Source organism: Chrysemys picta, chromosome 25 (genome assembly GCF_011386835.1).
Source record: "Chrysemys picta bellii isolate R12L10 chromosome 25, ASM1138683v2, whole genome shotgun sequence".
NCBI lineage: Eukaryota > Metazoa > Chordata > Testudines > Emydidae > Chrysemys > Chrysemys picta.
This window is the reverse complement of record NC_088815.1, coordinates 10,601,670-10,724,928: the sequence shown is the minus strand read 5'-3', so window position 1 is coordinate 10,724,928 and position 123,259 is coordinate 10,601,670. Positions and strand designations below refer to the sequence as shown.

The following is a 123,259-nucleotide window of genomic DNA, read 5'->3' as shown; positions in this document are numbered from 1 at the left end:
ACTTGGAGTGGTGGAAAGCAGCGCTGAGTAATGGTTCGTGCACTGGGGAGTCGAGAAACCAGTTCAATTCCCAGCCCTGCCACTGATTTGCCGGGTTACCACAGTCACGTCACTTTAAGCCCACGCGTCCAGTATGGAGCGGCTCTTGTCAATGAGGGGAGAGGCACTTTTTTTAGCTGTCTTGGAAAAAACGGGCCTGAATATCCATGTGTGGAGTTTTGCCTGTCTATAAACCAGAGATGATGCTACTCACCTACATCATAAAGGTGCAGCCGCTTAATTAGCGCTTGCAAAGAGAGTGGAGATCCCGGTGGCGCCTTCCAGCAGCAAATGGTTGGCCCTTGAATGATAGGTACCTGGGGCAGGTGAGCTCAGAGGAGGGATAGATGGTGATGGCTTGGCTGGCACTGGCTGACGAGACCCTCGGGTGGGTAAGCGCCTGCTCCTGCGTTACTCGTGCACACCCAGGAGTTCAAAGGGTGCAAGGAATGGAATGGTGTGTACGCCTGTCCTTAGCTGGACATGATCCTCTGGGCCTGATCCTTGCACATCCACCCCTGTGGAGCTGGGCTTCAGGAAAGGGAACCAATCCCCTTCACAGCTGGGATGCCACAGACGACCGCTTGGGGCAGGCGTGACATTCACCCTTGGAGGGGCAGGCTGAGACGGGACTTGGCGTATGGGGCACGAGAGCCTGCTTCTGAGCTCTGTTACGCCAGAACAAATCAGGAGTTCAGGCCGTCTCCGGGTGTGAGATCAGAACAGGGCATGTGGGAGGAGCTGAGCTGTGCAAACCGCTCCCCCTGGAGCCCTCTGCCGCCAGCAGCAAAGCGTAGCTGTTCGGGTTTCGCTTCAGGCGCTCGTCCGACCTGCCCAACTCTGTAAAACTGAGCGCAAAACAAAAAGTGGCACAGAGGCGTCTGCCTGAGATTTCCAGATGTTTCTGCTGCCCAGCCAGCTGCAAAAAAAACCCAAACCCCTGTAAAAACAGGATCTCGCATGGTGATTTATTATCTTCCAGATTTCCAGTTAGCCTTTTTTAATAATAGAGAGAGGGACTGAGCACTAGTCATGGCCTCTTGTGATTCTTTATTGCCCATCTCTGGGAAGAGCCACTTGCTCAGGTCGGTTCCCCTTTTTGAAGGATGGAGTCTGAATCGACCTGGGATGCTCCTCGCTCTACCCAGCAGCGGTTGTCTGTATTAACAGATCCTAGCCCTCCTGAGAGCCAGGTGCTGCACGTAACCAAGGGAGGGGACCCTGCCCCGTGGAAAGTGCTGAGCGGCGGTTCAGAGAGGTCTGGGGCACAGCTGGGAATCGAATCCTGGCGTCCTAGGCCTGCTGCTGTCCGTCCTCACCTACAGGTTGGGGATGATGGTTTTTAGGGTCTCGTGCTGCTTGAGCTGAACGTGGGCTGGCGTGTTGAGAAACCAGGGGGGTTTTCAGGTCTGAGTCAGAGACATGGGTGGAGCAGCCCAGGTCTGGCTGGGGGCGGGGGGAGAGCAAAGGGGCTGTGGGGAGCTGGGATAACAGTGGCTTGCTGGGGGGAGGTGGCCCAGGTTATCAGTAATTGGGGGTGGGGCGTGCCTGTCACTGTTGGCTGTTCATATTTTACTCGTGCACACCCAGGAGTTCAAAGGGTGCAAGGAATGGAATGGTGTGTACGCCTGTCCTTAGCTGGACATGATCCTCTGGGCCTGATCCTTGCACGTCCACCCCTGTGGAGCTGGGCTTCAGGAAAGGGAACCAATCCCCTTCACAGCTGGGATGCCACAGACGACAGCTTGGGGCAGGCGTGACATTCACCCTTGGAGGGGCAGGCTGAGACGGGGCTGCCGTTTGCTCCAACTCGGCTGGACAAGCTGCTCCCGTCATCAACTGTGTTGGTCAAGGTGGGGCTCCCCGCCCCAAAACCTCAGCAGCAGGCGGGCAGGGTGGACATGGTGCCAATGCTGAGAGGAGCAGGGAGCTGGGGCTTGTCCATATGCTGGCGAGTCCGGCCAGACCCCTCGGGCCCGCATTGCCCATTTACAGCATGGCCGGCGTTTTTGTGGCCTTTGACCTGGAACGAGCTCAAAGCACGGTGACATCGGCAGGTTGGTATCAGCCCTGTTTTCAGGTGGGGAAACTGAGGCATAGAGCGGGGACGCAACTTACCCGAGTTCACCCAATTGGTGGCAAAGTGGCCACTTGGTGCCGGCGGCTGCTCCTGACCGCAGTAGCTGTGGGCGCCCCGCGCCTCTCGTGAGGAGGGGCCAGAATGGGAATTCCTGCCTCCTGCTGGAACAAAACTCGCTCTACCTTGACAAAGTGCTGTGGCCAGTTGGATCTAAACTCTGTCTCCGAGACTCTTGATTCTGAAGCAGAGGCGAGATGCTGGCCGGGAACGAATGATGCCATGGCTGTAGCAGCTCTGAAGTTGTATGCCAGTTGTTTTACGCGGTTTTCCATACGCTTCGGCTCTGTGCATTACCAATGGACAACCCCCTCCGGCAGAGGGAGTGGCAGCTGGGCAGGGCCCAGTCAGCCATTCAGGGTTTGGGGGTAAACCCTTCGCTGGTTGTGAGCGTCAGTGAAACCTAAGCGGGCATGTAACCATTGTCGTCATGCCTGAGAGTCAACACGCCATTGAGATGAATGGGGCCGTTTGCGTCTCTTCAGTGCTTGTTCCAGGCCTGCCACGGACTCGGGCTTCTGCAGCGGGGGGCAGATTCTGTAGCCTAGAGGAGGCCCGGCTTCCAGAACAACTCCCCGCCCACCTTGGGCTGAAATGGCAGTTCCCAGCCCCGGCCTCTGGCTCCAGCAGCAGAGCTGGGCTCCATCCTTGCTCGGCGGTAGCCCCTAGTTGAAGCAGAGAGTCTTGGAAGGGGAACGGCACCGGATTCTGTGCCGAAGGCCCTGTCTACACTGGGGTTTGTTTTCATTGATGTGGTCACGGAGTGCACGCGTCTAGTCTAGACAAGCCCTGACCAGCCACTACCTACCCAGGAGAGCACTCCCCTGTGGATTGTGTTTGCTTACAGGGCCCTGACGCTGCTTTGGTTCTTTACATCCAGTTTCCCTCTCCCCAGGGCCAGCTCGGTCCCTACTGTGACTTCCTTCTCCCTGGCCGTGCCCCCACTCGCTAGGAGTGTTGGGCCAGGTACGGAAGCGTACTGGTGCATGCGGGGGGGAGGGAGGGGTGTCTCTCTGGCCTTGTTCCCCTCTCAATGAGGCCAGGTTTGCACTACAGCCTGCCAGCGTAGCTATGTCCATCAGATGTGTGATCAGAGCTGTGCGGACTAGTCTGGCTGCAGCGATCCTGGCAGAACGGCGCTGGCACCGGTAGCGTTTGGCTCAGTTGGAGCAGGGCTGGAATGAGCTACCCTGGCAATGTTGTTGAGATAAGCACCGTCTGGATGATGGTGGGATGGTACGCCAATATACCCACCCCGGCAAAGCAGGCCGAGCCTAGCAGGGGTTAGAGGGGTGGGATCTGTCTGGGTGGCTCCGGGGATTTTATTGCAAGTCTTGGGGTATTGGGGGGCTCTTCTTCAATCCCCAGCTCCTGGAGTCAGGTGACGATGGGGGGATTTCAGTTTAGGGTTTGTTTGTTTGTAATGAAAGTTTCTAGCCTGGTGGCTCTGGAGAAAAACTTTGAATGCAGGAACTCAACCTGCAAATAAACAGAACCCCGTGTGGCTTAGCTCAAAACTCCCATGCTTTTTCAAGCTAATCTTGTGGGGGGTCTTCAGCAGGCTGGACTCATGTTTTGGTGGGTTTTTTTCAGTGATGACAGCAAGACCATGCCTCCAGCTCTTCCACCCTCCTCCCCCCCCCGCACTCCAGGCCTCGGCTCCTGCCTACTGTTGGTCTCCCCATCCCAGTCCCGCTGTTAGCAGAGCCAGGACTTCTTAGCTGGCCCCCTCCGTGACTGGGAAGATCTCAGCAGCGGAAGAGGATGCAGTGGTTGAAATGCCAGCAGCTGCCCTACTCCAGCGCAGATACAGCCTCAACCTGCCTCTTTGCAGCCTCCTGCCTGGAATGAGCCTTCTGCAGCTGCGGGCACAAGGGGCTTCTCTCTCTCTCTGCGCAATGAGGCTGCTCCCTTCCCCCAGGAAAGGATCTCGCTCTTTGGATGAATCTCTGGAAAAACCAGCTGGGCCACACTCTGGCTCTTAAAGGGCCAGGGCCGCTCTGGCTGGGCTCCTGTGCGCTGCTGTGCGAGTGCAGGGGAACCAGGGCACAATCCTGGGGGTGGGAGGGAAATCACAGCTGCACTGGAGCCACTGCCAAAGGTTGGGAGGGGGGTGGCCCTGTCCCCGCCAGGGGGGCCATGAGCTGGGTTCTCCCCTATTCCAGGCCGGAGGGGGTGGCACGTTGCACCTTCCACCTATTTCTCTCCCCACGGCCCAGCGGTGGGATTCTGGCCCACGGGCTTTCCAGCAGGGAGGGAAGGAGCCCGCTGAGTTTTGTGCCTGGCCCGGTCAAAATGTTCCTGGCGGTTTTGTGCAAAGTTGCATAAAAAACCCTCACAAAATTGCTGGGGTGGGGGGCAGCCTGGCACAAGACCCAGCCTGGACAAGTGGGAGCTCTGCTCCTCCCCCCCCAGTGTCCCCAGGGGTGAGGTTGAAGCTGAGGATTGGGGGTGGGGGGGAAGAGAAGAGAAAAGAAGACCCTAGTCCTGTCCTTGCATCTTTCCCCCCGCACCCCCTCCCCCAAGCCATGCTCTGAGTTCTCAGGCTTTGGAAAGCCAGCCTATTGAGTATAGAGGGAGGAGAGGCAGGAGCCTGTGTGTGACCTTGGGCACGTCCCTGTTCTGTGCCTCAGTTTACCCAGCTGTAGCACTGAGGTGGTGGGGTGGAGCTGCCTCTGTTGAGCACCAGATGGTGGTGGTGATGTTGCCCGGAGCCCAGCCAACGCTGCCGGGTGCTCCAAGAGCATTCTGGGAAAGACGACGCACCAAGAGCCCAGAGTGTGGCAGTCCCGACCCCCCCAACTGCGAGCTCCTCCTTAGCACAAACTCGCCTCCCAACATGGCCCCATTTAACTTGTTTCCACTCAGGGCGCTGGAGGTGACAACGGGAGCCGGGGCAACCCTTGCAGGATGCCTGGCGAGCTAGAGCGAATGGGGCAGTAAATACCCAAGCCGGGAGTGTGACCGTCACGGGGCCGGATGCTGCTCTGAGTCCCAGCGCTGTAAATCCGTCGCTTCCCCCTCGCTGAGATCAGAATCTGGCTGGCCGGGACCAAGGGCTGTTGCCAGGGGTCGCAGCGCACCAGGGGAGCTGGGAGCGTGACCGCATGGTGGAGGTTGGAGCGCCTGATGGCCTATGAGCTTTTCTCTCCCCCGTTCCCAGACTCAGCAGGGCTGGGGTCAATTACCCTTGCTCCTGCCGTGACACAAGCAGGGCAGAACAGCGGGATCTGCGATGGCCAAGTCTCCGGGGAGTCAGAGGGAGGATTTGGTTTGTCTTTGGTGCTGCAGCTAGAGCTCCGCCCGTGCAAACCTTCACGACGCACCTTGTTCACCACCTCGCACGCTGGAGGAACCCAGGGTTGGGGTGAATGGATCCTTCTGCGTCCAAGGCCCGGTCAGTCCTTTCTCATGATGTGTTCGTAGTGCGGTAGCACCTCCAGTCTCCCCCTTGGGCAGACAGTGAGAGACAGCCCCGGCCCCGCAGGGCCGCCAGGCTAAATAGCAAAGACAGGAACAGAGAGGGAAGGGATGTGCCCAAGATCACAGAACAGTGGCAGAGCTGGGTCCTCTGCGCCAATGGTGGGGTTTGTCAGGTGGGCACTTGAGAAGGTGGCTGAGACCCACCCAACTCGTGTCAGGCCGGGCCCTGAACAGCCAGCGGATGGAAGTGGCTTCAGGCCAGCGGCCTGGCCCTTCAAGGCGCTCTGTCCCATCACCAGTCCCTTGTCAGCGGAAGCAGTTAAAAGCCCTGAGCCAGGCTTCTGGGGTAGGTCCAGCAAAGGTGGCGGGGAGGGAAATAGGGCTTGACGTCAATGGGGACAGGCTGGAGCACTGAACCTGAAGTCGGCTCTGGGATTCCCCTCGGCTTTTGATCTCCTCCCAGGGCTGCCCAGAGGGGGAAAGTGGGGGGCAAGTGGGGCAATTTGCCCCAGGCCCCGCAGGGGCCCCCACGAGAATATAGTATTCTGTAGTATTGCAACTTTTTTTTATGGAAGGGGCCCCCAAAATGGCTTTGCCCCAGGCCCCCTGAATTATCTGGGCAGCCCTGTCTCTTCCCTCTGTCATCACATTGGAGACAGGCTGGGGCTTAGAAGCACATGGGGCTAAGCATGGATCCCGCCCAGAATCCTGGCTCCAGATATAGGGGAAAGTCCAGATCCCAGCTCTGTATCTGAAGTTCTCTCTCTATCAAGGGTTAACCCTGGATCCCCCCGGCGCCCCCACCATGGAGGGAGTTTGGGTCTGGACCCTGAACTTTGCGGCTCAGGCCGTCTAACTGCATGTGGGTTTGTAAAGCACGTCAGGATCCTTAGGCCTGAAGGGAGCCATAGAAAAATGGGAGCAGTGTCTAAGGGTTAGAGCGGGGTGGTGCTGGGAAATCAGGACTTTGGGCAGGTGCCTTCCTCTAGATCTGTGCCTCAGTTTCCCTGGGTGTGAAGTGGGATTGATCCTGGCCATATGGGGCGTGCAAGGCTTAGTGCTTGCAGAGAACTAGGAGCCTGTTGAATGGAAGGGGCAGGGGCAGCTCGTATCAGATTTAGGGCCTGATGCTTCGTTGTTATGCTGGAGTGAATCCAGATTACCTGAATCAAGCTCATTAGAGTTACAGTGTGGGGAATCAGGAGTTACTCGATGGAGTTACACTGGAGTGGATCCGGAGTACCTGCATCAGGCTCGTTGGAGTTACACCGGGGGGAATCGGGAGTGACTCGATGTAGTTACACTAGAGTGAATCCAGAGTACCTGCATCGGGCTCGTTGGAGTTACACCGGGGGGAATCGGGAGTGACTCGATGTAGTTACACTAGAGTGAATCCGGAGTACCTGCATCGGGCTCGTTGGAGTTACACCGGGGGGAATCGGGAGTGACTCGATGAAGTTACACTGGAGTGAATCCGGAGTACCTGCATCGGGCTCGTTGGAGTTACACTGCGGGAAGCAGGAGTGTTGGATCAGGCTCCCTGGGGTTTTGCACCACCGGCAGCCAGGGCAGACTCGGGCCCTGGTGTCCTGCATTCGCTCTGGTTTGCCAGGCCAAGGGAAAGAGCTCAGCGCTGGGAGCCCTGCATGGAAATTCCCTTCCCCCCGAGCGAGCGAACACTGTCGGAAACTCTGGGCTCCAAGGCGCCCGGCCAGCTCTCCCTCTTTCCAAAACAAGCCGCTTTCAGCAGCGTCTGGCAGGGATCCTGCCTCCAGCCCCATGCAGCAACCAGGGCTCCGGGCCAGTGGAGAGTCCCCCCTCCCTTTTACGTGTCGCTGTCCCGCCTCCCTGCTGCTCCCTGCCCCCACTCAGCTGCCCCCCCAACACCCTGCTCCGGGGAGGGGGTCCCCAGCCTCGTGCAATTCAAGGGGGGATCTGGAGTCCCCACACTGGGGCACCCCCTGTTGAGTCTCAGGCCCGGCCCTGCTTGCAGCTGCTCCATTGCTTCCAAAATCTTTTGGCAGGGCGCCCCTGCAGGCTGAAGGTGGCGGTGCAATTCCAGCTGGGCAGGGGAGTCAGGGCCCACCCTGCAAAGGGGCAGGGTGAACGAGGTAGCGCCTCCAGTGGTGGGCAAGGGAAGCGGGGTGTCCCCTGGTGGTAGAGTGAGGCAGTGCACCCCACTAGGTAAGTAGGCAAGAATCTGGTTTACTGGGCTGTTCAGGAGGATGCCAAGGAAGGGGGGAGCCTGCTCAGCCCCCCACATATCTAGGGACAGAGTCCCTAGCACTGTTTCCCCAGCCTTACCCTCCCTGGGGGCTCTGCTCAGCCCCCCCCTGCCCTGGGAGGGAGTGTCCAGGGCTGCCCCCCACACTCCTGGGAGCCAGAGGCAGGAGAAAGTCTGGCCTTTCCGCCAGCATCGCATACACACACACACACTGCTGCTTCCCCTTCACGTCCAGGATCTGCCAGTGGAGGATATTAGTCAGCTCTCAAGCATCCCCCTCCAACCTGGCCGGCAGCCCACAGGGTGGAGTCTGCGGGAAGAGGAGCTTGTGGGCTGGAGTCCTGGGGGTGGGAGGAGAGATGGGGGGGCACAAGGTAGGACGGGCTGAGGAGGGGGAGAGGAGAAAGTTGAATAGCTTGTCTGCGGACTTGCTGGGGGGGTGGATCCTGGCTGGGGAGGAGATGACACTGTACTGGTGGTGTCTCCTGTCTTCCAGCTGGGATTGTTCTGTTTCCTCTCTCTCCTCCCGCCTCGCCCGCTCTCATCTCTGGGAGAGAACATGCTCCGACCTGCTCCCTCGCCGGCTTCCAGCCCTGCCTGCCTGCGATTCCCCCAGGCCAGGCCCAGCCGCCCTGCCAGCACGGCTCCCCCCGCCCGCTCCGGCGGGCCCAGTTTGCAGCCTCCAGGAGCAGAGGGACTACTGGGATCACTGGGAAGTGCAGCTGGAAGGGCAGGGCCCACATGGGCCCTCGCATGGGCTTTGATCAGTGCCACGGGCTTGAGGCGGACTGGGATTGCTCCATGGGCATGTTAGACTGAGTGGCACCATCCCTGCCCCTTCCCCCCCACCGCCCTCCATCCTCCCCCTCCCACAAACAGCCCCTCCCCCGCCCCACCCATCACACCCTTTTGCTCGGCACTCCCTGTACCCTACTCAGAAGTGGCCAGTTAGCCTCAGCCTCTGGGAGGCAGGCGGGTGTCGTTAGCCCCATTGGGGGAAACTGAGGCATGGAGTTAAAGAACTTGCTCAGGGTACCTGTTGTGGTTGCCGGGAGACAGCAGGCCTAAGCCCACCCAAAGCTAAAGGCTTAACCAAGGGGGAGGGGCCACTGAACCCAGGCCACGAGTAAATCCTGGAGACAACAAATGAAAAACCAGGGGTGGGGTCCATGGGGAGGAATTGACCGGAGTGGGGAGAGAACCCAGAGTGTCCAGAGCCCCCAAAGAACACAGCCCTGCGCCCCAGGACTGGGCTCTGGCTAGCCTGCTGCCCGCTGGCCTTGTGCTCTACCAGCCCCAGCCAAAGCCCACTGGCGCCGGCAGAAAGACTCCCCGGGACTCCAGTGGGTTGTGGATCAGCTACCCCCCACCCCCCAAAAAAGTATTTTGTTCCGGGGAGGGAGAGGCCGCAGCTCGGCCTGTGTTTATATTGGACCCTGCGCTGGCATGGGCCATTTTCGAAGCGGGGGGACGTGAGTGTGGACACAGCTGCTGTGCCCAGCTGCAGGGGGCTAGGGGCTGCTCTCCCCTGCTGTCAATGGCCCCATACCCGTCACTCCAGAGGGGCACCTGCGCCCCCTGGTGGCCAGTGCCCTCCCTGAGGCCTGGCGTCCAACGGGCGGCTTTTCCCAGAGCACCTGGCTGGGGTCACTCCGCTCTGGGAGGCCAGCTGACCCGGAGTGGGCTTGACCCTTGCTGTCCTCCAGCCCCCGCAGAGTCAGTCCATCCAAACCCTCTCCCGTGCTTCAGTCCCTCCCTCCGGCCCTGCCAGCCCGTCTCCAGACGCCTTGTAGCCTGGGCCTGCGGAGCCACCAGGGAGCTAGGGACCGTGGCGCTAGAAAGGGCCTGATCCTGCCTTCTTCGCTTCAAGGGGAATGTAAGCTGACCAAAGAGAGCAGGTTCAGGGCCCGGGGTTCTCCCCCCTTGCTCTGCAGCATGAGTCTACCCTGGCTCGCACGCTGCGCCCGTCACCGTGGCATCTGAGCCCTGGAGCTGCAAAGAGATTTAGGCTCCTGTGGGAGCTAGGCGCCTAAATACCTTTGGAGGAGCTGGGGCCGGAGTGAACGCTGGGCACTGAGTCACGTGATTGGCCTGGGCCACTCCCGGGTCCGTCTCCGTTCCTTGGGGGGGGGCCTTGTTCGCTGATGTAGTCTCAGGGGGGCAGGGCTCCTTGCAGCTCGAAGGGGAGGGGGTGAGGAGATGGTTGCTAGTTCCTGGAGGAGTGAGTCCCACGCTCCTTCACCAGCCCCACATCCGTCTCCTGTGCTGACCTGCATCGCCTTGCAGCGGAGGTGCTGGGGATGGTGGTCACCAGGTATCCTGCACCTGTACCATCAAGTGCCTTGAGACCTTGACTTTGACCCGGCCATGCTCCCAAGGCCACTGCAGTCAATCCCCCAGGCCCAGATCTTCAGAGGTTAGACGGCGAGAGTCTGCTAGTCTAACCTCCTGCCAAGACGCAGGATTTGCCCCACGCCCCCTCTGCTGTCCTGCCTCCTTCCCCCCAAGGGTTCTGCGCCCCTGGAAAAGTCCTGCCAATCGGAGGAAAGATCTTTCTCACCAGCCCTTGTACTTTGGACGTGGCAGTAGGAGGCACCATGCTGTGTGTTGTAGCGGCTGGACGGGCCCCTGGCTCGGGCCAATGCTCTGCATCAGCCAGTTTCCACCTCTAGCGTATAGTCGCCAAGGCTGATTTTTTTGCGCTCTGGGGAGGGGAGGGGTTGATCTTGGCTCAGCCCTGGGGGCATTTTGTGTTTCTAGGAGCGGCCCTTTGCTCCGCCACTTGGCAGGCCAGTGCCGCTGAGTGAGTTAGTTAGTCATGGGCCAGGACCCCATTGTGCTAGGCGCTGGGCAAACCCAGAACAAAGACACGGTCACTGCCCCGAGGAGCTTACAATCTAAGTGAGACCCGGAGGCTGATATGAATGGGAGTGGGGCTGTCAGTGACGGGGCGGTGGGCAGCTCGGCCTAGTGGTCAGAGCGGGAGCCAGGCCTACCACTGGTGGTTGCCAGGCGATGGCAGGTCTAAGCCCACCCACAGCTCAAGGCCATTGAACCCAGGCCACTAGTAAATTCTGAGGGCAACAAATGAAAAACCAGGGAGAGAGGCGTGACGGTCAAAGCAGCCAAGCCCAATGGTCAGCGCAGGAGCCGGGAACCAGAGCCCAGAGCTGGAGCCAGAGGTCAGGAAGCGGAGCCAAGGGTCAGCACTGGGGTATCTGGAGTGAGGCCCGGCTGGGAACAAGCAGGCACAAGCCCTACCACAGCGGCAGACAAATGCTTGGAGCAGCTGCGGGGCTTAAGCGCCGGCTTGCTGGGCCTTCCAGCTACTCAAGCGGTGTAGCTAGTCGGGCAGCTGACTACAGGCCAGCGGTGCTCGGTCGCTTGCCCAGAGACTGGCTCTGCAACAGGCCCTGCTTCCTGGCAGTGACCCCTTTGCAGCTCTATTCGAGACCCTCGCTTTTCTTTAATCATTTGGATCTTTTCGCAGAACTCAGGCGCTCCAGGTTCGATTCCCAGCTCTGACACCGACTCTGTGTGAGGACGGACAAGCTGCGGCAGCTCTCTGGCCTCCATTCCCCACCTGTAAAATGGGGATAGTCCTGTCCCCTCAACCGCACCCTTTGTTGCCGATTTATACTGCAGGCTCTTTGGGGCAGGGGTTGGCTCTCGTGCTGTGTCTGTGCAGTGCCTGGAGCCGGGGCCCTGATCTCGGCTGAGGCCTCTAGCTCCTACTGTCGTACATGTAACACGGTGCCCCTTGCACAGAGTGTTCCCAGCTGGTTTCCTTTCCAGCCCCGTGCTCCCTCTATAATTATCTGGGTCGATTTCTAGTTTCCCTTTGTGGCTGTCACTACAGTAATTACAGCCAGCCTGATCCCGGAGAGTTGTTCTTTCTTGGGAATACCAACGGGCTGGGCTGTGCTTTTAATGTCCTTTCCGGAGCTGAAATCCGGGACTCACTCTTCTGGCTTATGGGCTGCTAATTTCCTTTCCGAATCCCTCGCTCCTGCGCCCAGCTGGGAGGTGGATTCCTGGCTGGCGTCAATCAGCCTAGATCCCTGACAGTCAATGAAGCAACGCTGATTGATGCCAGCTGAGAATCTGGCCTGTTATTTTCCCTTGCGGAGGGGAGGTGTGGGGGGTTGGTTTTTTGTCGCTCCCACGCTGCAGCTCTCGGTGCCTTGGCGGGGGGCAACACGCCGGGGAGTTTCTATTGAAGGTGGATCAGTGGGATTAAATCCAAGCTAACCACTCATGCCCCAAGGCCTGGTGAGAGGGTCTATGGATGGGCCAGAGGAGGAGAAAGGGGAGGGTGGCTCAGCGGGCCACGCCAGGCAATCTGGATCCTCACAGGAAGAGCAAAGGTGAGCAGGTGCCCGAGCCAGCCGCGGTGTGCCTGCAAAGGGCTGAGGTGGGCAGGAGAGGGCAGCACCAGAGCAGATTTAACCCAGCCTAGGATGGAGTGGAGGAGGAGGAGCGACCAACATGTTGATCATCTCTGCAGCCCTTTCCGCTTCCTGTGGCTGGCTGGGAGCCCTTGGGCTCTCTGCGTCTGCATCTGATCGCATGGGGGGCAGGGCTGCCCCTGCAGCTCAGACTCCGCCTGGCACCGGTCGCTCCCCCCAAAGGGCTCTGCTTCCTTTTGGCAGCTGGGGGATCCCAATTGGCACTGAGCTGCCCATTGGCCGGCGGAGCTCCTGAACAGGCACTGGCTGAGGGCATTGGCTGGCTGCCCTCTGAGGCGCTTTGCCAGCTCCGACCTAATCAATTCTACTTGGTGTCCTTGTGCCTGGCTGGTTAGGACCCTGTGTGCCGTGAACTTCCTTCCAGCAGTGCCCTCTCTTAGAACCCCATTGGCAGGAGCTTCCTCCCCCATGTGCTGGGAGCTTCCTCCCAGCAGTGCCCTGTCCCAGCGCCCGTGTGCTGTGAGCTTCCTCCTGGCAGTGCCCTGCCTGGCCCCGGTTCTGCCTCTAATGCTCGTTTCCTCCAAGCGTGATCTGCTTGTCAGTGCCAGAGCAAATTCAAACCCTCCCACCACTAACCTTGGCCGTGCCAGTCAGTGCTGCCAGCGGTGGGCACTTGCTGCCAGCCGTGCCTTGTCCGTGGCAGCGGCTGCTGGCTTCCAGAGCAGGCGCTGGTGCGTGCGTTCGAGAGATGCCCTTCGGGACACGGCAGGATTTCATCTCTTCTTGTCCTTTTTTTTTTTTTTGGTCTGGCCATAAGGTATAAAATAAATAAATAACTAGCCCCCTGAATCCATTTGGAATCGCTGCCTCACGCTGCCTTCTCCTCTGGGGACAGAGTGTTACACAGATGCTTCCTTGCTCAACAGGAAGTTCTCCTTAGCGGCACGGGCTCCCACGTCCCCCCGATTAAAGCAAGATGCTCTAAAAGACGCCGTCAGCCACGCAGGCCTCCCTGAGCTCAGGCTGGCAGCAGCGAGACTGGGAAATCAAGGAGGCTTGTTAGAAAAAGCAGGTAGGAAATAAGGAGGAACCCCATTATAATTATACAGCATTATTACAGCAGAGCCAAGAAGGGCCGGCTGAGCTCCAGCCCCTATTGTGCCAGGTGCTGCCCAGACACAAAGTGAAGGACTCCTGCCCCCCAAATCTAACTAGAGAAGGCAGCCAAAGGGCAGGAGAAAGGAAGGATGCTTAACCCCATTTTACAGATGGAGAGTTGAGGCACAGAGACACAAAGGGCCAGATTTTCACGCGATCTCTTGGCAGGCAGGGCTCTTTAGAAAATGTGGCCTTTTCCGACTTGCCCGTGGCCATGTGGGAAGGCTGTGATAAAGCCAGTTTAGATCTAGCCCTCTTGAGCCGAGCCCGGTGCTCTAACTGCCACATCTCCTCTCCCCAGACGGGTCCTGTGCAGAGAAGCAGTTGGAAACGGAGTGCACGTGACAGACAACAGGGAGGGCCACAGGACCATTCGGCCTCTCCGGTGCTGGAAGCGTAGGAAACGGTTCTTTGGTCATCAGCGGGTGTGTGGCTGGGGTTGTGTTTCTACAGAAGAGAGCTGGAGGCGGAAACAAGAAGTGACCCACTTCAAAGCCTCGTACGGAAAGCTGCCCCTGGGGTTCACCCTCACCTGCTAGCGTCTATTTCCCCAGCCTAGATTTGCCCCATGAATGATCTGACATTTATTAAACCGGGATCTGCAGCCCAAACTTCTACTGACAGCTATGGATGTAAACAGGATGCTACTAGGGAAAGTGCCAGTAGGTGGCGCTTGAGAACATACAGCACGATGCCTGGGCTTGGTAGGGCCAATAAAACTTGTAGTGGCCTGCAAATGGCTTCCTGCTTTGAGCACATCTCACGCCTGCCTCTGGGGTGAGCCATAGCACGGCTACGCAACAGCGGAGGAGAAACACGGGATCCCGTTGAAATGGCCAGGGTGGGATGTAGGGGGAATTCGTCGACCTCACAGGGCCGTGCTGTCTTTAATGACCGTAAGAGGCCAGGCGCTGAGAGACGCCTGGGATCTCAGCGACCTCAGCATCGCTCTGTGTTGGAGCACTGACTCCGAGGAAAGAGCATCTCCCAACTGAGGTACCCAGCGCAGTCCCTCCTACCATGCTGGGGCACATAGGGCTCAGTACTGATTCAAAGGGGAGAATCGGCCCCCCTAGTGGTCACCCCCAGGTTCTTGTCGCACAGCCATCCCTAACTCACTGGGATAGTAGCGTCAGTGACTCAGAGGAGAGGCCACTCCCGATTCACCAATTCCTGCATCTGAATCAAAGGCCTCCCAGCCAGACTTAGTGATGACTAGCTCACAGCTGCAGGCCTGGCTTGGGGATGTTTTTATTTAACCTGGTACACATGCCGCTTGCGATGCAGTGAGCCCCAACCTTGCTGCCCGGGCTCTCTTCCTCCCTGGGTTTACTGAGTCAAGCGTCAGCCCTCCAGCGGTGTCATACGGTGTCTTCGGGCCACCCTCCCTTGAGCCAGGATGACATCAGGCAGCCAGGTGGAAGCAGAAAGCCGTTCCACCATGATGGATACCGCTGTCAGCGCTCTGTCCGGTTCAACTCCGGAGCCTGTCTTGGCAGCTGAAGTCTGTGTGCTCTTTCCCAGAAGGATGCAATCGGGGGGGATCGGAGGTCTCAGCTGGGATTAGACAGACACATTATGGGCACTTTTTTTCATCGTTGCTTTAATCCTATGGATAGCCCTATAGCAAGATGAGTGACTTCCCAGAGGTAGCGCTCTGGACTGGGATTCAGAACACCTGGGGGGTGGGGTCTGTCTCTGGCTCTGCCACTGATCAGCTGTGTGACCTTGGGCAAGTCACTTCACCGCTCTGTGCCTCCGTTTCCCCACCCATTGTCTCTCTCATCTATGTAGATGGGAAGCTGTTTGCAGGCTGGGTCTTGCTATGTGTGTGTACAGCATCTAGCGCAAAAGGGCCTTGATCTCAGTGAGGGCCTCTAGGGGCTGCCACAATAATGTATCACATAGGGATTTCCCTATAACTAAGCCACTTCTCCAGCTCTGTCTCTGCTCAACACTAACAGAGTAACAGGCCAAACACTACAGTTTGCCATTCGGGCATTGTAGGGTTTACAAAAGGCTATTATTGCAGATACTGTAATTCTTTGGTGGATGGGGGGAAGAATTGAGTACGAAAAGAGGGGTAAAATTTAGGTCTAGCGTTTTTGATTCCGAGATTCCATGTCCCCTCTCTCTCTCTCTCGCTCTCGCACACACACAAACACACATCATGAATCTGGTGGCATGAATAAAATCTAACCCAGCCTCAAACCATCCCGGTCCACGTTTTGTAAACCCAACAAAGTAACTCACCAGGTTTTGCAAAAACCCTAAACCCAGGTTCCCTGGTCCATTTCTGAATATTTCTTTGCATCTCAGGATACACATCAAAAGGCATCAGAAAGGGAGTGTGGTCTAGTGGCCAGTGCAGGGCCTTGGAGCCAGGACTCCTGGGTTTTCCTCTTGGTTCTGGGAGAAAAGGGTTGCCTAGTGGTTGGTGCAAAGACCTGTGTGTCAGGGCTGCTAACATCTTTTCCGCTGATTCGCTGTGACCTTGGGTAAGTAATTTCATCTCCCTGTGCCTTGAGATTTATGGCCCAACTCCAGAAATTATCAGCACCATCTACAAAAATAGAAATATCTCCATTATTACATTTTAAAATATAATAAGGGCAGCTGAGTCGCACAATGGGAGGCGCTGGCTCAGCTATACGCACCCTCCTCTCGAAAGCACCACATATTAGCAAAAATGCAGCTGTATGTTTGAATGCACCGGAAACTTACATTATAGACAACTGTTGGGTTAAAGGAACCGTCACAGGAAAAGGGAAACTGTCAGGCTAAAAGTTGTGTTTTTAAAGGGGGAGAAAGAGGGGACGCCTTGCCTTTGTTACGTGATGGGTGTAGACACCTATGGTGGATGGGGAGAGAGCAGATCTTTCCCTTGAGTAGGGGGAGCTGCATGCTGTATGTGCATGGATTGTCAAGGCATTAGAGCTGGGCTAGCAGTGGTGGATTAAGTAATCCCCTTAGCACGCTGGGAGAGCGGTGTTGTGAGGAGCCATGCTTGGCTAGCATAAAGAAGTACCTACGGCCATTACCCTAGCTGAGGTTAGAGCCCCGGCTGTGGGGAGCCTTTCTGAACTTCTGTTTGAAATTCTCTGACCTGTGGGAAGATTTATTTTGAGTTTCGGGCTCCTAAGGTAGTTGTCCGTGAGAATAACTCTCCTGGCCTGGCCCAGCTACCCAGAGCACCTTAAACGGCCTTGCTGCATGACTGTAATAAACAAAATAAAATCAAACTGCCGCTTTTGGTTTCCCTTTTGCATTTCATTCAGCATGATAATCCATTCGTCGGTTTCCCCTTTGTGTCTGGTCAATTTTACTTTCTTGTTCCCCTGTTCTCACACAAGGCTGCCATCTCTGGGCTGCTAGGGGAGCGTTTATTTAAATAAAAATAAATGGAAAATGTTCTGTTGCTCTTACGGTTTGTAATTTTTTTTTAACTTCCATTTAGGCCCGAATTCGATCCGATGGCGTCCCTGTGAAAGCTTCTCTGCTTTCAAACGTTGCCAGTGTTTCTAGTAAGGTTGTGGGCCTGAAGCAACCCTGCTTGGGGGAAATATTAGGCCAATAAAGACTGTGTGGCACAGTGAGAGGGAGACACACTCACACCACTCAGTGGACCGGGTCAGGACGAAAAAGCGTGTCTTTATTCTGATGTGAGGCTTATAGTGCGGTAGTGCCGGGAAACCAGCTGAGCGAGGTGCGGTCCAAACATGGTAAATGACCAGCTCCAAACGTACAAAAAGGACTCGTGCATAAAGAATCTGAGTAGTCCCACAGATGCCATTGGAACTACCCAAGCGCTCAAAGTTGAGCAAGTGTATTAGTGTTTGAAGGATTGGAGCCATAGTTAATAATTTTTAAAACCATAGTTCAACTGAGGTTTTCAAGGGGGCCTGAAGGGCTTCATTCTTTCAGAAACTGGCCCCTTACTCCCTTAGGGTTTTTTTTCTAAGGCCTGGTCTATGCTAGGAAATTAGGTCAGTCTAACTACGTTGCAAAGGGGTGTGAAAAATCCAGGCTCCCAAGCAACGCTGTCTTCTTCTGAGCGGCTGCACAATGGGCCTCAAGTGGCGTGTGACCAGGATTCCCTGAATTTGGTCCCCTGGTTGGATCATTAGCTTCCCCAGCCCGGGCTGGGTGCTGATGGGGAGCGTGACATGGACAGTGATCCACGCCCCCCAGTGATGCAGTTAAACCGACCTAACCCCCCAGCCCGGTGCAGACAGCACTAGATCAGTGAGAGAATTCTCCTGTCGACCTAGCTACCACCTCTCGGGCAGGAGAACCTGCCTGTTGGCGTAGGTAGCGTCTTCACTGAAGTGACACAGTTGCAACAGTTTAAATGTGGATAAGGCCTAAATCTCAGCTTTTAATGGGTCAGCCACACTATGGTCCCTCCGTTAGAGATCGTAGCTAAAAAAGCTGTTTAATTGTCTATCTAGCTGTTCCTTCCTGGGTCCTGTCTACGCTGCGCCTGAGACTTTCAACAGGGGCTAGTGATTTTGGAGGTCTGGTCTGAAACCCCTTAAAGGGGCCCGATGTTCAGGAACAGCCGAGCTGCCATCCGATCTCTTTAAGGCACCTTTTGGGTTCGGCAGAATTTGTGAGGCGTTACCTTCGAAAATGTTGATCTATGTACGTTACTATAGGGGAGGCAGAATGCAACGGTTTCGTTCCGTTGTGACTTGACTTGCGGTGCCTGGAAATGCAATTTGGACTTCACACGCAGATCGGGGACCGTGTGCAAAGTTATAAAAAAAAGGGCTAAGCCCAGAGACTTGGAGGATTGTGGCTATTAGCGTAATAGGAGTACAGGGCCATGGCCACTCAGAAGATACAGAACCGGCATAGCTACCATTGTTGAAATGTCTTATTCCTCGCTCTGTAAACCTGGATTGACCTGCAGCCATTGTAAAATGTTGAACCAACTAGCTAACATACAAAAGAAGAAAAATTTAGTGGCTCTTGTCCATCACAGCAGGGGAAATGTCTGGATGGAAAAGCCGGTTCAGGTAGTGGGGGAGTCATGGGGGGGTGGGCGCGGATGTGTATGGCTGGGGAGAGAGAACAGTTTGGCCTAGTTTAGGATAGGGTGACTAGATGTCCCGATTTTATAGGGACAGTCCTGATATTTGGGGCTTTTTTTAATATGGGCTCCTATTATCCCCCACCCCCGTCCCGATTTTTCACACTTGCTGTCTGGTCACCCTAGTTTAGGAAAACTGTAACAGGAAACAGGGCGGGGGTAGAAGAGTAGTGGGAAGAAACGTACAAAGAAGAGCAGTAGTGTACATTGTGCTCTGCCACTCGTTGCACTAGTGATCGAAACAGTGGTTGGGGACGGGGACTACCAGCCAGAAGACCTGCGTTCTATTCCCAACTGTGCCACAAAACCTGCCGCCCTTCCCCGTGCCTCCGTTTCCCCGGGTATAAAACAGGCATATCGAGAGGCACCTACCTCACAGGAATGGGTGTGAGGCTTTACATCGGCAAATGCTGTGAGCCCTTGCAGTGGGGCAAAGGGGTATAATGAAACCAGTCTGCACGACCCCCATCCCCACAGGATGGGTGAGGGATCGTGGCCTCCTGGTTGAAAATCCATGCCACCCTGAGCTCATCACCCTATGTCCCTGCCCCAGAGGTCCTGCAGCAAGACAAACTGACAACTCCAGGATCCTTTTACAGAAAGTTCTTTGCTTCAGCCTCTCCCGCACCTGCAAATGTTTGGGTGGTGGCAGAGAGGGAGCGTGGCAGGCCGTGCCCACGGTGCAGGGGGAGCTGCGCCTTCTGAACTGGCGTCGGGCACGGGGATCCTTTGAGGGAACCCAGCTGGCCAAGCAGCTACTGAAAGGGGACCGGGGAAGGGTGCTCCGAGGGGAGCAAACTAGAGAGAAGCAGCAGGGTGCAACTGCCCAGACGCCCGGCTCCTGCCTCGGGGTGTTTGTCTGCCAGGAAAAAGGGGACCAGACGTGCGTGCGCTGAAAGCCAAGAGCAGGGGGATGTGGCTGGAGCCTCTGGATTAGGGAGGATGAATGAAAGAAAGCAACGCCCGCCGCCTTGCTGGAGGAGATTCGGTATTGTGCAGTGTGTTGACATACAAACCCTGCTCCTTGGAGGATACCCACCCACTGGTCCCAGATACTCCAAAACCCCTTCCCTGCTGGTTGCACCAGATTGCCCTTCTGTTAGCTCCCGGCCTGCTCACTGTTCAGACCTGGCCCCGGCCCAGCGGAATACTAATTGGGAGCCTGGCCTTTCCTCGTCGGGCCTGGGTGTGTGGGAGGGCGGGGGAACTGGGGAGGGGGGGCGAGATGGCCTAGCTGGAAGCAGATCCACTAATTCAACAGTAAACTCAGGCTCTCCTTCCACCTCCTCTGCCTAGAAAGTGATTCCTTCTAGTGCATGATGTTGTGTCCAGCAGGAACTGAAGATTCATAAGGGTTGGGGGAGGGAGGGGGGAGAATTGTCAGCGGAGAGGCATCACTTTCCTCCATCCACCCACCCCTTCCCTAAATTTAAACAGGAAAAGCTTTTAAAACACACCTGCCTGTACGCTTGCAATACCGTTCTTCCCTTTGCCACGGCGCATGCGGGGAGCGGGAAGGGGTTAGAGCAGGGGACTGGATTCAGGATGCCTGGGTTCTACTCCTGCCTTGAGGGGCAACTGATTTCACCTCCCTGAGCTTGCGTCTCTAACTGTAAAATGAGCTTGCGTAATTCCCTGAAGTGGTCTGGAGGTTTGTTAGCAATGAGCTTTGAGATCCTTGCATTGCTCGTATCTACCATCTCACAGACCAAGGCCGCCTTTAGAAAACAAAAGGATTGTAATCAAGATGAAAACACCAGACAGCGTTGCTCCTTACACGGAGGACTGGCGAGGCTGGCTCCCTTAGTCTTAAGCTTCGGGCATGAAATATGTCCGTGGATCAAAGCTCGGCTGTCCCAGTTCAACCTTCTGTGGAAGTCAAATTTAATGTCATGCCGTTTCCCCTGTGCGTGTGTGTGCATTTCGAGTCTATTGGCTCTGCAGGGCCTGTTCATAAGAAGCTAGGCTTACTCTGATGCCCTTGACCAAAATTTCACACTCTCCACACCTCCCCCTGCCGTTATGTTGGTTGCTGTGTGCCGGTTGGTTGCCACCTGCAAGCATAGAGGTGCCCATTGGGTGAGGCAGGGAGGGATCCTTTGGGGTATAAAATGTTGTTCATCAGTTTCCAGATGAGGAGAGATTAAAAAGACTGGGACTGTTCAGCCTGGAAAAGAGATGATGAAGGGGGCATCCTCTGATAGAGGTCTCTAAAATCACGAGTGACCTGGAGAAAGTGAAAGTAGGTGTTATTTACCCCGTCACATAACACAAGAGCCAGGGATCACCCAAAGACATGAATAGGTAGCAGGTTTAAAACAAACAAAAGGAAGTATTTCTTCACACAATGCACAGTCAACCTGTGGAACTCCTTGCGAGGGGATGTTGTGATGGCCAAAAGGAGAACTGGATTCAAAAAAGGGCTGGATACGTTCATGGAGGGTAGGTCCGTCGATAGCTATTAGCCAAGATAGTCAGGGGCACAACCACATGCACTACCAATGGGACTTTTAATGGCCCGGTCGGTGGTGCTGACCAGAGCTGCTGCGACCCAGTGCCTTCCATTCTGCGACCCAGTACTGAGGCACGACCCGCCGTTTGAAAACCTCTGGACTAGACGACAGGGGATAGATCACTCAATAATTCCACTGCTCTGTTCATTCCCTCTGAAGCGTCTGGCACCAGCCACTATCAGAGGACAGGATATCGGGCTAGACAGACCATTGGTCTGACCCAGTGTGGCCATTCTTATGTTTTTCACATTCATTTAAAAGTTGAAGGAAAGAAAATAACTTAATGAAATTGATGTCTAAGGCCCTGATCCCACAACTGGATCCTTTTGGGTGGACTCCTTTAGGCCAGCAGATGGACCAATGTTGCAAGATCTGTACCTAAAAGTGCAACCACCTTGTCAAGGATCTGTGGGATCCCTGTCTTATTTTAATCCTCTCCCTAAAATTTGTTAATATCAATTCCTCCCTCCTACTCTGTACATGCTCACAACACACCAGGAAGTGTTACCAGCTCTAACAATCTTATTGCAAGAGTCTTAAGCGATGGTCTAAAACCTGGAGTCCCATGGAGTGAATTTCAGCTGTCTAGGATAGGTGCTGGAACGAGGGTTTCCGAGAGTGCTGCCGGATCCCCTGGCTTGAAGTAGTAATAACAACCCAAATAGATGGTTTCAACCTTCAGCACCCAGCCCCACTATAGAAATTGTTCCCACACCACTGGTTTCTAGTTCTTGTGGTTATGGAGAAAAGCCTGAAAGCATGACCTACTGGCTCAGAAACCAGAAGGCCAAAGAAAAAGAATACAATTGATTTCTCTCTCTCTCTTGAATTTGAAGCCAGTCTCGTGATTTTTGGAGGGCCTGACTGAGAGCTTGGGGTTGGTAATATTGTATAACCTCACACACAACTAAGCAGCCTGACCCACAATACACTTGCTTTAACCTTTCTACTCAACACACCTCCTGCTGGCTCATCGCTCACTCAGAGACAAAACCCACGGGCACACAACTCATTTGTGTTATGACATACACACGCTGCACATCACGTCTTGTCCCCAAAATGCACCCACCACCCATGCAGCTCCGAAAATCCCCTCCACGTGGATTCTCATGGTCATTCTCTCATCTTTGTCTGTCATTCATACAGCCCAAACGCTTGCACCCAGTGTCAATGATTAGCATATGCACAATGCACCTACACAACCCAAATCAGTCACTTGACACGTTAGCTTCCACACAACACAGGCCAGATTCCTTCCGCACACAACTCCCTTCTACAGCACGCTGCTGTTCAGCCAACCAATTACTGTTGCACATGCAGTCGTGCTTTTACACACACACACACACACACACACACACACACACACACACACACACACATACACACACGGGTGACCAGATGTCCCGATTTTATAGGGACAGTCCCGATATTTTTTTTATATAGGCTCCTATTACCCCACCACCCAGTCCCGATTTTTCACACTTGGTCACCCTAACACACACACACCCATCTCTTTCTCTCCCTATCTGGGCGCTCCCTTCTGCCCCTTGAAGGGTTAACCGTCCTCTCTGCTACATCGCGTTCCACAGATTGACACATCCTACTGGCGGCAGGTCCCGGCCGCCCAATCGGCGGCAGCCAGGCCGTGCCCCACGTGGGGGCGGGCCGCTCCCGCCGCGCTCCCATTGGCCAGCCGGCTCGGCGATTGCCCGCACGAGCCAGGCCCCACGTGGAGCTGGCGCTAGTTCATTGATCGCGCTCCCCCCGCAAAGCTGCTGCTGCTGCCGCCGCGGCGGAGCGGGCGGGGGCCAAGGCCGGCCGGGAGCGAGCGCGCGGGCAGCCCCCCGACTCCGGCCGCCCCCTCCGCGCTGGGTGCAGCCGCCCGGTGAGTCCCCCGGGGGCGGGAGCTGGAGCTGGGCGGCGGGGGCCGCTCCCTGCCCGCCGGGCTTAGGTGCTGCGGAGGGGCAGGGCCCATTGTTTGGATGGAGGTGGGGGGGAGCTGGTGAGGGGGGGCACTTGCTGGGGGGGGGGGCGAAGGATGGGGGCAGTTGGGGCACGTTCTCAGGAGACAGAGTTGGGGGCACTTGGGGGCGGGAGCAGCTGGGGGGGCCACTCTTTGGAGGTGCAAGGGAGGGGGTGCTTGCTGGCTCGCCAGTGAGCTTTCTGGGGTGCAAGGCGGGGGCAGGATGTTTGGTGACGAGCTTTTTCTGGGGTGGCCGTAAGTGGGGGCTATCGTCTAGGGTAGCCGTGGAGGGGGCACTCGAGGGGGGATGCCTGGGGCATCACTGGCTGGGGTTGCTGGGTTTTTGCTTTAGGAGCAGGGGAACCTGCAAGGATGGGGGGTGTGTTCCTTGCCTGCCCGTGGCCGTGCATGGACATGTGCGCGTGGCGGTGGTGTGTGGATCTGGGCTAGGGAGAGGCGTTGCTGGGGGGTGCCCTGCGGTCCGTGTCAAGGGCCTTACCCACATGAAGAGGGTTGAGTTCCTCCCCTGCACAGGGCTGGCAGAGGTGCTTGCAGGCGAGGTGCATAGATGGGACATAGGGGATGCATGGGGAACCACGGGAGCTGTTCCCGGTGGGCCTAGCTACTTCAGTGATGGGGGGCCAGCCAGGTGATTGGGGTGCAGGATGGCAGGTGGGTTCTTAATGACTGAGCTGGGCGAGGACCGTCTGAGTTGGCGGAGTTGGAATTTAGATATGGGTGAGCTGAAGCCTGAGAGTTTGTGGCTGAATGAGTGTGGGCGTGTTGAAGAGTGGGCCAATGGGGCCTAGATTCAAACTATGGGTGAGATATTTGTTGGGGGCTGAGGAAGGCATCTCTGGTTGAGGGCACTGTTGTACTGGGATGCATGAAGAAGGGGTGTGTAAGGCAGAGACCTTCCTGTTGAAATTTAAGAAGCATTTCTTGGTTGGATCTCACCTTCTCCTCCCACGGGATGGGGGAAGATGAGACGCAATGGCTCTGTGGCCGGCTATAGTAGGACTGGTGGTAGCGGGGGTTTGGCAGGGAAGGAATGAAGAGGATTCTCCTCCTTTGAGTTTCCTTGGCTGGAACATGACTGTCCCTGTCTCTCTTTCAGAGTCCGTAGCCGTGCTGGAGCTGGCCGGCTTCCTTGGGCCTGGGCCCTGAGAGAGGATCCCGTGACCGGAGTGGTGGAGTGAGATAAAGCTGGGATTGCAGGCCTGCTTCGCTCCAAAGATGTTCCCGCAAAACCGCCCCCCGGTGAGTGCCCCGGTTAGACTCCGTTCCCACGGCCCTGTGTGGAGCAGCATTGGGCTGTCCCTTGACCCGCATCCCTGCAGGCCGCTCGGTCTGGATTGCCCCACCTAGGAGAGGGAGGAAGCGGTTGTTGCAAGTTTCTGTGCTTCTGCCTTTGCGTGAGAGTCCCTCGCTGGTACAGCTTAAAGTGTGAATTGAAACCGGTGCGAAAGGTGGTGTGGACGCTCTTATTCCGGATTCTCTTAGGAAGAGGATCTAAGATAAATTGAATGACCAGGGTTTACACAGGAGGGTTGCGCTGATTTAGCTAAATCAGCTTAAAACTGGCGCAACTTCTGCGTACGCGTGAGCGCTTAGCCGGAGCTTGGTTTTATACCCCTCCGACGGTACGTCCTGCGTTCGTCTTAGTGCTGGTGTTCTCCAGCTTGGCTATTAAACCCTGGCTGTCAAGCTGGGACCAAAGGTGGCAAAGGCTCGCCCTTCGAGGAGCTGATTTCCTGTGTGTCCCTTCTCCCTCAGCTGTCCCCTTCCCGTGAGTGCCTGCTGTCTGTCTCTCCCTTGTGACAGAGCCAGGTGTGGGGCTGGTGGCCCCAGGAATTGGGACTGGGGCTTCTGCGGTCGTTGTCCCCCCTCCCAAGAGCCTGGTTCTTGCAGGCTGCGTGAATAGCACGGCCATGTTGCGGTGACTGCCCTCTTCCTTCCATGCCCTCCGCCGTAGGCTCATCTCCAGGCACCCGCCGTGGCTTCGGCAGCTGCCAGCACGGTTTCCACGACCCCTCAGTCCCTGAAACTGACCTACCCGGAGACCTTGGACCGGATCAAGGAGGAATTCCAGTTCCTGCAAAACCAATACCACAGGTAACGCGCTGCCAAGCCCCACCGCGCCAGCGAGAAGCGGTGCCACTTTAACTGGGCTGGCAACAAAACGCTCCTCTATCTCCACGCTGGGCATTGGGTCTAGGTGGGCGGGAAGTGGCACGCCACGCCGGCACGGGCACTGAGCCATACGTGCAGCAAGAGTGTAAGAAGCCACCTCGGTTCCTTGAAACGCTGCTCAGCTCCTGCGCTTTCGGCTCTATCCCAACGTGGGCCTGGGCTTTCCCCCCGGCGTGTCTGGTAATCTGGGTCCAGGTTCCTGCCTGTTCTCTTGCCAGTCTAAGCAAACCCTAAATGCACCCCCTTCCCCCGCCCCTGCTCTGTAGCTTGCTACATTTGGAAAGCAGATGAGGGAACATTCAAACTTCCTGCAACCTGTTTTCTTGGAGCACGGAAGCCCATGACACACACACCTTCCTGTGCGCCTGCCTGAATCCCCCCCCCCCCCACCCTTTTCCAGTTCCCTACCTCTTGGCAGATGGGACTGAATGGATTCTGCCCAGTGGCTCTTTTTCTGGGCTAGGGGTTGGCAGACCAAAGTTTTGCATGAGTCTTAAACGCAAGCTTTATGCTTCTGTGCCGCCGACTAATCCTTGTTCTCTCGGTGGGGGGCGGTGGATGGGGGTCTCTCTCTCGCTCTTTATTTTTACAGCTTGAAGTTAGAATGTGAAAAACTGGCAACAGAAAAAACCGAAATCCAGCGACATTATGTCATGGTGAGTGGGGTGCGGGGTGGCGCTCCCCTTTCCCAGCGTTCGGAGCGAACGAAAGACCGACCGGGTTGGGTTTCCTTGGCTCCCGGTTTATATTTGGGCTGCTGTGCCTGCCCCTAGAGATCTGGCTGGGTGAGCTCACTCATGAGATGAGTGCAGCTGAGCTCTGCCTTGGTGGCTTTCAGCGGCATGTTATTGCTGCCGGAGAGGGTGGGAGGGAGCGCTGGTCTGATGATTTACTGGGCCCCAAGCTGTGTGGGGAGGGGTGGGAATTGACAGGCAGGTACAGCCCCATTTCTGCTCTTATTCCTGGAGTTGGGAGGGGAAGGGGTTGGAATCTGCTCATTAGTTTCCCTTTCCCATCTCTCTCCTCTCTGCTGGAAGAGAAATTGCCTAGAACGTGGGGCCTGTGTTTGAAGACAGCGTCCTGGTTGCTGTATTGTTTCTCTGTTCCATTGGGTGGGGTGCGGGGGAGAGCTCGCCCTGCTCCTGGCAGAGAGATTTGGGGCAGTATCTTCTGATCCCAGCAGGTCCCGATAATGCAGGAATTCGGGGTCAGGCTGACCTCGCACGCCTGTGCTGGAGAGGACTTTGCAGTGGGTGGTTTGCCCGTTAGCCTTGCATCTCCCTTAGTGACGGCGTGTTCTTTCCCTTGCAGTACTATGAAATGTCCTACGGCCTGAACATCGAAATGCACAAACAGGTGAGTCTCTGGCATGCCTGGTCTTCCTGCCAGCTGTCTGTGGTAGCCCCTGGTGGGCTCACCCTTCCTGCTTCGTAGCCCATCCCCGTCCCAGATAAACCCAACTCTGTCGCTTTTCTCCTTACGCAAAACACAGCTTGGGGCGTGGGTTCCACCCTGCCTTTCCCATGTTACATGGGATGGGGGGAGGCAGACCCCACTATGGAAAAAGACAGAGTTAGAGTGGAGGATTCCATTTCCAGCTCTGCTACTGACTTGCCTAGTGCCCTTGGGGTGGTCCCTCAGTGTCGCCTTCCCCCTGCGATCCGGGGATAGTTCTGGCCGACAGAGGTGGTCTTCGTGCGTCCCTGCGGCAGGGGCTTCCTGTGAGCCTTTGCCCGGTGCTGGGGAAGCCCAGTGAGCATGCGGGGAAGATGGGCTTCAGGCCTGCGCGCTCAAGCACTTGTGGGAGGCGGGCTTTGACATTTGCTGCCGTCCCGCTTGCCCAGTCCGGGGACCTGGTGCCGTGGGACCCCTGAGCTAAGCCAGGCAGCCCTTGGGCACTCAGCCAATGAATGGAAGATGGGTGAGAACTGGGCTCTGCGAGCCGGGGTGGAAGCTGCCAGATAATTCGTTACCAGCCTCTTGTTGAGCTCCGTTGAGTGACTACGCCGGGGCTGCCTGGGGACCTGGCAAGTGGCCTGAGGCCCTGTGATGCCCAGGAAGGGCCAAGTGTTGGATCTTCTCCCATTGCTGCCAGATCTGCCCTGCCACCCGCAGTGGCCACACGGCTTCTGTATCAGGGAGCCCGCGCGGGAGCAGAGGTGGGTGTGGGGAGGGGACTCCAGCCGTCAGGCTTTTCTCCCCCTCCCCCCGCTGCACTGCACACTGGGTTACCAGCTGCTCTGAGACAGAAGGTTTCTTCTCATCTATTTTTAAAGAGGCTACACAGGAGTCTAGCAGCGTGTGCCTTCACCAGGCACATCCCTTCCGCCTCGTCCCCCCAGCCCGGTGGACTCACGCGCCCCTCCCCACCCCCCCGGAGTAGGAGACTGAGAGCCGAAGGGAAACGGACACAGCTCTGCTCTCTGCGCGCCCCCCCCCCCCCATTTCATCTGGCTGCTCGCTCGCAGCGCCGCGCAGACAGCAGTATTTACTGCCGATTCCAGGTGCCGCTGGCCGCCTGCCAGCGTGCTGTCTGCACTTTTAACGAGGGCCCGTAAGTCTGCGCTCTGACAGCCAATGGCCCTCGTGTGAGAAATGGGAGCTGCCCGCGCCGAAGGCCGCAGGTTATCGGTGCTGCGGGGAGATGGGACCTCTCCTTTGCACGGCTGGCTCGTCGCTGCAAGTGGAGCTTTAGTCTGGGTCTTGTCCCTGTTCCCACCCCGCCCCCCCAGCAGGCAACCTAATGCCCCGGGCCCCCTGCCTGCTTCCCCCCCCGCCCCGCTGCCTCTGCCAACCTGCACAAGCCCTATTTTATTTTGCGTTATCGCACGCCGCGAGCTGCTGGCATAAAGAGCGCGTCATTAACTTAATGCTCAATAAGGAGTCTCGTTAATAAAAAGGACAAGCGGCTGAATGGTCCGCAAGGAAGAGTCCACCCAACGCACGTCTCGCTGAGCCGGGTCGCCCACCCTGCTCTCAGTAAGCTCCGAGAAGGATCCCAAAACCCCGTTGTCTCGAGCGCCCAGCGGGCCGCTGTGATGGCTACAGGCGTCCGTTCGGAACGAGCCGAAGGCGATCCGCTTCTTCTGGCGTCGCCATCGCGTGCTGGGATTCGCCGCCGCTGCTGCCCTCTGGCTGACTTCGAACCGGCGACTCGGTCAAAAGGCCCTGTATCCCGCCAGCTCTCAACTGACCCGTCCCATCCCTTTTAACCCTGGCCACTCTTCAGTACCGGGCGCGACGCTCTAGTTAAGCCCTGTCACGTCTCCCCAGGCTGCCTGGTGTCTCCCTCGTGTCGTGTGACTCCGGAGCGCGCCGCTTTCTTGTGTCAGAGCTTTGAAGAGGCCGGGGGGTGAGCGGGCCAAGCTCTGTTGGAATGGCTTTCTTCTCTCTGGCCGGCTCCCGGACTGGGAAGGAAGCCCTGGTCCCTAAGCATTCAACAGGGGAGTCATTGCACTGCGGCTGGAGAAGCTAGATTTTTCTTTTAATGGCTGCTGCGTGTAGCACTATAAACCCTGCCGTGGTCCAGGCGGGAGAAGCTGCAAGCAGATCCCGGCGAGATGATATTTTTGGCATGTTATTTGTACCAGGAAAAACCCTCAAATCTGCCTGGATTTGGACTTTTCTACCCAAAATAGCGAGCGAAGGAGATTGGATGGGGGGGTGGGGAGAGAGAGAAAAAGCCCTGAAAACAGCATGATCATTTTTCATGCTGAGAGCGTTAAAGTGCCAGTAAATTGCACATTAACGAGCGCGAGCGAATTGGAGGCAGCGTTCCCCGAGGAGCTGGCTGCCCATCAGTGCATTAGGAAGGAGAATCCATCACTGCTGGCCCCAGGAGATGGCTAAATCCTTCCCAGAAACTACCTGCTGCCAAAAAATTTTTTCTGGGGGCTAGTGTGTATCAGGGGAGGGGAGTGGCTGTTTCCTTTTTAGTGCTGGGGGGGGGGAATGCAGAGAGCACATGGCTCTTGGCTTTGTTGTTCGTGGGTGAGAGAGAGAGATCTAGGACGGGATCATTAGATTTACAGGCTCCAGCTGAGATCAGGGCTGCACTGGGCTAGATGCCGGACAGACGCAAAAAGGCCCTCCGCAGAAGAGCTTGCAGTCTAAATGGAGGTCCAGAGAGGGGAGGTGACTTTCCCAGGTCGCTGGCCTGACTCCCAATCCGGTGCCCTATCTGCTAGGCTGCGCGGCCTCTGTCTGTTCTCCGGTAGCCCCCTTCGGCACATGGCTCGAATGAGGGTCACCCCATTAGATAGCGATAAAGGGAGAGGTACCGAGCATCTCTTCGGGCCCATATGACTCCCACGGGTGCGTCCCGTGTGCGATGGCTGCAGATGTGGGGACCCTTTTTTGGCCACCTGTGGGTGGGTCTGATGTTCCCTTCTCTGTCTGCTCAAATCCTGCCTGGCGTGCTCTGAGTAGGCTGTAGTGGGTCATTTTTCTCGGGCATATGCCCCCACCAGAGCCCTGCAAGTCTCTTGATTTGGGAGGCAAATCCAGAGGCTGCTTGCCTCCCGCCCTGCCTGGGGTGCCTTCTTAGAAGCAGCTGCCTTCACTCCAGCGTTGGGACGAGCAGAGCTGCTTGGGGCCCAAAGCTGGTGAGAGTTGGGGTGTCAGGTTCCCTTCCCTTCCCCCGCAGCTGGGTCGTGCTAGAGAGAGGCCTCGGGGCAGTGTGAATGAACCAGCCCCAGGAAGGGGTTCCTCAGTTGGAATTCCCTCCCCCCAGCTGATTCGTGGGGTGGGGGCTGTGAGGGTCACCCCAGCCTGGCTTCCCCCCTGTGTTTGAGGGGATCCCTGTCTCTTTAATTCACTGCTTTCTTCAGCTGCTGGAAGCTGGAACGTTGGCGGGGGAGTCTTTGTCTGGCCTTGCCCAGCTTGGTAGCTCGGGGCATTGATTGAAGTGCAGTGCTGTCCTCTCTCCACCTCTTTTCCTCTCCCTCCCTTGCTCTCTTCCTGCGTTCAGGCCTTCTGATTGCTTGTGGCACTCAAGTGTTGCAGAAAAACAGCAGCTGTAACGAGAGCACCTCTCCAGGGCTTCCTGGCAAACCACCGAGAGCATCAATTAGCACTCGGCAGGGCTGGAGAACTATTTCTGGTGGGGAGAGGAGACGTTTGGGGGTGGGCATCTTGACAGGACATTGAGGGGGAGGTTGGTGGGGAGGGGGCAGGATGCTATCACCGAAATTTGGTGTTGCATGGCTCGTTAGCTGTCCGTCATGGGGAGATGGTTGCACTAAGGGGCTGGGGGAAGCTTTCTCTGAGGTGGGACATAGCAGGCCTGTCCGCACCTGGTCTGGATGCTCGGATCTGGCTTCTGAGATGCAGTGGGCTTCCCGCCCCGTGCACTGAGAGCTGCCGAGGCCGGAGGAGCGCTGAACATGGAGCGGGCTGAGTCTGCAGGGACTGGCTTGGATCAGCCTTGGGGTGCAGGGGGCTCTGTTCCTCACCTCTCCAGGGGTGACTGTTGCTTGGTTTCCCAGGGAAGCTGAGTGGCGTCCCTTGCAGTAAGGATCCCTCCCCCCCCGTCCCCTCCAGGTGCTCTCTGGATCACACGGTGCCCTTTCAGGGTGGGGTTCCTCTGCCTTCCCCCATTCATTGTAGCTGGGCGGCAGGACTCCTGCTGGGTCTAGAGGGCCTGGGTTGGAAGGAGCCCGCAGGACACAGAGTGGCTATCAAGGGAGGGGGCAGAGCTGGGTATTAAGCAGATAAGTGTTTCTCTTACCCTGGGGGGCCGTGGACGCAGCAATGAATGAAGAGCTTGCTTGGGCGTCACATTCTCCGTCCAGACGGGCTTTGACGTGTCAGTGGCTTCTGGGGAGTGGCAGTATCTGCTACCAGGGGATGGTGGGTGGGGAGAATGCACAGGAACAGGGGAGCATTCATCCTCTTTCCTCCAGGGGTGGGAACTAGTGTGTATTTGGCTTGCAGCAGCATCCGGGAGCCCCGGTTCTGGAGCAGCTCCCCTCTGCGCCAGGCATTGCACACACAACGGGCCCTGCCCCAGAGAGCTGACGGCCTGCCTCCCCCAAGACTCCCCCTTTCCCAGGGAGCTCTCCGAGGAGGAAACGAGCCCCGGCAGCCTGCACGCTTGTCCGGCTTCTGCCCCAGACAGAGGGCCCCGGCAGCCTCTCCGCTCGCTCCACTGAGCGGGAGAATCCACACGTGGCACTGGCTTCTGCTGCACCGAGTGGTGGCTGCATAAGCTGCTCCCCTCACCCCCCCGTAATGCTAAATGGGGAGCGTGGGGCGTCACGCATGCACATTGACAGCAGAAGAGGCCGTGGAGGGACTTGGGGGGGGCGCTAGAACTCCGGGGTTCTATTCGCAGCTCTGTCACAGGGATCGTGTGAGCCAGTTACAGTCCTGCTCTGCACTCTCTGTTTTGCCCTCAGTAAACAGGGGTGATACCTACCTACCTACCTCTCTGGGGAGGGGAGAGACAGAGCTGCGGATGGTGTGTATGTGAGAGCTCATTGGCGCTGGGAGAACCCATCTGTGTATAATTCGGTTTGAAATGCAGCCAAATTTGGGATGGGACATGGTAACTGCTTAGCACCACCCGTTCTGCATTGGCAGTGAGGGGATCTACACGTGACACGCTCGAAGCTTTGGATGGTGCACAACAGGGCTTAAGTGTGGTGGCTGCAGTGGGATTCTAGAGGCGGAAGGTAACCCCTGCTTTAGAATAGGTCAGGACACGGGTTTGTGCTCCTCCTCCTGGGCTCTCTAGTGGGCACAGCGTCTCCTAGCTCTGGCTCACTCTTGGCTTGGAGGCTAGGCCAACGGGCAGCCCTTGGCAGGAAAGTGGGGGGTGTTTCTTGAAGGTCTCTGCACGCTGTGGTGAGCCCTGCCCAGGGGCCTGAGCCTGTGCGGGAATGGAAGTGCAACAGGAGCAGCTCAAAGGTGCCACTGACGTTTGCGTGTTTTCTCCTTCCAGACGGAGATCGCCAAGCGGCTCAACGTCATCTGTGCCCAGCTCATCCCATTCCTGTCCCAGGAGGTGAGGTGGACCTGTTGCCTCTGCGGGCAGGGGGTGCGTGCGCTCGTACAGGCTGCCTGGGCGGGCCTGGCTCCAGCCACGGCTTGGAACATCCCAGGCTGTATTCTCAACCGCTGGGCAAGCCAGGCACCTCCGCCTGCGGGTGGGGGAGGGTCAGGTCATGCCATTTCCTTTCCCTGCCTTTTTAAAGGTGACCAGAGGATTTTTTTTTTTTGTCTCCTCCCAGCATCAGCAGCAAGTGGTCCAGGCAGTGGAGCGAGCCAAGCAGGTGACTATGGCAGAGTTGAACGCGGCAATCGGGGTATGTGGACCGTCCCACGCTGCTGGCCACAGTGTGTACCGCCCCTCCCGGGGTTTAACTCGGTCTCCTGCCCCCCCAGGGCCGTGGGGAGGGGCTCTTGGCCTGTCCGAGGCGGGGTCCATGTCCCCCAGTAGCGGGCTCTTTCGGCACCGGGGGGTGCCTCTCCCACAGCTCGGAGCATCCGAGAGGGGATTGTCCTACTTTAGCCAGAGCGGCTGCTGTCTGGGACCTCGGCTGATGCCTGACTTCTATCCCATAATGAGCTCAGTGGGAGGATGGGGGAGGGGAGCACTCCATTAGCTCTGGCATCTAACAGCAAGGTGGGAAGCCGCTTCCCTAACTTAGAATCCTAAGATGCTTTATTGAGGTTCCTGGCCCTTTAAAATTTGCCCTGCCCCCCTGGGGAGCGGAGTCTCCGAGTTCCAGGGAACCCTGGGCAGGGTGTGGGGGGGGCGGTTGTTTTTTAAAGGGCTGGTGCTGTAGGTACCCCATAGGTCCTCCACACCTGTGTTCTGCCAGCGAGATGCACCATGCACGCAGGATGGGGGTGGTCGGCACCATTCACTGGAGGGCAGGGTCCTTTCTCTTCGTCTTCCTGAGATGCCAGCGAAATGCGTGCCTCCAAAGATTCCCTGGAAATGCCCTCTGAGTATCAACCGCCCCCTCTCCAGTACGGACGGGCTAGTGCGTTAACCCAACCCCGTTCAGTCCCCACCGGGCGCAGACCCTAGAATTGTCTTAAGGTTGGACTGCCCCCTTCTTGGCCGTGGGGGAACCGTGTGAGGTGTCGAAGGCCGGAGAAGAGCTATTGGTCAGCAGGGCCGGCTCCAGGGTTTTTGCCGCCCCAAGCGGCGCGCAAAAAAAAAAAATAAAAAGCCGCAATCGCGATCTGCGGCGGCAACTCGGCGGGAGGTCCTTTGCTCCGAGCGGGAGTGAGGGACCGTCTGCCGAATTGCCGCCGAATAGCTGGACGTGCCGCCCCTCTCCGGAGTGGCCACCCCAAGCACCCGCTTGGCAAGCTGGTGCCTGGAGCCGGCCCTGTTGGTCAGGGACGTGGGGTGACGAGCGTGGAGACGAGCCCCCTTGAAAATTGGCGAATGTGTGTCCGGGGGAGCTGGGATGGCTGTGTCTGTGTCAGGCCAGTGTCAGCCAGTTGGATGGATGGGGACATGCAGCCAGCCCTCTCGGGACTTTGGGGCGGATTTTGTACTGAGTGGTGGGAGGATAAGGGAAGCATAATCCCGCCCTGGGGCCGAGAGCGGAGGGGAAGCATGTGAGACGCTGGCAGAAATAAAACCGGAGGAAGGAAGCGGGGCCCAATAAAGGAGCGGTGACAACTTGCTCCATAGCCGTACTTAATGAGCAGATTATGAGAGCCTTTAAACGTAGGGACGTGAAAACGATAATGGAACAGGGTAATTGGATTTGGCACGGCGTGCCAAGGATTGGGGACATGAGACGCCGAGCAGAGCGTCTGGAACAAAACGTGGCGTTCGCGGAGGCCAGTGTGCGGCACAGAAGCCTAGGAAGCGTTATGGATCCTTGTGGCGGGGAGGGCTGGCAGCTTGGCTCTTACAAGCTGCGATGGGAAGGCTGAACGCAGCTGAGAGTTGGAGGCTTAGAGACCTGGATGTGACAGAAGCAGGACAAATGATGCAGGAGAAGAGGGGGTGGGGAGGAGAGGCTCTCCCAAATGAGGATCTAAGAGTATTAGCGCTTGCATACCTTGGTGGGGCAGAGGAGCGCTGCTAGGAGGAATACATTAAAAATGATGGAGCTGGATCATGGCAGGGCTGGATAATTGATGTGTGTATTTATTTTACGACTGCTCAATAGATTTGGGTGCCGAGGATTCGGTGGGCTGGTATGTCTGTGTGGGGTTACTTAGCCACAGACATCACCGCTTCTTAGTAAGGCTTGGCAGAATTCAATTCAATATTTGTATATATCATTTTGATGAATAATATCAATTCTTTTAAAGCATTTTTTCCTTTTTTTTCCATATGTTTACATTTTCACCATTGTGGGAAATCATGGCTGGAATAGCCAATATTTATAACCATTAAAACACAAACTACCAACATCCCCTCACGTGTCAAAATATACAAATGGAAAAACTCTTAAATCAAACACCGAGTTCACAAGGAGCATTCTTTTTACTTGGCCTGTTTGTAAGTGTTTCCAGCAATACTAATCGAAAATGTGTGTGTATATTGTGACAATAACGTTTACCAACAAAAATCTGACCCTTCCATGCCTATTTTTAGTTGAGGACACAATCAAGCTATATTGTGACTCCGGATTCATACTCCATATTGATTTTTAATAAGAAAAATCAAATACCCCCACAACGTCCTTATAAAAAAGGAACGCCAAGCAAGGCGCTTCTCTGACGAGCTTTCTGTTGCAGTGTAAACAGAGAGTTTTCCCTGCTGTAGTTTGCCACCTGGGTGTTTCAGCCCTAAGAATGCAAATGACGCAGGACTCGAAACAAGAGGGAAACCGACTTCTCTGGCCCCACAGAGAGAAATGTAGACAGTCAAGTGTGCAGAATGCAAAGTGGATCGTAATTGACTTTATAAAGGGCTGTTAGGGACTCAGCTGGAGAAAGGGATGGGCTGGGGGTTTATTTTTTTGGTTTTCAAGCGAAATTGACAAGTGGCCCTATTGGGAAGAGAGTGTTTTTTTGCCACCGTCTTCCCAACAGTAGCCATCCAAAACTCTTGTGACCAAGGAAGGGGGAAAGTGGTGGTTGGCTGAAGCAGAGGATTGTTGCGTATGGTGAATTGCGCTGCTAGCCCAGCCTGGCTCCTGGCTTGTGATATCTTAGGTGGCCGGGGGAAGCCAAGACAGCTGCGGCGGAGGCAAGCAGGTTATTTTGACCCCTGTCTGGGATGTTACCTGGGAGCCCTCTTCAGGGAAGGCCCAGACTCATGTCCTTCCGCCGCTGTAGTTCTGACCTCTCCCTTTATTTCTTAAAGCGGATGTAGCGCCGGTGCCAGGGGCTGGACTGAGAGCTCTGGAGACTGACGTCCTCTGTCCGTAGTGCAGGTACCACATGGGCGGCAGTGGCCAGGCAAACTTCCTCTGGGCCCCGGACAGCCTGCCGTCTGACCGCGGTCGGGCAGCGACCTCTGGTTCCTTCCCAGATGGAGTGAGCTTCTTGGAGATCCTGGCTTGCACGGGGTCTCAGCCTTGAGTCAGCGAGGCTGGCCTGGCCCTTGAGGGCAGGGTGGGGAAAAGCAGACACCTCCTCTCAGGCGCTAGCGTCTCATCCGCCCGGCCTTCCGCGCTCTCTCTCCACAGCATCAGCTCCAGGCGCAGCACCTGTCCCACCACGCCCCTCCCATCCCGCTGACCTCTCACCCCTCCGGCATGCAGCCCGGCATCGGTGGAGCGTCTGGTCTGCTGGCTCTGTCCGGGGCCCTGGGAGCTCAGGGCCAGCTCCTCCCGAAGGACGACAGGGGACTTCACGACAGCGAGCACAGAGGTAGGGCTGGGGGGATAGGGGGTTGGGAGAGCAGGGAAACTTGACCCTGACTGCCCAGGTGTCGAGATGGTGAACTCCAGAGAGAGTAGGGAGTCTGAGGTACGGCTGGCAAGGGGGAGCAGAGCCCTGGGGTTAAGCCCCATCCCGGCCAGCCTTGGCCGGAGCGTTCTCAGACTCTCTGGGCACCCTGCTCTCTTGCATTGGGGTTAGCGATTGGACGGGGCGAAGTGCTGCGGGTGGGAACGGTAGAGAGTCAGCCTCCGTCATAACTGAGCACGACTGGGCATGGGGCGGGGCATCGGTGGATCTGGCCCTCTGGGTAGAGGCTGGGTGGTGGGGAGGGGGTCTGAGTTTCCCTTAGGCCCTTGCCAGCAGGGGGTCTCTTACAGCGAGGGCCTTTTCCAGCCAATTTCAGGCTGCAGCCTGGCTCCTCCACCTGGAGCCACGTACTGGGGCAACTCCCCAGCCGCTAGCAGGGAGTGCAACGAACACTTGGGTTTGGGGCGGAGGGCTCTGCCCCGGGGTGGACACTGCGGTGCAGGGCGCAGGATATGCCCCCAGCAAGGAGCTGACCCCCCTCCCACGCCATGCGCCCCAGTAACCTGCCGGGCCGGTCTCGGGGACCGGCTTAGCAGCCTGTCCTGTCCACAAGCTGCAGAGGTGGGTGGCAGCAGACGCTGCCTCCCTGTGAGAGGAATGGGGGGGGGCAGGACAGCGTGTGCATGCTGGGGAGGGGGGCGCCTCAGAGATGAAAGCAGCACCCTCTTCTCTCTTCCTTTCTTGCCCTGCTGCTGATCTGTGTTGCCATGGAGACAGAGCGAGACCTGGGTCCCGTAAGTACTCCTCCTCCTCCTCCGCTTATTGTTTCCTTCCAGCTGCGAAAGGCTTTGGCCAGGGAGATTGGGTTGGGGGGGGGGGGAGGGGGCTTTAAAAGCTTCCTTTTAGCCGTGGGGGGGGAGGTTTCCTCCTGTTGGGGCGGGGGAGGCGGTTGCGGGTCTGGCGGAAGAGGGGTTACAACCTCAAGCAGCATCCTTGCTGCGTGCAGCTGGTAAGGAGCTGGCAGGCAGCCAGGTGGCCAAGGTCATGGTGGATTGAATCTCTTTCCTCCCCCCCCCCCCCCCCCCCGTGTTGCCCGGGGAGGGAGGCCGTGCATGGCTCCCCCGTATGGGGGGAAGAGGGGGGGCTTTGCATGAACCCACCCTCTAGCTCGCCATGGGGGCTGGAAGCGGCGCACCCCTTGGAATGCAGTTTTGGGGGGTGGGGTCCGCACCCTTTGTCTAGGGCTAGAGCTGGGAAAAATCTTCCTGTTCGGGCTGACGCTGCTGCAGCTTGTGACCCCTGGCAGCCCTCCCTCTGTGCCCGCCCGGCCCTGCCAATCCAGACTTTCCCCATCGTGGGCTGCTGGGTTCATCTCCCTCTTCCTTCGCCTGCCACACCTGCTCCCCCCGCCCCTTCTGCAGCTCTCAATGCCCTGTGCAGAGAGTAGGGCCCCAGCTGAGCCCCACGGGTGCAGTTTCCATTGACTCCAGTTGGTCTGGTACCGGCCTTCTGATGCCAGGGCTGGGTTGGATCCACAGCAGCCCATGGCGCGTGGGCAGCCGGTGAAGCTTATGCCTGGTTTAGTGAGGGGGAAACTGAGGCAGGGGGCTGTCACACAAGGAGTGGAAGCCAGGTATCCTAGCTCCTGCTAACATCGGAGTCGGGGAGCGGTTTCCCTTCTCTGCCAGCGCATCCCTAGTTGTCCCCCCTGGCTGACACAGAGCAGACAGGGACTTGCCAGTGGGAACCTTTCCAGCCTAGAGCTCTGCATCTGCCCCCGGTAGCTGCCTTGTAGACGCAGGATGGAGCTGGAGTGGCAGGAGCAGCTGGCTTGCCAGGTGCCCGAGTCCGGGACGGCCAAAGCCTGGGGCACCGTGACCTGGGGTTGAGGGCAGAGCTGTGGGTTCTAGCTGGTGAACTGGAACCATTCCTGCAATGCAGCCTGTTACCCACCAATCGGGGGTGCCCGGAGACCTGCCAGTAGGGGAAAGAGGACGACATTTGGTCCAGCAGGCTTGGGAGGACCCATATCCGGGGGCGGGGGATATCTCCCAGATTGCAAAGCTTGCTGTGTGCGTCTCCACAGCCAGCCTGCTCTGCTGCCCTGCGCAAACCTCTGGGGCCCCAGCCTCCTGGCTAGTGGGAACCGGGGGTGGGGGGGCCATGGCCGCAAGCTGCCAGCGGAGCCCTGGGGGCCATGGAGCTCAGCTCACTCCTGTGTCTTTCTGACCCAGTCTCTTGCCCCTTCCCCCACCCCGACCCCGCTTTCTGCTGTGAACTGGAGCTGGGACCGAAGCTTGGTCTGGAGGAGCCGTGTCCCGGTGGGGGAGGGCCTGTCGACTGCCCGGCAGCTGGGTCTAGAGACTCCCGCCGCCCTGGGCCGGCGCACGCCCCGGAGTCAGGAGCTCGCCTCCTGGCCGGATCCCCCTTCCGGCTTTACGCTCTGCCCCCCTTGCTGAGTGGGGGAGGCGAACGGCGCTTCAGTTCATCCCGTGCTGCTTGAGAGATGCAGCCAGGGGAGGGGTAAGTGGCTTAGGTGTCCCATGGGCAGAGCGGAATCCAGCTGTCCTAAGGCAGCGGCCTCGTGGGAATGTCTCCTGTGCACCATGGGATGGAGGGTAGGGGGCTCTGCCGTTATCCCTGTCCATCCTGCTGGGAGAGCGGGGGGGAGTTAAGCCTGGGCCGGCTGTCTCCGCTTCATAACACAGCTGCTTCTCCTCTCGTTCCCCAGAGCTCCCTGGCGCTGCCCAACGGGGAGCGGGTGCGAGCCATCTCGGAGTACCTGAGCAACAGCAAGAAGAGGAAGGCTGAGGAGAAGGACTTTGTCACGGACTACGTGAGTGGTTCTTTGCAGCTGCTGGTGTGGGGGCGTGTTCCCGGGACGGGGGGCACAGGAGGTAGTGGGGGGCCTCTCCCCTCTACTGCTCCTTTTTCTAGGCTGGGTTTGCGTGTGCCGAGCCGTGAGCAGGCCTCCATGGGATGCCGCCTAAGCGGTGCCATGACCCGTTGGTTCCCGTCTCCAGCCGGGCAGCGCCCTGTGCGTGGGGCCACGCCGGCTGCTGGGTGTGAACGCGCCTCTCTCTGCGTTTCAGGGCAGCGATGCGGACAAGAGTGAGGACAACCTGGTGGTGGATGAGGTCAGTGCTCGGGAACATGCCTTGGCTTGGTTCGGCGTTTAGATGGGCTGCGGCTCGGTCTAGAGCCCACCAGACTTTCCTTGTGGCAGGGCCTGGCCCTGTTACTGAAGACAAAACTGGCCCTCAGAGGTTAAGGTCGCACTACTGTGTAGCCGAGGTGGGAAGTGGAACCCAGGAGTCCTGCTCGAATCGCTAGACCCGGAGAGCTGGGATGAGCACCCAGGAGTCTGGACTAGTGCTCTAACCTGTGAGGCCCCCTCCTTCCCGGAGCTGGGAACAGAACCCAGAGGTTCAGAGGCCCAGCCCTGCTCTAACCGCTAGCTCACCCTGCCTCTGGCTGTTATATGGAGTTCCCTGCTGGCTTTGTGGGAGGTGCCTGGCTCCTGTACCCGTCAGCAGCCGGAGCCCCCCAGCTGAGGCCGGTCGATCTCGCTCTGTCCCACAGGACCCCTCCTCCCCGCACAGCGTCCACTCGTACTCCTCCCGCGAGAACGGGGTGGACAAGGTCCCGTTGCAGCGGAAGGAGGCTGTACCGCTCAGTCCCACCTCCTTGGCCTCATCCAGCAGCACCTCCCCATCACGGAGCAAGGACCAGCCCACGGTGCGTGGTTGTGTGTGGAGGGGGCTGGGTTTGGTGGGGTTCACTGGTTTCCTGCTATCCAGGGAGCAGTAGGGCATGGGGAGGAAGCACGCTCCCCTCGTCACGAAAAGGGAGGGCCAGGCTGAGCCGGAGTCTGATCTCACATTGGTGCCGCCCAGCGGGTTTCGTCCTGGCCTCCGCTTCCCATGGGGAGGGAGCGAGATCAGAATCTGGGCCGGCGAGGGCAGCACGCGTCAGTGTATCCGGGCTAGCTCTGAGCGGGCTAGCGAGAGCAGCGTGGCCGCAGCGGCACAGTCCTGCCCGGGCCCGTAGGCACGGACCCCGCTGCCCTCGGTGCCGCTGCAGCTCCTCCGCTCCGTTTAGCGAGCTAGCGCAACCCCAGTGTGCCCACGCGGGCTGCCCCCCTTGCAATGCAGACGTGTCCTGGGCACAGCTGGTCCGGCTTTGCTCAGACGCCAGGCCTATGAAACGGGCTGCCCCTTCTCTCCGGGGGGGGCGGGAGAGGGCAGGGCATTACGGTCAGAAAGTGACCATGTAAAAGCAGCCCCATGTGGCCGCCTCACCGATTGCCAGCAGGAGCAAACGCCGGGCTTGGCTCGGAGGAGTTGCCCGCATCCTCGGTGCAACATGCTGGGTCGCTCTGCGTCGGGCTAGCGGAGCGGTTGGTGCCCCTGCTGGCGTGAGCGGAGCTGTTCCGCCTCTCGCCAGCCCCGTGTGCAGCCTGCCAGGAGAGCTCTGCTGGAGAGGAGTCCACCCCACCAGCCACGCGGGGCATTGCAAGGGCAGATGCAGGCTGCCCGCTCCAGGGGGAGACAGGAGGACAGTGTTTCCTGGGCGTCTCATGCAGCCACCGTCCTAGCGACGGCCTCTGGCAGCGATCTCTGCCCTGGGTGAGGTGGGTTTGCTGGCCTGTCGCAGGGTCCTTCTCCCCACGGCCCCAGGCTCCTGTGCGTGGGGGGCATGGATGTAGCTGGCCTCTGCCAAGTGCCGCTTACCAGCTTCCAAGCGCCCTACAGAGCCCTCCGTCTCCCCCTTCTCGTGCCCAAGGGAGCATCCCGATTTCACAGCGGTGTTTGGGGCCCGGGCTCCGGGGAGGAAGCCAGGCTGGGCTCTCTGCTCCCAACCAGGCAGTAAATCAGAGGCTTGGATGGCTGCCGGTTTGGAGCTGTGGGCAGGAGGGGTTTGGAGCCCGTGGTGCCCAGAAAAGCCCTGGCTGAAGGCGGCACCCATGGGGGCGGGGGATTTCCAGGCTGCTGCGGCTGAGTTTTGAGTCCGACTCTCCTTTGCAGGTGGAGAAAGCCGCCACTCCCGGTTTGAAGTCCAGCACCCCGACTTCCCAAGGAGACGCCACGGTGCCAGGCTCCAGTAGCAGCAGCGCCACCCAGCAGTTCCGCCCGGGGGCGGCAAAGCCCTCGGTGGATTCGTTAGGTAGCGGGAGGCTGGGGATGGGGCCGGAGGTTACAGTGACCGTGGGGCAGGGAGCAGCGAGACGCGTTCACTCAGCACTTGGATGCAAATCAGCCTGTTGTGGTGACCCAGGAGACTGGGCCCTGCCCTGGGGCAGGGGACTAGACCCCAGTCTGATGCGTCCCGGGTCTCAAGAGGTGGCACCATGGGCCGTTCCTGGCTAACCCGGAGCCTGGCCGGGCTGCTGGGACAGGGCACCCCAGCTAGGGTGGAGTGGTGTGATGGGGATTCCTCCTCCATCCAGTCCGGTGGCTCTAAGAGGCCTTGTCCTGGGAGAATGAGACCTTGGCTCCAGGTACCCAGCAATCCGCTCCCAAAGCCGTGGGGCAGCCCTAGAGCCGGGGCTGAAGCCTCGCTTGGCACGAGGGCTGAATGGGGGGAGCAGCCGAAGGCAGAGCCAGGTGTCCGACGGTCAGCAAGGTAGCTCCCCTGTCCGTGCCCCTCGAGCACGGTGCCTGCCCTGCCGGGCGCAGAGGGCGCTTGAGTGAGCCCAGGCCTGATGCCCAGCAGAAGGATCCGAGAATGACCTCACGTGCACCCCTGGCGGGATGCCGCCTCTCTGCCAAAGACAGGGCTTCAAAGCCAGTGGCATCAGTGGATCCGGCTGTCGGGAAGCAGGACTGACCTGGGAGTCGCTCGGTGTCGAGATGCACAGGTGTGGCGGCGAGAGCCAGCTCTCTGTGCCCCCTGTAGACGGTGGTGGCGGAAGCTGGCAGGACCGTTCTCTGCGGCAGGTGGCCAGAGCAACCCCTGGCTGGTGGCTCCGCTTTCCCTTGGTCTAGAGCGGGCGCCGAGCAAGGCCATGCTCGTGCCTAGCCCCGCGTGTGGCCAGCGGATGCCGCTCCAGGCACCGCAGTGCGGTTGGGCCTGTTCACGCCATAGCTTGGTTTGGCCCCGAGCTCCTCCCTCCCATCCCCGGGTCCTGACTGCTGCTGCTCCTCTATCCCTGTGACTTTCTCCTTTCGCAGCTCTGGGCCTGAGGAACCCGCTGGCCATGCAGAGCTCCTACCCGGCCGCCTTCGGCATGGCGCACCCCTCCGTCAACGGCGACATGGCCGGGGCTGGGGCCTACGCAGGGCTGCACCTGGTGTCCTCACAGCTCAACGGGGCAGCGGCGGCCGTGGGAGCCGCCGGCTACGGCCGTTCCCCTCTGGTGAGTGCGCCGGCGGGGTGGCGGGATGGCGGCCGGCCTCCTCCTCCTGCGGGTGGCTGAAGGGAATTCTCTTCTCTGCTTGGCTAGGTCGGCTACGACCCGCACTGCCACATGCGTGTCCCGGGGCTGTCGGCCGGCATGCAGGCGGGGACCTCGGGCAAACCGTAAGTGCTGCACATGCCAGGGCGGGGAAGACCCCTCTGGCAGGGGGCTGCCAGCTGAGCTGGGGTGGGGGTTCCCCTTGTGTGCCACCTCTCCATGTTGGGCATCGCCCTGGCATTGGATGGCAAAGAACCACCTGATGCTGAGCGGGCTCCTTCCCTTTAAATCACCCCCAGCCCTCCCCCGGCTTTGAGGAGGCGTTGGGTTTGATGCTGGGCTTTTATTAATGTGACGTGCTCTCCGGGAGTGGGGGAGAACCGGACCCAGTTTGCACACGGGACTGGGTCTTGCTGATGCTTCCCTCCTCCCTCCAGCGCCTACTCCTTCCACGTGAGCGCCGACGGGCAGATGCAGCCGGTCCCCTTCCCTCCCGACGCCCTCATCGGCACCGGCATCCCCCGACACGCCCGCCAGCTCCACACCCTGACCCACGGCGAGGTGGTCTGTGCCGTCACCATCAGCAACTCCACCCGGCACGTCTACACAGGGGGCAAGGGCTGCGTGAAGGTGTGGGACGTGGGGCAGCCTGGGACCAAGACGCCCGTGGCGCAGCTGGACTGCCTGGTAAGGGCAAGGGTTGGAAACAGAGCAAGAGAAGCAGAAATGGATTAGTCGGCTTAAAAAGGGGATAGGGGAGAGATCTATAAAATCATGACTGGTGTAGAGAAAGTGATTTGGAGAAGTGTTGTTTACCCCTTCACATAACACACACAACCCAGGAGTCACCTGATAGAATTAGTAGGCAGCAGGTTTAATACAAATGGAAGGAAGTGCAATGCACAATCAACCTGTGGAACTCACTGCCAGGGGATGTTGTTCTGGCCAAATATCTAGTTCTTTTTTGAACCCGGTTAAGTTCATGGAGGTTAGGGCCATCAATGGCTATTAGCCAAGATGGCCAGGGATACAACCCCGTGCTCGGGTCAGCCCTAAACCTCTGATGGCCAGGAGGGGAAGACTGGGGTGGATCACTCCAGCTGTCCTGTTCTGGACACGCTCCCCTGACGCTCTGGTACTGGGTTAAATGGACCATTGGTCTGACCCAGTTTGGTGTCTCTATGTTCTTTATGTCCTCGGAATTCCCCTGCAGCCTCGAGGGGGACAGACCCTGTTGGGGTGGATGCAGCCTTCAGTGTTTGTGGGTGCAGATGGAGAGCACGTGGATGTGTCCGGTTTAGGGAAGCATTTCGATGGGCATCTTGTATTTAAGCAGCTCCCCAAGATGAGTAAGGGAGGTGCTCCCGGAGACCCAGTGAACTGCAGGTGTAGTGATCCTCGGTGCAAAGTTCCCACCCAGAGAAACACATGGGAAGTTGTCTGCAGATTAGCATGAATATTCCTCCTCATCCCATCGCTTCTGGCTGCCACCTTTGGGGTGGGGCGTGGCCACTGGGCTAATGCGACCGTTTCAGACAGGACGTTAATTCAGTAGAAACTCCACAAAGAGGATTTGTCCTCAGCCGCTTTGCCACTTGGTACTTCGATTTTGTGACCACTGGTGGCTGGTAGCAGCCTGGGTATTTCTGTCTAGGTGCTTCCCTGGCCCCCGTAATCAGAATATCTTGGTATCTCCCTGTCAGTGCATCTCATCCTCTGGCAGTAGCATGTAGGCATTTGTGTGTCCCAGTGAGTCAGTTTAAAAAAAATTAAGGGACATAGATTTAAACCCTGCTCCATGTCTTACCCTGCCCGCAAATTTCACCTCCCTTTAAACCTTGCACAAATTACTTGATGTTTGTGCCTTTAGTTTACCCATCTGTAAATTGGGGCTAATATAACTGAGCCTGCTTCCTTAGTGAGCTGGGCCTTGAATCAAGCAGTATGGCTTTAGTGCGTTGTGCACTGGATTGGGTCTTGGGGAGGGGGCTGGGGTCTGTTCCGTGCTCTGTCACCAGCCTGCTGGGTCACCACAGGCAAGTCACGCTGCCTCCCTATGCCTCAGTTTCCCCATCTATAAAACGGGTGATGATACTGACCTCCTTTTGTCAAGTGCTTTAAGCTCTGTGGATGAAAAGGGCTGGGTGGTATTATAAAGCACTCTCGGATCCTTAGATAAAAGCTTCTATGCATGTACAAAGGGCAAAAAATTCTTCAGTAGCATGCACCCCAACTGAGGAACACACACAAGCCCAGTGTTGTGTGAACACACGCAACTATGGTACACACACAGGGCCCAGCTTGACCTGTGCATCGGGGTGGGTTCACATGGTTTTCAAAGCTCTGTCCAGATTCATTCTGATCTGGTGAGAATGAAAATGTAGCCGCACTATTCCCTTGCTGAGATGTCAGAAGGACACGGTGAACTGATTACTGTTGCGGACAGGAAATGAGTCGGTCTGTTTTGCCAGCGATGTGCGTAACCAGTTTCGCTGTGTTCCCCTGGATATAGTCCTTGAGGCCCTGGTCCTGCAAATACTCACACATGTGCTTAAAGCTAAGCACTTGCATAAGTGTTTGCAGGATGGGCCGTAGTCAGTTTCTGCTTTTGCTTGTGGGGTCTTTATTCCCTCGTTTATTGAGAGAGAGAGACATCCTGGAAAATGGGATTCCGGGGCCACTGAAGTGGGGACAGTACCTGGAACTCTCTTTAACACTGACTAGATTTCAAATATGTCCCTAACAACAAATTCCAGAGCTATCTTTTCCTGCTGGTCTTAAGGCAGCAGTCTGGTAACAAATCTTCTTCCCGGAGTTGTGCTGACCTTGAGGATACTGATGCATAAACAAGGAAGCGGATGAGTCATGATCACGTCAAGCTGCATTGGAAACTCAGGAGAGGGGAAATCTGTATTTTAGTAATTGTAGGTAGTACATAAATTATTGGGTAAGGTTCTCTGTTCTGTGTTAGGAAGGAGGCTAGACTAGATGAACATAGTGGCCCATTCTGGCCTTAAAAATCTATGACCCACCTTTGAGGCAGGGAAGTGCTGCTGTCACCATTTTACAGGTGAGGAAACTGAGGCACGGTGCGGCTAAGTGACTTGACCAAGGTCAGATGTGGAGTCTGTGGCAGAGCTGGGAATAGAATTCAGGTCTACTCCAGTGTCCTGATCACTAGCCCTTCCCACTTGGGAGAAGGGCCTGTGTCCCTCCTGACTAATCTGCTCCTGGCCCGGAGCCCCATCCCACAGGCTCTTGCATGGTTGCTCCTCTTGTTCATGTGCCAGAACCAGCCGTGTCTGTTGAGCAGCTGCTGGGGAGAGCTGATGCTGTGGGCATGAAGCACGAACAATCACGTGCTAATAAAGTGAAGGCCCCCTTTTGGGCCCCCAGGCGCATGTGTTCGCTGCTAGAAGCCAAGCTCCAGAGGGTGTGGGCTGCAGGGCTCTTCCCACCGCCCACACGGGCCCATCCGCTGGGGTTTCTCCCATGGGAGGCCGCGACTGGCCCTGGCTGACCCCTCCGCTCCATCTCCTCTCCCTTCCCCAGAACCGCGACAACTACATCCGCTCCTGCAAGCTCCTCCCGGACGGGCGCAGCCTCATCGTGGGGGGGGAGGCCAGCACCTTGTCCATCTGGGACCTGGCCGCGCCCACCCCCCGCATCAAGGCGGAGCTGACCTCCTCGGCGCCCGCCTGCTACGCCCTGGCCATCAGCCCCGACGCCAAGGTCTGCTTCTCCTGCTGCAGCGACGGCAACATCGTGGTGTGGGACCTGCAGAACCAGACTCTGGTCAGGTGAGCGCCGGGGTTTGCCTTCCCGGGCTGCAATGCGGTGCGGCTGGCTAGCGCTGGAGAGGGGAGGTGCTGCCTGCCACAGGACCCAAACCTGCAGCAGGCGACGGTGCCTGACGGCCGCGCTCTCCCCTCCAGGCAGTTCCAGGGCCACACGGACGGCGCCAGCTGCATCGATATCTCCAACGACGGCACCAAGCTGTGGACGGGGGGGCTGGATAACACGGTGCGGTGCTGGGACCTGCGGGAGGGGCGCCAGCTGCAGCAGCACGATTTCAGCTCCCAGGTAGGTGGGCGATGGGGTGCTGCAGAGCCCGAGCGGGAGTGGGGGGAGGGCGCTGCGCTCTCCCCTCCCCCGGAGAGCCAGCCGGGCAGGGACCCGTTTCCTGGGGCCTGACTCTGCCTTCTCCCCAGATCTTCTCGCTGGGTTACTGTCCCTCGGGGGAGTGGCTGGCCGTCGGCATGGAGAGCAGCAACGTGGAGATCCTGCACGTGGCCAAGCCGGACAAGTACCAGCTCCACCTCCATGAGAGCTGCGTCCTCTCCCTCAAATTCGCCTCCTGCGGTAGGGACGCGTGGTCGCTCGTAACCTGCTGTGTGGGCTGGCTGGGCTGAGCGGAGCTGTGAACCCCTTCGTAGCAGGGTTCCATGCGAAGGCCCGCGTCCTGCCTCTGGAGCCATGCCACTGTCCCACTTGCAGTGGGAGGGAGCTGTCCTGCCCCAGCCCCATATCCCCTCTGCTCTGGGACCCTCTTGCCAGCAGAGTCCCATGTCTGAGCCCCTAGGGGAAGGCGAACGGCCCCTCCTGCACTGTGCACCTAGGCAGCTCTGCAGTGGGGATAGGAGGAAACAGAGGAGCCTTCCTTCCTGACCCTTTGCAGCAAGCCTGGGACTCCCTGAAGCATGAGAGTGCCTCACCTGGATCTCCACTGGCATCAATCCACCGGTTGCTCTGCCTGAGTCAGGGCGATCCCTTTTCCTTCGCTTCATTTGGCTTTGGAGTATAATTTTGGTGCATGCCTCTGGTTTTGTGCAGGGGGTGGGGAGACATTCCCCTCCCCTCACCTGCTTCTTTGTCCTGGGGCTATCCTGTGACTCACCTGGGGATGGGGTCACACGCTTGGCCTGAGCTAGACTTGCCCCCTCCCTCCGTCCTGCTCACACGCTGACATTCTGCCGCAGGTAAATGGTTCGTGAGCACAGGGAAGGACAATCTGCTGAATGCCTGGAGGACGCCCTACGGAGCCAGCATCTTCCAGGTGAGCAAAGGGGGTGGCTTGTCCCGGCAAGGGGTTAAACCAGGGGCAGCAGCGGGAGAGGCCATCTCAGCAGGAGACCAGGGGTTTTTTTAGCCCAGTAGTAAATTTGTCTTAATCCGTTATCCTCAAACAATCGGCTCTCTAAACTAGCGCAGCCTAGTGTCTCCCTGGAGGCCGTGCTAAGTAGTTCAAGGCCAGCTGGTATAAATCACTGCACCACTCCACGGCCTTATAAATGAGCTGGTTGGCTACGTCCCCTCTCCCCGCTCTTCCTTGCAGTCGAAGGAATCCTCCTCGGTCCTGAGCTGCGACATCTCCACCGACGACCAGTTTATCGTGACCGGCTCGGGAGACAAGAAGGCCACGGTTTACGAGGTCATTTACTGAAAGGTGGCTGGACGTGGGGGAACCGGCCGGCCGGGCGTCTGTCCCAGCCCGCCACCTCTGCCCCATGGACAAACATCCACAGCAGTGATTTTCCAAAGAACCCCTGGAAGGGAGTGGGGGTGTCGTCGGCAAAGCTGGAGAGAAGAGCAAAGTGGGGGACCCTTGGTGTTCCAGCCAGCGCCCCCTTCCAGTGAGGAAATCGCTCTCGGCCCGAAGGGACAGCGTCTGCCTAGAGCCTGGGCGCGCTCACTCTTTTGGGTTTTTAATCTGAACACTGGGGGACTTTTTTTTTTTTTTTTTTATGGCTGTACACTTTTTTTTTCCTTTTTTCTTTTTAATGCTCCAGGCTGAGCTGGGAAGGAAGTGGCCACTCCACCCCTGGCTGTCTGGCTTCTAGGTTGTATTTAATAAAAAAAAACACCCGAACAATCCCCACCGAGAGCGGTGAGCCCTGGACTCCGTAGAGAACCTCAGGCCGTGGTGCGGTGGAGTACCGAAACTATCTTGAGTGAGGGCTGGCAACCCAGAACCGCTCCTGGGTAACCCCCGCCGGTCCTAGTGGAGCTGGGGTGATGGTGGCTTTGGGCTGGGGTGTATTGAGACATCCTTCCCCTGCCCCCCCTCCCGTCGGAGCAGGGATAATGGCAGTGCCTAGCACTAGGTTGAGTGTTGATCAATTTTGGAGTCGTTTTTCCTGCGTGGGTTTCATTCTCCATCATGCCGCAGTTTGGGCGGACACGTACTTGGTTACGGGGTGGGGGTTAGAGGCTGGCATGTGCTAGAATTCTTACCCCCACCCCCCTTTGGACCTGGTGCATTGGAGTATGTGTCCCCGGGTCTTCCGCGTGGCGGTGAGAGCTCCCGGGGTGCGGGTTGCTGCTTAGATTGCTGGCTCTGGGTCTCTTGGGAGCCAGGACAAGGCTCTGGACAGGAGGCGTGTAACTGACCAGAGGCAAAGCCCCTGGTTTCATGGTGTAGGTAGGGAACACGGCGCCCTAGCTGGAAGGGGCCCCTGCCCTGCTTCAGGTTTTCTGTCTCTTCTGCAGAAAGATGTGCGAGCACCAGGGGCTGGCGCCAATGTCCTGTGGAGTTCTGCTTTGGCCTAGCTGGTGCAGAGGGGGAGAGGGCTGCTTGTAGGGTCTGTGTCTGGCTGGGGTTCCTAGCTCCAGATGCTCTGAGCGTGGGAGCAAATAGCAAAATCGAGGGGGATGGAAGCAGTCCCCATCCCTAGCTGCTGGGGGGCGGGGGGGGGGAAGCTCTCTTGTAACTCCCTTGCTCCTCTTTTCAGCCACCTGCAAGACGACTGATGGGCAGGGCCTGCTTCCCCCAAGTGCATGTGCCTCCCGGGGGGGTATAGCTACGGAGCTGGGCACAGTTCTGTGCCCCCCCCCCCCCCACCCCCTGCTCCTTCTGCCAAGGTGGATCTGCCACTACTTCCCGCCTGGCACTCACCAGGAACACGACAGGTCCCTGCAGCGATTTACCCTTCCAGCTGGCATCTGGTGCTGCCTCCAGGCCGGGGTCTCGGCCAAGTGCAGCCTGTGTGTGTACGTCAGCCTCCTTGGGCCCAAGCCTTGAGCAAAAACATTTCCCTCCTTCTCCCCCCCCCCCCCCCTACTTACTCTGTGTTGGGGGGGAGCTCTCTGCTTCAGGAAGTATGGGGGGGGCGGGGGAGGGTGTTCTGATGGCTGCCCTAGTTACAAGGCCTGCCTTCCCCCTCCTGCAGGTGTGTGTCTGTGCAAACTGCTGGCTGCCTGCCCTGACTTCTGGCTTTCTACCCTGCTATAGCTGGAAACACCGGCTCAGCCTGGCCAGAAAACAACTAGTCTGTTTGGTGGTGGTGACAGGGGCTAAGCAGTGGACATTTTAAAGATTTTTATTCTGTTGTGGGGGGGGGGAGGAGAACCGCGACCTCTGGAACTTTTATGCTAGAACTGGCCTTGCCGGCCAGAATGGCCACTAGCCCAGGAGTTGGGGCAACTGCCTGGGCCCTCCCGGCTCTTGTCCCCGCTCTGAATAGTGCAGAGTGGGGTTTTGAAACAGCCTTTTTACTCCCGTGTCCCGAGTGAGGGCTGGAGCCCAGGCTCTGCCTAGAAATTCCAGCCTGAACCTGCCCCACCTTCCGGCTGAAATTCTCAGCCAGGGGCTACGGTTCCAGGAAACTGGCTAAAACAAAATGGCCCTTTTTTGTTTGGGGCGGGGATTTGTCAGATTTTCAACTGGCTCCAGCGCCGGCTTCCCGCCCCCTGCCTTTATGCTCCCGTTTGGCACAGCCGGGAATGCTCAGGCTGCGGTTGTGGTATCAGCGGTGAACTGGGATTACAAGGGCTGGGCGTTGAGGATCATCCTTCAGTCTGAATTCCCTGCTACTGCCCTGTCTCTGAGGGAGGGACCTTCTGCCGCTGTGGGGCGAGCGGGGCCTAAGGGTGAGCTGTCTCTCCCACCCAGAGAGCTTTTGAAGAAGAAGGCAGCGCGAGTGAGCGCCTAGAGCACTGAGCGGTGCTGGGTTTTAGCCCCTTTTCTGCCGCTGACGTTGGGCAAATCGCTTCCCCACCTGTAAAATGGGGCTGGTGGTGACCTTTGTAAAATGGTTTGAGAGCAACTCCTGCAAAGTGCTCGGTATTAATAATGCCAGAGAGCCGTCTACACTGCGTGGGCAGCGGTCTGGTGCACACACACTCATTTCAATCCAGTGCAGCACTCGGGTGTGTTTTCCTACATGCTTTGCTCCCTCTGGCACCACAGCGCCAGCCTCCCCTTGCCCTTAGGCCAGGGCTGGGAGAAGGAAGGGAAGGGAAGGGAAGGGTTACAGCTGTGCTTGGGCTTCCGCCGGTGTGTCTTCGTGATGAGGCCGCGCGCAGAAGCAGACTTAGACAGCGCGTTCCCCCAGCAAGGGGAGAGACAGTAGAAGTTGCTCAAATCTACAGAAGCAGCAGGTGCGGGTGGTGAGCTGCGGTGGTATCCACGTCCTACAGGGATGGGTGCTGAAAGCCCCACTGCAGTGATCTCCAGCCCAGGTGCTGTACACTGAGCCACCTGGTCTCTGCAGCTTCCCCTGCCCAGGATGCGGCCATCCAGTCCTTCACCCTCTTGTCCTGGGCAATGGCCTCTTGCCCCAGCTCGGGGGTGACGGGAGAAGCCCAAGTTCTAGCTGAGCGCGGGAGGGAGACTCCACTCCCCCCAGGACCAGGCCCCTTGTGGCCAAGGTCCAGAAAGGGGGCTGCTCTTTCAGCATGAGCTCCTTGGCTTCGAAGCTAAGCGAGGGCGTGCTGAGTTGGCAAGGGCTGGAGAGGTGGGTGGCAGATCAGCCCGACTGGATCCGCCCTCCATTCAGCTGTCTCGAAACCTGTTTTTCCTCTTTGGTGGGCAGGGGCTGCTAGTGACTCACGCTGGCTGGCCTCGGGCTCGGCTGCTCCAGCCTGTCTTCGGCTGGGCAAGGGGCCTTGGCGATGGCGTTGTGTCCTGGCAAGGAAGCTGGTGAAAGGGATGGGGGTGGGAAGGCACCAAGGGGCACTCTGAACTCAGGTAGGTTTGCCTCATGGCCCAAGTGTTCCTGGTATTCTAGCTCCACCTGCACCTGGGCGGTAGCAGCCTTCCCTGAACCTGTGGTCCCGGCCAGGGTAGCTCCCGCTGGCACTGAAAGGTCCCTTTTTGGCAAAGTTGAAGCCATACCTGGTTCCAGGTAGCAGGACAGTCGTGGGGTTGCGGACGCACACGCTGTACCGCCATGGATGGGCCTGAGCGGGGGCCACCCTAACTTTGAATACCCTCCTCTCCCTGACTTGCAGTGAGCTGGGCCGGAAAAGATTCTGCATCAGGCCGAGCAAGGCCTCGAACCGGACTCTCCCGCCGCTGAGGCTGGGGTTTGTTCTCCTGCTGTGCAATGGATGGGGGAGCCTCGCGTCCGCTCAGACGCAGGCTCCTAAGCCGTGGCCGGGGCCTGGTTCTCCGGTGGCTGGCAGTTGCAGGCTCTCGGCCGCAGGGCATCGCTGCGGCCGGCCGTTACGAGCCGCCACGCACTCTGCCCCATGTGGCTGCCGCCAATGCCGCTGCCCTGGCTCTAACGGGCACAGCCGAGGCTCCAGGCCGCCCTTCAGCCGCTGTTTCTTTCTCCAGCATGTCGCCTGCAGCCTCTGCTGCTCCTTAAGTCTCACGCCCTGGAAAGATAGACAACCCCCCCCCCCCATCCCATCTCCCTGCCCCCTAGCTGCGGGGCCTACTCCTGCTTTAATTAGTCCATAGAGCGTTGTAGGAGGCTCTTGATGTTCGGGCTTTAGAGCCAGCTGTACTATTTTCCTAATTAGCACCTCCCGCCTCTCAGATTGGGCCCCACGGTGGTGCTAGGCACTGCTGAAGTTGCCAACTGTCTAATGGCACAAACCCAAACCCACTTGCCCTGCCCCCTGGCCCTGCCCCTTCTCACTCCATTTCCCCCTCCCTCCCTTGTTCACTTTCACCGGTCTGGGGCAGGGGGGCGGGGTTGCAGGCTCTGGGAGGGCGTTTGGGTGTAGGAGGGGGCTCAGGGCTGGGGCAGGGGGTGGCAGGCTCTGGGTAGCGCTGATCTCCGGCTGCTCCCAGAAGCAGCGGCGTGCCCCTGTGGCTCCTAGGGGCAGCCAGGTGGCTCTGTGCACTGCCCCTGCCTGCAGGCACTGCCCCCCCAGCTCCCATTGGCCACAGTTCCTGGCCAATGGGAGCTACGGAGTTGGCGTACAGAGACCCCCACCGGCCGCCCCTGCCTGCGCCTAGGAGCTGCAGGGACATGCCACCCCTTCCGGGAGCTGCGCGCTGCCAGGGCAGGTAGGGAGCCTGCCTTAGCCCCGCTGCCCCACCCCCGCCAACCGGACTTTTGGCCTAGTAAAATCTACCAGATTGCTTTCAATGGCAACCAGGAGATTGAAGCTGATTTCAGGAGACTCCTGGCCAATGCGGGAGCATTGGCAACCCTAGGCACTGCGCATCCCCCAAGGGGGAGGGGTGGGGAGGGGGAGGCCCTGCACTGAAGAGCTCACAGTAAACCCCCAAAAGCCTGGGAACCATTTTACAGCTGAGGGACTGAGGCCTCAGGAGAGGAAGTGACCTGCCCAAGGTCACCCAGAGAGGCAGTAGCAGAGCTCACCCAGTTCAGCCCCACCACCCTACCCCGCCCCCAGCGAGAGGACCCAGCCATCACCAGCATCTCTAGGGCAGACGCCGGCTCCTTTTCCACCAAGTCACTGAAGCAGCGGGTGCGTTTCGGGGGGGGGGGGGGCGCTCTGGCTGTAATCCGGGCAGAACGCTCATGGAGGAGGGGTCTCGTTAGCAGCCCGGGGCCCGTCTTCCCCACGTTTTTCCAGGCTCGGTTTGACATGGCAAATCAACGTGCTGAACTGGGCCCCCTGTTTGTCCCCCGCCACGCGGAAAATCCACACGTTTCATTAGGCAGGGATTGAAACCGCGGCCTGTTAAATACATTTATTTACCGAGGAGAAATTACAGCTGTTTTCTCAACAGAAAATTGGCGTCATTAAATCAGTAGCAATAATGTGGGAGAAGTGGCAGGCGGCAGCCCCTTCGCTCGCTGAGTGAGAACAGCATCGCTTGCACCTGTAGCCACTCCCCTCCGTGCCTTAGGAGCCGGCCATTGCTAGTCCCCGAGCTGGGAAGCCGCTCAGGCCCGGCCTCTCCGGTCAGATCCCGGCTAGTCCTTACTCCCCCACATCTGCCCCTGGGAGGCAGCGTGGAAGATGCAGAAAGGAAGCGAGGCGTCTCGTGTCTCCATCCGCCTGCACCTGTTTGCGCACTCAGCCTAAGGAAGCACTGACAGGTCCCACCTCCGAGCCCGGGAGGCTCTCGGGCCGCTCTGCAGCTGACGCGGTGGGGAGGGGCCCCACTCCCGGCGCACGCCGCCTTCGGAGGCCACAGCGGGTGGTTGGAAAGGCTGCCCCGGGTGGCGCTGGGGTTTTGGTCACGGTACAGCTCGGTCCCGGCCACCCCCGCGCACACCCTTCAGTACACCACTTCGTAGACGGTGGCTTTCTTGTCGCCGGAGCCCGTGACGATGAACTTGTCGTTGATCGAGATGTCGCAGCTTAGCACCGACGAGGACTCTTTGGACTGAGAGGGGGTGGAGGTTAGGAGAGGGAACCTGCCCTGGGTGGCCTCGATAGTGGGATAACAGGGGGGGTGGGGGCTGAGAGAGCAGGGCCAGGGGGACCAGTGGCAAAGACAGGCCTTGTTCTGCGGTGAGTTAAAATCGAAGCCCAACTTTCTTTCTCTCAGCACTCCCCGATCTCCACCTGGCAGGGAAAGCTGGCGCTAAGGGTCATTAAAACCAAGGGAAAAGCCTCCCACTGATTTAACTGATGCTCTGTGTCCATCAGGAATGAATTCAGGACACTCCTGTTCTGCGTCGTGCAGGAGGTCAGACCAGAGTTCTGTCTGGCTCTGGAATCTATGATCCTGGCTTTGGGGCAGCTACGGATGGGCTGGGCAGTTGTTTCCACTCTATGCATTGCCGGGGGCAAGGGATTTAAACAGAATGGGCCTCCCGGCAGAGTGCCCCTTCCTCACCTGGAAGATGCTGGCTCCGTAGGGCGTCCTCCAGGCGTTCAGCAGGTTGTCCTTCCCTGTGCTCACGAACCATTTACCTGCAGCGGGAGAGTCCAATGGGTCAGCGGGGGACTGTCACGTGCCTGGTCGAGAGATTCAGCGAAAGGGGAGAGGCTGCCCATAGGGGTGGGGGATTCCAACAGCATCCCACAAGCAGCCACCTGCCCTGGGAGCAGAGGACGATGCACCGGGAGCATCAAAAGCACAGCCCGGGCTGGATAAACTTTCAGCCTGCCTGTAAACATGGATTCCCACCCACACAGCCTTCCAAGTTCCATTCCGTGTTCCGGGGCTGGCGACTTCACGCTCAGATGAGATGTGTGCGCCATTAGCAACTCCAGCCCACAACCGAGGTTGGGTTCCCCTTGTGCCGGAGCTGCACAGACACGTAGGGGAAACTGACCCTGCTCCAAAGAGCTAATCAGCTCCATGGACCTCGGGTGGGAGGGGAAACTGAGGCACGGAGCGAGGCAGTAACTGACCCAAGGGCACCCAGCAGGGCAGCGGCAGAGCCAGGAACAGATGCCTTTTCCCGAGTCCCCGCCACTGCTCTGCCCACTAGGCCATGCAACCACTCGGCCGGCCCGAGCCCGCCTCTGCACTTGCCCACACTCCTACCGCAGGAGGCGAATTTGAGGGAGAGGACGCAGCTCTCGTGGAGGTGGAGCTGGTATTTCTCCGGCTTGGCCACGTGCAGGATCTCCACGTTGCTGCTCTCCATGCCGACGGCCAGCCACTCCCCCGAGGGACAGTAACCCAGCGAGAAGATCTGGGGAGAAGGCAGAGTCAGGCCCCAGGAAACGGGTCCCTGCCCGGCTGGCTCTCCGGGGGAGGGGAGAGCGCAGTGCCCTCCCCCACCCGCTCGGGCTCTGCGGCGCCCCATCGCCCACCTACCTGGGAGCTGAAATCGTGCTGCTGCAGCTGGCGCCCCTCCCGCAGGTCCCAGCACCGCACCGTGTTATCCAGCCCCCCCGTCCACAGCTTGGTGCCGTAGTTGGAGATATCGATGCAGCTGGCGCCGTCCGTGTGGCCCTGGAACTGCCTGGAGGGGAGAGCGCGGCCGTCAGGCACCGTCGCCTGCTGCAGGTTCGGGTCCTGTGGCCAGGGGGCAGGCAGCACCTCCCCTCTCCAGCGCTAGCCAGCCGCACCGTATTGCAGCCCGGGAAGGCAAACCCCGGCGCTCACCTGACCAGAGTCTGGTTCTGCGGGTCCCACACTAGCAGCCCAGGCACCCTTAAGTCTGACCGTCGCCAACCAGCAACGAGAGGCAAAGGTTATCCAGCCGATCCCAGCCGCATGCTGTACAGGGAAGGCCCTGCGAGATACATGTGTGTGTGTGTGGGGGGGGCTCACCTGACCATCGTCTGGTTCTGCAGGTCCCACACCACGATGTTGCCATCGCTGCAGCAGGAGAAGCAGACCTTGGCGTCGGGGCTGATGGCCAGGGCGTAGCAGGCGGGCGCCGAGGAGGTCAGCTCCGCCTTGATGCGGGGGGTGGGCGCGGCCAGGTCCCAGATGGACAAGGTGCTGGCCTCCCCCCCCACGATGAGGCTGCGCCCGTCCGGGAGGAGCTTGCAGGAGCGGATGTAGTTGTCGCGGTTCTGGGGAAGGGAGAGGGAGGAGCGGCCTTAAAGCCAGTCACTGCGGAGTGGGGGGGTCCCTGATCCAGCGCCCCTTAAGGGTCAGTGGAAAGTCTCCCCTGATTTCAGCAGGCTTTGGGTCAGAGCCCCGAGGCCAGCGGCAGGCCTGCAGCCTCTCAGTGCCACCTGTGCCAGGGACTCAGTGGAGGTCAATGGAATTCACCCTGCAGGGCTCAGCCGCCCGCTCTAAAGCGCTCCGGGCCTTACTCCAAAGCAGCCCAGTTCCCCACCTCTGCTTCCCCCCCCACCTGACCCAGTGTCCTGCCCATTGCCAAGAGTCTAGGGCCCTTGGCAAAGCAGCCCAGGGTCCGGTCTCAGCATCAAGCCATTGACAACAAGCTGTTGTTCTTTGCCTAGTGGCCCCACGGTGCTAGGTGCTGCACGCGCGCGCACACAGGGCTCTGGCCCCAAGGGTTTACAATTGGAACACAGGCAATTAAATGACTTGCCCGAGCTCAGACAGGGAGTCAGTGGCAGAGCCGGGAATTAAACCCGGATCTCCTGAAGCCCCGGCCAACGTCTGACACACAAGCCCATTCGTTGTCCCGCATGCCTGAGGGTGTCAGTGCCCAGTTACAGAGACTGGCCTGTTTTACCTTCCATTCCGGTCAGGGCTTCTGAGGCCTGGGGGAGACAGAGAGCGCCCCACGCAGGCTCTTAACAGCAGTGCAAAGCACAGGGAGCTCTCAGCACATACCACGGTCAGCCAAACCTGCCCAGCCCCCCTCTAACATGCCCAGCACCGCAGCATCCGGCCCGGTGCTGCAGTGACCCCAAGCTGCTGCCGCTTCAGTCCCAGACCCGCCGCTCTTGGGACACTTTGCCGCCGGCCCGTGGGCTTGGGGCTTAAGGAAATTTCACTGGGATTAGGCCTTTCAGATACGGGCATTTGAGGCCACCAGTTTCCACGCTAGGCCGTGCTTCCCCCCACCCCGGCTGGCGGCCTCCGCACAGGGCGTTAGGAGCCAAAATACCTTGGAGTTCTTCCCGATGGCCCCTCCCCAGCAGCCCTACCTTCCAAAGCAGCCTGTGGCTCTCCTCGGCCTGGCCTGGCTGGCGTACACCCCTGCGCTTGCTGGCGCGGTCGTGGCATTGCACATGGAGGCCTCGGAAGCAGAAAAGCCCCAGTGTATGTGTGTGTGTGTGGGGGGGGTGGCACGAGGGACAAAAACTGGTCAGAGATGGGAGGAGAGCAAGTGCCCCCCCTTCCTCCCCCAGTGCTGCAGCCATGAGCCGTCCTGCCACGCTCCACAGCACCTTCCAGTCATGGCAGGAGCGCCGGAGTCTCTGGCATGCTAATGAGCAGGGCCCCGGGGGGCAGCTCAAATATTAATTGCTCTTCCTTTTGATGAGGGTTTTCTAGCGAAGGAGCAATTCCAGTGCCCGCCGATGCTCCCGACGCGCCGGGGAAGCGGGCCTGGAACGGCCCCAGCCGACGCACACAGAGATCATTTCCCACCATCGCCTGGGAAAGGTTCCTTTGGCAGCTCGACAGGGGAAACTGAGGCAGGGCTTCACACACACACACAGCCCAGCCCATGGTGGGCACACAGCAGCAAAGCCAGAACTACAACTGGGGGATCCTGAGTTCAAACTCTATGGTCCAGTCTACCAGCCAAGAGGGGCCTTGGAGAAGGTGCCACTCCAACAAACTAAGTGACAATCTCCAGTGCGTATCGACCCGGTGCCTTCGGCTGCTGCGGGCAAATAGGGCCTGATCCTCAGCGATTTTCCCCAGCCAGGGATCTGGCCCTCAAGGGTAGGAAGGAATTGTGTTGGAGCCAACAGAAGCTCTTTTGTCCCCATGCCCTTTCCCCTTACCAGGCAGTCCAGCTGCGCCACGGGCGTCTTGGTCCCAGGCTGCCCCACGTCCCACACCTTCACGCAGCCCTTGCCCCCCGTGTAGACGTGCTGGGTGGAGTTGCTGATGGTGACGGCGCAGACCACCTCGCCGTGGGTCAGGGTGTGGAGCTGGCGGGCGTGCCGGGGGATGCCGGTGCCGATGAGGGCGTCGGGAGGGAAGGGGACCGGCTGCATCTGCCCGTCGGCGCTCACGTGGAAGGAGTAGGCGCTGGAGGAGGGGGAGAGGCAGGTAAGTGTTGGCAGGCCTTAAAGGGACGCAGCCCTCCTGGGCATTACGCTCCGTGTCTGGGCTTCTGTCACCCACTTTTGTCCCGGAGCTTCCGGCTGGCTGTGCTGGGGATTTCCCCTGCCAGGGAGGGCGGGGGTCACACGCTAGATAAGAAGGGGCTCTCCAGGCAGGGAGGTACCCAGCCCCATTACTGTGGTAGCTGAGCCCCTCCCAGCTTGTATTGGTCCGGACAGCCCCACCCCCCAAGAGGCAGGGCCGTAAATCCCAGCGCCCAGATGGGGAAACTGAGTCACAGAACAATGACGCGACTCAGTCAGGGGCAGAGCAGGGAGTTGAACCCAGGGCTCAAGAGTCTTACAGCAGAGCCCTAACCACTGGGCCATCCTTCCTCCCGGCTGCAGCCTGGCCTTGACCTGTTTATTACCGGCTTCACGCAGGAGCTCCTGTGCGGAATTCTGCCGTGGGCCAGCGGGTGCCTGGCTCGGTGACCTGCATCCCACCACCTCCCCCTGGGGTGTTTCCATGATTCCTCCCTGCCCCCCAGCACAGATTTGGCTGCACTTACGGTTTCCCACCGGGGATGGCCGGCAGAGAGGAGGAGACGGTGGAAGCCCTCAGGTGAGGGTGAGACTCAAAAGCCACCTGCAAAGCAAAGGGAACCTGGTCCACAAAGCGGCGTGGTGGGAAGGGGCCGCAGGAGTTGGGCCTACAGACAAGCAGTATCCGGCCACCCTGCACGAAGACTGGCTTAGAACAACCTCTCTGGCTATCTCTGCAGCCTGTTTCCTCTGACGATGGCAGCAAAACTCTGATGGGACCAGGGCTTGGTGGCAAAGGGCACCGCCCCGGCCATGTTCCAATGGGGGAAGATCTTCAAAGAGACAAAGGGCCATCTCTCTCTCTCTCTCTCTCTCTCACACACACACACACACACACAGGGAGCCGGGCACCTAATTAGAAAGGTGCCCAGTGCCGGCTGGGGGAGGTGCTAGGGTGTCAGAGGGTGGGGAAAATGTGTGTATTGGGGCACTAGGGAATGGGGGTTCTGTGGGGGGGCGCTGGGCAGGGGTGGTGGTGCGCTGTGCATTTGTGCGGGGGTTGGAGGGGCGCTGGCCATAGTGGATCCAGGGGGGCTCTGGCCACTGGGAGTCGGGGGGAGGTGTTGGGTGAGGGGGCCGTGTGGCATGGCATGGGCCTGCCCCCGAGGGCAAGGGGCACGCTGGCAGCACAGGGCCGGGTGGGCCACTATGTGTCTGGCAACTGCCGGTTTGTAAATAGTGCCCTCGCGCTGAGCAGAGCGGGGCCGCCCAGCCATGCCCCGCCCCATTGCCCCTGCCCGGCCCCTCGCTTTGGGGACAGACCTCCTCGTGCCTCCATGGGGGCCCGCAGATATGTTTGGTCACAAAAGGTTAATCCGGCCCTGAAGGTGCCCCACTGTATTTGGCTGGCCCATGCCCTGCACTGAGCTGCCCCCTGTTGAGGTCACCACTGCTACTCTCCATCCCCCGCACACACATGGGATTTTGGGGGTGGGGGGGAGAAGGGCCTTTGCAGGAGGCGGCTGGAGCGGAGCTGGCCTCTGCCCCGGCCCGTCCGCGACTCACCAGAGGGGACCGTCCGTACATCACCGTCCCGCTGACTTGCGGAGAGAGGTGGATGCTCACGTAGGTGCTGGGGGCAGCGAGCTCGCCGTTGATGGCGGCGTGGGGCACCATCCCGAATGAAGACGCGTAGGTGCTGGGCACGCTCAGGGGGCTGCGCAGAGCTGGGGGTTCGAGAGAAGAGACACAGCCACTGAGCAGCACCCCGGGTGCTGGTTACCTGCATTATGGCAGCGTAACGCCCCAGGGTGGGTCATGGCCAGCGGGGATTGAACCTGGGACCACTGGATCTAACTGCCTGAGTGCTCTGCTAGCCAAGGCTGGAAGCCAGAAACTTGTGAGCAGTTAATATTTGTAGCACCATGAAGCCTCAGCTGAGATCAGATCAGCAGCTGCCTCAAATGTCTTAGACAAGGCAGACAAAGGGGAAACTGAGGCACAAAGAGGCGACGGGACTTCCCCTGGGTGACCTGGGGCATCAGCGGCAGAGCCAGGAATAGAACCCAGGTCTCCTGAGTCCCAAGCCAGTGGCCCTAGCCAGGTGCCTTTCAAACCCTTGATGCAGAGGCTCCGAAATCCCTTTAAACTGGGCTCGTACTGAATGACGCTACATCAGCGCAAATGAGTGCGAAGCTGACCCTGGTGCATTTATCTCAGAAGTTCTCCTGGTTTATCAAGATCCCTTTCCATCCCCTCGTCGGAGTCATTTTCTAGCACAGAAAAGGGCTTCATTTCTCAAAGTCTTGCTCTATTTCCACTTCAAAAACTGCCAGGCTTGATCGAACCTTTCCCCCCCCCACTACCTAGCTTTCAGCCGGGACGCATTTCTATTAGCCGAAAGCCCCATGACGCTCTACGGCTCCTCTCACGGGAGGACTGCAAAGCGCTCTCCGAACACCAGTTCACAGCAACCCCTCTGACATCAGTAATGCTCCTGGTTGACAGGTGGGGAAACTGAGGCACCAAGCGGCAAAGTAACTTGCCCAGCGTGCCCCAGAGAGGCAGAGCGACTCCAAGGCACCTCGGCGGGCCTGTGCCTTTAACATTGAGCCACACCCCTAAGGGCTTTCAAGTGATCCCCACATATACAGCTAGATCGTCAGGGCAGGGACCACGTCTCTTGCTGTCTGTGGAGCACCCAGCACCACGGCGCCCTGATCTCAGTCGGGCGTTACTGTGAAACAAACCACAACCAACAGTGCAGGGCCCAATCCTGCACCGCTTACTCAAGGGAGTAATACCTCAATGGTGCGGCTTCTTCTGGCTACCGGCCAACCTATCTCCAAAGGGATATTGCAGAACTGGGGAGGGGGGGCCCAGAGCCACCAATGACAGAGGACCTGGGAAAACTCTCCTAGAAAGAGAGATTGAACGGACTGGGAGCATCACCTGCGAGAGGACACGAACAGGGGGCAGAGGATAGAGTCTCGAAAATACTGAATGGTCCAGAGAAGGGAGATTGGGAGCTTCTGTCCTGTCTCCTAGCACAAGACCAAGAGTGTCCAGTGTAAGATCTTGCTTGTTTTCCGTCTGCTTCCGTCTCTCTTTCCTGGTTCCTAAAATCACAACGTAGCCGCAGCGGCTCAGTCTAGCCACCTAGTACGTGCTGAGGAACTCTGACGGAGTTTCACTCGGGCAGCTAGCCCGAGCCGCTCCGGCTACCTTGTTATTTTAGGCGCTCGCTCTAGCAGAGCTAACACATGTACATCGAACCCAGGCCGGGCCTGACACCTTTCAGCTGCAGCGTAGGGTACACACACGCCCGGCACCCACAGCATTGGGCCCTGGTCTCTGGGATTGGCCAGTGTCTGATGCGTCAGAAGGAGATGAAAACTCTCCAAAGGCATCTGGGCTACAGAGAAATATGCACCATGGTGGGGAGGAAAATACATTAGGATCAACTAATTGTGTCCAAATAACCCGCGGCCCCCAATACCAGGGACCCTTTGTAACTAGGCACCGTGTAGACACATCGAAAGAGACGAAAAGCCGACGATCTCTTTTGCAGAGATGGAGCATTGAGGCACAGAGAGAGAGTAAAGTCTAGATCCTCAAAAGGTATTTAGACACCTGAATCAATGGGAGTTAGGTACCTTTGAGGATCTGGGCCTAAATGACTGGCTCAGGGCCACCCAGGGAGTCTATGGCAGAGCCGGGAACTGAATCCAGATCTCCTGAGTCCCTGTCCAGTCAGCGCCGTACCCACAAGATCATCCTTCCTCTGCCAGTTCCTTCCTGACCCCTTCAGCCAATGTCTTGAAGCATGCACTTTGATCACCCTTGTTTTCACACGAATAGCCAGCAATATTATGAGTCAGAAACAATGCAGAACCCTTTCCAAAAGCCAGACACAGTATTCGTCACACTGAATTCCTGCAGCAGTGAGTTCCACAAGTTGACACAAACCATACTATGGACCCACACCTGAGAAGCAAGGAGGGCCTTGCATTGCACAGCAGGCTCTCAGCACCTTAACGCATTGGACCGGTTGGTGTAATTGACCCACACGCCATATTACCACAGCAGAAGCGCTTCCATAAAATTGGCTGTGATATCGGTGGAAATCCACCACTGACCCAGAGCCCTGTAGTAACTGCCCCAGCTGCCATGCACCCCCGCACACACACATGCTGTGTTACGAGGCCAGGCAGTTTCCCAGAAGGACGCGGATGCCTTAGAGAGACTCACTGATGGTGTCCGTGGCAGGTGGCTTGGAGGAGAGTTGCCGGAGATGGGAGGCCGAGCTTGGCCCGGGGCCGGGCGTTAAGGAGTCCCGTGGAGGAGAGGAGCTGGAGGACTTGGAGGTGGGAGTGTTGGCTGAGACATCGTTCTGCAATGGAAAGGAGATGTTGCCCTGCCTTTGCTCTAGAGCCTTCCAGCCAAGGCCCCCCAGAGCGCTACCTGCCCATTCATGAAACCTCACCCACCCCAATGGGGAAACTGAGGCACAGGACAGCGACGTCATTTACCCAAAGTCACAGAGAGATTCCGTGGCCGGGTTTGGTATAGAACCTAGGAGTCCTGGCTCCCAGCCCCTCTTTCTGCTTCAACCACTGGGACCGGATCCCACCCCTTTCCAGAGCTGGGAAGACAGCACAGGAGTGGTGACTTGCAGCCCCCTGCTCTGACCCCCTAGAGAACACCCCCTTCCAGTTAATACTTGCACAGAGAGTCTGCAGCCCCCGCCCCAGGACTGCGTGCACCAGCCCCTTTGCAGGATCAGGCCCATCGACCAGCCGCCCCACTCTGCCCGCTGTTTCACTGAAGGGCTGTCCAATAAACCTTGGTGCATTTTTGCTCTCCTTGGGATTCTGTGGAGACCGGTAGAAATCCAAGCAGAACCCGCAAATCTCACATCACTTAGGGCATTTCACCTGCTCTAATCAGATTGTCCCCAGGGAGAAACGCCAGCAACCCTAATGAAGGCTCCCAAACCCCTGCAGCCGACAGATTGCTCCCAATGAATCTGGTAAGTGCCTCCCGCTCCTCCACTCGATGGCTGGGCTGGGCATGACAGCGCAATCAATACCCTCCCTCCCGCTGATGTTTCAATCTGAGAATCAGGCTGATGCTGGGCAAATCGATAGATTGCACAGCACGCGGAGGAGCCCAGGGGAATTCTGCAGGCAGCCGGATGGAAAATACCTGCAAAGCCAGGCTCCAGTTACCAGCGTATTAACCTCCCTTCCAAAGGCACTCGCCCCTTGCCAGGCAGCGCGGGAGACCCGCTAGCGATAGCGGTGATTCGTTATTAATTAATTAATTAATCAGCACGCCAAGGATCTCCAAGCGCCTGATGCACACTCATTAATTAGGGCCTCCTCATGCTCCCCCGGCGCGTTAGACACGCTGCACAGATGGGATGAGGCAAGGCCCGGGGCGGGGAACTGACTGGCCCAAGGACGTGCAGCGAGTCAGTACAGAGCTGGGAACAGAACCCAGGCATCCTGGCTCCCAGAGCCCACCCTGCTGCAACCACTAGGCAAGGCTGCCTGCTGATAGCACAACAAAGCCCACATACTGCCTGTGCCCCAAACCGTTCTGTCTCGCTCGGCTGCGGTTAACCCTTAGAGCGCCGGAGAACCTCCAGGGAACACAGACTCTGGGTTTGATCCAGCGTAGTGTGGCCTGGAGGGTTAACCCTTTGGGGACCAGGTTGTTTCCTAGGCTTCCGGCTGGCCCTCAGTGCTGGAGAAGATGGGAGAGATCCTGGCAGAAGAGGATTGTTAGGAGGAGTAACCCCTGGTCTGTTGTGCCCCCCCCCCCCGGCTCCCACTGCCACCTCTCCACCTGGCACCATCCCTCTTACCCCATTGCCAGTCTATGACCCCTCCAGGGCTTGGAACCAGCAGTGGGGGACGTGGGTTGCATCAGGATAGGAGGCAGTGCAATGCAATTCTTCCTCTCTGGAGGTGGCAGGTGTCTGGTTTCTGGCAGGAACGGAGGAGCCAGGGGAAGAGGGTGGGTGGGCAGGGAGCAATAGGATGGCGGGGAGAGGGAGTGGCGAGAAGCTCTCTCGTTAAGTGCTTGAGGGGTTAAGGACCAGACGGGAAGCCCAAGCAATTGCGTGTGATGGGGGAAGGAGCATGGGAAGGGATTGCGGGGGGGGCAGCATCCCCTTTCCCCAATCCAGAGCTCCAGCAGGGGCAGCCCCCGGTGCATGCTCCAGGCTGGACTGCCTGCGACATGCCCTCTAAGCAGGGACAGAGAATCCCAGATCCACTCCCCTCCCCTCCCCATGTGCTGCAGCAGGGAGAGACCCCCTGGGGCAGTGCCCTGGGATACAGAGGTAGGTGCCGACACCCCCACCCCCACCCCAATCCCCCGGCCTCTCTCCAGCTTGCCAGCCCATCTCTTTACCAGGCTCTGGTCCTTCAGTTTGAGGGGCGTTGTGCTCCGGCTGGAGGCCAGGGAGGCTGGGCTTTCGGGCATGTCCCTGCGGGCGGGCGGGAGCTTCGTGCTGGGTGCATGGGCAGGGCTGCTGGGCTCAGAGGGCGGGTCCTGCAGCGGGGAAGAGAAAAGCAGACAGAGCCTTCAGACCCTGGTGCACTGGGGTTAATCGGCTGAGCCGAATGGAGACGCTCCAGAGTCACACAGGTGGTGGAGCAGGATCCAGACCTGCTTTTGCAAATGTAGCTTAGGAGGACACGAGAAAATTGCCTCTGCTTTTGAATGCACTGGGAATTTTGCAAGCCATATTAATTCTCTCTCTCTCTCTCTCTCTCTCTCTCTCTTTTAATGCGTTGGGTGGTTTCCAATTGGCTGCAACAGGCTGCTGGGTAGCGACTGGGAAGAACTGGGGGACACCCGCCGATTTGCTACAATATAATCAACCAGACAGACGAAACGACTGTTTGCAAATCAGTCGAGTCTCCACTCAGGGACAGGCGCCTCCAGCGTGCCAACCCATGGACCTGGCTGACCAGGGAGATTTTTTCTTTTAAAATAACAGCTCTGGGGTTCTTTCTCTTTGCCTTTCCGAGGTCACACTTCCCAGCTTCTCTCCACAGTCAGGAAGGCTAGAAACTGACTTGTTTTTTTTTTTTTAAAGAAAACTGAGATTCTGGTACAGTCACGTGACTTCCAGAACTGGGGCTTCCCAAAAAACACCAACTATCACGAGACTTGTGATAAAACCACCAGAGGTGGCAACTCTGTCTAACAGAATCACCATCAGTTACCATCTTAGACCTGGTCTATACAGAGATTTCAGACCAGTATCATTATTCCGGTTCGGGGAGAGACGTTTCCAGATGTGGTTTTATCAGTACAGTTGCTAGAGGTGCCTTACCCCAGCATAATTCATTCCCCTTTCGGCGCAGTTTTTACCTTCACATTGAGAGAACTGCTTCCATCCTAGGTTGCAGCTGTAACAGTACCGCTAAAGTAATATGAATTGTGTGTCTAGGCAAGGCCTTAAGAGATCTAATTAAAAACTTCTCACTCACCTCATCCACTACTAGGTTATAATCACTCTTGTCCCCGTCGCTGTCCTGCCGAGGGGAGAAACAGAGCCAGGAACAATTAAAACAGCAAAATACCGACACAGGACAGATCTTCGAGGCAGTGCTGCCTAGTGGCTCAAGCACTGGATTGTGACTCAGAAGACCTGAGGTCTATTCCTAGCGCTGCCACTGGCCTGCCGAATGGGAGAGTTACGTCACCTCTTTGTGCCTCAGTTTTCCCATCTGGAAAATGGGCAGAATGATACTGATGTCCTTTGTAAAGTGTTTTAAACTAATGGCTGGAAAACACTAGATAAACCCTAAGGATTATTATCATCTCTCCACTCTGTTGGCTTGTCTCCCTAACCCAAAGCCCAAGGAAGTGACTTCAATGGGCTTTGGATCAGACCCCACACAACCAAAGGCTGCGTCAGACAGAGCAGAGACCTAGAAACTCCTCGGATTTAAGGGCTCCCTGTGGAATTCTTTTTTAAGGTATTTCCTCAAATATTTTTCTGCAGCACTTTAAAGCTAGTAAGCAATGTTGAAAGGTCCCTTTTAGTTAAAAAACCTCTTCAGAGTCGCCATTTCCTCTCTCCATAGGGTCCGGACCGAATTTTCTTTTTTAAAGTCATCATCATCATCCCCCAGATTTCGCCCCCAAATCTCCTGCAGAATCTGGAAGAAAAATCCCACGGCATCCGGGCAACATTAAAAACAACAGGCTGGGCGGGTGTAGAATTGTTAGTAGTATTGGAACAGAGCTGAACGCTCTCAACTGAGATCAGGGCTCCAATGCGCTAGGTGCTGTACATACAACTAAGGAGAGACAGCAAGATTGCAGTCCAAAAGGGCAGAGGGGGAAACTGAGGCACAGGGAAGGGATGTGACTTATTCAAGTTCACCCAGCAGGTCAGTGGCAGAGCTGGGAAAAGAATGCTGGTCTGCTGAGTCCCAATCCAGTGAACACGCCACCTGCCTACATGACCCCTAATGAGAGAGGCTGGAGCAGACCCCCTCTGGGGTTCTGTTCTGGACACCGCCCAAGGCCCCCTGCCTTGCCTCCAAAGGCTCGATAGCTCCCCCAGGGTGCAGGTCACCCCAGCAGAGAATCTGGCTCATTGACTTAAATGGCGTTGAAGCCAATTTACACCCTGAAAGCAAGATCAGCATCAGGCCCGCTCCGTTCCTGCTCCAGATGCTTCTGGAGCAACTCCCAGTGAGGCACCCAGCTGCTCGTCCCCAAGGTCACCCAGCAGAGCCAGGAATAGAACTCAGGTCCCCTGAGTCCCAGCCCAGTGCATTATCCACTGAACCATGCGACCTTTCTACATGAGGCCCTAGTGGGGAAGTCTGCTGATGACTGCCAGGCTGAAAAGCCCCCCCGCCCGGGGTTCTCAGATAACCCTTTGGGGGTTCAGGGAGGGCAGCCCCCCGGCCTGGTGCAGTGGAACATTGGTCTGCTGGAGTTTTCTACGGAATCATAGAACTGCAGGGCTGGAAGGGACCTCGAGTGGTCATCAAGTCCAGCCCCCTGCACTGAAACAGGGCTGAGTAAACCTAAGACCGTCCCGGACAGGGGTTTGTCTAACCCGTTCTTCCAAACAGCCCCAGAGGAGCGGGATCTGCCTTTTCCATCACTGTATGGCAAACCCAGACCTTGCCCTCTGCCAGCTCCAGAACCCCCCCCCCCCTCTGCAGCAATACCCGGCCCATCCTCCCAGGAGCAGGGATCCGGGTGTCGCCCGCCACGCTCCCTGGCTGCACTCACATAATGTCCCGGTAGGTCCTTCTCCTCCCGTTTCCGCTTCAGCCCTGTGCCGCCCGGCCGCTCCTCGCCCTGCAGGCTCTCCGGAGGGGAGGCAGAAATGCTCTGCACAGGGGAAGCGAGAGGAGACCAGAGTTAATGCACAGCGAGGGCGGAGAGTCCCAGAAGCTGCCAAGCCATTTCCCACAGCTTCCTCCCCGGAGGCCAAGGGGACTGGAACTCGGCACGCAGCTGCCAGCTTTGCGGCTGGCCGTCAGCCTGTGTGGCCTCGCTCTTTTCGGGGTGGGGAATTAACATCATGGGCCTCTGGGCTCTGGCATCTGAACCCCTTCAAAGGCCAGGGTGGAGACTTGGGGTTTCGTAAATGCTGCCGCTCACCCGATCTCCCTCGCTAGTTGGGGGCGGGGGGTCTCTTGGCACCAGACCCCCATCGTATCCGCTCTCTTGGCAGCAGGATGTAAAGGGGAGGTCAACTCATGCCCTCAGCTCCCCCTGCCCTCCAGCTGCCTTTCTAGCACCCTGGGACCCTGCCCCTCCCTGGACGCACCCACAAACTCTCAGATTGGCACTGTGCAAAATCACACCCCAAATGTTAAAAGGCAGAGGCAGGTTCTAGCCCAGTGGTTAGAGCAGCCAGCGAGTATTAGAAATGGAATCCCGGAGTCCTGTCTCTGGGGAGGGAGTGGGGTCAATCAGTTTAGAGCAGGGGGTACTAGGAGACAGGACTCCGCGGGGCTACTCCTGGTTCAGGGAGGGGGAATTTTGTCTAAGGGTCAAGCGTGGATCAGGGAGTCACGACTCCTGGGTTCTGCTGCCCATTCCAGGAGGGAGTGAAGTGGAGCAGTTAGGGCAGCAGGGACTGGGAGCCAGGACTCCTGGGTTCTCAATCACCGACTCACTCAGGCAAACTGCTTCCCTGCACCTCAGTTTCCCCATCTGCACAATCAGGATAATGATCCTTACTTGCCTCCCAAGGAGGGGGGAAAAGACCAGGAGGCTTAATTCACTGAATGTTTATAAAACACTTAAAGATCTCCCTGAAAAGGCACCTAACAGCTGCTGAGTTTTGTCAATTTCACGTTCTGCCCTTAGCTCCCATGGCCAAGACTCCTCCAGCGCTGGCCGGGAGCCCATGCAACTGTCCAGATTGAGATCTGCCTGCTCCCCACCCGCCTGCCTTAAAAACCAAACAAACATCGCTCCTCTCCTGGGCTCAGCCACCTTTGGGCACGCACATGGTTCAGCTGCCAGCATGTCACTTCTTCAGTAAATCACTCCACAGCTGGGCTGGCAGGATTTTTGTGCTTGCACTGAAGGAAGAGGGAGAAATAAAAAAAATCCACCCAGCCCAACAAGGCCGCATGCCTTTCCCCAGTCAGGCACCGCCAGTGCATCTGGATGGGGGGGGGGGGGTCAGTTCAAGGAGAGAGACCAGTCGCTGGGAGCTGGCACATGCAAACAGATCTGTGTGCGGCAGGTGGGCCTCGTAAATGACCTATTTAAATAAGCATTTTCCAGAAGGAAAGGGGGGCAGCTGGGAGCAGAAGAGCCCCCCCCCCCGGTACTCCCACCACTGGAGGAAGCGCTGTGGTCTCTTTGCAGACCAGCCCTAACAGAGATGTTTGTATACTGGCTACATTAAAACAACAGTCGAATAACAGCGGCCTCCCTTAGTCCCTGGACTTGAAAGAAGTTTTGCCCCTTTGGGAGATAATGAGGCATGACAGGAATGGAAAATCCCCATCAGCAGTCTTCTGTTTACTCTGCACGTCCCCGCCTTAACCCCTTCACCGCTGGAACAAGGAAGGTGGGGTATGAAGATGAGTTAGTATGTCTCTTTCCCCCTTCCCCCCCGCCCCATTGGCACCGGCCTGGTGTAGGTTTGATTGTAACAAAACCTGCGTGGGTGTCTTAAATCCCTTTATCCCCCACTACCGTGCTCTCCTCCCCTCCCACCCCCACGCACCTGCTTTGGCCAAATTCTGATCCCGGTGGAACTGGCGTATAATCTGGAGTGACACTGGATTGACACTGGTGTTACAGGGGATCTAATCTACCTGATTAGGTTGAGAGGATACAGGGGTTTCAAAGTGGGCACTGATGTGCGGGTGCTTGGGCTTTGGGGTGCTCCCCCAGAGACATCCTGGGGCCTGATGTGCCAGGCTGCTGGGCACTCGCAGTTCCCAACAAGTTGTAGGTGCCCAGGATCTATGAAAATAAGGCCCCAGGGCACCTAGATCTGAAAACAAAATCAGTGGCCAAGCTGGAAAGTTTTGGCCTAAGATTGGTCATTTCCCCACCCCCCGCTCCTCTCCATGAATTGGCATTTGTTTGGAGCAAAGATCTCCTAGTAAACTCAGAGTGGACAGAGGAAGCGACCTGTTTGCCCCGCAGACAGTTAATGCACGGGACTCCCTGCTGTAGGAGAACGCAAACCGCTTCCAAAGATTAGTCACTTGTCTGGCCTCTCCAGTGACAACGTGCCAAGATGAAAAGGACAAAGGGCCATCAATCCTCAGGCTTCAGGGCACAAGCAGATCCGTGGCTGTGGTCAGGCAGAATTTTCCCCAGTCCTGCAGTACGTACTGCAGTAATGTCTGGGAGCCCCAATCAGGTCCCAGAACCCCACGGGGCAAGGTGCTGTACGAACACACAGCGTACGTGCCCCCAAGGGCATACGCCTTCCTCAAAGGATCTGGAATCGACCCCTTTTGGATCAATCCACCTGCTGTGGCACGGTAGCCACGGTTCTTTCTTCCCGTGCCGCGCGCTGGCTGCCTAGCATATCACTTGTCCAGCCCACGCCATTGCTCATCCTCGGAGGAATTACGAGACCATCCTTCATGGTGGATCGATGCAAATGACTGGCCATCTTGAGGGGCACAGCGAGATCTTTAACCCTTCCTTACCCTGCCTCCACCGTTCGCTACAGACCAGAAAGGCTGAACCACAAAGCAATTTAACACCAAGGCACCGCCAGTCCCTGCCGGTGCCAGCTCCCTCTGCCCTGAAGCATTCCCTAGCCTCCTATTCCACCAGGACAAATGCCTGAGTAGCAGGAATCTGGGGTACATTTGAATAGGGTCTTTTTGGCCCTACTGGGGAGATCAGAGCACACCTCCTCTTCCCCCTCCTCCCAGCAGGTTCCTGTCAAGTCACCTGGATTTCACAGGTGGACACGGCTCAGGTGAGAGACCAGTTCTCTGGGCTGTCGCTCAGAGCTCACACAAAGGGAGAGAGAGATCTAAAGGCAGGAGGAGTGGTTCAAGCCAAGAACTGGGGGCTCGAGACACGCAGGTCCTATTCCTGGCCCTGGCTAGATCTTGGGCAATTCACTTCCCTGCCCCGTGCCTCAGTTTCCCTCCCCGTGACCCTTGGCTGGCTAGAGCTAGGGATGCGCTAAGTGGGGGTTTGAGGTCACCCCTACCCTTGCGCATCCCCGGGTCTGGCCCAACCTGCTCACGCAGGTGCCCGCGGTATACTGGCAGGCAAGGCGGGAATACAGCAGCACGGGGATCGGGAGGCACAGCACGCGCAGATGATCGCTGCCAGAGCAGGGCAGAACAGCTCTCTCCTCGGCAAGGACGTAAGAGGCTATTTTGGGACGAGCTCGACCTTTAGACACTCACCGTAGCGAGCGGGCAAATGGGCCAAGTCAGGCTCAACACCTCCATCATTAAACTGCCCCCCCTCCCCATGCTCCCGAACAGGCGCTCACCTGTCCAAGCGAGGGGGTTATTTTATCCCCCAGCAAGGAACCCCTTTATCTGGCACATTCCCAGCTCAGACTTGATCACTGATCCCCGCCCCCCGCCCAACACTGCTGAGAGCTCCTCACAGATTTCATCGGGATCCGTTACCCTTTGCTTCCCATCCTGAGCTGCCGTGTGGCATTGCTGGGGAGCTGTTAAATGGCCGCCACGTTCCACCCCAGAGGTGGCTGCATTTTAGTGGTGGGTGAATGGGTTTCCTGTGTGCTTTTTGTAGCGCTTTTAAGTAGGGTGAAGAGGACCGTAGGAGATGCCCCAGGTAACACTTTCTGATGTCAGGAACAATAGGAATATGCCTGTTTCCTATGGGGCTGGCTCGAGCGAACTATACAGCCGTGGGGGAGGGGAGGCCCCCCCCCCAATTCCCAGAAACTCCCTCAGCGGACACAAGGGTGTAATGGATGCAACCTGTTTTACACACTGCAGGCACCCAGCCATGTTTATTACTGTGTGTACATGACAGTCACTGCAGCTTTGAATTATGAGCTTCAAGTGTGTGTGTGTGTGTGTGTGTGTGTGTGTGTGTGTGTGTGTGTGTAAAGGCTCTCGGTGTGTGTGTGTATAAAGGCTCTCGGGGTGCGTGTGGGGGGACAGGAAGCGTGCCTCTCACTGCAGCACTGCACACAGCCTTTGTGCGGAGGAAGGAGGGCGCTGGGCTGACAAGCTGGGACCCGTCTGCTCCCAGCTCGGCGGTGACAGCGGAAGCGCCCGACACTTTGCACGGAACAACAAACAAGGGTGAGGCCGGCGCGGCACCCCTGGCAGGTTCGGGCTCCCTTCCATCAGGCCAGCTCTGAGCGAGGCTGGTTTCTAGAGGAGGGGAAGGGATCTGCCTTCAGCTCTTTAGTGCTGGGAGACCCCATTCCTCCGTCCCCAGCCCAGGGCAGCCCTCCGGCAAGCTTCTCCCACGCCCCCCGGCTCCTGCCAGCCGGCACCCACCCTGGAGATAGGAACGGGAGGGGAATTCAGCCTCTATGATCCACTAGTCCCAAGCTTCTCCGCTGAAGTTCCCAGCCAGGGGCCGAGTTTGCTAAGTGCTCAGCCTCCACCCACCGGGCCCAGCTCCTCCAAACAGCACCCAGCGTGCGGAGCCTTTGCAAGCCCAGCCCTTGGGACAAGTCACCCTTGGCACGTCCCTTGCTCTTTCCTTCTGGAGATCGCGGACAATTGAGCCTCCAGACCGGCCCTGTGAGGATCACAGTCCCTGATTGACAGCTGGGGGAAACTGAGGCACCGAGCGAGGAAGTGACTCAGTGGCACAAACTAGTAACCTTAGCTCCTCGGGCCACGTCTTCATTACAAGGCCACCATCCTTCTCCACCAACGCGGGCCCTGGTGTCTGCCCCCCGAGGCAGGGGAGACCCCCCTGGAGTCAGACCCCCAGCTGGAATAGGTAGTGGTAGCTTCCCTGAAGTCAACGGAGTGATGCCAATTGACACCAGCTCCAAATGGGGCTCTCTGGCTTTAATACAACTCCACCCCCAGCCCCTGGAAATAATCTGTCCACAGAAGCAAATTAAACGTGGATCCCGAGCGCTGCAGAAAACATCCCCGTTTCTCTCCCGCTGGTTCCCCCCCCAGGCCACGGTTCAGACTCCAGCCCTGGCATTGAAAACAAAGGGCAGCAGGAATGCTATCTCGGGGCTGTTTGCTTTGAAAAGGTCAGGCAACAAAACATTCCTGGGAATCCCAGTGCAACCACAAGAGAAGGGAGCCGGGCGCAGCGCTTGGAGAGAAGACGCCACTCACGGCACCCAAAGATGGAGTCTGGCTGAACCTGTCTCACCAACAGAGCGACCCCTCGGCCCTTCATTCTCTCTGCTGCTCTGGGGTCTCAAAGGGCGGCCCCCTGGGAATCCACCTGCCACGCAGGGGGCATAGCTGGTGTAAGGGCCATGCACCAAACCTGCTCCCACCTATGGCCTGGCCAGAGTACCCTGCACTGTGGCTAGCCTCTGCTTTCCAATGCTCCGCTGGGCACCCAAAGCCAGAGGCCTCTTTGCCCAGGGTCAGGTTGAGAGCTGGGATTCAAACTCAGCTTCCAGCCCTGTGCACAGCCCAGCTGACCTCACGTCTCCGGATCCTTGCAGGCCGGGAGGGGATGAGACGCGCCCACCCTGCCAGAGCACCAAGATTGTCATTTCAGTATGAGCCCTCGCTCATTGCTTGAGGTCCAACACCTTCCTTTAAGCTAATATCCACCCTCGCCCAGACAGGTCCTCGCCAGGCCCCCGTCGCATGGCTTACCCGGCTTGGCGTGCGCTCTGGGGTCCATCCAGCAGGCAGACACAGGTGCGTAGATAGCCCCAGATTGGGAAAACACAAAGGGAGAACAAAGAGATTCATTTAGTTCTGATGTCACATGGCCAAGCCCAAGCCACAGAGGTCTGAGCTGGGTTGTACGTCCCCAGAGTAATCAGGGCTCTCTGTCAGCCAGGACAGGCTGGACAGAGCCATTCCTGGCAACCGGGGCACAATCATTTCCTTGCACTAGTGAATGGATGGTCCAGATCACTTGGGAATAGAATTAGATCTTTCCACCCACTGGGCTTCATTCCAGCATCAAGGGTTACCCTGGTCTGGTCACCCCACATAATCACAGGTAAGCGTCTGAGACACACCCATCTGAGTCTGATGCACAGCCCCCAAGCAGGAATTTAGAGAACCCCAAAGCCTGAGGGCTGTGATGTAGCAGCTTGTACCATAAAGAGAAACTGTCCATGTAAAACAATAGCAAATTTTCTCTGGTGGAGGACAGCGTGAACCCCTGATCCTTGGCCCAGGTTGCAGGGCTGATGTTGCTTGTACTCGTGACCAATACGGGAACTGCAACATCTCCATGTAGCCTGGATTTGCTACTTTCTATCAGGGTGCTTCTTCGGGTCTCATCAGTGTGTATTCTAGCACTTCACAATCAGTAACGGACTGTACTCGAATACCCAAGTGAGATAGGGAGAGTGCAGTGTCAAGAAATTGGGTGGTATCCCTTTGAGTAGTCTGTGAGCCCTCTAGTGGTGCTCACCGTGTTCTGTGTTTTAGAAGCTGCGAGAACCCAGCCAAAGCAGCTAGGCCTTGTCCATGTCTGGCCAGAGAAAACGGTTATTTGGAGCCCAGGCGTGTCTGTGCGGTGTCTTTGTATTGTTCTCGTTGTGTAAAACTCAAAAGACACAGTAGGGACATCACCCCCATTTCACAGATGGAGAACTGAGGCACAGAGCAGATGAAGTGGCTTGCCCACGGTCCCACAGCAAATCTGTGGGTGAGCTGAGAAGTGAAAGCACATCTCCCGAGTCCCAGCCTAGAGCCCTCTCCCCGAGCCCAGTGGCTCTCCACCTTTCCAGACTACTGTGCCCTTTCCGGAGTCTGCTCTGTCTCGCGTCCCTTCAAGCTCCACCTCACTTCAAAACGACTTGCTTACAAAATCAGACATACAAGAACAGAAGTGTCCCAGCTCACTCGTACTGAACAGTGGCTGACTTTCTCCTTTTTACCATATAATTATAAAATAAATCAACTGGAATATAACTATTGTATGTACATTTCGGTGTACAGTACACAGAGCAGTATAACCAAGTCATGGTCCGTATGCAATTTTACTTTGTCCTGACTTCGCTACTGCTTTTTACGTAGCCTGTTGTCAAACTAAGCGAATACCCCCTGGAAGAGCTCTGCGTCCCCCCAGGGGTACGCGAACCCCTGGCTGAGAACCACTGCCCTAGACCATCCTTCCTCCCCTCTCAGCGCGACCGTTAGCTACAAGGGGAGGGTCTGAACTTCCCCAAAGTTTGAGGATACTCAGATCGGGGGCAGGAGGTAGATACACAATACCTTGGCTAAAAGGAGACAGGCTAACTGATGCTGGACACAATTGTAGAAAAAAGCCAGGTGCATCCCCATACCCACAGGCCCTGTGTGTGCTTTTCCTCCTCCCAAGCTTTGACCAGGCCTCTTTTGCATGCAATGCATGTGACGCAAACACCATCTCATCAAATGAGCCGAGATCACCAGGGGTCTGGCTGCAAATTTCAGCCTGAGGTTGTCTGTACAGCGCTCCTGCTCCCCGAAGATCCTGGCTGGTAATGATCGCATCAGCATTTGGAGAGGATAAATGGGTTCTCCCAGCAGAATCCCAATCTTCTCTGGCAGGAGGACAGATGCTCAGGGATGAAGCAGACGGAAATCAAGAGATGGGGGTTTCTGAACAGATTTAACCGCTCCAGGACTCACTGGTCAGCACAAAGGGGTGGGGGTGGGGATTACAATCTCATAATGCAGGATGGATTTAATCATACCAGTTCTTGAATAATTCACCCCGAGATACTAGGATTACCCCTTAGATGTATGTAGCATTGCCCGGGTTTTTAAGGGCAAAAGGGACCATCTAATCCAACACAACACAGCCCATAGGAGGGCACCTACTGTCTCCTGCATCCAGGGCTGGCTCCAGGCACCAGCTTAGCAAGCAGGTGCTTGGGGCGGCCAAGGGGAAGGGGCGGCATGTCGGGCTCTTCGGCGGCAACTCGGCGGCGGGTCCCTCGGTCCCTCTCAGAGGGAAGGACCTGCCGCCGAATTGCCGCGGAAGAAGAAAGCGGCGCAGCTGAGCTGCCGCTGATCACGGTTTTCCCCCCACCCCGCCGCTTGGGGCGGCAAAAACCCTGGAGCCGGCCCTGCCTGCGTCTAGCCCAGCAGTGCACAGGACAAGCTTCCTCTTAGAGCAGGGGTAGGCAACCTATGGCACACGTGCCAAAGGCAACACACGAGCTGGTTTTCAGTGGCACTCACACTGCCCGGGTCCTGGCCACCGGTCCGGGGGGCTCTGCATTTTAATTTAATTTTAAAGGAAGCTTCTTAAACCTTTTAAAAACCTTATTTACTTGACATACCACAATAGTTTAGTTCTATATTATAGACTTATAGAAAGAGACCTTCTAAAAAGGTTAAAATGTATGACTGGCACGCGAAACCTTAAATCAGAGTGAATAAATGAAGACTCGGCACACCACTTCGGAAAGGTTGCCGACCCCTGTCTTAAAGCATCCATCGGCCTACCTGTCTGGCGCTCAAAGGGTTAAGCCAGAAAGAGTAAAGCCTGCTTTTCTCCTCTTCCAACTGTTGTCTTTCTTGGGGGGGGGGGGCACCTTAAAGAGACACTGTCAAAATTAAAAGCGTGCAGCTACGTGTGCGGAGGGTGTATACACACACGCTCACACCCGATTGCTGGTGCCACTTATGCCACTTAAAATGATCTAGTTTTGCTTTTAATAATGCGTCTGACGAAGTGGGCATTCACCCACGAAAGCTTATCCTGCAATACATCTGTTAGTCTTAAAGGTGCCACAGGACTCTCTGTTGCTGTTAAAAACATCGTTTCCCTTTCATCATTTTTGTTCTTATTTATGTAACCGTTGTGTGCACCTGAGGGTTCTCCATCAGGGAACCGGCCGAAGCACCGGAACACTTATTGAAAAGACAAAAAAGAGTTTGCAGTCTAGGGTTTGTTTGCAATTTAGCAGAGACCTTAGACTGGTCCATTTCGCTTCTGGCGTCTCATAAACCAAGCTAGTCCTGTCGTGTTTGGGTTGCTAACATTACATGGGGACCCCGGTGTGTAAAGAAACAAAACAAATGGTTGAATCACCCTTTTTGTTTCCTTTAAATAAATCACAACAACATTTCTAGTACCTTCAGGGCTCAGAACACACTCATAGGATATCAGGGTTGGAAGGGACCTCAGGAGATCATCTAGTCCCACCCCCTGCTCAAAGCAGGACCAATCCCCAGACAGATTTTTACCCCAGTTCCCTAAATGGCCCCCTCAAGGACTGAACTCACAACCCTGGGTGGTTTAGCAGGCCAATGCTCAAACCACTGAGCTATCCTTCTTAACCACAACCTATGTTTAACATACACTGCCCCTACTGGAAGGCAGCATGGCCTAGTGGACAGAGCACCAGCGTGCAACCCAGGCGCCCTGCGTTTTATTTCTGGCTCTTCTACTATGCTGCCAGGTGACTCTGGGCAATGCACTTCACTACCCAATGCCTCAGTTTCCCCATACGTAAAATGGGGATAGCGAAACCTCTGTCACAAAGTGCTTTGAGATGTCTGGATAAGAAGCATTTTAGAGCTAGATTCTATGATGACCCACAGTAGCTGACATGAACATTAGCCTTTAGCTAATTTAACGATTATTAAGATAGTAAGTAAGGGGTTGTAAACCATTTTGTGATGCTGGTATAAAAAGTAGGGCTGGTTGGAAAATAACTCCATTTCAACCTTTGGTTTCATTCTGTTATCAGAACAAAAGTGAGACCCTTCTAAATCTTTTCATGAGAAAAGAGAGAAAGCAAGTACAAGCGCACACATGCAAGAGAGGAGAGGGGGGAAAAATGGATTCACTCCACCCCAGATTAGCCTAGTGCACTCACTAGGACTGCGAGACACCCAGGCTCCAATCCCTGCTTTGTCTGATTTAGAGCAAGGACTTGAACCTGAGCCCCTCACACCCTTAACCACTGGTCTCCAGAGTCAGTCTCTCTTGTTTTAACCAGAAATTCCATCTTCAGTGAATCGGCATTTTCCGAGCAAAAAAATCCCCGCCCAGCTCTACTACAAAAGGTATCAGAGAAGGACGATCTATTATTGTGAACTTCCACCACCCTTTGCGAGACAGCACAGTATAAATCATTGGAACAGAGGGCATCGGTTCCAAATTTATTACACTGTTCCTAACTCTTGAGTCTTGCACTATGTTAGTGTTGTTCTTAAAGTCCCAGCTCCTGGAGTCATGCGAGTGCCCAAGAATCTCAACTTTCATTGGAACCAAAATTAATTTCTAGCCCTCGGAGCTGTGGAGAAAAAGCTTGAAAATGGGTCTGAAGTGGAAGGAAACAGACATAGAACCCAGCGCCGTCTTTAGAACCATCTACTGATTTTCATGGGCCTGACTCATGAGCGCTGAACATTTGGGGTTGGCAGTAAGGACTTTAGCAGACAGACTTCTTGATCATTATAATGTCACGCTGATGGCCCAACGGAACGGTATGCATTGGCAACGGGCATCTTTATCTGAAAACAACGTGGAAAATACCAAATGCCACTACCTGCCTAGGCTCCTATGCCATGCCCCTCGCCAAGCTGAGCGTTGGCGGAGAGCAGCTGGCAAGAGTTACCCTCTTAGTGCATGGACATAGAGCCAGAGTGTGGTGCTGGCCTGACCCAGCATGCTGGAAGCAGTGGGCACAGAGGGGGAAGATAAACGCCGACGTCGGACAGGGAGAGGAGGAACACAGGACCAGAGCCATAGAAGGCGAGAGGCTGGAAAGGACGGGAGGTGGCCGTTTCATTCAGTTTCAAAGCAATGTCTGCCCAGGGAGCAGGTGGACACAGAGAACAAGCTGGGCTGAGTCCGGAAGGGTCAAACAACAATGACAGGAAGTGACTGAGAAAGACGGAGAGGGCAGCGCTGAAGGTCGCAGCCGCTGCTGCAGCCCGGAGAGATGCCCAGGGGGTGGATGTCACACACAATGTAGCAGGGCCACCCTCCTTCCTGATTTCCACCTGGTTCGGGCTAGCCGGGGAAGCTGATTCTCAGGCATCTTCCCTGCCCTGTTTGGTACCCGAGGATCCCAGTACTGCTTGGCTCCATACCTCCCCCTCCTCCCCCATTCCGAGCCAGTCGGCACCGATCCTTGGGAGGTGCAAAGGCCCACTGTGCTACCTTCGCGGCTTTCCCAATCCTCGGCCACGCTGGGGGGAGGAGACTACGAGCTGGGTTTTAGCTGATAGGAGTCCCCCCCGTCCCTGAGTGGCAGTGCAGAGGTTGCAGCCACAGAGCAGGCTGTTAATGGCATCTTCCCCCCACACCGTTTGGAGACAGGACTAAGGAGCGGTTTGGATAACAGGATCCTTATTAGCTAAAGCCCCTGGTACACGACGGAGCGTTCCGGGGAGACGTACGGGGCAAAGCGTCAAAGAAACAGCAGCAGCTCCGCTGATCGCCCCAGTGGAGCCCATCACACACGCCTTTGCGTGCGCGTTCACGAGCGCACACTCATGTGTGCACAAATCCACGCACGTACAGTGGCACATACACCCCTGCATGCATGGGGCACACCGATAAAGACACACGCGTCCTGTGCACGGGTTTCACGGACACAACCAGGCACACGTCCTGCCCACGGGCGCGCCTTCCGGGGTCCATTCGGCGCCGCAGCTGTTCCCTCCGTCAAAAAGAGCGCCAACCTCGCGAGGCTCCGGAGACTTAATTAGCTTCATCTATCACTCGCCGCGCCCGGCGCTTTCCTGGCTGGAGCCGGCAGCTGCCGCACACCAGCGAGCCCTGGGTAAAGGGCAGAGTGGGGCGACGGCTGCTCTCACTGCTGTGGTTTGCTGAAGGCCCCTGGTGGGGGGGCTGTTGGCTGACACCAAATGGCAGTGCTCCTTAGGGACCAATCACTTCCCCTCCAGTCCACGCCCTAGCCAGCCTGACTCTGCCCCCCCAGGAGGAACGGGCATCTTTCAGGCTTCAAAGGGCTAATTGCCCCTTGTCCTTCCCCATTCCCGCACCATGCAAGTCCCTCTCCCTTACCTCTGTTATTCTCAGCATCCTGAACCGCCCTGTCCTCCTTTGCGGCAAGCTGAGACTGGGCCACCAGTGCCCCCGACAGGGCCAGGAGTCCCGAGGTGCTGACCAGGCTGGAAGGCTGCATGCCCGAAGGGTGCGGGGTGAGCGGGATGGGAGGCGCGTGGTGGGAGAGGTGCTGGAGCTGCTGCTGCTGAAGGAGAAAGAGCCAGGGCTGCGGGGTATTGCTACGAGACGTCCTTCCCCCTGACTCGCCCAACCCCCTTAGCCCCGCTACCCGCCCCGAAGCAGTTCCAAGATCCTTCGCCCAGCTGCAGCCATGAGCCAACGGTGCCCAGGGCTGAGCACAAACAGGGGCACCCTCTCGGAGGTGGGGGGTGATCGGGCTCTCTGCTGCAGGATGACCCCCAAGGCTCCCTGCGCGATTTCAACAGCTCCCCTCGAGACCTGCCCAGGGCCCGGAGCAGCTCTTAGGTCAGGGGGAGTTTGGCCATTGTTGTCAGAAGGCTCCTGGTCTCCACCCAGGCCTGTCCAATGCCGCCTTGAGGCCACGATGTTCCCTCCCCTCCACCTAACTTTCCTGCCTTTTGCTGCCTGCGGGACACTGAGTGGTGCGCCGCAGGGGGAGACTGGCTGCAAAGGAGGAAGACACAAGGGAGCATCCATCCAGCTGGCTGGGAGGAGCCGGGAGCTGTGGTCTGAGGTTACCCTGCCAGGGGCATCCTGGCTCCAAATTCCCTGATCAGAACTCCCTTCCCCTCCCCCATCGCTGGGCTACTCACCCCAATGATGCTGTTCAGTTCCCCCATGGTCACCTGCTTGGCCCGCTCCACGGCTTGCAGCACCTGCTGCTGGTGCTGGGAAAGGAAGGCACGGTGGGTCAGGAGCCCGGCCGGGCGTGAGCTCACACCCCATCGAAAAGACAACTGAGCCTCTGGGGGACGAGGCGGAGCTGCCCCCTCCCGGGTTATGGTCCAGGAGACCCTCCCAGGGGGAACACCCCCAGAGGCGCTCACCCTCCTGGGATCTCCCTCTCACACAGCACAACTTTTTATCCCAGTGCAACCTAGCGCCTCCTAGTGTCTTCCACCGCCACCGCGCCATGACTCTACCCATCCCCCAGGCAGCCCGACGCCCGCCCGCTTACCTCCTGCGTCAGGAACGGTATGATCTGGGCACAGATGGCACTCAGCCTCTTCACTATCTCCGCCTGAAAGGGCAAAAGGCAGTTCTGTCATGCCAAGCGCTGGCGCTGCTTAGAAGAACGGGTGCTCTTTGAATCAAGCTTCCCCCCCCCCCCCCCAACCCAGGCTCAGGGCTAAGAGCGATGTTGATAGCCTGGGATAAACTCCCAAACCCCCATCCCGGCCTGCAGCGGGGCTCGGTGCAAAGACCAGGATGGATTCTCGAGGGATCCCTGCTCCAGAGTCCTGGTGGGGACTTTGCAGGGTATGTCCCCGGGGTATTACATGCACTGGATTTCACGGGCTCCACCATTCCTGCCGGGCACAGATCCCGCATGCAGCCTGTGCCTTTTGCCCACTGGTACGAGGGCTGGGTGCTTGGCCAACCCCTGTTTTCTGGGGGTTGCCAAAGGAGTTGGTATTCACCCAGAACACTTCCTAGGGGGTCTCTCGTCTGCCCCCTAACACCACCACCCAGACACACGGAGTTCACGACACCCCTCGGAGGAGGGGAGCATTACAATCTCCACTGCACAGATGGGGAAACAGACAGAGAGACTAAGTACCTCACAAGACAGGGTTTAACCCTGATCTCCTGAGCCCCAGGCCGGCGCCGTAGCCACGAGGCTCTCCTCGCTCACCTAACACCTGTCTTGTCTTTCACGGCTGAGTCAACTGAAAAACTCTTCCTAGCCAAACGACAGGCTGTGCTCAGCGCGGGGCACAGAAGAGCCCCGAAGCTCGGCTGGCCCACGGCCAGAGCAGAGGGACCGCCTCTAAATGATGTTTCTCCCCCTTCCCTGCCAAGTGGAACGTGATACCAAGAGTGTTCGAGCTGGAGTCAAACTTTCCAACCCACAGTGAGTTCGAGTGGGTTCAAAATAAGGCAAAACAGTTCATCCACCCGACACTGAGCTCTTTCTGGCAGGCTGCTTGGGAGATTTGGGGCTCTTCCCTACAGGGCGATAGCTAGGGATATAAAAACCTGCTCCACCCCCTGCACTGGGCTTGATCCGTCACCCCCACTCATGGAATCTCTAAACTGCCAGGGCTGGTGGGCTGCCTAGACAGAATTTATGCACTGGTGTTTATTTAGATGCATGATGACACTTAGCCCTTCAGCTGGCTTTTCCATGTACTGATCTCAGAGCCCTTTCTGAAGAGGGGACAACACAGTCATCTCAGTTTTCCAGAGGGGGAAACTGAGGCACCGCGAGGGGCGGTTACTTGCCCACAGTCTCAAAGGGGTAGAACCCAGGTCTCCCAGCCTCGTGCCCGGCCCCGTTGGATACACTGCCTCCTGCACGAAAACAGTTTCCCAAGGGAGGCAGTAAAAGCCTCGGAGCTCGATAACATTTAAACCTCATGCAGCAAATCCACCTTGGCACTCGCCTGGGGACACAGACAAGCTGGTCTGCTCTATTTTTCCGTCTCAGATTTCTAGGACTCGCCGAGAGAGGTGCAGAGAGCTCGCGAGCGCTAATATAAAGCCCAGCGAAGAACAAAGGAAATCTGCCAGGCCCCCTAAGTAACACGGCCCCGGCTATTCCCAGTCACAGCCAGGGGGGCACACAGCACCGGCAATTCCACCCAGCCTTCCCTCCTGACACCCGACAGCGACAGGGCATCGGAGATGCAGCAACCAGAAACCAAATGGGGTTAATTCAGTCCAATGGAAATAAAAGCAGCACTGCTCGGCACCTGCAGCTCCCACTCCCTGCTCTAACCACCGAAGCGTACTTCCACCCGCAGCTAAAGACTAGAGCCCGAGTCCGCGGACCCAGTCTTCTGCTCTTAGACCACACACACATTCAGAGCTAGGAGTAGAACCCAGGAGTCCTGAGACCCACTCCCAGAATTGGGATGAGAACCCAGGAGTCCTTGTTCCCAGGCTCCTTTGTTCTAACCACTTGGCAACACTCCTTTCCATCTCGCTGTAGCTTGGTTGCCTTGTACAACAAACAAATATGGTTTGTACTTGTTCCGCTCCCGGGGTGCCTGCTGGATCTCGGGATCCCATCAGAGTTTGGAGTCAATTAGGAAGCTGAGAATGAAAGTGACTCTCACGCACCACCCTGCTAACAAAAGGAGCAAACTTGGAGGGCTGAGCCAGCTGGAGAAATATGGCAGTCGACTTGCCACTTTGTCAGGCACCGCTCCAAACTAATTTCCCTGGCAGCCAGCCCTGCGATGACTAGCTTGATAAATCTGAAGAGGAAAGCAAATTACAGCTGGAACAAAAGGAGACCGGGATGGTGAAAAACACTCCAGCGTCTTTGGGAAGGGAAGAAAAAAAAAAAAAAAAAAGATCCATTTGATTTTCAGTTTCTCTAGGCCTTCTCTCCGGCTCCCTGCTGGTCACCCCCAGCTTTCTCTGTAGCAGAGGTGGCAGATAAACCATCCGCCTAAGAGCGCAGCGGTGCTAATGCCCACGGGGCTGGGGCCTAATTAGGGGACCGCGGGCTGGATTTTGAAAGGTCTTTTGGTGCCTACAGATGAAAATAGGCCCCAAGTGGGATTTTCAGAAATGCCTTGAAATCAATGGCTCTGCGTCTTTAGATGCCGAAGTACCTTAACAAATCTGACCCTTAGCCCCCCTCAGATTGGCTAAGACCCAAAGGCAGGAAGTACCGACCTACTAGCCAATCTCTAGCACACAGATAACCACCAGCGAACTGGTTCCACACCTGCCCCTCACTCCTTTCTCCTTCTCAGCCCCCCTTTTCCCCTTGTCTTTCCGTTTTAGCTGATCCCCTCCTAACTAAACCCACCCAAACGTTATTAAACGAAAGAAAAATCATGCCGCTACCATGCTATTTGCAGCCATCACATTGATCATTCTGCTTAGGCCTTCGATCCCTTCCCCTGGGTCTGTCTTATCTATTTGGATTGCAAGCGCTTCAGGGTAAGGACAGTATCTTACGCTGGGTTTGTACAGCAACCAGCACAACACGGCTCCATCCTCCATTGGTCCCGAGGTGCTACTCTACTAAACATAATTCATAATCACACCCAGAGTTCTGCCATGTGCATTTTCCAATTGTTATGGATTTAAATGTTCCCAGTTGCACAAAATTAGGGGTTTTAAGCACCCCCCCCCCCTCAGTTTTTATCAATTTACATTTTCACAGTTGCAGGAAATTAGGGAGGGGGGCGTCGACAATAAATATTTAATGACAGTAGATGTTGAGATCCAGAAAGTTAAAGCTTTAGAACGGTTAGAACACAAACGGTCAACATCACATGTCAAAATCCACAAAGGAAACAGCCTTAAATCAAAACTTCTCAGGCAGAATTTTTCTTACTTTGCCCATCTGTAAATGTAGATGATCACCGACGGAAATATTTTCGCTGGGGTGTGTGCGTGCGGTGAAATTGGCGCTTATCGACATTTACCAATACAAATGGAACCCTTCCAAGGCTGCATATAGGTCAGCAGTGAATGGGTCCATGGTCTGGCATGAGCTTACCTGCTCAATCGGGTATGTGGCTGGCAGGGCCGGCTCCAGGCACCAGCTTGGCAAGCAGGTGCTTGGGGCGGCCACTCCGGAGGGGGGCGGCAGGTCCAGTTATTCGGCGGCAATTCGGCGGACGGTCCCTCACTCCCACTCGGAGCGAAGGACCTTCCGCCAAATTGCTGCCGCAGATGGTTTTTTTTTTTTTGGCTGCTTGGGGAGGCCAAAACCCTGGAGCCGGCCCTGGTGGCTGGCCGGCTAACGGTGCCTTGGGAATGCCTTGCCCTGTTCTCCTCACCTGGCTGCCTATTGAATTCAAGTCCCTGAGCAGACTGGAGGTCCAGCCCCCAAGTGAAACTCAGTTTCCAATCACCAGGCTGCAGTCCTATGGGATTAAGCAAATTCTCCCAGCCCCCCGGGTCTAAGCCGGAAGCTCCGCGTTCAGCCCCAGACGAAGACACAGAACGGTCGGCGTCGGAGATAACTGGGGTTGGGGTGGGGAACAGTTTCCAGAGATGCTGCAGAGATGGGGTTGCTCCTATATCCTTATCCCAACTCCCCCCAGCTAATCAAGAGCCCCCCTCACTCACCTGCTTGTGCATTTCAATGTTCAGCCCATAGGACATTTCGTAGTACTGAAAGCAAACCACAACACAGCTGGTTAGAAGAGGACTCTCCATTCGCCACCAGATAACAAACCAGCTACCAGCAGGGCTTGGTAGCTACTCCACATGGCTCCCTCCCCCCGGCCAAACTGGCCCTGGTGTAACTCCATCAGCAGTCAATTACAGAGATGGGTTTTGCTTTTCCCAGGGTCAGGCACAGATGTATTGACTGTTGGACAGATTGGGGACAGGTGCTGGCCTCTTTCAGTTCTGGGAAGGTGGGAGGAGCCCACAGAAGGCCCGCCCCTTCAGATGAGGGAGGGGCCACAGGACCAGGATTCAGCTAAGCAGGGCGGACAAAAACAAGGACAGGGGGATGGTTCACCAGGACTGGAGATTGAAGGCCTGTGTGTAGCCACCGGGGCAAGCTTCCTCAGCATTGTCCCTGGAGGAGAGTTCAGTCTCCACAGCCCAATCTAATCCAGGCCAACTCTGAGCGCTGGACTCGGAGTCTCTGGGCCACCCAGAGATTAAGGGGTTGACTTCTCTGGCTCCAGCGCTAACCATTGGGCTATACTCCCTCTGGCAACGCGCATCAAGGGCAACAATGGGTTTTTGTGATGGTGGGAGGGGCACTTGTCCACCAGGGACTGGACCGAGACCCACCAAACTCATATCACCAGGAACGGACGAATGGAAATGATTTTTCAGGCACTTACAACCTAGCACGAGTTCAGGATGGTGACCTGGAGAAGGTATATTATGGTTTAAAGAAGGTAGTTCAAGATCTTTGATTCGCCCTGTTGTCATAATACCAGGACGAAGAAGCAGTCAATGAAACAGAAAGGTGGAAAATTCAAAACTAATCACAGGAAGTGATTTTTTTTTTCTCCAGACAAAGCTCAGTTTAGCCTGCGGAACTCCTTGTCACAAGAAGTCACTGAGGCGGAGAACTTGGCAGGATTTGGACAGGGATCATACATCTGTATGAACAGGGACAGCCAGAGTGACAACAGTAAAGATTAAAGAATCAATGAGTGTTCTGGAAGGGAAATAAACCCTCATGCTTCCGGGCATGCACAACCCCTAGCTATTGGGGTCAGGAGGAGGTTTTCCCTGGAGGCAGCTTGTCTCATAACTGCCTATTGAGGGGTTTCTTGCACCTTCCTCTGAAGCAGCCGGTAACATCAGAGACAAGATATTGGGCTAGAATCAGACCCTGGGTTTAATTCACCATTGCAATTCCTGTGTCCCTATCCCGTTTCCAACCTCAGCCCTAACCCCACCGGGCTGATCGCCGGAGGCCTATAATTTGCTGGAATTATGGGCAGTGGCAAGTAGCAATTCTGATTAACTCCGTGATGGCTGTTTCAAGAAGCCCACGTCAGAATCCATCCTCCGGCAGTACTTCGGAAGGGGGTTTTATGAAACGACCTCGGGGTTCGGTTTGCTTCCAGCCACCCCCTCTCCACCTGGAAGGGCTGGACGTCAATAGTTACGAGGCCAAATGAAAAAATGGCATCGTTCCCAGCATCTAACAGCATCATGGCAGCGGCAGCAGACGGCGCGGCAGGAACCAACCGTTGCTAGGAATAGATGTTAACTCCTTCCTGACCAGTGCCCTTCCCCGCCCCCTTGGGAGAGCACCCATAGGCAGGTGAGTGCAACATCTTCCAGCTAGGAGTGGCGGTCCTTGGAGGCCAGCTCTCAGGCTGAATGGCTTGTTGACCTGCCCCTCAGGGGGGTGGTCAAGAGGGTCTCTTACCATGACATAATGTCTCTGCATCTCGGTCTTCTCGCTCGCTAACTTCTCACATTCCAGCTTCAGACTGCAAGGGGAAACCGTCTTTATTTGCAGCCCCGGATCCACCTCCACCCCCGAGCTGCACCCTGCACACCTCCCACCCAGCCCCGCTGCGGGGGAAGGGGCCATCCCCGCAGCAGGAGTCGGGTGCCATCGCTCCGTGCCACGCATGTCCCCAGCGGCGTTCCACCAGCTGGTCAGCGGCTTGGAAGGGTATAAATCTGGCCCCTGGCCTGTCACCCGCCCAGCCCCACTCCCCTGAGCTCCTCTCTGCTCCCATCGCCTGTTCCCCCTTGTAACACCGAGTCCAGCGAGGCCTTGCTGTGGCTTGAGAAAACGAACCTGCCTCCTTCCACTTTGCCTGTGACCCCGAGCGCAGCTCTGGCGCGCTCCTGACATGTATCCCCTGAACTGCCTGTCCCACCCCACCCCCGGGTCCCTCTCCCTGATCTGTGACCCCAAGACCCCCTCGGCGCTCCCCCTCGGATTTGTGTGCGCCCAGCCCTGCCTCAAACGCCTTACCTGGGACCCTCAGAATCGCCCCTCTGTGATCACCCCCTGCCTTACCTGTAACCCTGGCACCAGTCTCTCCACCCCAACCCCCTTTTCCCTGCGATCCTAGACACTTGTCTCTCTGCATCTCTCACCCGACCCCAGGACGGTCCCTTCCCCGGGGCCTCCTCCCCCACGCCTGCCCGCCCCCTCCCGCGACAGCCTGCCCCTCACCTGTGATACTGAGCCTGCAGGAACTGGAATTCTTCCTTAATCCGGTCGCAGATTTCCAAAATCGAGAACTTGAAGGGCTGCCCAGACTGAAGTGGAGCCTAGAGTGGATCAGTAACAACAATGCTGCTGCCAGCCCAGCCCACCCCATCGCCAACGCACTGCCCTGACCCACCTTCCAACCCCAACCCTCTCCTCTCCCTTAGCTCATGGCCCAGGGACCGCCCCCCCTCCCATTCCAAAATCCACCCTCTCATCTCACCCCCAACGCGTCCGGCACACCCGGAGCCCAGGATGGTACTTACAGGGTGCCGTCCTTGTGGGTACATCCTGGGGGACTTGCCCAAAATTGATGCCCACCGGAGGAGGGAGAACACCCTCTTTAACCTCCCCACCCTGGCTTCTTCTTCAACTTCTCCAACAGCCGCTGGTCACCAGGAGAACAAGCAGGCGAAGGAATCCTGTCTCCGGGAGGGACGGACGGATATTGGAATCTTCCTCCGATGGGTTTTTTTTTTTTTTGAAATACAATTATTTATTGTTGTGGGTACGGCTCAGCCGGGGCGAAGAACATTTCCGTCGGGTGAAAGGGGAGAGAGAATTCCTCCCCAGTGGGTCGTGCTTGGCCGGGTCGCCTCGGCCCCCCCATCGGACACGGGGCTGGGGGGAAATATAATCTGTCTTAAAGCACCACACACACACACACACAAAAAAGGCAGGAACAGAAGGTCAGTAGAAAATCTGGCCGGATTTCAATAGCGGTCCCTGGCTAGAATGAAAACTGCCTCTTGGCAAGGCAAAGGGAGAGCAGGGGAGTCTGTCAAACTGGATCCTTAAGGTGGTCCTTTCTCGGTAGGAGGTGGCACCAGGGGCTTTGCCTGCTGGCTCTGGGATCCATGCCAGGGACGCTTCCCACCCGCTAGAGGTGTCAGAGGGCAGAGATTCCCCCCACCACACGCCCCCGCTCCACGCCCGCCTCCCTCCTCCCCATCGTGGTGGGAAGGCAAACTGAACCGAGGGAAGCAGCTGCTCCCACTTCCCTAGCGGCCCCCCCACATCCTGCTGGGCTGGGGGAGGATGGGTTGCTAGCCGACTGGCCCGCTCAGTCTCCTGCTCGCTTGGCCTTTGAGGACAGGGCCCCGGATTTGGGGTGGGGTGGGGGTTGGCCTCCTCGTTGGCCTTTCGTGTCCCCTGGGCTGTTCAGCTCCAAACTGGCTCGGTTCTATCCCTGCGTGGGCCCCCTTAAAGTGTGGGGCTGGGCTGCCTCAACCAGAATGATGGGGACCCCTCCCAAATGTCCCCCCACTCGCTGACTGTCCCTCCCTTGCATCCCAGACACACCCATCTCTCCCAGCCCACCCCCCTTGTCCCTCCCCTTTGCCCCAACAGTCTCTTCCCCCAGACCTCTGCTCCATACAGGCCCCCCACCCCACTGGCCTCTGGGATCTTCCACTCCCACAGAGATCCATGCTGCCCCACTGCCAGTGCCTCAGACAGGTGGGCCCAGATCTGAAGGGGCCTGGATGTAAGCCCCCGCCCCCGACCCAAATGAAGCCAACCTTAATAAGCTTTGCCCTCTGGGAGCTTCCATCCGCCTGGTTTCATGCTTCCTGGCCCTTTGGACAGCAGAGCGGTCTGCCGGCGTTACGCAGCAGCATCTCGCTAGCCCATGGCTTGACACTGGAAATAGCACGTGCTGTTCGCACAGCAGTAAAGGCATCATCAATATAGAATTATAAAATATACTCAGGGTTTTAAAGCCTCTGTCGGACCCAGTGATCCAAGCCAGGCTGCAGTCTCGGGGCGTTCCCTGGGGCAGGCTTCCTTGGAGAGACCGGGAAAAAATTCAGAGCTGGTTTTCGTGGTCACCCCACAGCTGTGCCATCTGTACCATCCCTTCCAGCACCTCCAGACTGGCATGGCTCCCTGGAGGGTTTTGTAGCATTGAGTGAAGCTACACCTGACATAGGTGGGACTTGGAAGGTCCCCACACCCACCTCTCCTGCACCCTTCCCTCCCGGGCCGCCTGCTGGCAGGGACCGAGCCTGGACAAGCTGTGAACGGCCTTTTGGCCAGCATTCCTACAGCGCCTCCTGCTGGAACAGCTGTAAGAGCAATTTCTCCGACATTTGTGTGTGTGTGTGTGTGTGTGTCCCTAAATGACAATGGCTGATTATTAGCCAGGGAGGCAGCCTGGCTTTCCAGGCGCCCCAAAAGCCAGGCCATGGCTGCCTTCTCCTTCCCGAAACAGAATCCTCCAAAAGGGCCCCCACTCCCTGCAGGATCATGATTAATTATTATTATTACACCCAAGCCTTCGTGCTGGTGAGAAAACCAGCCCCTAGGTCCACCTTAAACAGCTTTGCAGCCTCTGCTACTGGGGTCCTGCTTCCATTGGCTGCGAGCGCCAGCCAATCGGCCCCGCCCGTTCCCACATGGGTCTCTGATGTCAAAGGCTTCAGAGGCTAATCAGGAGCGAGAGCAGCTGGAGGATAAACAGGAGTGAGCTGGGGGTGGGGGAGGGAACAGCCCCGGGGCAGGCTGGGAGTTGTAGTCCTCTCTGCTCCCCCTCCAGCGCCTGCCTTTGCTGCAGCTGGGGCAGCTCCCAGAGTTAGTTTTTGGGGGAGGCCGGGGGCTGGCGGGCTCCTGGGAGAGGGGTGGCTCAATTTGCAAGCATCCTTCCCTGCTCAATGTCATCCTGCTTAGATAGACACCCCGACCCACCGACCGGGGAATCGATCGCTGCTTCCCGGCCTGTGGGCGAAGGGCCACGTACCAGCCGCTCGCTAGTCCAGGGGGGGCTATCGTAGGCGTAGTTTGACTTCTAGATTTGGGGGGGGAGACGCTCCTGTCAAGCCAATGGGGCCATGTGTGGAGGAGCAAATCCCACACTTGCATTTCGTTGGGGGGGAATTGTCCCCAAACTACGCCCACAGGGCCTGTGTCCTTTTGGGGACAGACTGAGAGCTGCTGGGCCGCACCTCAGTTTCCCCAGCTGTAAACGGGGGAGAAGGACCCTGAGCCCCTGGAAAGTGATGGGTGATCTGCAGCTGCTAAAACCTAGGGATTATGATTTATTGACAGCATCCTTCTCCTCCCTAGCCGGCCCCCGACTGGCGGTTCTTTGGGGCCAGGGCTGTCCTCGCTCTGTGCCTGAGCCAGCTGCTCCCCTCCCGCTCTTGGCAAACAAATTAACGCCCTGATCTTCCAGCCCCAAGCTTGCTCCAGCAACCCCAAAGCGCAGGGGCGGCTGCAAACTACATTGCCCACAAGCTCCTGCGGCTAATTCCTCTGCCCTGTCAATCAAAGTAACGTGGGGCCTGCTCCCTCCTCAGCATCCCCACCCGAAGTGGCTGGATGGTATAATTACAGCACATTGATCTAACTGAGCAAGGCTTTCCTGCTGGCCATGAATCAGGCTTTCCAGAGAGGCGCACATCCCTTTAACATTAAGCACAGCACCTTCCATCACCAAAGGGCCTCTGCAGACACACACCTCCCAGCTCCCTGTCCACTGGGCTGCGCCCGCAGCAGAGGGAGAAGCAAACAGAGCCAGGCTCCCCCCCTGGGAAAGTGAAAACAAGCCAAGTAAAAACCCAGCGGATCTTCGGCTCTTCCCTTCAAACTGCCCCAAAGACAGAACCCCCTTTTGGGGGCGCGATCTGAGCATCCAGCCCCTGGGAACCCTAAAAATTCCTACCCACAGCTGGGTCCACGCTGCCGCGGAGTTCCCCTCTGCAGCCCCCCTTACACACAGGTCTTGTCCCAGCTGCAGGGATGTTAAAGATTCTCAAATTGCTGGGATCATAAGAACAGCCCGCCCAGCCCAAAAAACAAATGTCCTTTCCTCCCAGTAAAAACAACGGAGTCCGGTGGCACCTTAAAGACTAACAGATTTAGTTGGGCAGCTTTTGTGGGTAAAAAAACCATTTCTTTAGAGGCAGAAGTGGGTTTTTTACCCACAAAACCTGATGCCCAAATAAATCTGTTAGTCTTTAAGGTGCCACCGGACTCCTCGTTGCTTTTGTGCATACAGACTAACACGGCTACCCCCTCTGATATTTTCCTCCCAGCATTGTGTGGCGTGCTATGGGCCAGCGGCCACGCACCACCCCCGAAGTGGCTGCTTTTGTGTGGCTGTCTGTAGTTGTGAAGCATGGTTGTAGAGGTAGGGGGACCCTTTAGCAGTGCAAGAGGCTATAGAAATGTGACCGTTTTATGATGGTCTTGTTAGGAGGTAGCCACGGGTCTCATGTCATTCCTGGGACTCCCCTACACAGACAATCTGAAATCCTCCTGTAACACACGGGGAGCCGATTAAAAGGCTAGTCCTTTGCAGCCTTATTAGTCCACACTCCAATCAATATATAAAGGGGAACTGGTTGGCAATGACCAAAAAGTGGTACCAGCTGATGTCTGTTTTATAGACTCCAAGGCCAGAAGGGACCATCATGATCACCGCAGCTGCCCTCCTGTATAACCCAGGCTGCTGGATGGGTTGCTTAAATGTAATAAGTTGTTGGTTCTCAGACCAATTTCTAGGGGGAAAAGCCCTCCACCACCGTCAGCCCTTGTTAGCTGCCTTCTTCTCAGCCTCCTCAGAGAGACCAAAGATGGAAGGACACACAGCTGGGGTTCCCATGCTGGCAGTTATGACCACAACCTTGCCCTTCCCATATTGCTGAAACGTGGATTAGATAATGTAGCTAGCTTTTATACCATGCTTTTCATCGGGAGGTCTCAACATGCTTTACAAAAGGGGGTTAGCATCATTATCCCCATTTTGCAAATGGGGAAACCGAGGCAGAGAGCAGGGAAATGATTTGCCCAAGGTCACCCAGCAGGTCAATGCAGAGTTGGGCATAGAACCCAGGTCGCCTGAGTCTCAGTCCAGACAGAAAGGGCATCCCAGCATGGAAAAGGTTAAGAACCACTGAGTCACAGGGACTGATTCATCTCACCCCATCAAGCCAGAAAGGACCAGTGGATAGATCATAAGTTCAAGAACCAGGACGCCTGGGTCCTATTCTGGACTCTGCCACCAATTTGCTGCATCCCCTTTGGTGAGTCCCCATGTCTCAGTTTCCCCAGTTTTGAAAAGAAGATAATGCTATAGACCAGGGATCGGCAACCTTTCAGAAGTGCTGTGCCGAGTCTTCATTTATTCACTCTAATTTAAGGTTTCGCGTGCCAGTAATACATTTTAACCTTTTTAGAAGGTCTCTTTCTATAAGTCTATAATATAGAACTAAACTATTGTTGTATGTAAAGTAAATAAGGTTTTTAAAAGGTTTAAGAAGCTTCATTTAAAATTAAATTAAAATGCAGAGCCATCCGGCCCGGTGGCCAGGACCCGGGCAGTGTGAGTGCCATTGAAAATCAGCTCGCGTGCCACCTTTGGCACACGTGCCATAGGTTGCCTACCCCTGCTATAGACCCACTGAGAGAGCGACAGATGGAAGATGCTATGTGTGGTTATTCACTGGATTGCAGCAGGCCTTTCCCCCCCCCCCCCCGAGGAAAGAGACTGGGGGTGTGGGGGGGTGGACCTAGACAAAACCAAAAAGACAAACCCCAAAGTGCTAGAATTTTTGCCAAAAAGATTCCAAGGGATGATTTCATCCATGCTGCACGTTTCGCCGTAAACATAAAAGCTGCAATTAGGAAAGCCAGCGAGCGCATGGGCTGTAGCGTCGATACCGCCCCAGCAACCGCTCCTGACCACCGTAAATTCCCAGGATTTCAGGGTATTAACCACACTTGGCTTGGCATCAGGCTAATACGCAACAAACCTTTTACTGCCACTGCTAACCGAGCGCTGATTTCTTGGGGCTTGCCGTCCAATTAAACCTGTGTTCAGGGCTCGAGAGCAGGGATGATCCTGAAATGCATGGAGCTGTCGAAGCCCTGCCGCCCCCCTCCCCGGTCTCAGCTCCTGGAATAACAGGACTTGGCTGTGCCTTAAAGCCCTTCGGCAGGGGAGAACTCAAAGCAATTAAGTGTCGCAGCACCCCTGGGAGGCAGGGAAGGATTTCTCTCGCTGTGTCACATGAAGGGAAACTGAGGCAAAGGGATATTCCCAAGAGGCACAGCAGAGAGTGAGGGGCAGAGCTCAGAACACAACCCGAGAATCCCCATGCTCTAACCACTCGATACTGCTTCCCTCCCAGAGCTGGGCCTAGAACCCAGGAGTTCTGGCTCCCAGTCCCCCCTCTAGACCCACCTTTTTCCAGAGCTGGGCCTAGAACCCAGGACTTCTGTCTCCCAGTCCCCCCTCTAGACCCACCTTTTTCCAGAGCTGGGCCTAGAACCCAGAAGTTCTGGCTCCCAGTTCCCTGTCTAGACCCACCTTTTTCCAGAGCTGGGCCTAGAACCCAGGAGTTCTGTCTCCCAGTCCCCCCTCTAGACCCACCCTTTCCCAGAGCTAGGACTAGAAGCCAGGCATCCTGGCTCCCAGCCCTCTCCTCTGCCCACTAGACATTTCCTCGCCTAATCAGAGCTCCTTAACATTCGAGCTGGAAGAGACCTGTTGTGGCACCCAATCCATCGCTCTGGCCAGGACAAGACCATGCCCTACTGTAGGTGTGTGGCTTGTACCGTGAAGGGAAGTTGTTAGCCACGGAGAGCAGAGGTCCCAGAAAGGATGAGTGGCCAGCCTCGGCTATGATGAGGGCATGTCATTCCCAGGCCTGGAAAGGAAAGATATTCCCAGCTGTGGGCACCGGCTGAGTGGCTATGCACCCAGGACAGACAAGCTGCTGCCCCTCTTCAGAACCGAGGTGGGAGGTGACAGCTCTTGGCATGGAAAAGGGCTGAGTTCCTTCCCAGGCTCACAGGAGCTGAGGTTCCTGGTGTGGAGAGGGGCTCTGCTGCCAGCCACAAAGGCAGAGAGCGCTCCTGGCTGTGGGGAGGGGCTGAGTTCCCAGCTGAAGGGGGCTTGAGTTTTTTCTCCCTCACCGATGCCTGTATCTCACCAACCAGCCCCATGCGCCCCTACCGGGCACCCCCACGCCTGGAAGGGTTCATTCGCCCTGTCCGCGCTGCACCCTGCCCTGGCCTCCACTTCTGGAGAGTTCCCACTTTTGACGGGTGGGGACGGGGAAGAGCCAACCCTTAAATATTGCAGGAGCCAGCTGTACCTGGCCCTCCGCACACAGGCAGCCAGGAGGTTAAATATTTAATGTGCCACATTTCTTCCTAATCTTTTATTAATTATGTTATTTACTTGCCGCAGGATGGAGGCTATCGGAGGAGGCAGAGCTGACAAACCTACAGACTAAGACTCCTCCGAACCCCCAGCCCTAAAATCACCCGCTGTTGCTACCGCCGGAGCAGCGGCGCTGGCAACAGCAACAGTCAGAGCGTTAGTGTAGACGGGAGCTGGTGTTTCCACCGCTGTGGGCGTCCGCCCCTGCTCGGAGCAAGGCGGTGAGGTCAGCGGGGCCATGTCTGTGCCGGGAACTCCCACTGGTGGGACTGCACAGGTGGGACAAGCCTGGCACGTGTGTACACAGAGTAGAGGGAGGGGGGGCTTGGCGGTTAGGGCACAGGGGTGGGACTCAGGAGATCTGGGTTTGATTGCCAGCTCTTCCCCGGAGGCCCTCGGTGATCTGGGACAAGCCACTGAATAGCGCTCGGTATGCTGGGTTTATTAAAAGCTGCCCCATTATTCTGGTGCCAAGAGCTTTTCAGAATCTGGCCCCATAATCTTGTTGTGCCTCAGTTTCCCCATACATACAATAGGGAGAATGCTCCTTTCTTTCTCCCACCCTGGGTCAGTCTTGTCGATTTAGGGTAGGGACTGGGTCGGACTATGTGTCCATGCATCCTGCTCTTTCTACTACAACAACATGTGGCAGATCCTAGCAGAGAAGAGGACAAGTCCTTTCACACTTGCTGGACGGAGACCCTGCCACTCTCGCAGAGCTCCCCTCCCTGCATGCCCAGCTGGGCCATTTCTGTAGCATGGCACAGATACAAAAGGGTTAATCGGCTCCCCAAAAAATCACTAGGTAACTGCATCCTGCCCAGACTACGAGGGCTGCCTGGTGGCACGAGCATGCATCTGTGGCATAACTGGTTGGTTGAACGCTTGATGGAGACTATGGGACCAGCAGAGGTACACCGGAGTTCTTCAGCTCACACACTGTGTTGAATTAATCTCTCTTACTAAAAAGTAGTTGGTATTTTCCCCCACTTCACCTCAATTAAATGCTTAAATGAGGCTCCAACCTGCCTCCCTGCCCAGCAAACGCCTTCCTCGTGCTGCTTTTCCGTTGCTTCATTAAAAAATCCCCCTTGGACATTTCTCAGGAGCGAAGGCAGCCCCGACCTCTAGCAGTAAGCTACAATTAACTGCCACAGGCATAAGAGATGAAAACTCGGTTGACTTCAGTGGGGCAAAGATGTCCTCCTACCAAGCAGAGCTCACGCGTAGAGCTGGCAGAAATGTTTGCGTTGCGTAATTTTAACAGAAAATGGTGTTTTGTTGAAAATAAAATTCCACGGGAAAATTTCAGGTTTTGACCCCCCCCAAAAATCACAAACCGATTTTTGTCAACTTTTTTCATTTTTTATAAACTAAAAAAAAAAAATTAACCAAAAAATCTGAAGGGGAGGAGGGGTTGTTTTGGTTTTTTGAGAGGTGAACATGTTTCAGTTTTGGATTTTGGTGGTAAAACCAATTTTTGTGGGATATTTTGACAAAAACTAAAACCTTTTTCCCGCCCCCTGTTTTTCTAAAACCAAACCAACCAACCAAAAGCATTTTTAACCCAGCTCTAGCCGCTATTCTGTCTCCAACCTTGGCCGGTACAAGATGCTTCAGAAGAAGTTACAAGTAACCCTGAAATAGGCAGTTATAGAATAACCAGGATGAGGAGGAAAAGTCTTCAGAACCCTGACGCAGCGATTGGTTCATCCCTTGAGGCAGGTTAGTTTAGAGCCCAGAAGTAATTTGGGCCAGTGTGCACTGGAACTAGTCCATAAAAACCACCTAGCGCTTATCATGGGTAGATAGGGGAGCCCTTTGCCCCGGACGTCATTATCATTCTCTCTGTTTTACAGATGGGGAAACTGAGGCACGGGGCGGGTAAGTGACTTGCCCAAGGTCACCCAGTGGCAGAGCCAGGAATAGACGCCAGCTGTCCTGAGACCCAGTCCACTGCTTTGTCCATTAGCCATGCGGCCTCCCACATGTAGCTATGTCCGCTTGTCTGTCAGCAATGAGACCGACCGATGTGAGTATGATGGGGGTGTTTGAAATCAAAGCCAGGCTCCAGCGCCGTGTGCTGAAAACAGCCCTTCTCAAGCCGGATCCACCACCCCGCCTGGCCTTCAGGGCATTCCTGAGCTGGGGTTTGCACTGAGTCCGACCCAAACAAAACTGGGTTAGTTTAAGAAATGTTGCCCCCACCAAAGAGCCATCATGAACATCGCCTGGCCTCAGTTCCTGGCTCTGCCCCTGACTCTCTGCATAACCTTGGGCAAGTCTTTTCCCCACTCTGTGCCTCAGTTTCCCCATTTGTAAAAAATCCTCCTATTCTTTCTCTGTTTAGGGTATAAACTCTTAGGGGAAGGGACTGTCTCTATGCATATGGACACCGCCTAGCACAAAAGGGCCCCGATCTGTCAGGGTCTCCAGCTGTGACGGGCAATTCAAATTAGGGCACCCTCTTGGGGTTTCCTCCCTCTAGACCCCCCCATCCCCAAACCCAGTCTTGCTTATTGCAGCTCATTTGGAAAACAAGAGGAAAGCCAAAAGTCACGCCAAGCCCCCCTTGCAAGAACACGGATGCTGCTGAACCTGCTGAGAGCCTCCGCCAGAGAGCCGGGGACTGTGCCAGGCTGGGCGGGCGCTGGCAGAATTCCTTCTGTGCCATGCCAGCGGCTCAGTCACAGCGTTGGACAGAAGGAACTTTTGCTGTCAGCTACCACGAACCCCATTTGCGCACGTCAGCTGGAGAGACCCGACGGGCTGCCCCTCCCCACCCCGCCATGGAGGCAGCGCGGTGGTCCTGAATGCCCCATCCATTCCGATCCAGTAAGGGCTGCCCCTTGTTAAGATTCGGTGGATAAGGTATGGGGCTGGGAAGCAGGAGACCTGCACTTTGCACCCACCTCCGCCACTGACCCACTAGAAGACCCTGGGCAAGTCACTTCCCCTTGCTAGGCTGCTGTCTCCTCTCCCAACCCTTTGCCCATCCCATCTCTTTAGGCTGTGGGCTCTTGGAAGCAGGGGCTTTCTTGCGTTTCTGTGCAGCACCTGGCACACCAGGGGCTTGATCTCAACTGGTGTCTCTAGGGGCAGGTGTAATACAAATAGAAATAGCCCATGCACACACCTGGTCTCTCCCCGGCAGTCCCAGTTCCCAGCCCCTCTCACACCGGATCCGATTTAAGATGAGAACAAAGGGTGCAATAGAACCCCCCTGCCATACACACCCTCCCCCCCCAAATCCATCATCCTTCTTCCTTACCTTACCCCATCTCAGACCTCCTGCACAACACAATCCCAGTGGCTGGCACCGACCCCTAGCGCAGACCTGCAAAGTTGCTCTCCGCGCAGAGTTCTCCCCTGCTTGAAACCAGCTGGCGGCCGAGGGCTGGAATCTGGGCAATCCCAGTGTCTAATGAGTGTACACTTCTTGCAGCAGAGACCTACCTTCTCTTCTTAGGCCTTGCCCACCTGGGAAAATTTCCGCTGCCGGGACTGTCCCTATGCCGGGGGGAACGGCCTCACGTCCACACCCAAGGGGTATCCCATCTTTGGGCATCCGCTAATGGAAGTTACTCTGGTCACCATCCAAAGTATGGCTGGGAGTTTAAACTCCGCTGTGCAGACCCATTTTCATTGTAACTCAAGTGGCGCAAACACCCATTATTAAGCGCCACTTGAGTTACAATGAAAGCGCGTGGAGGCCTCAACCAGGATCAAGGCCCCACTGTGCAAATACACAAGGAGACACAATCCTTGTCCCAAAGAGCTCCCAATCTATATAGACAAGACAGAGCTATGGTGGGAGGGGAAACCGAGGCCAGAGAGAGGATGTGACCCAGCTGGTCAGTGCCGAGTTGGGGACAGAACCCAGGGCTGTGTCCTCACTGCCCCATACCCTTTCCAAGAGAATCCAAACACAATCATTCGCAAAAAACCACGCGTGATAAATAAGCGCAAGATCTTAAGGGCCTTGATTTTGTGCTGGCAAATTAACTGTGCGCGCAATTTGGCAGGTGCATTCAATAGCAAATTGGGTACTTGAGGTCGTGAAGTGTCAGCAGATATACCCGCAGTTATGTGCCCTGGTGAAAAATTCATTTAGAAAAATAATTTATAGGGAACCGATTGATGGGAAAATCCTCCCACTGCTGAAGATTTTGGAGCCGGGAGGTAATCCTGAGCCTGAAGGGGTTATGGTTAAAATACCAGGAAACACCCCCCACATTAGGGAATGAAAAATTCTGCTAAGTCTGTGAAATCAGATTTACAACTAGCATCTCCGGAGTCTCGGTTGATTTGCATTGGGGGGTCGGCAGGAGATGCCTGAGCACAGCAGATTTGGTGGGAACAGAATATTAGATGTACGGTCTCCACCGTGCACTCACTTCAATTACAGGCCACGGGCTCCGCTCTATTCAAATCCAAATCGGATAACTGCGTAATCTTCCCGAGCGTCCCGCTGAGGAGCGGTCTCAGATCAGGCACCGGCAGATTAAGCGATTGTTGGCTACGGCTCAGTGCCCTGTTCGCTTAGAAGCGTGTGGGAGTCGAGGCGCGGACGTGCTTCCTGACAGCCAGGCTGAACCAAGATTGCAGGCAAGATTTCACTTGCATGGGGGCTGGTCACTGGCCCACTCGCAGCAGTTCGGTAGCGGAGGGGCCAGCAGCTATTGAAAGGCAGTGGTTAGTGCAGTGACTTGGGACCCAGGAGACCTGGGTTCTATTCCCAGCTCTGCCACTGACCTGCTGGGTGTCCTTGAGCAAGTCACTTGCCCTCTCTGTGCCTCAGTTTCCCCTCCCACCCCTGCCTATTTAGACTGTAAACTCTATGAGGCAGGCTCTGTCTGTTTGCGATGCCCAGAACAACAGGGAGTTGATCTTGGTTGGGGCCTCCATACATAATTTTTCAGGATATAAATACAGTTTGATGACTTTGGACACAAGCTTTTCTCTCCAGCAGCCTGCAGGCGACTTGGGTGCAAAGCACCCCGCGCCGCTGATCCTAGAGCCCAGCGTGCTCCTTCGGGATTTTTTCCCCTGCATGACCTCGCCAGGGCCTGCTGCAGAGCCACGGGTGCCCAGGGGAAGCACAGCCCGAAGAATTGAGGGGCAAAAGACATATCTGGCTTCAAGAGTTTATGGAGGGGACGGTATGATGGAATAGCCTAATTCTGGCAATTAATTGATCTTTGACTATTTGCGGTAAATATGCCCAGTGGCCTGTGGGTGGGTGAGATTCTGCGGCCTGCGTTGTGCAGGAGATCAGACTAGATGATCATAATGGTCCCTTAAAGTCTATGAGTCTATGAGAGCCGGCAGGGGTGGCCTGCAGGTGTGGGGGTGGAGGCGCCGTTCTGGGGCTGCAGTAGCCTCCGCGACTGCTGCAAAGCCCTCTCTCCCTGCCCACCATGGAGACACTGCGGCGGGTGCTTGGCCATTGGCTAGACTCAAAGCACCCAGCGCGCTGGTTGCATTGTGCTCCTTGCGAGTAGGGGCTGCAGGACACCTGTAGAGACGCCCCATACCCTGCCCCCCAACTGGCCCTGCTGCATTCAGTCCTTCCTTGGCCATTGGGATGTAAAGGCCGGGTTTGCCCTGCCCCTCCAGGGACAGGCCTGTTCTCAGTGTAGTTGCACTCACAGATGCTTGGGTGTTGAAACTCATCAGTGGGGAGGCGCTAACCCCACACCCCATCCTACAGGTTGGTCTGGCAGGTCCGTAAGCACAGCACCAAGGCCTCCAGAACCGCAGCCTTCGCCTGGGACAGATGTCTCACCTGGATGGCAGCTCCCTGCTGCAGATGGCAGACGGGACGAATGAGTTCTCTCTGACACTCTCCACAGGGCCGGCAAAGGCCAACAGCCTTTCGCCTCCACGTTGCTGGCTCCAATTCCACCCACTGACTTGCTTCTAGGACCGCGTGAGATGAGTTTGGAGGGTCTCAGCCCAGCAGCTGGCTATCCACATGGCACGGCTCTCCTGGCACTAATTAACTCCTTTGTGGGCAGCCTCAGCAGAGAGGCCAAGGACACAACGCCCCGTGGAGACGGGATTCCCTTCTTGCTCCTTGCAGGGTGGAGACACGCCATAAGAACATAAGAGCAGCCATACTGGGTCAGACCAAAGATCCAGTCTAGCCCAGTGTCCTGTCTTCCAACAGTGGCCAATGCCAGGTGCCCCAGAGGGAATGAACAGAACTGGTAATCACCAAGTGATCCATCCCCTGTTGCCCATTCCCAGCTTCTGGCAAACAGAGGCTAGGGACAACATCCCTGCCCGTCCTGGCTAATATCCTCCAGGAATTTATCTAGTTCTTTTTTAACCCTGTTATAGTCTTGGCCTTCACAACATCCTCTGGCAAGGAGTTCCACAGGTTAACTATGCGTTGTGTGAAGAAATATTTGTATTAAACCTGCTGCCTATTCATTTCATTGGGTGACCCCTAGTTTTTGTGTTATACCAATAGACAGGAGTTCCCGCTGCCCCCAATCTGCTAACAATCTGTCTCCGGCGCTGTTAACATGCACTCCCCTGTAACCCAGGAAGGGCCCCACACAGCCCTCCCCCCATGGCAATCAGCCAACCCTGACTTTGAGAGCCCTTAGAGACCTCCAATAAGATCTGACAGCCACAACCCTGCTCCGCGCTTACACAAGACAACCGCAGGACAGGAAGGGAAACTGAGGCATGGGGCGATGTGACTCGCCCAAGCTCTCCCAGCAGGTCAGTGGCAGAGTTGGCACTAGAACCCGGGTCTCCTGACTGCTAGTCCAGGGCTCCATCCATTGGACTTAGCTGCCTCCCATTAAAGTAATCAGCAGCAGGCCTGGAAAATGAACCTCGATCTTGGAACCTCTTCCTGACCTTTAATGCCACAGGCTCCCTCCTCCCGCAGCGCTCAGATTTGTGGCTGCGGCCATGCCCAGGGCCGCTCGAACAGACCAGCTGCTGCCGTTAATAGGACCCGGGAGGCTGTTTACCTCCAGGAAGCTAAATTCTTAGCTCCTGCCATGCTGGGCAAGGCGCTCGCTGCCTCGTTACAGAGGAGACAGGCAGGGCCCAGCCACCAAGCTGTCCCGCTTCCAGGACACCTTGTCACCACATCACTCCAGGGGTGGGGGGCAGGGGCAGGAGGCAAAAAGCCCGGACTCCTTAAAGGAACACAGCAGCTGCCCGCGCCTCTCCTCCGGCGCTCCCTTCGATCGGCTCCTGGTTGCACTTACCGGCTCCTGAGTGGGTTTTAATTATTGATGCCTCTTTTAGCTTTTATCTCGTGTTCCCCGCAGCCGTGAGGGGCTGGCGGCTCCTGCATTAGTGATGAATTGGGAAGGAGGAACCGTTCCCCCCCAGCCAGCTCCCGCCGTTACAAAGCATTCCCGGTTTGTGGCTTATGGCACCGTTTCAAGGCAGCTGAGAGCAAAGCGATGCCCCCTCCTCACCTCTCCCAGCCCAGGCACCCAGGGGAGCAGCTGCTGCAGAGGTGACAGGGATCTCACAGGCTCAGTCATTAGAGAGGGAGGCCGCAGTAGGGACTATGGTGACAAAACCCACAGGACCCAACCGCTGCCACTTCCTAGCACTTATATGCAGAGTTTATTTTGTAGTGAAAGAGGTGCTGGGGCTCAAGCAATTTTTTACTTTCATAACTGACATGGCAAGAGGTGCCGGGGCTACGAACCGCCAGGCCCAGAGGCGCCGGGGCTACGAACCGCCAGGCCCAGAGGCGCCGGGGCTACGAACCGCCAGGCCCAGAGGCGCCGGGGCTACGAACCGCCAGGCCCAGAGGCGCCGGGGCTACGAACCGCCAGGCCCAGAGGCGCCGGGCTACGAACCGCCAGGCCCAGAGGTACCAGGGCTACGACCGCCAGGCCCAGAGGTACCGGGGCTACGAACTGCCAGGCCCAGAGGCGCCGGGCTACGAACCGCCAGGCCCAGAGGTGCCGGAGCTATGAACCGCCAGGCCCAGAGGCGCCGGGCTATGAACCGCCAGGCCCAGAGGTGCCGGGGCTACGAACCGCCAGGCCCAGAGGTGCTGGGCTCTGAACTGCCAGGCCCAGAGGCACCGGGGCTACAAACTGCCAGGCCCAGAGGCACCGGGGCTACGAACTGCCAAGCCCAGAGGTGCCGGGCTCTGAATTGCCAGGCCGAGAGGCACCGGGGCTACGAACTGCCAGGCCCAGAGGGGCTGGAGCTATGAACTTCCAAGCCCAGAGGTGCCGGGCTCTGAACTGCCAGGCCCAGAGGTGCTGAGCTATGAACTGCCAGGCCCAGAGGCACCGGGGCTACGAACTGCCAGGCCCAGAGGCGTCGGGGCTACGAACTGCCAGGCCCAGAGGCGTCGGGGCTCAGCCCTGGCAGAAATTAAGCACTACGCCCACCGGCCTCTTGCAGCTGTACTGCTGTACCGAGAGGCAGTGTCCCCCACGGGAGGACACCAGGACACCAGCGTCTTTTCCTGGCTCCGTCACTAACCTAGCAGGTGACCTCGGGCGAGACACCTTCCCGCTCTGGTGTTCCTGTTTCTCCTCCCATCCTGGGTCTGTTGTGTCTATTTAGCTTGTGAGCTCTTTGGGGCGGGGATTGTATTTTGCCAGAAGCCGGGAATGGGCGACAAGGGATGGATCACTCGGTGATTCCCTGTTCTGTTCATTCCCTCTGGGGCACCTGGCATTGGCCACTGTCAGAACACAGGACACTGGGCTGGATGGACCCTTGGTCTGACCCAGTATGGGCCGTTCTTATTGTCTCTTTCAATGTACGTACAGTGCCTAGCACAAGGGGGCCCTGCTCTCAGCTAAGGCCCCCAGGGACTATGGCCATACAAATATTAACTACTGAGGAGTTCTTGGCCCCCAGCCCTGTGCTCTGCCCATCCCAGGGAGCAATTAAGCATGTTCCACCAATAGGATGAGCCCCACACAAACAGCACAGGACTGTGGGTCATTCCAAGACCTTGAACTCCATCCCAGCAGTGAACATCACCAGCACCGGCTCCTCTGTATGATCTCCATAGGAAAGCCAGGGGCAGCAGAGACAGCTCTGAGAAGAGGCACCTGGCTGCATGACTTATTGGTATGATAGGAGTGTCTAGAGGCCCCAGCTGAGAGCAGGGCCCCACTGTGCTAGGCCCTGAAGAGCTTCTCGTCTACATGGACAAGACAGACAAAGGATGGGAGGGGACTTAGCAACCCAGAGGGGAAGTGACTTGCCCAAGATCACCCAGCAGGGCAGTGGCAGAGAACCCAGGTGTTCTGATGCCCGTGCCCTGAATGCTGGACACTGCCTCCCATGCCAGCAGCAGCTGCAGGAAGCAGCGGGTGGGAAGGAGTTAAATTCTTTTTTTCTTCTCTTCACTGAAGAGAAATTTACCTGCAAGCTACAGCTCTGGAGTTTCAGATCTTCATTGTAGCATGTAGAAGGAAAATTTGCCTCTGTATTTTTCACCTAAGCTTGGGTAACTTTCTGCTTTGCAATTCTGAGCGCCCACCCAATGACACTGGCTTTGTCCAGGTTCACAGCACTGGCTTCTAGGCTAGACTGGAGCCAAGACCCCTGGATTCTAGTCTCAGCTCTGCCTCCCTTCCCCTAACTAGGATCAGAAACACCAACTAGAGCAAAAAGCCATGGGCTACGTTCTGTACTCACCTGGCTTCATTTCCTTCCTCAAACACAGCTGGCACTAAAACCAGCCGGCTCTAAGCAGCAGTTTTAAAATATTTGGATTCCCTGAAACGACAGGTTCCGATCCTGACTGGGTCAGCTCAGACTTTTGTCCTCCTCTGAAAGATAAACTGAGCACTGGTCAGTGCTGTCTGGATGTCAGAGATCCCCCGGGAGCTCTTCAAAGGGTCAACCCAGGTGTCTCCGGCCAAAATTTCCCCTCCTCCCACATTCCACCCCAGAGGTGGCTGCATTTCACTGGTGCTATGGAGTATGGTTGGGAGGCCCTTTGGGTTTAAAGGCACTACAGACATGCCAAATAAATCCCAGGTGAGACACACACAGCAAAAGGTGAGGTGCTGGGAGCCAGACAGCCCAGCGAAGCAAAAACAAGGGCAGCGGGGGTCCCTTTAAGAGCTGCATTTCTGCAGGATTTAAAGATCCTGGTGCCAGGGGCTGTTTATCAACCTGTCTGCCTGGGTTCCTCTTTCGACATTAACAAGCGGTTCGTGCTTTAACCTCCTGCTCAGAAAGCAGAGCTGCCTTGAATCCAAGAGCTAGTCTTAAATCACACTAACAGGGCTCTGGAAAAATCCAGCCATTTGCCTCTTGCACTAGGGCAGGAGAGGAGCTCATACTGAGGAGAGAACAGGCCGAGAGGGACGAGCTCATCTGGGACCAGAGTGATACGTCTCCTTGGTTTCAGCTAGTGAAGGGGGAGATTTTAGGGTGATTTTTTTTTTCCTTTGGAGAAATGCATCAGAAAACCCAGCCGCCTTCAGAAGCCACCAAGACGAATGTTCTTTGAGTGATCAAAAACCGACCAGAGAGAGAGAGAAACACCGGAGAGACCCACGGTGCTTTGCTAGCACCAGCCTGGGAAGTCATATGCCCTGGTGGGAAAGCCCGAGGCATGAAATCAATAGGCTCCTATAGAAATCACGCTCAGAAAAGAAGAAAAATGCAAGATGAGCCCAGCATCTGCCCAGAGATCCAGGCGATTTGAGAGAGAGATGGCTCTCTGTTTACATTTTAAAGTGGGTTAGGGCCCGGGGCCCCTGGAGACCGACACGCTATATACAGCATAGGTAGCAACACCACATGCCTTCCCCCAGAGCTGTCAGGATCCCACAACTCACAGTAAACACTGTCTTGTTGTTCATTCAACCCTTGACTGACCTGCTGTGGCCGCAAATTCATTCCCACGCCAATGAGTTTTGTAATGGAGCCACCTGTCCACCCCCCCGCCCCCCAAGGAACCGGGTTGCAAACATACCAAGCTGACTTCACCATCAGCCATTGGAAGGTGACGACAGGCTGGATTTGAACCCGCGACCTAGCCGTGAAAGGCGCGAGCCATCCCCAAAGCCAGCTAAGTCCCCACAACTATTTCTAGAGAAACTGCTTTAGCAAACGTGGCTGTAACAGAAGCCGCCGAGTCGGCCCCTTGCGTTAGAAACCTAGATTCCTGGATGTTGCAAAGACCGCGGGGCAGTTGTCAGACGAGACACAGATGGAGCTGCAGCTTAACGGAACCTGACACAGGTTTGCCTCGATGGCCCACAGAGCCCCTGACTTTTCGACTCAGGCTGCCGACAACAGGACTAAGCAGGCACAATTTGCGTGGGGATTTTTTGGTGACGTGCTTTGACTGTCCCCTGGGAGCCAGACTGAGACCCTTCAAAACTCATTTCACATCAGTCCCAACGCTGTGCCCAGCCGGTGGCTCCTGTCTAATGCACACGGGCAGCAAACAGGCCCCCAGCGGGTGAAGGCCTCCATGCACTGGGGCTGATCCAGCCAGTGCTGCAGGAAGGAAACGCTTCCTTGTATTGGTGGAATTGTTGATTTTGGAAGCACCAATTTGCTGGATTAGAGATTAGATTCTCCAGAGAGCAGGAATCCTGTCTGCTTCTGCAGTTCAGTTTCAGGGCTATACTCACTAGTGGCTGGGAAAGGCACCTCCCTCCCTTTTTATTGCCTGGTATTAATGCAATAACAGACACCTGGCTACTGAGCACAGATGTCCCTGTGCCATACACCACAGCCAGATGGAACAGAACTCACATGCCCTGGCCACTTGAGTTAAAGGAGAATCACCATTAGCAGTATAGGGCCTAGGACATACAGTGGAACAGTTCTGATTCTCTCCAGCAGAGTGTGGTGTACACACTTGCCATTCATTACACCACATATATAGCACTCTATCTCCCAAGATCTTTACAAACACCAACTAATTAATTCTCCAGACAGAGAAGTATTATCCCCATTTTACATATGCAGACCAGTTAAGTGACCCAACCAAGGCCACAAAGAGAGACTGTGTCAGAGCTGGGATTAAAACCCAGGAGTTCCTGGGGTCCCTCAGCTGGTCTGTGATCCCCCTTCTGCTCTTTCTAGTGACATAAAACAAAACAAAAAACAGCTCCAAAGAACTAAAAAAGAAAAAGGGGTCACAAAAAATAGCTGCATGTGGTTGATTGAGCCTGGACCAAGCGAGTATTATACAGGGCCACCATGGTGCAGGGAGCTGTGCCCACAGATGGAGTATAAGGCCCTGCAAGGCAGTTGTGAAAGGGACATAGAGGACCTGCCATCTAAACCCCATTTCTGAAACTGACAAGAGCAACCTCAGATCCGACAGCCACCAGTTACTGCAATTTGACAAACCCACTTCCCTAGATTTTAAAACATTTTTTCCCTCCCCTGTTGGCGTGTGAAAGCCCCCCACACCCACGCATGACCATCACACACTCCATGGGAAATGATGAAATGCTCCAGGTGCAAAGTGCTGTCGAATGCACAAGGTACATGTAAATGAAAAAACAAAGCCACCCTCCCCCCAAATCGCTGACAGAGAAGCTTGAGGTTATTGAGGGAGGGGAAAAAAACTGTTTCAGGCAGCAGTGGGATTTTAAGTGCACAGCCTCCTTTAGAGCAGCAGAGACACAAACTGGTCTCTTATAAACCTACCTCGTTTTTTCAGGCCAAGCCTAACAAACTCCAAGGGAAGGGGAGGGGAGGGACCCATGTTTACTATGTAGCCTCTTGCACAATTTGCTGGTGGATTATGGTCTACACCCCTCCACACATGCACACACCGTTCTCCGAAGCAGCCCAAGGCAGGATTTGCCTTGCCAAATGGGACCAATCTTCTTAAAAGGGGATGATCTTTGCTAAATGCGATCGGTTTGCAGGCCTGGTGGCTCACGCTCCCCGACAGCCAGCACGCAACGTTACCAGGGCCTGAGCCTGCTTTCCCCTATCAATTTGAGATCGTGCCGCCAGGCAGCAGAACTCTCCCCACGCCAGCTGGTCTAAGAGATACCAAGAGCAGAGCGATGTTATCGGAGCCAGAGGACAGCTACGATTAAGAGCTAGCAGCCAATTCCATTAGCGTGATCTCAGCCCCAGGGCAGCGAGGGTCTGGATTGTCCAGAGGTGATGAGATGCTCAGGGGAGGTATCAGGCCTGCAGCATTTCATGGAGGGGACTAGTCGTGCGTAATCTATAGAGGTCACATTATAAACAGCTGCAGGACAGCACAGATCATTTGCACCAGCCACGTCTAGCAGCCCAGCGCCGTAACATCCAGCCCTCAAGAAATCCCATCACAGAGCTTGCTCCTGCAGGAAGCTGTCAGCCTATCCCTATGTCAGGGACATTTGTTTCACCCAAAGCACCAACAGCAGCAGCTGCTTCTCCCACAGCGCAGCAGCAGCTCGGGGCGCAGGGTGAACGCTGACAACGTGGTGCAGTTGCAGAGCTCCGCACGCTGCCAGCGAAAGGCCCGTGGGCTGATGGCTTGTATGAGGCCAGATGGCGGCGACTGGACCCTGGCGAGTGGGAGCGCAGAGTGGGGAAGGGAGGTTTTCCTGAAGCAGGGAGAACAGAGAGGGCCAGCACGTGAAAGGTGCTGGGGCCCAGACAGCAAATCCTTGCACAGCCTGTTAGTCTAAGCATGGCAATCAACCCTTTGCTCGGTTTCACGTGCACAGACGGTGAGATTTAACTCCTGTGACAACCACCTGAACGAAGGTGATTCAGGCTCCCTACCTGCCTCTGAAAACCCCAACGGCACAGAGACTCTTCTCCGAGAGACAAGGAAATCTCACTGCCACTGGAAGGCCAACTTCAGCTCTAACCCTGGCTTGGGGGATCAGGCCGCCGGAGCATCCACTCGTGTGACACCGAGCGCTCACAGCCTGATGCTATGTGACAGTGCTGCAGCGTGCGCAGGATCGGGGCCTTCGGAGTGTTCTTTGCCCATCACTCCGAGCACCTGGCAAAGGCAGCACCGACCAGCAAATACAGCGCTGAGCAGTCCAGGGTGCTGACCTGTGGGGTGAGTCGTCTCCTCTCTCTCTGTGCCTTGTTTCCCTCTCCCATCCTCCCTCTCTTGTCTATAAGTCTAAGTCCATTGGGACAGACCCCGCCTCTCACTAGGTGCTGGGCGCTGTACATACACAGCAGGGCAGTGATCTCAGTTGTGTCAGCCACAATATGAAGGCCCACCCCCCTTTTACAGATGGGGAAACTGAGGCACAGAACAGGGCCATTCACGGCCACACAACCAGTCAGGTACAGAACCCAGGTCCTTTGCGTCTGCCCGAGGGGGGGAGAACAGAACCCTCCCTCTCCCCTTTTATTTACCAAGGGCCCAAAGAGCAGCAGCTGAGTCGCGGTTTTAACCAACCTTCTTATTTCTTTATTTGAAAGGCACAGCTAGTAACATCCTCAATACAGCATTTTCAGTTCCTCTTAGTATAGGTTGAGTGATTAAACACAAAAAGCCAAACAAGATTTCTCTCTAAAGGACTATATACAAACACGAGATTCTTTTTTTTTTTTTTTTAAATTCCATTTTGTTTTTTTTTTTTTTTAAAGAAAGACACGCTAGCGCACTGAAATAGAAACAGAGAAAGCTGCAGTATCCTTTTCCAAATGGTGGGGGGCAGGGAAGCAGAGGGAGGTTCTAAGCTGGTCTGATTTCTCCCCCCACCCCCCACTTCCTCCCACCATCTTAGACAGCCAGGTCCACTGCTGAGGAGGGCCAGCGGGCGGGGGAACTCCAGCTAGAAGTGGAGAAGCAGCGCGAAGAGACACACCTGGCACCTGAGGGCACTGGACTAGTATTGTGCTCCCAGGACTGGTTAAACAGGGATACATGCAGGACAGCAAGGTGCAGAACTGGCACTAGTGCAGGTGGGGGTGCCGAGACGGAACAGGGCCCGAACCAGTGAGACGCAATCGAAACCTACAGACGTCGGGGCATGGAGGGGCAGGGACAACGGGGCTGGAGAACGGGTTTGTATCTTTAAATACGCACTGGGGCCGGGGAGAGGGGGAATGGTGCCACTGCGCTTGCATGCAGTACCCGGAGTCCGGACACGGCTGGGCCCATCTGCCCAGCACGGGGTCAGATCAACGTACTGCGGGTCAAGAGCTGGTGACAGCAGCGCTCGGCGCGGGAGTGACTGAGCGAGCCCAGGCCGGCGAGGGAGCTGGCGGAGAGTGGAATTTAACAGCCCCGTGTTCGTAGCGGTGGCGTTTATATTCCGTTCTCAAGGGAGATGGATGCTCAGACCCCCCCCCCCCAAATCATGGACATTGGGGGGAGGGAGGGTGCGCACCACACGGGTTGCGTGCCTGGCGGGCTGCCACCGTAGACTACTGCAGTTCTGCGGAGCATTGACTAGAGTGATACTGCATCTTTTACTGAACACCTCCCCCCCCCCCCCCCAACCCTCACTTTAATCCGACTTCTCCCCGTCGTCATCTTGGTGGGTGTCCCCGTCGTGCCCGTTCTTGTCCTCCTTGGAGAGGTGAGCTTGGGAGCCCAGGGCAGACAGCGAGAGGAGCCCGGTGCCGGCGCTGACAGCCGGGAGGGAAGGGGGCTGGAGGCCCACGGGCAGTGGAGTCAGGGGGAGAGCCAGAGCCTGGAGCTGCGAGAGCTGGTGAGCTTGAAGCTGCTGCTGTAGAGAATGATGGACAGACAGACAACGGGAGAGGGTCATGTGTCGTTTGGAAAGCGTGCGGCCCCCACTCGCCTGGGGAAGCCGCTGCCTGTGGATAACCCAGCTACAACAGGGCTTCAGCATAGAATCTCAGGGCTGGAAGGGACCTCAGGAGGTATCTAGTCCCACCCCCTGCTCAAAGCAGGACCAATCAAAGTGCCGTCTTGGCCAACAGCTGGGATGGAACCCGCGACCTCCAGAACTAAAAGCGGAGGCTGCTCCGGCTCTGTAGGGCCTGTAACCGACGCGCACCCCTCTGCGGATCAGGCCCAGAGGGGGACCTGTCACCCTCCCCCACTCCCCAAGAGTTACACTCATGCCTGAGCCACGTCCAGACCAGGCTACGGCTTTAGGCGCTGCCGTGTTCCAGGCCCTGTGGGTGCGTGGAGCCAAACCTGCCGTCGCGCTGGCCCTGCCTCATGTTTTGACCCTGTGCGGGAGCAAGGCCGCTGGGCGGCAGCTAGCCCTGTTCCTGTGCTGTGTGTCCTGGAGCCAAGCCAGACGGACATCCCCAGCCCTGTCCAGACGCTCCCATCCCCGGTGCGCACAGCTCGGCTGCTGATGCCGGAGGCAGCTTAGAACACGGCCTGGCCCAACGCAGCCCAGGTCGGTCTCTTATCAGCCCCTGTTATTACATGCGCTGGCCGGGCCATGCCAGCCTGAGGCCAATCATACAACCCAGCCTGGCCAGGGCAGAGCTGCAGCCAGCAGGCTTCAGCGGAGGTCAAATGCACTGCCGAGGGCACATGTGTGCGTAGGGTCTGTGTATGATTTGGTGAGCAGGGCTTGGGGGCTACGCTGCTGGCAACAAGGGTGTGCAAAGACCCTGCGTTGGTTTGGATGGGGGAGGGGGGCAAAGACCAAGGGGACGGAGCTCAGAGCCCCACCGGTCCCCCTGCAGAAGAGCTAAAACCTTCTCCACTCTGGCCACACCCTGTGGCATGCCAGGGCCTGTCTGCTTTAAAGAATTCAGGCGGGTGTCACTTGGTTCCTGCACCGCGTTTAGCCAAAGGGATCTGAGCCTGGCGTTCACGCTGCCCTCCCCCTCCCGCCCGCTCCTCCCCACGGCCGCTCCTAACCGCACATCACGTACACGGATGATGGAATTCAGCTCTGGGGCGGTCACTTGCTTGGCTCGTTCAATGGCTCCCAGGACCTGCTGTTGGTGCTGGGGAAGAGAGAAGAGAGGGGGAAAAACAAGACAGCCAGAGTCATTTAAAATCGCTGGGCGTTACTCAGCATGGCTGGGTCCAGCCCAGGCCAGTGACCCCTAGGTTCCCCCAGCAGGTTGCGCTGCCAGACAGGTTAGACTCATCCCCACCTGGGTTAATTCCTGTCCTAGGAGAGGCTCAAGCCAGGAGGGAGATTGTAAAAGGGCCTGATCCTGCCATGTTCCCTGTGTATGAATGGCAGGAGGGACGTCCCCCCAGAGCATGCGCTGCAGGAGCCGTCCCCATACCTACAGACACCGCTGGGTCTTGCAGGAGCCGAGTTTATTCCCTACCGGACGCCCCTGTCCCCTCTGGGTTTACTTGTACCTGCGCATGTGAACTCTGACCCAGGGAAAGGTGCCCGCTCGCCAGCCCTGGCGACGGGCAGCCTTCACCTACAGAACACACAGCACCGGCAGGGCAAGATCCCCCCCTTCTGCCCCACCCCGATGACTCGGACCCGGACTCCGTTCAGTCCTCTGCCTACGTGGCACGGCTGCCAGCGAGCAGCCCTCTCTCGTGCAACACCCCTCCCCGCCTGCAGCATCAGACGAACTGCCCAGGGGAAGATACACAGCAGGAGAGTGGGCAAACCAGAGACAAGGCCGGGGAGCAGAGAGAGCAGGCTAGCCTCCAGCTGTAGACGGAACAATCCCTCCAGATCAAGGGGGAGAGAGACTGGCAAAGCCAGGAGCAGTAGAGGGGCAAAGGGAGGCCACGTGGCCACTGCCCGCATGGCAGGCGGCTTTCGGGTTATCAGCCTGACACGTGCCCAATCACAACATTCACGTGAGGTCTCAGGGAGAGAAGTTGCCGATCAGTGGGCTGCCTTCCCCTCCCCCACCCTGAAACAACTTCCCACCCCATCCCGTCACCTCAGCTGCATTTCCAAGGAACGGACGCACCATTTTGCAATACTTTCCACCCCTACCCCCGCCAGCCCATCTCAACACAAACAGATCCAGCAGCCACAGACCAAACCCTTGTCTGTTGTCCAGCCCCCTACAGACCCCGGAGAAAGAGGGCCCCGTTAAATGGCATAAGCACAACACAAAGAGTTAAAAAATCAGAGGATCACCCGACATCAAGGATCGGCCACACGCTACGGAAAGAGAATCAAAGGGCAAAATGCTGCCACAGCACACGGGGCACAGGCTCGTACTGGGTCAGGAAGCTGCAAATTTCCTGCTTCTTGGGGAGAGAATTCCAGGTTCTCCGCTCCAGGACAGATGCCGTCCCTGGAGGGAACGGAGGAGCGGAAGGAATGGGAACGTTCCCCAAGCCTGAATGCTTTAGCATTGGCTTCCCCTACAGAGCTACAAACCCAGTCACTATGGGGGCACCTACGCATCCCAGCTTAAACCAGGGCCTTAGGGGGATAGATGTGAGAGAACCTCTGTCCCTAGGAGCTCACGAGCTGAACAGGCCGGTGTTACCCCCTCTTCACTGATGGGGAACCGAGGCACAGAGAGGGAAGGCCCAAGAAGTCTGTAGCAGAGACAGGAACGGAGCCATGAACTCCTGGATCCTAGTCCAGGGCCTTCACTGCAAGACACATTCCTCTCCATAACACAACCACCAGCCCAGACTTTTCCAACAGAGTTATGCCTAGGCCAGTGGACTCCTGGGTTATGTTTTACAGCCAATGCAGAGCACCCACTCAAAGGCCTATGTATTGTTTCAGGCCTGTTTATGGCCTTGGGGGGACATCTTCTGTCTAGTATAGTTAGGGGCATGGGGCTCTACACTCCCTCACCTTCCCACCACTCATGGTGCCAGAGGTTGCCTCGGACTACTCATAAAAATGGCCAATTGGGTCAGATCAACGGTCCATCTAGCCCAGTAGCCTCTCTTCCGACAGTGGCCGATGCCAGGTGCCTCAGAGGGAACTAACAGGATAGAGCAATTATCGAGTGACCCATCCCATCATCCAGTCCCAGCTTCCGGCAGTTGGGAGGTTTAGGGACACCCAGATCATGGAGTTGTGTCCATGACCATCTCGGCATTGATGGACCCATCCTCCATGAACTCATCTAGCTCCTTTTTGAACCCAGTTATTCTTTTGGCCTTCACAATATCCCGTGGCAATGAGTTCCACAGGTTGACTGTGCATTGTGTGAAGAGATACTTCCTTATGTTTGTTTTAAACCTGCTGCCTACTCATTTCATTGGGTGACCCCTGCTTCTTGTGTTATGTGAAGGGGTAAACAACACTTCCCCATTCACAATTTTATAGACCTCTATTTTATCCCTTCTTAGTTGTCTCCACCGCCCCGACCTCAAACTCCCCTACCAGCACATGGCTCATGGCTCAGTAGGGTAGATCGATTTAAACCAAAATGATTTAAAATCATCAATTTTAATCATGATTTAGATCAGCAAGCAGCACCCTTGATTATAATAATCCATTTTAATCTTGTTTTGCATCTGTACTTTCTAGTTATTTTCCTAAAGAAAGGTGGATTCTCATTGGTTGGTAACAAATTGATTTGCAACTAAATATACCCTTTAGCCTAAATTAAGTGCTTCTTTTTGCCACCCAGGAGGATATACTGTATCTATTCACGTTTATTTAAGCAATTCTATAATGTTAGAAGATGGTGAATGACTCATTTCTTATTTACTAGATGATTAATTTTTTAATTGTGGTGTGTCAAGCTCTTCCACTTGGGTGGAAATACAAAATTAAAAAATGCACAAAAACATTTGGAAAATTATTAGTTAAATAAAACTACATTAAATGGGCAGGATATGTGAGAAAAAATTAATCAAAACATGTTTTGCATTTAAAACTAACGGATTTATTAAACAAATGAAGTATTAACTGTAGTTAGTGAACTGAACTGATTGTTTCTGGTCACCGTGTCGTTCAAGATATTATAACTAGCAGATCTCATCCTTTCAGACCTCATTTTTATATATAGATTAGAAAATGACAAAGGGGGAATATGATAGAGGTCTATAAAATTATGAATGGTGTGGAGAAAGGATAAATAATACTTTACTTTCACACAATGAGAGCCAGGGACAACCAATGAAATTAATTAGACAGCAGACTTAAATTTAAGATAAGGAAGTATTTCTTCACACAACACAGTCAACCTGTGGAACTCATTGCCAGGGGATGTTGTGAAGGCCAAAAGAATAACTGGCCTCAAAAAGGAACTAGGTAAGTTCCTGGAGGATAGATCTATCAATGGCTATTAGCCAAGATGGTCAGGGATGTAACCCCATGCTCTGGGTGTTCCTAAACCTCTGACTGCCAGACAACGGGGGATGGATCACTTGATAATTTCCCTGTTCTGTTCATTCCCTCTAAAGCATCTGGCACTGGCCACTGTCAGAAGACAGGACGCTGGGCTTATGGACCATTGGTCTGACAGCCTGGGACCATTCTTACGTTCTCAACAAACGTTCCTGCTTTTTCCAATTCCCAATTGCTTTCTCAATTTTGAATGAGCTAGTCCCCGAACTGAATAAAGTTGAATAAACTAAAATGAAGGCAATGTTCCCCCTAAACCTGCGGAAGAGGGTACAGCAGTCCAAAGCTGAGTTAGCACTTCAACAAACTCTGGTTAAAGGTATTTCGCTGGTGCCTGCTACCAGCTCAGTGGTTTGACTTTAAGACTTCGGGTGCAAATATGTGCTGCTTAATACGATTTAAAATTATTTTAACAGACTAGAGTAAATTTAGGCCTTAACACTTTTGTCACAATGTCAAATTTAATTTTAAATCTATTTATTTTGAATAAATTGTATTGAAATAAAAACACTTTTTTTTTTATTAAAGAAATGATGGATTTTTAATCCACCCTGGATCCCTAGTACAGCTGGACTCTGCCACCTGGAGGCCCCATGCACCCCCCCTAAAAAATCTCATTTCCAGTGCAAGAAAGCATCACGGAAGAGGGGTCAGGATTTGCTCCAACTGGACACAGGTCCCTGTGCAGCACCAGAGCGAGTTTTACCCTTTACTTGGACCATGCAGCAGACTCCAGGCTACTGCCGGAAGCAAAGGGATGCTTAGAGGCCTCAGAGCCCCCATGAAAAACAGCAAGGAAGAAACACTGGTTAGTTTAAACACCCAAATATTTTCTCCAGAGATCAAATGCTCTCTGCCTGGAATGTGACCTGGGCACAAATTCTGAGTGACAGGCAGCTTAGAAAGCCATTGGGAAGGCTGGCACCAATGCTAGAAAAATTCAGAAAAGGTACTATTGTAATTGGCCCATGGAGGTGGCAATAGGAAAAAAAAACAACAACTCCAAATATAATCTTCAGCAAGTAGATTCTTCTCAAGCTTGGCATAGGGGCAGGGTGAGAGCCCTGCGATAAGAGAGAGAACGTGTAGCTGTGGCTAAGTTACTCGAGAGCTCTGATCTGCAAGTTCCTTAAATTCTCCCCCCAAAGGAGAACAAAGTAACCCCCACCCACCCCGTACCACCCCAATGGCGGATTCCGGCCACAATTCCACTGAGCGTCACATCATTTTATGAGACTTGTACTGCAAAGGTAAACACTCCAAGACTGCTAAGTCAAAATCAGATTCTCCCCCAATGCCCTCCTCCCTCTCTTTTTAAAAAAAAAGAGAGAGAGATAGCCAGTGTATTAATTAATGAAGCAAAGGAACTAAAATATTAAGGAACAGACACATGGAGGGTTTTTTTTTTAAATACACACTCCATCCTCCTAATTAGCTGCCAGCGTGCCCCAACCATAGTTCACAGAAACAGCCGATGACTCTAATCATGGGAAACGCACGGAGAGAGAACAGAGACCATCTTTGTCTGCGGCTGCTCCACAAAGGATAGGATATTTTAGCCATAACGTGCAGGAGGGAGGAGAACACTCCAGTGCTATTTTAAATGTTTCAGGCCAGAGTTTCAGAAGGGGCAGCTCTAGGGCTGTCGATTAATCGCAGTTACCTCACGCAATTAACTTAAAAAAATGAATCGCGATTAATCGCAGTTTTAATCGCATGGTTAAACAATGGAATACCAATTGAAATGTATTAAATATTCTGGATGTTTTTCTACATTTTCATATATTGTATTTTGTGTTGTAATTGAAATCGAAGTGTATATTATTTTTTATTACAAATATTTACACTGTAAAAATAAGAGAAACAGTATTTTTCAATTCATCTCATACAAGTACCGTAGTGCAATCTCTGTTGTGAAAGCGCAACTTACAAATGTAAATATTTTTGTTACATAACTGCACTCGAAAACAAAACACTGTAAAACTTCAGAGCCTACAAGTCCACTCAGTCCTGCTTCTTGTTCAGCCAATCGCTCAGACAAGCATTTACATTTACAGGAGATGCTGCTGCCCTCTTCTTATTTACAATGTCACCAGAAAGCGAGAACAGGCTCTCACATGGCACTTTTGTAGCTGGCGTTGCAAGGTATTTACATGCCAGATGTGCTAAACATTCATATGCCCCTTCATGCTTCGGCCATCATTCCAGAGGACATGCTTCCATGCTGATGACCCTCGTTAAAAAAAAATAATGTGTTAATTATATTTGTGACTGAACTCCTTGGGGGAGAATTGTATGTCCCCTGCTCTGTTTTACCCGTATTCTGCCATATATTTCATGTTATAGCAGTCTCAGATGATGACCCAGCATATGTTCGTTTTAAGAACACTTCCACTGCAGATTTGACAAAATGCAAAGAAGGTACCAATGTGAGTTGTCTAAAGATAGCTACAGCACTCGACCCACGGTTTAAGAATCTGAAGTGCCTTCCAAAAATCTGAGAGGGACGAGGTGTGGAGCATGCTTTCAGAAGTCTTAAAAGAGCAACACTCCGATGTGGAAACTACAGAACCCGAACCACCAAAAAAGAAAATCAACCTTCTGCTGGTGGCATCTGAATCAGAGAATGAAAATAAACATGCGTCGGTCCACACTGCTTTGGATCGTTATCAAGCAGAACTGGTCATCAGCATGGACGCATGTCCCCTGGCATGGTAGTTGAAGCATGAAGTGACATATGAATCTTTAGCGCATCTGGCATGTAAATATCTTGCGATGCCGGCTACAACAGTGCAATGTGAACGCCTATTCTCACTTTCAGGTGACATTGTAAACAAGCGGGCAGTATCATCTCCTGCAATGTAAACAAACTGGTTTGTCTGAGCGATTGGCTGAACAAGAAGTAGGACTGAGTGGACTTGCAGGCTCTAAAATGTTACATTGTTTTATTTTTGAATGCAGTTTTTTGTGTACATAGTTCTACATTTGTAAGTTCAACTTTCATGATAAAGAGATTGTACTACGGTACCTGTATTAGAGGAATTGAAAAATACCTTTTTTTTTTTTTTTTTTTAAAACAGTGAAAATACTTGCAATCAAAAATAAATATCAAGTGAGCACTGTACACTTTGTATTCTGTGTTGTAATTGAAATCAATACATTTGAAAATGTAGGAAACATCCAAAAATATTTAAATAAATGGTATTCTATTATTATTATTGAATTGTGCGATTACTTTTTGTAATCGCTTGACAGCCCTAGTCAGTTCCCATGGAGGCATTCAAGCAAGTGATCACATCTCCCAGATTTGGTGCATCGGGTGCAGACCTCTTTGGAAACAACCTGGGCCTGATCAGGAGGGCTGAGCGCTTGAAAATATCTGACCCCACCTGCCCAATTCGGTGGGGGGCTCCGGAATGCCTACTGAACTCAAGATCTGAAGGCACTTGGCAACTGGCAGGATCGGGCTCTTTTAAGCGGTGTTTTTAAAGCCCCCGCCGCTCGCAATTCACAGTGTAAAAAGGGATGGGGAGTGGGAAAAAGGTTACCTCTTGAGACAGGTAGGGCAAGACTTGAGCGCAAATCCCATTTAACCGCTTGACAATTTCAGCCTGGAATTAAAAAAAAATAGTCAAACAAGACTGGCACATTCCCTGCAGATTATCTGCCCTGATCAATATCCATCCACCTGAACATCTCCCCCCCACCCCAACCTCCTTGACTCCTAGCAGAAGCCACCCAGACTCATTTAGAAAAAAAAAATAAATCCACTCCAGACCCTTGCAAAAATAAATCCTGCTGATCACACGGAGCGAGTTTTCAATATTCTCCCTTCCCTCTCAGGGACTCAAATATGCATTTAATAAAGAAAGCAGGGGCCTATAGGAAGGAAATTTATTAGAAACCAGGCTGGGAAGTGCTGAATTATGTACGATGCTCAGATCTAGACAGACATTTGTTTCACTGCTGCTCTCCCCTTCCAAGCGGGAGAGGCGGTGATGAAATTAGTTGTAGGCCTCCTTGGAATCATCTCACCCCCCTCCCCACATTATTTTTTTTAAATTCTATAAATCTTGAGCGTTTGCACCAGGAACGCTAGCAAGTGGGAGACTTGTTTAATAACAACCAATAGGCCCAGGGAGAGACAAAGGCCGATTCTTAATAAGAAGGGCAAAAAGAAAAAAAACTATAGCAGAGATCAGATAAAACAACAGTGTCGGCTGGTTCCCATGGGGTTTACTAAAGAGACTCTAAATGTTTTTTTAACGCTCTTCTCCTGGGAAACGAGCAAAGCTGTTCATAAAAAAAAAAAAATGTAAAAAGAAAGGCCAGATTCCGACTGAAGGGAGAGGAATACGGGGCCAGGTTGATGATGCACACAGGCACCTACTGGGCTTTACAGAAGCCACGAAGCAGGTTGGGGACTGAACGTGAAAAACTAGAGAGGATTCAGAGAAGAGCCAGGAGAGAGATTAAAGGATTGGGAAACATGCCTGGTAGCGACAGACTCGAGGAACTTATCAAAGAGAAGGTTAAGGGGTGACTTGATCACAGCCGAAGCACTTGCACGGGAAAGAGGCGTTTGATAAAGATCGAGGGCTCTTCACATGAGCAGACAGAGGTCTGACAAGGTCCAATGGCTGGAAGCTGAAGCTAGACAAATTCAGACTAGAAACCAGGTGCAGACAGACCCCAGTTTTCGGTTTTATTTAAATAGCCATGGAACGAGGGAATCCATGTGTAAAAATAGAGACCTATATTAACCAATAGGGACTGGTGATTTTTTGAGTGCTCAATGTGACACAACAGAAGGGGCTGGGTATTTCCTTAGGGGCTTTTTGAAAAATCAGGTCTCCAGGAAGCACTGAAAACAGCAGCAGTATAGAAACTATGCCTCATGGCCCCGACTTGGGCCTGCCAAATTCTGCAGCATCTTCCACCCAGAGCAGGGGCTTCCCTTTAACTAGAAACATTTATTTTGGATTGGTGCCGGGGCACAGGTCAGCAGCAGGAGTTTGAAGTTACCCAGAGGCCCACAGAAGAGATCTAATTTTACCATCCCCCACCCCAAAGAGATTTAAGAGGTGCATAAAATCCGCAACCTCCCAGACTCTCCCCATCAAAGAGACTCCCTGTCCGCCAGCACCTCGCCCGTCCCTGGGGCTGCCGTACGACAGCCGACCACAAGAATTTTCTACGGCCCGGGAACAGTTAAACAAAAAACCATACAGCACAAGCCCTCGTGAATCACAGGCTACTTGTTTTCAAAGAATCTTTAAAAGATTCTTCCTGCTTCCCCAGCCTTTTCAGCGGAACATGTGACCGGGAGGAAGCAGCAGCTGCTAAGGAGATCAGCAAGTCCAAACAAGATTTCAGGGGGGTTATGATCTAGGCACGTCTCTGTGCTGTACTGAGCATTCCAACAGCTCTCCGGAGGGGAGGCCGCTCAGCCTGGCATCACACCCTGCAGGGCCCCTACCTTTGATCTTTGCCCGTCTGTGGGCCGCTGTGCCTCCCCAATCCCACCTCATTCTGGTCCCCCACCTCCTCCATTGGAGCCTAACATCTGACAGGAGATGCAGAGCGCTGAGTGTGTCCCCCTCCCCCAGCCTCCCCTCTCCTCTCCAACTGGAGTCTAACCCCCAATCCATGAACGTCAAGCAACGAGGCAAGCGTGCGTCCATGCAGGGGAGCAGAAGGAAATGAATCCATCACAAAAGCAGCTCAAATCTTACGGACTAGAGAAGTTTCATGGCTTTTTGATGACTCCCACAATGAAATTAAGCCAGCAGAGGTGGGGCGGGGCGGGTCAGAGAGGTTCAGTGAAGAAAATAACTAACTTCTTAGAAAGTCCAACCTCCTCCCACCCCATCCCAGCAGCTGCGGAAAGCGCCCAGAGAGAGAAGCTAGTCTCACCTGTTTGTGCATTTCGATATTGAGCCCGTAGGACATCTCGTAATACTGCAGGGGGAGAGGAAAGAGAAACAGCAACAACTCAGATTCCACACGCAACCAGCGTCACAAACTCTCAAAGCTTTTATAACAAAGCCGCAAAGGAGCCAGACTGGAGCAGACCAGCGCTTTGCGAGTCACTGAACGTAGTGTCAGAAGAAGGTGCAAGAAACCCTGCAGTAACTGCTCAGGAGGGGATGTTATCTCCCCATTAGGGGCTGGCTTATGCCCTGGAGCACGAGGGTTTCACATCCCTTTCTGCACTCCTGGGATGAAATCCTGGGTCCACTGGAAAAAGTTTCCACCTATTTCGAGGAGGCCAGCGCTGCATCTCTGGGGTGTTCTCGCCGTTTGGCTCCCCTGATTGCTTCATTCCGATGAACATCAACGTTCACGTGTGAGGAGTTTCTTCTCTTCCTTTTTAAAGCCGACCAGGGAACAGGGGCCCTCCCTAATTGCGATTCGAAGTTTCACGGCCGTAGCAGCCAACAAATGCAGAAATAAAACCCTTCTGTTAGCTCCCCGCTAACGGGCTGCTGGCTACAATGGACAGAGGGCAACAGCTGACTGCAGGGGCCACGTGGGATTAAATTTAATGATTTACTTAGGTGGTCAGCAACTGGTTTTTTGTACACCTGGCACAAGGGGGTTCTGGTCCCAGATTGGGGTCCCAAGCACTACCTAAGAAATGGTGGGAATTCTCTCCCTCTCAGCCCCACCAATTAGCAGGTGAGAATTGCTGATACTCACCTGCTCCTGAAAAGAATCTCATCCTTCCACATTGTCCTAAGCCCCTCTCCTCCACCACCTCTGGTTCAAAGCACATATCAATGAGAGCAGGGGCTGGCATACGAAATCAAAACTTCCCCATCCCTGTCCAAAAAAACAGCTCTCGACACCCTCACCTCACCGCACCAGAAATTATAATTTTGAAGAAGACACTAGCGCCCCTATATATACACACACACACACCCACACACACACACCCCCCCCCCAAAATGCTTCCTTCACTTTCTTGTCTTTGCCGCTCACCTGTACAGCTATGGCTCCCATCAAAGACTACATTTCAGCCACCCCTATTCAGGTAACAACCAAGGCCTGGGATTGAGGCAGGGGGATGTACATGGGGTGGGGTGGGACGGTCCTTTTTATTTCTGCTTTTAAATCCATAACTCCTCCCAGAAGAAATTCTGCATTCATTCCCGCCTCTTGCCTCTCCATTCCAGGGCAGGTGCAGCAGCTGTCTGCCTGGCTCTGGGTCATCTTTATGGACAGCACTGAGAGCTTCCCATTAACTCCTTTAGACGAGCGTGTCAGCCCAACCCTCAGCACCAGCTGCGGACTCTGCACTTCCAGCCCCACCCCACCTGTGGCCAGGAGTTAAAGGTGCATGTTTAATAATACACTACAAGATGGCACTACCGAGGGCTGAGTTTTGACCACGTGTGGGAGAAGAACAGCAGAATAGTGTTTCCCTAACGAATTAAAATGGCAAAGCGTGCATCTAACAGCCAGTTCCCTGCCTGACTCTCTCCGCTGTCCTTGCACCTTCACTCCAGCACCCACTGCTCTGATGTGGTAGCGTTTCACACCCACTCTGCGTTGGCCTAGATGACTGTAGGAGAGCAAGCCGGCGGTCTAATTGACGCCCAGCAGCTGTGCTACAAGTCAGCGTTGTCTGGTGTTTGCATTACAAAACCCCATTTTACAGCAGTTTCAAGCATTGCTATTTTCCAATACACCGAGCGGAGGATAACAGTCTCGCCCCTGCCTTCCAGCCAAGGCGCTCACAGCCCTTCACCACCACTAGCAAGTCAAAGCCTCGCTACTTCCTATCAGGTTGGGACGGTAAGCACCATCCCGTTTTACTGACACACTGAGAGGTCAGTAGCAGAGCCAGGAATCAAACCCTTGGACCTTGATGCCCAGGTCTGAGCTGGAACTGCTCAGCCATGCTTCCTCCCAGCAGCTTGTCAGCTGGGGTTTTCCCAGCCCTCCTGGGATTTCACTCCACTTCCATCTTCCTTAGCACATAACACCTCTGCTTCTCCACGGGCCGGCTGTCACCAAGTTCTTCAAGGAGTCTGGTGGCACCTTAAAGACTAACAGATTTATTTGGGCATAAGCTTTCATGGGTAAAAACCTCACTTCTTCAGATGCAGGCTTTTACCCACAAAAGCTTATGCCCGAATAAATCTGTTAGTCTTTAAGGTGCCACCAGACTCCTTGTTGTTTTTGTAGATACAGACTAACACGGCTACCCCCCTGATACTTGACACCAAGTTCTTCTGCCTGTCGCTTACAGAACAAGGACATCCCTTTCCCAGGACTGGCAACTCCCTGCCACGT

At 55.9% G+C, this 123,259-nt stretch overlaps 3 protein-coding genes across 13 annotated transcripts in view; 1 reads left to right on the top strand and 2 right to left on the bottom strand.

The window, feature by feature from the left end:
- The first annotated feature begins 22,700 nt into the window (after positions 1-22,700).
- Positions 22,701-48,269, top strand: LOC101952613 (transducin-like enhancer protein 1). 3 transcript variants are annotated; one of them, XM_065578338.1, is made up of 21 exons: positions 22,701-22,883; positions 24,079-24,221; positions 24,937-25,076; positions 25,747-25,810; positions 26,466-26,510; positions 32,098-32,160; positions 32,387-32,428; positions 35,768-35,951; positions 36,768-36,784; positions 38,722-38,826; positions 39,083-39,127; positions 39,573-39,728; positions 41,018-41,156; positions 42,164-42,348; positions 42,436-42,512; positions 42,825-43,074; positions 45,940-46,187; positions 46,323-46,470; positions 46,599-46,749; positions 47,367-47,443; positions 47,723-48,269. In XM_065578338.1, the coding sequence occupies exons 2-21, from the start codon at positions 24,198-24,200 to the stop codon at positions 47,828-47,830; spliced, it is 2,268 nt and encodes a 755-aa protein (XP_065434410.1). In that variant the 5' UTR covers positions 22,701-22,883; positions 24,079-24,197; the 3' UTR covers positions 47,831-48,269. The 3 variants fall into 3 exon arrangements, with proteins under 3 accessions (XP_065434410.1, XP_065434409.1, XP_065434411.1); XM_065578337.1 differs by having other exon boundaries at positions 32,387-32,461; XM_065578339.1 differs by lacking the exons at positions 22,701-22,883; positions 24,079-24,221; positions 24,937-25,076; ... (2 more) ...; positions 32,098-32,160; positions 32,387-32,428 and adding an exon at positions 32,759-35,512.
- Positions 48,270-53,266: 4,997 nt separating this feature from the next.
- On the bottom strand, positions 53,267-88,289 carry TLE2 (TLE family member 2, transcriptional corepressor). 8 transcript variants are annotated; one of them, XM_008168805.4, is made up of 20 exons: positions 87,895-88,289; positions 87,593-87,690; positions 86,828-86,891; positions 85,048-85,092; positions 80,966-81,028; positions 80,601-80,675; positions 79,825-80,011; positions 73,482-73,498; positions 67,468-67,569; positions 65,700-65,744; positions 64,612-64,752; positions 62,440-62,581; positions 59,755-59,915; positions 58,716-58,792; positions 57,880-58,129; positions 55,772-56,019; positions 55,313-55,460; positions 55,037-55,187; positions 54,380-54,456; positions 53,267-53,923 (listed from the first exon to the last, which is right to left on the bottom strand). In XM_008168805.4, the coding sequence occupies exons 1-20, from the start codon at positions 87,916-87,918 to the stop codon at positions 53,816-53,818; spliced, it is 2,223 nt and encodes a 740-aa protein (XP_008167027.2). In that variant the 5' UTR covers positions 87,919-88,289; the 3' UTR covers positions 53,267-53,815. The 8 variants fall into 8 exon arrangements, with proteins under 8 accessions (XP_008167027.2, XP_008167028.2, XP_008167029.2 ...); XM_008168806.4 differs by having other exon boundaries at positions 79,825-80,008; XM_008168807.4 differs by having other exon boundaries at positions 87,593-87,678; positions 87,895-88,245.
- A 21,015-nt stretch (positions 88,290-109,304) lies between these two features.
- TLE5 (TLE family member 5, transcriptional modulator) overlaps positions 109,305-123,259 on the bottom strand; it is a 20,230-nt gene continuing 6,275 nt past the window's right edge. The window contains exons 4-7 of one of the 2 annotated variants that reach the window (XM_005281136.5): positions 120,875-120,919; positions 118,507-118,569; positions 111,579-111,653; positions 109,305-110,440 (exon numbers count right to left, since the gene is read on the bottom strand). In XM_005281136.5, coding sequence (XP_005281193.1) covers positions 110,222-110,440; positions 111,579-111,653; positions 118,507-118,569; positions 120,875-120,919 — 402 coding nt within the window. In that variant the 3' untranslated portion in view covers positions 109,305-110,221. Of the gene's footprint in view, positions 110,444-111,578; positions 111,654-118,506; positions 118,570-120,874; positions 120,920-123,259 lie in introns of both variants that reach the window. The other variant, XM_005281135.5, reaches the window with a different exon arrangement.

Bases quoted from the DNA above. Each gene is read 5' to 3' on its own strand.
- LOC101952613 (XM_065578337.1), top strand. From the start codon at position 24,198: ATGTTCCCGCAAAACCGCCCCCCG. The intron at 26,511-32,097 runs GTGAGTCTCTGG...TTCTCCTTCCAG, and splicing joins ACATCGAAATGCACAAACAG to ACGGAGATCGCCAAGCGGCT. The intron at 39,128-39,572 runs GTCAGTGCTCGG...TCTGTCCCACAG, and splicing joins ACAACCTGGTGGTGGATGAG to GACCCCTCCTCCCCGCACAG.
- TLE2 (XM_008168805.4), bottom strand. From the start codon at position 87,918: ATGTACCCACAAGGACGGCACCCT. The intron at 80,012-80,600 runs GTGAGTAGCCCA...TTTCTCCTTCAG, and splicing joins AACTGAACAGCATCATTGGG to CAGCAGCAGCTCCAGCACCT. The intron at 58,130-58,715 runs GTAAGTGCAGCC...CCCCTCCTCCAG, and splicing joins GCCATCCCCGGTGGGAAACC to CGCCTACTCCTTCCACGTGA.